The 144,179-nt window shown below is 35.2% G+C and overlaps 1 protein-coding gene and 1 long non-coding RNA gene across 2 annotated transcripts; both read right to left on the bottom strand.

The window, feature by feature from the left end:
* Positions 1-27,284: 27,284 nt before the first annotated feature.
* Positions 27,285-28,384, bottom strand: LOC149557708 (uncharacterized). The gene is made up of 2 exons (XR_016352408.1): positions 28,020-28,384; positions 27,285-27,800 (listed from the first exon to the last, which is right to left on the bottom strand). It is a non-coding gene; the product is annotated as an uncharacterized LOC149557708 (long non-coding RNA).
* A 683-nt stretch (positions 28,385-29,067) lies between these two features.
* Positions 29,068-117,717, bottom strand: LOC149557709 (Transducin/WD40 repeat-like superfamily protein). Its single transcript, XM_089832264.1, has 14 exons — positions 117,445-117,717; positions 92,068-92,156; positions 72,152-72,258; positions 64,008-64,043; positions 63,755-63,840; positions 49,552-49,616; positions 49,346-49,456; positions 49,077-49,214; positions 30,410-30,553; positions 30,189-30,297; positions 30,008-30,068; positions 29,839-29,914; positions 29,674-29,709; positions 29,068-29,555 (listed from the first exon to the last, which is right to left on the bottom strand). Exons 1-14 carry the CDS (start codon positions 117,620-117,622, stop codon positions 29,463-29,465), a joined length of 1,329 nt encoding a protein of 442 aa, XP_089688390.1. The 5' UTR covers positions 117,623-117,717; the 3' UTR covers positions 29,068-29,462.
* Positions 117,718-144,179: the final 26,462 nt, after the last annotated feature.

Here is a 144,179-nt window from a genome sequence, read left to right on the forward strand (position 1 = left end):
TTAGTGAAAAATTGAATGATGCAAAGAAGAAGTATTATGTTTATGATCAAGAGTTCTATGCAATAGTTCAGGCCTTAAAGAAATGGAGGCATTATTTATTTCCAAAGGAATTTGTTTTGTATACTGATCATCAGGCATTACAGTACCTAAATAGCCAAGGTAAATTGAATCAGAGGCATATGAAGTGGGTAGAGTTCTTGCAGAGTTATACATTTGTGTTGAAGCATAGAAGTGGAAAATCTAACAGGGTTGCAGATGCACTAAGTAGGAGACAGTTGTTGCTTATAGTAATGCAGGTTGAAGTAGTTGGGTTTGATGAACTCAAGAATTTGTACCCCGAGGATTCTAATTTTTTTGAAGCATGAAAAGCTTGTAAAGAACCCGTTGCTATAGATAGAACCAAGTGGTTAGACTATTTGATTCAGGATGGCATGTTGTTCAAGGGTAGTCAATTGTGCATTCCAAGGAGTTCCATGAGGGAAAATCTGATTAAGGAGAAACATAGTGGAGGGATGGCAGGACATTTTGGTCGAGATAAGACCATTGCCATTCTTAGGGAACATTATTTTTGGCCTCAAATTTCACAGGATGTGAAGAAGTTTGTACAGAGTTGCCAGGTTTGTCAAATTGCCAAGGGGTTTAGTCACAATACTGGCCTGTATCAGCCATTGCCTGTTCCATCAAGGCCATGGGAGGACATAAGTATGGATTTTGTTCATGGATTGCCAAGGACACAAAGGGGTAATGACACAGTATTCGTGGTGGTTGATAGGTTCTCCAAAATGGCACATTCCATTCCATGCCACAAAACTCATGATGTTGTCCATATTGCAGACTTTTTTTTTCAAAGATGTGGTAAGACTACATGGTCTTCCAAGGAGCATAATTTCTGACAGAGATACTAAATTTGTGGGGTATTTCTGGAGGACATTGTGGAAGAAGTTGAGAACAGACTTGCAATTCAATTCCACGCATCACCCACAAACTGACGGCCAAACAGAAGTGGTAAATAGAAGTTTGGGCAATTTGTTGAGATGTTTAGTTGGGGATAAGCCCAAGGGATGGGATTTGATTCTACCATAGGCAGAGTTTTCTTATAATAACTCTATAAATAGGAGTACTAGAAAATCACCATTCCAAATTGTATATGGGAATAGCCCAAGGACTGCACCAGAATTGAGGAAGATAGAACAAGGGGAGAGGACAAGTGCTGAAGCTAAGGAATTTGCTAAACATATTAGGCGTCTACATGAGGAGGTTCAAGCACACATTACCAAGATGAATCAAGAGTATAAAGCTAGGGCTGATCAAAGGAGAAGACATAAGGAATTCCAAGTAGGAGATTTAGTCATGGCGCACTTACGAAAAGAAATATTTCCAAACGGTACTTACAACAAGCTGAAAATGAAGAAATTTGGCCCCTGCAAAATTCTGAAGAAACATGACTCAGGAAATGCATATGAGGTGGAGCTGCCAGATGGTATTCACATTTCTCCCATTTTCAACATTGCAGATTTAATAGAGTATCATGATGATGGTGCAGATGAGGAGCTGGTGTTAGAGCCATGTCCAATTCCTGCTTCTAAGAAGGAGGAGATAGAAGACATTCTAGATCATCGTGTGGGTAGGAGTACTGGAAATAGACAGTATGAAGAGTATTTGGTCAAATGGAAAGGATGATCGATCGAGGACTCAGCTTGGATTTTAGCAGCTAAGGTTTCCCGTTTGGGATTTCCTCTACCATTCACAAAGTGACAGGGTCACTTTTCAATCTACCCTGGGTGTCTGATGCAGGAGCATCCAGAGGTATAAGGGCAATCCTGTGTCACCCAAAAAATATACTTTGACTTAGTTTCTATTTCATGTGTTTTCATTTTTGGATACCCATATGGGTCAAATAAAGGTTCCAACTCTCATAGTTCCACTATCAGTGTGTTTGAAAATCTTGAAAAAATAGGAGCATGTAATTGGGCCATCATTTTGGTAAACTAGAAGGTTTGAATTGGCTAGATGAATGTAATCGTGATTTAGAGCATTCCAGAAAAAGAATCAGGTCAATAGGCCCCATGGTTTGAAAGTTATTGCAATTTTTTGAGTTTTGGAGACCTCCTAAGAATGCTTCAAAGTTAGGTTAGGGGCATTAAATGACCTCAAATAGGGCCAAAAAATGGGGGACGAGCTAAGCTCATCCATAGGGCTATAGAGCACTTCAAGAGCTTTCCGAAAATGTAAACAGTTCGTCAATCGGAGCTATGGTTCAAAAGTTATGCCTCTTGAAAGTTCGGTTACCATTTCTGGATTCTTCTAGATTTGCACCAACTTCTACTGCAACTTCCAGAACCTTCTATTTGGTCGGTGGGTACCTACTAGCACTTTCTAGAATGTACTCCTAGTCCTTAACCCTCCGGGGTCTATTTAAAGAGATTTTTGGCATTGTAAAAGGCAGTTCGGAGTGGAGTTTGAGAGGAGGTACTGAAAGGAGAAATTATCTCCAGATTTATGCTATTGTAAGCCCTTAAGGCATGTTTCAAAGTTTATTTTCTTGTACTGTTTGCACTAGCTTGTTTTCTCAATTAATATAATTTTCCCTTTCTGTTGTGTCCATTTTGGTTCTTGGGTTGTGTCCCCATCATCATTCTTATCCACTCATCTAGAATGATGGATAAGGTGTGTGCTTAGTTGTCAATGCTTATCTTATCTCCTGGTTGTTTCTAGAGACATTCTAGGTGCTTCTTGAGAGGCCTTTATATACAGGCACTCCTAGTGTGTTTGTACATCACATTATATACTGAACAGAGTAATGTATTAGGACATACTCCGATTAATTAATCATATCCATTTTTGGTCTATGGTTGTGCTTGTGTTTGAGTTCTTAGTTCCTGGGTAAAGTTTTCCCTTAGAAAAATTCTTACATGGTATTAGAGATATACCAAATTCTTACATGGTATCAAAGCTATACCAAATTCTTACAGTGAGTAATCTTCATTTTTTAAGGTTGTTAGAAAGTCTTAAAATTTTTCTAGCTTTTGATAGGTCCCTAATAATCCTAAAGGCCTAAAATCATGAAATCTAAGTACCCAAGGGGTATGGGTATGGGTTGGGGGCATTTTCCACCCCCCTAGCCCCTTTTGTTGACTTTTGTGGTCACTCAAAAACTCTTTTTTTGCTTTATTGCGAAAATTGAGTGTTTCATCATGAGTTGGATAACTTTAACTCCACCTTGGGGTCAATCCTATGTCTAGTTGAGTTAGAAGACTCTAGAACTTTTAGGAAAGTGGGGGAGTTATTACTTTTTAGAGTGATTGAGTTTAGGATCTTTTATAGGAAATTTTTGAGAGGGTTTGAGTATTCACCCAACCTCTATTTTTAGAGTGGAATTTAGGATTGAAGGAGAAGGAGAAGGAAGGGAATGCTCATCTCAAATTGTTTAATTGCCATAACCCAATTTTGAAGGTAGGAGTCCCTTAGCTCATGTGGTTCATTTTTTGCTTCATGCTTAAGTTATTTTGTTTGCATATGTATGTTCGTGTGTGTTGAATATGTTTGGGAGGGATTGAAATAGGTTTTCTTAAATGATTTTCCTTTATTTTTTGCTTTGAAATTTCGAACAGATTGTATGAGTTGTATTGGCATTACTCACCCTTAGATAGGGTAGAAGTGGCCATGTACAAGGGAAGGTCTTTAGTTGGACTCTGACAATGTAGAGTCTCTTCTTAGGACGAGAAGAGGGAGAGAGGGTAGGCTGTTATGGGCCCCTACTCATCAATGCAAACCACATTTTGAGTTTTCATATGTAAGAATGGAAGAATAGAAGTTCTTGAGTTTTAGCCCCGAAAGGGCACCTATTATGGTGTTGTGTCTGACGTCTCCTATTGGAAAAATCCACCTTCTCCCTAGTCTGGTTCAATGTCAAACCTTTTGTGTAAACTCGGGATGGAAGTGAATGTCTAATTTTGTCTTCATGTTATGATTGGTTGTCTCCCAGTCAATTTTCATTCCCTCCATGATCATCGTGATGTATTGCAGAATTCGTAATGGATCCCTTGTTAAGGGCCAAGAAGGAAATTCAAAATGGTTAATGGATTTCATTTATGTTGGAAGATTTCTCCTCGAGATTGGAATCTTGTATAAAAATGTTATTTAAACTTATTGTTGAAATGGCAACGATGTCAGGTTTTCTTCCTGGTTCTTTCTCGGTGGAGCCTTTGAATCATGTGGTTAATAAAAAAAATGATTGAGTAATATCCTCTCTTATGATATTTTTAGTTTGTTTCAGTTTATGCATGTGTGTATTGAAAAATAGATAAAACGATGACATGCAATTATGCAATTTTAAGTTCAATTAGGGAAAAATTGATATTGTTGGAACTTCAATTCAATTTCGTGCTTATTAGGAGATAAAATAAATCTTACATTGTTGTTAAAATGAATTATTCAACCCCTTGGTTAACTAGGCATTTGGTAATTCCAATTAGAAAAGAAATATATAAACCACAAACCCCCCCCACCCGCCCCCCTTGTTATAAAAATAAATTGTTTGGAAAATCTATACATAGAAAAAAAAAAGGCTAGTGAAAAAAAAATTGCATCCTAGAGCAAAAAGCTCACTAGATTTTATATGGGGAAAAATTAAGTCATCTCCTTTTTGCAACAGAGAATCTAAAGATTCCTCTATTATTCCTTGTTTGAATTTATTACTGTTAGATATTTAAATAAATTAAACAAAAATATAGATAAGAAAAGAAAATGCATAGCAAATATCCTAAATAAACTAATACCCTATCAACTAAACTTTACTACATAAATGCCTATTTGCCCATTCCCTTTACAGGCATTGACAGGCTTGTGGGCTGGTGTAAAGTTCCTGTATGTATCCCTATGCTATGTTTGACATAGCAATCAATCAGCATACGAAATTTATTGGGGCAAATTTGAAAAAAAATAGGTTTGTCTAATGTTTTTTTTTTTAACTCTTTTCTCTTACCTTTTTACTTCTCCCTTGGAGGCATTCTCATTATGTGGAGGGTCAGCGCTTGGGCAGTGTGCATAACCCTTTATGTGGGCCACCTTGTCCTTGGGGAACATGCGGGGGAGGTTTAGGGGAGTTTTAGGCGTGTGGTGTAGTTAGGAATTAAACTAGTAAAGTGGGTTAGTGTTAGTTTAGGTTAGTTTTTAATTATATTAAGTTTTAAAATTTAGGTTAGTTTTAATTTATATTAAGTAAAAATATTAGATAGTTTTATTTTACGTAATTTAATTTTCATGTTTTAAATTTTAGTTAATTAATGTTTTTTAAATGTTGGCAATTATAAATTAGTTTTAATTAAATATAGTTGTAGTTTAGTGTTAGCTTCTAATTAAGTGGTAATTAGTATAAGTTAAAATTGGAAATTATTTTAAGTGTTAGTTAGGATAGTAATTGACTTATAATTGTTTTTAATGATTGAATAATTTAGTGTTAGAATCGATTTAATATTGGATAGTAATTGGAAAAGTTAGTTTCCATTATTGGTACAATATTTTGTCTAAGTTAGTTGATTTATTTAATTTGTTTAAAGAAATAAGTTAGAATCATTATGTTAGTAATTAGTGTTTGTTAAGTTGAATTTTAGTATTAATTAAAGTTAATCGTAGAGATTAGTTAATTAGTTTATTTTAACGTTAGTAGTTATATTATTCTTAAATTGAAAATAGTGTTATTATGATTTCAATTAGTATAGGTTATAAAATTGAAATAGACTATTAGATTAAACTTTAAGCGTTGAATATATAAACTAGATTTAATTAGTATGTTTTAGGGTAGAAAATGTTGTCTTAAAATATGATAGACATTAGATAATGTATTTTGGTCTAGATAGTTGTTTAGTATATTACGTGTTTAGGATAATTTTGATTTTTTTTATTCTTTTCTATATATTGGTTTAAACTTAATGTAATAACAAAACAAACATCGAAATCAATCTAATAACAAATGTTCAAATTTATCGGTATACTCCTACACATTGACATTAAACTAAAAATGGAATGTCAAGTTATCCATAGGAGAGCTTGTTTTGTCTTACTTTGTTCATGTACTTTAACTTGTGAAAATGAACATATCGAACTTAGTGAACTTATTAATTATTTTTTTTTTTTTAAATTATTACATGTGCTTTTGCCCTTGTAATTTAGGCATGACACATATAATAAACTAAAATATTTCTTTGAGGGCTCATTTTCTTGTTGGAATTGAAGTGGAATATGAATTGACAAATTCCTATAGAAAAAATGTCTATTTTGTTGCATCAAATTGGAATTGGGAACTGGAATATGCATTAAAATTTTGACCCAAAACAAGCATTTCTTGATTTCACCAAAATACATGTTATTGGAATATGTATTCCTATTCCCATTTTAATTCTTCATAATATATAATATTTGTAGATCCGATAAAAAAATTTCCAATCAGTTTTGTTCAATTTGAAAGGAAACTATAAAATTTGGGTAAGACTGCTGCAAATCACAAGAGCTGAGGAGATGGAGACTAATACTGTAATAACTGAGTTGAATCTTGAAATTAAATTGTGAGGAACTTCAAACATGTATGATGATTAAGCACTTCCTTCCTTCCCAATAGATATCTAAGTTGATAAGTAGTCATTATCACACAATACTGCAATACGATTTTCAACAGGAGAATGGTAGAAAGTGGTGGCATTCAAGCCAAGCTTGCAATAATCATTTTTGTGATCATCCTTTAAGGATTTGATATAGACAAAGAATATTTTTCCATCATTTTCCTAAAAAAGTTCTAACCATGAGGAGGAGGAAAATGAATTAGAATTAAGTGGAAAAAATAGATTGATTAATAATATAGGTTAGGAATTTGGGTTTTCTTCTAGAAATATTTTTGCATATATTTGGGCAATGGAAGCTAGATTTGTTGGGTTTGGAAGGTGAAAGGCCTCAAAATTTGGATGTCTAAAATAAGTGTCAAACACATTATCTTCAATACTATAAATATTCAATCTTTTCATTTTTCCTAGAAAAATTAAAATTTCAATTTTAACTATAATTCTAATTTTAGTTTTGTAAAACTAAACAAGGTGTAGAATACAAATCTAGAATAAAAAATGAAAGAATAAAAAATCCATAATAACATATCCCTATTCTTATTTCCTATTATCGTGGCCAAATGAGCCCTGAGTTCTTTGTCTTTTATGGAGAAAGAAAACTTGAAATAGTCATAATGGAGATGTACTTTATTCAAATTGTATCCAATTCAGTTAAAACCACCCAAGGTAATAAGTACAACACTAATTCATAGTTTCCATGGACCATTCTTAGTGGTCAAAAACATTGAAAACGTGGCATACAAGCTAAATTTACCAACCCACATGAGAGTTCACAATGTGTCCCATGTCAGCTAGCTCTGTCTATATCATCAAGATAAGGATGATGATAGCAAGAACATCCCAACAAACATACCAACATTTTTCAAGGATAGACCAAGTTTGGAGGTGGAAGATGTGATTTTTGTTAGAGATCAAGGATGTAGTAATAGAAAGCATGACAAGACTTCTTAGTTCATTGGTAGGGCCAAAATAGGACAAAAATGACTTTGGAATGAGTTGAGAACATGTAGAAATATGAAGACAAGGCTCTGGAGTTCTTGAATAGGGATTTCACTCTACCTCTTTTAGCATCCACCATGATGCTAGGTACCTCCACAACATTGTATGGTAGGTGCTGCTAATCAAGGACATAGCCTATTTTATGGTGGGGGAGAATGTAAAGGGTGGTTGATTTGCATAAGGGAAGGACTACTCCTAGGCATAAGAAATATTTCTCAGGGAGATGTCCGACATACGGCCATGTTCTACTACAAAGTTAGCCTCGTCTCAAAAGCTAATATGGGTGAATGAGACTAACCAAGTTGTTCAAATATGAATGTTCTATAGTGATAGATTTTGTTCACAAGGAGAAGTGTCATGGCAGAGAAATCCCTAGAGGCATACAATAACATTCATCGAACAAGGTGTTCAGTGAAGTGCGGAGCAACGTGAAGTGAACAACATAGTGTTAGAAGAAGGTGAGTAGTGCAAAGAAACTTGGAGTCCCCATTTAGGTAGGGAGCCTAGGTCTTATCTGTGTAAGTCAACTAGGTTCAAACTGAGCTAGAGTTTCCTTGGAAAGTTCCAAAGGTACAGGATGTTAGGGGTGTGGAATCTAAGTTCAAAGCTACAACTAGGGTGGTCAGATGCATTGGGCATGTACTAGTATTCTAAGAGCGGATGCATATCTAGGGGTATGAAATTGTATAGATTGCTTAGGAAGTAATCGGGTTGTGAAAAAAAAAAAGTTGAAATTGAAATAGATCAGGCTAGGGGCCATTTGTTAAAATCAATAAAGCTACCTATTTTTCGAAAAATATTATGTTCATAATTGTGTTGATACATTCCACTATGCAAGAGTATTTTTTGTTTGTACTAACTAGGATGTGTGCAAGTGTTGAGCTTGGATCTTTGGTGGTAGGCGTAGTTTGAGATCATCCTAACTTTGGGAGATTTTCAGTGTCGCATAGGGTAAAAAAAATATTCATGAATATGAAATGTCTCTTGTATCTTGTTTTAAAAGACATTATTATTTTATCAATGATCTACTTCCTTATTTCCATTACAGTTTCTTTCTTATTTTTATCATATGTATGGGTTTTACATGTAGATTGGTAGGGTAAATGCTATTAGGATTAAGACAAACAACATGTTCAATATAAAAATAGTTTCATGGAGTACCACGATGTATACACTATGGATTTTTAGATTAAGGGCTACAACTCTTTCGCAAGTTGTATGGATGATATAATTGTATTCTTTGCATGTGTTGTCTTTGAAGCATTAAAATGTGCAAGAAAATTTATGGAATGAAATATCATTGAAAAAGCATGCAAACTATTTGACAAAATTCCCACCTAAATGTGATTTTTTTTTTTTGTATCGCTTGCCATGATCAACACTCTGATAGGAACATATGGTGGATGAGCTCATAACATAGGCACAACTAAGTTGTTAAGAAGCTCAGTCTATATATGTGATGGGAAAATATGTTCATTTTAAGTCCTATGGTGCATATTTTGTGTGAGGGCTAAGTTTTAGTGTGCATTAGTTTAATTGATCCAAAAACATGGTGGCATTGATATACAAACCATGGGGTTACCATGATTCATAAAGCCATTAGACCACCTTCTGTAGTATGACAGTAGAAAATCTTATGCCATGGATTATGACCACATCTATTTTAAATAAAGTAATCAACCTTGCTATATTTTAAACTATACCACACAAGAAAACTAAGATATATTAGGTACTAGCTACAAACATTTCATTTTAAAAAAAAAAACATAAAGTGAATGATTAACTAGCTTATATGGGTGATGATAGTGAATGGTCATTTTTAAACATGACATATGGATGAAAAAATTATAGATAAATTAAGTGTAACATCCACTATTCCTAGGTCATAACTAGCATCATACTATATCAAGAAATACGGCTAATACTTCATATTCATAGGAAGATAGTTATAACAGTTGTGTTCATGTAAATGAGATTAATGGTTACAAAATAATTAAACAAAAATTTCATAACAATTTGAAAACACAATCAATGATTTTACCAAGGAATTTAAAATCTATATAATGTAGAATTCAAAACTCAAATCCATCTAGGAATGCTTCTGTAGAACCCAAGTTAATGCATATATGCCACTTAGGAACAAATAGCTATACCACCTTATGGAAACACAGTTACCATCAAATACCCTTATATCATTTAGGGCATCATATACCATTGTATCATTTAGGACATCAAATACCATTATATCATTTAGGGCATCAAATACCAATGTATCAATTAGGTCATCAAATACCATTGTATCATTTAGGGCATCAAATACGATTGTATCATTTAAGATATCAAATACCACTGTATCATCCCTTCTCTTCCATTTCTAACTATGGAAATAACATTCAGTTAGAAAATACGCTCATATTCATTATTCACATAAATGGAAGATTGAAATAATAATCCATTAGATAAGCCTATCTCTTTCATATAGATATATTCCATGTTTAGTTGGAAGATCAATTGATCTAACTGGTTACCAATTACATTGATGAGAAAAGTTACTTTCATTAAAGGAAATAACTGAATCGATGATATAAATCAATCCACCATATCTTCTACTTGTATAAACATCATCAAAGTAGAATACATGTTACCAAAAAATGTTTGAATGCATAACTTTTCTTTATTTAGTACATGTCCTGACATCTTGTGGAGAGGGGAAACATTATCAGGGCTTAACCTCCCAACCATGGACCTTAAACTTATCCCCAAATTTTCTCTATCTAGAAAGGCCCTTCCTACCCAAAATAGACATGGAGAACCTTTATCAGCCATTGAGCATCCTGGTACTTAATTCCACTACTCGACTTGCCAACTGAGTAAACTTGGACAATCATGAGCTAACTTGGATGTTTTAATAATTTCTTATTAAGATGTTAAATAAATGTGAGAATATGATCATAATTCGTTCTTCCTTGTAGGATTCTTCTCCTCTTCACCCATTTGCATAGCTTCACTAGCCTCAGGGGCATCATAGGAGATTGCTATAATTATGACATCTTTAACATATGGTTTCATTGAATACCTTTCTAATTCTTACTAAAGCTAGTATACAACACATACCAATGAGTAAGTCAGAGTATCATAATATAGGATTCAGATTCTTAGAAGATTATTTAATGCATAATATAGTAAAGAACATGTTATGGAACTGTGATCTACCCCTATGTAGTTATCATGCAAGATTGGAAATAAAAGAAAGAAATAGAACTTATGCCTTATACAAAAAATAGCTCTGCATGCAACATACATGTTATTCATTTAAAAATGATGGAAAGCAATTACAATGATGTCCATCATGCATGAGGTGTGGGGATATATTAGTAATATCACTTGATAATATAAAACAAGAGAATAACAGAGAGAAGAAACAATTCATGTTCTTTCAAAATTGATCAGCTCTTGGCCTTTTGATTACAGCCAGTATGCATTATACATTCATGCCATCACGAAAATATATCTTTTCAACATTCTGCAAGATAAGAACAAATAAAGGGAGCTGATTGAATAGATTTCATGACCTGAATATGTTGGTTATGATCAATATCATAGCCTAGCTACTGCAAGCTTCCATCGTGTAGCTAAATTATAAATCATGATTTAAAGTTGGTAATAATAGCGATTCTTTGACTTGGAGAAATCAAGAGAAATTTAGAAATGAACTTCCCCCTATGCAATAACTAAGGTACTGGGAAGTGTATAATATCTCCCCATGCACTCCATTGGTTATCAAGAATAAGGTAGGTGATAGAGAGTTTCAAGGCCATGATGCAGGAGCATCCAGAGGTATAAGGGCAATCCTGTGTCACCCAAAAAAATGTACTTAGACTTAGTTTCTGTTTCATGTGTTTTCATTTCTAGATACCCATTTGGGTCAAATAAAGGTTCCAACTCTCACAATTCCGCTATCAATGTTCTGTGTTAGAGTTTTTAATCACCTTGGGATACGTGTAAATGCCAAAAAAATAAGAGTATGTAATTGAGCCATCATTTTGGTGAACTAGAAGGTGTAAATTGGTCAAAATATTGTCATTGTAATTTAGAGCATTCCAGAAAAAGAATCAGGTCAAAAGGCCCCACGGTTTGAAAGTTATCATAGTTTTTCAATTTCTGGAGACCTCTTAAGAATGTTTCAAAGTCATGTTAGGGGCATTAAATGACCTCTAACAGGGCCAAAAAATGGGGGACGAGCTAAGCTCCTCCATAAGGCTATAGAGCACTTCGAGAGCTTTTCGAAAATGTAAACGGTTTGTCAATTGAAACTACGGTTCAAAAGTTATGCCTCCCAGAAGTTCAGTTACTGTTTCTAGATTCTTCTAATTTTGTGTCGACTTCTAATGCAACTTCTAGAGCCTTCTATTTGGTCGGTGGATGCCAACTAGCACTTTCTAGAATGTATTCCTAATCCTTAACCCTCCGGGGTCTATTTAAGAACATTTCTTGCATTGTAAAAGGCAGTTCGGAGTGGAGTTTGAGAGAAGGTACTGGGAGAAGAATTTATCTCCAGATTTATGCTATTGTAAACCAATAGGGCATGTTTTGGAGTCTGTTTCTCTGTACTAAGTGTACTAGCATATTTTTATAGTTAATAAAATTTTCCCTTTCCTGTTGTGTCCATTCTATGCTTGGGTTTTGTCCCCATCAAGTGGTATCAGAGCGGGTTTTCCTGAGTGTGTAGACAAACTGCTGACTGTGAGGCAGTTTGCACCAGCACGGTGTGGTTGTGGATTTGAATTGATAAGATGCCTCCATGAAGAGAGCATCGTGGAAGGGCCAGAGCTATTAATCTTGAGGAAGTTCAAGACCTCCAAAGGCAGGTTCAAGCGTTGCAAGAGGAGCTCTGTAGAGGAACAAATATTACTGCAGGTGACGAAAGTGAGGATGACATTGAAGAAGAAGAGATTGAACCAGAAGGGGAAGTTGACGGGGAAGTTCTAAATTAGGCAAAGGAGAGGCTTTTTAGGTCCATTACTAAGTTTGGGAAAAGACCGACAATTGATGTGGGTGTATTTTCAGGAAATTTGAAACCAGATGAGTTGATCAACTAGATCAATGAACTGGAAGAGTACTTTGAGTATGAGGATATGAGGGATCCAGATAGGGTTAAGTTTGCAAAGGCAAAACTAAAAGGCCATGCCAAAATCTAGTGGCAAGAGGTTCAATTGGAAAGAAACAGAAGAGGAAAGGAGAAGATCACAAGGTGGGATCGTATGGTGGACAAATTGAAGAAGCAATTCATTCTTGTTGATTATGAGCTTGATTTGTTTAAGAAGATGCATGGGCTAAAGCAAGCAGGAAAATCAGTCCAAGAATATACAGAGGAGTTTTATCAATTTTTTATTGGAGCAGGGCATGCAGAAGAAAATAAGGAGAAGGTTGCTCATTATATCAGTGGGTTACGACCCAGCATCCAAGAGGAATTAATTCTGGTAAGAATGACCAGCATTGAAGAGGCATACCAGTTTTCCCTACAAGTTGAAGAGAAGCTAAATAAGAGCTTTGAAGGGAGACAAAGAGGGCGCGGTCAAGGAGGAAAGGGTAGTGGTAGGTCCTTTGGAGGCCGAAATGAAACCCAAAAGAAGAATGAAGATGTGGGTACTAGCAGGAACCAGAGGAATGAGGGTTTCAACCGCTCCCTTGATCAAGACTTTGGAAATCAGAGAGGAAGAGGTAGAGGACATGGACAAGGAAGAGGAGGCTTTCATGGTACCTATTTCCATTACAATGAAGAAGGTCATCGTGCCTTTGAATGCCCTCAATGACAAGGAAGGACAGATAGGAGAGCTGAGGGTCAAGCTAGGGTTGCTCATGTGGATGAGGATGCACAATCATCACATTCAAAGGATGTAGAAAGAGGAGAGACTTTAGTAAATGAAAGGTTCCTATTAAGTGGTGAGAATGAACAAGGACAAAGAAGGAGTTTATTCCATACCAGGTGCAAGTGTGAGGATAAATGTTGTGATGTGATCATTGATGGTGGTAGCACTGATAACTTGGTATCAGAGGAGATGGTCTCTAAGCTAAAGTTCAAGAGGGTGAAACACCCCCAGCCCTATCGGATTGCTTGGGTGAAAGATGATCATAAGGTCCTGGTAAGTGAACAATGTTTAGTGAAATTCAAAATTGGGAGTTACCATGATGAAGTTCTCTGTGATGTTATTCCAATGGATGTTTGCCATCTATTGTTGGGTAGACCGTGGCAGTTTGATAGGCATGCAGTACATGATGGTCATGCAAACACATACTCTCTTACAAAAGATGGAGTTTTCCACAAACTAAAGCCCATGAAAAAGGAAGGTGAAAAGGTATGTAGCAGTGCTAGGATTTGTCTTGTTGATGGAAGGAAGTTTTTAGATGGCATGAAACATCAGCGTATGTGCTATGCTTTAATTCCTACGAAAGATAAAGAAGGTAGTAGTGAAATACCACTTGAAGTTTCAGATTTACTAGGTGAATTTGGAGATATCATTTCTGATAATGTTCCAAAAGGATTGACACTAGTAAAGCAAATCAGTCATCAGATACATTTAATCCCAGGAGCTAGTTTGCCTAACAAGGTTGCTCATAGGATGACTCGTACTGAAACTAAGGAGCTAAATAGACAAGTTCAAGAGCTATTGAGGAAGGGCTTGATTCGGGAAAGCCTGAGTCCATGTGTAGTACCTGCAGTACTAGCACCAAAGAAGGATGGAGAGTGGAGGATGTGTACAGACTCTCAAGCTATAAATAGGATAACCATCAAGTATCGATTTTCTTTGCCAAGAATGGATGATCTTATGGACTGCTTGAGTGGAGCTCAGTATTTCACAAAGATAGATCTCAAGAGTGGCTATCATCAGATACAGATACGAGAAGGAGATGAGTGGAAAACAGCCTTCAAGACCAAGGAAGGTCTTTATGAGTGGTTAGTCATGCCCTTTGGATTGACAAATGCCCCGAGCACCTTCATGCGGCTTATGAATGAGGTACTTAAGAAGTTCTTGGGAAAATTTGTTATTGTCTATTTGAATGATATTTTAATTTTCAGCAAGACTTTGGAAGAACATTTATTGCATATTCATAGTGTCCTTGAAAGGTTAAGGGAAGATAAACTATTAATTAATTTGAAGAAGTGTATCTTTGCAAAAAGGGAGTTAGTCTATTTGGGGTTTGTTATATCACCTGAAGGTCTCAAAATGGATCCAGAGAAGGTAAAAGCCATCTTGGAATGGCCTACTCCAAGGTCTGCTACTAAGGTAAGATCATTTCATGGTCTAGTTAGTTTTTACAGGAAGTTCATTAGGAATTTCAATGGCATATGTGCACCCCTGACTGACACAATAAGAGGAGATAGAAAAGAGTTCAACTAGACTGCAACAGCTTCGAGAAGTTTTGAATTGCTGAAGAAGAAGGTGACAGAACAACCTATGTTGGCACTTCCAGATTTTAGAAAGGTGTTTCAGGTGGATTGTGATGCTATTCGCAGCGCTATTGGAGTTGTATTAAGCCAAGAAGGTAAGCCTATTGCATATTTTAGTGAAAAATTGAATGATACAAAAAAGAAGTATTCTGTTTATGATCAAGAGTTCTATGCAATAGTTCAAGCCTTAAAGAAATGGAGGCATTATTTGTTGCCAAAGGAATTTGTTTTATATACTGATCACCAGGCATTACAGTACCTAAATAGCCAAGGTAAATTGAATCAGAGGCATATGACGTGGGTAGATTTCTTGTAGAGCTATACATTTGTGTTGAAGCATAGAAGTGAAAAATCTAATCAGGTTGCAAATGCACTAAGTAGGAGACAATTTTTGCTTACAGTAATGCAGGTTGAAGTAGTTGGGTTTGTTGAACTCAAGAATCTGTACCTTGAGGATCCTAATTTTGCTGAAGCATGGAAAGCTTGTAAAGAGCCTGTTGTTGTAGATAGAACTAAGTGGTTACACTATCTGATTCAGGATGGTATGTTGTTGAAGGGCAGTCAATTATGCATTCCAAGGAGTTCCATGAGGGAAAATCTGATTAAGGAGAAACATAGTGGAGGGATGGCAGGACATTTTGGTCGAGATAAGACCATTGCCATTCTTAGAGAACATTATTTTTGGCCTCAGATTTCATAGGATGTGAAGAAGTTTGTATAGAGTTGTCAGATTTGTCAAGTTGCCAAGGGATTTAGTCACAATACTAGACTTTATCAGTCATTGCCTATTCCATCAAAGCCATGGGAGGACATAAGTATGGATGTTGTTCTTGGATTACCGAGGACACAAAGGGGTAATGACTCAGTATTTGTGGTGGTTGATAGGTTCTCCAAAATGGCACATTTCATTTCCATGCCACAAAACTTATGATGATGTCCATATTGTAGACTTATTTTTCAGAGAGGTGGTAAGACTACATGGTCTTCCAAGGAGTATAGTTTCTGACAGAGATACTAAATTTGTAGGGTATTTCTGGAGAACATTGTGGAAGAAGTTGAGAACGGACTTGAAATTCAGTTCCCCACATCACCAGCAGACTGACGACCAAACAGAAGTGGTAAACAGAAGTCTGGGCAATTTGCTGAGATGTTTAGTTGGGGATAAGCCCAAGGGATGGGATTTGATTCTACCACAAGCAGAATTTTCTTACAATAACTCTATAAATAGGAGTACAGGTAAATCACCATTCCAAATTGTATATGGAAGTAGCCCAAGGACTGCACCAGAATTGAGGAAGATAGAGCAAGGGGAGAGGACAAGTGCTGAAGCTGAAGAATTTGCTGAACATATTAAGAGTCTACATGAGGAGGTCCAGGCACACATTACCAAGATGAACCAATAGTATAAAGCTAGGGTTGATCAAAGAAGAAGACATAAGGAGTTCCAAGTAGGGGATCTAGTCATGGTACACTTAAGAAAAGAAAGGTTTCCAGCCGATATTTACAACAAGCTGAAAATGAAGAAATTTGGCCCCTACAAAATTCTGAAGAAACATGACTCAGGAAATGCATATGAGGTGGAGTTGCCAGATGGTATTCACATTTCTCCTATTTTCAACATTGCAAACTTAATAGAGAATCATGATCATGGTGTAGATGAGGAGCCGATGTTAGAGCCATGTCCAATTCTTGCTTCTAAGAAGGAGGAGATAGAAGACATTCTAGATCATCGTGTGGGCAGGAGTACCAGAAATAGGCAGTATGAAGAGTATTTGGTCAAGTGGAAAGGATGGCCGATAGAGGACTCAACTTGGATATCAGCAGCTGAGGTTTCCCATTTTGGATTTCCTCTACCATTCATAAAGTGACAGGGTCACTTTTCAATCTACCTTGGGTGTCTGATGCAGGAGCATCTAGAGGTATAAGGGCAATCCTATGTCACCCAAAAAAATGTACTTAGACTTAGTTTCTATTTCATGTGTTTTCATTTCTGGATACCCATTTGGGTCAAATAAAGGTTCCAACTCTCACAGTTCCACTATCAGTGTTTTGGGTTAGAGTTTTTAATCACCTTGGGATACGTGTAAATGCCAGAAAAATAGGAGTATGTAATTGAGCCATCATTTTGGTGAACTAGAAGGTGTAAATTGGTCAAAAGATTTTCATTGTAATTTAGAGCATTCCATAAAAAGAATCAGGTCAAAAGACCCCACGATTTGAAAGTTATCGCAGTTTTTCAATTTTTGGAGACCTCTAAAGAATGCTTCAAAGTTAGGTTAGGGGCATTAAATGACCTTGAATAGGGCCAAAAAATGGGGGATGAGCTAAGCTCGTCCATAGGGCTATAGAGCGCTTCGAGAGCTTTTTGGAAATGTAAACGATTCGTCAATCGAAACTATGGTTCAAAAGTTATGCCTCCCGAAAGTTCTATTACCGTTTCTGGATTCTTCTAATTTTGTGCTGACTTCTAATGCAACTTCTAGAGCCTTCTATTTGGTTGGTGGATGCCAACTAGCACTTTCTAAAATGTATTCCTAATCCTTAACCCTCTAGGGTCTATTTAAGAACATTTCTGGCATTGTAAAAGGTAGTTCGGAGTGGAGTTTGAGAGAAGGTACTGGGAGAAGAATTTATCTCCAAAATTTATGCTATTGTAAGCCCATAGGGCATGTTGTGGAGTTTGTTTCTCTGTGCTAAGTGTACTAGCATATTTTTACAGTTAATGAAATTTTCTCTTTCCTGTTGTGTCCATTTTGTGCTTGGGTCTTGTCCCCATCAGGCCAACACCTAAAGAAAATGAAGGCACCAATTCAAATATTTGACTTAATCTCTTCCAAGTAATAAGCCTGATGAAAAAAGAAATAATTTAATAATAATAATGGTTCATCCTCCTAATGTTTTAATATATCGGCACCATGGTATTTACATCTACCTACATTTGCATGTACCCCTACACCTATACTGCGTAAATTTTAATTAAATGTATTTCTCATGTATACATTCTTAATTTGATTTTCGCATATAGAGTTATGCATGCATGTACAAGTATAGTTATCTAGGCATCATGGTGTCGATATTTTAAGACGTGCCTAACACACTAGGAGGTTCCTCAAGTATCTCAATTAATAAAGGTAACAACTTGTTCTCACTTTAATAAATACCTAGTGTTCTCTTTTACTATTAAATGATATGTAATTGAACATGTTAGTTCTTGGTCATCCAACATGCACTCTTGCTTGCCTAGTTGTTCACCCTTAGCCATGGTGGTTCACGGCTCGTACCTATTTGTCAAGTCATGGTGGTTCCCCCCCCCCCCCCCCCCAATGCCCAATTCCTTTCTGGTAGTGCTTCCCCCCTTCACCATGCTCCTACAAGGGAATTCTCCATAATTATATCATATTTACCATAAAAATTTATTATTCGTAAACCATCATAATGATTAACTATCATGCCAACTTCATATGAAATTATAACAATTAACCATCTTACATGATCATAACAAAATTTAACTGTTAATTAACTTCACATGAAACCTCAACGACCATATGAACATTTTTAATTGGGTCAAAATTTGGCATGTAACATACCCTTCCCCTTGTGTTTCATCGTCCTCAATGAACTTGAAATTTTAATGAACATTATAAAGGCAAATTTAAAATTGTGCAAAAAATTGGGATGTAACATACCCTTTCCCTTTGTGTTTCATCATCCTCGATGATCTCTGCAATTTTGGACACTACAAGAATATTCCAAATACTAGGTGCATATATATCCCCATGAAATCATTTCATTTAAAAATTGAATCAAAATCTAAGTCATGGCCAAAAATCAAGGTCTATTATTCTTTTACTTCAATGCTTCCAGAAAAATACTTGCATAATATCATAAAACTAAAACTAAAAATTAAACAAATACTCACCTGAGTTTACTTTACCACACTCGTGGTTACCTTAGCATCACTTGAGTTGATCATGTTTTAGGATGTTCTATTTCATATTTCTATCATACTTATGTAGACACTCACAATATCTTTAGTTCAATTCTCATATTAATATCTCATATAAGAGAGTTTTTCAGTGTTCAATAATTCAGAGTTTGATAGACATTTAAAATTGTAATTCCTCAACTAACATGTTCTAGATAATAACTTGATCACATAATTTAAATCACTCATACATACCATTTGGCATATGGTACTCATTAATGACTAGCTCATCCTTGTAAACTCATAAGATCACCTGAAAAAGGTTAGTGGATCCATGTTTTCCATTTATGCAACCTTGACCTTTATACCCATTTTATCACAATAACATTTCATTAGAATAATCATCTCAGGATATAAATATACTTCATCACTATAACAATATAAAATAGCTCAGTATGTCTTGGTATTTCATTACCATATAAAATCAATATCACACGTGCATTATACATGTATAATAGTGTGTCAGAAGGTAAAAACATGATATATTATGAAAGATCAACATACATCTAATAAGGATCATAGAGGTTATGTTTATCATGGTACAATATTGTATGTATCCCAGTCTCCTAGCACTTGGACCACATGCCCTCATGCAATTCCAGAGCCATGGTGTAGCTTTGATGTTTGTATGATTTGTCCACCATATTTTGATTGTGGCTTACACTTTGAGTCCACAAAACTCTTACATTTCCATGGAACTCTATCTTTCATGCTGAAATTTCTTAGCTCAACCCATCCTTGGGTCATGAATTGATCACAATTAAGCATCTTTAAAAAAATTACATAGGGTTCTTATTGAGTACCTCATCTGAGTATGCTTCCCAATCACCTATATATATTTGGAAATTTATCTTTCTCATTTGTGTGACCTAGGCCTGTATGCCCATCTTGCCACTATAATGTTTCAAAGAAAAACTTAAGCCAAACAAAAGTTACATCTATAAATAAGCTTTGATTGTTTTAGTAATGCAAGTGTGCTTACTCCATACTGGAGCACAAAATGGCCTTATTGTCATTTAATTAATATTAGAAAGGATTATCATTTTCAAGTTAAAGAATTCTCAAATCATGGTTCACAATTTTATTTCCCCTTTAGTTTAAGTCCAAAAATGGATAACAAAATATTAACTACCATTTCATATCAATAGGAATGTAATTGCATAAAGTATAATGCTGAAAATATGCAACTAAAAAGCAATATCTTGTCACCATCAAGGTTTAGATATAATGCTTCAAGATTATAATAATTGGTTTGTATTGTACAAGCCTCGACATTTGGACCTAGTTTAATCTTCTCATTCTCTACTGAGAATGGCCCTCCCTCTTGGGATAAGGAACATGTACCATTCTGGTTCTGCCATCCTAGTGTTAGAGTGTCTGCTTAGCAATAGACAAGGTTGAGGATACACTTCCCCCAACCTTCTCCCTATCAACTAGCACCACCAACCTCTTAGTAATCCATTTAGGAAAGCATGCCTTAAATCTACCTTGGCCAAGGATCTAGATGGGCTAATGAATAGCTCAATCACCACCATGTGACTTACCAATCATGTCATTTTTCCTCAGTTCTGATTCATCTTTATGATTTTGAAATTTATCCATCTGTCCATTTCATATGGACCACACCATCATCTCAACCCTTCTTGGCTATTCTGGGTGATTTCTCGGTGTGATTTTTTTTTCTAGCTTACATTAAAAAATATTCAATTATGAATATAAATCTCATTCAACATTACATTATCAATTCCTTTAAAACATTGTTGGGCCCAATGTTCAGTTTCGAACCCAGAGCTCTTATACCATATGTAACATCCACTATTCCCAAGTCTTAACTAACATCATGGGTGAAAGTACAGATTTGTGTCACCTTTCAGGCTAACTTTTAAGTTCTGGCAAGACTGGATCCGATCGAATGGGTTCCAAGGTGGCACTGATTGTACACCAAGTGGCATGGACATATCCACAGGGGTTTGGCCGAATGGGATCCAAGCTTGAAAATTATATAACCCGCAAAAAGATAAATATGCCTATCATTTTCATCATACGAGCTTGTGGAAACTATGGAGCGGAAAGAGCTACAAGAAACATTTGGCCAGATTAGGCATGTTAGCAATTCCCCCTAATTTTTTAATATGTTTTAATTTTTATTTTATGTTTTCTTAGGTAGAAATATGGTTTTTAATGTGTATTTTTAATGTAGATTGTTTTAAAGACTTCAAAAACTTTATATTATTACACATTTATATATTTAAGTACTCTAATATTAGATGAAGTTTAGAAAATGTATTCTAATTTAGTAAAACTTATAAATTATTATAGAAATTGTAAAATATTATTTATAAAAAAAGTAGAAAATTATGTAGAAAATTATATAGAAAATTTAGAAAAGATTATAATAGTTAGAAAATTTTTGAAATTTTATAAAGTATTAGAAAGTATTAGAACAATTAGAACTTTTTGAAAATATTAGAAATTTTAGAAAATACTACAACAATTAGAAACTTTAGAAAACAATAGAAAAAAACTATTAAATATAGAAAATTAGTTAGATGTAAATTAGACAATTTAAACATTTTTTTTTTTTTATTACAAATCATTAGAAATTTTTATAAAGGTAAAGGTTTAGAAACAACTGTAAACTGGTAATTAAAACCATCAGATTGAACTAAATCAGACTTTACCTCTTACCATAAACACAAATAAATTCTAATTGAAATCTTAACATTGAACCTTAAGTAGGAGAAAAACTTAACATTAAATGTAATTAATCACAACATTAAACCTAATCAAATTCGAACTAAAACTCTCACATTGAATCAGATTAGACTCTAATTCCTATATTGAACTTTAAATCCAAATATGTTGACCTAAATTGCTCTCTAAAACCTAAGCCACTCTTTAACGATACAATCTTAAAACCTCTCTCTCTCTCTCTCTCTCTCTCTCTCTCTCTCTCTCTCTCTCTCTCTCTCTCTCTAAACCCCATAATTTGTAACATAACTTCATCTCTCCCTCTTATAAAGTCCATCTCTCTAAACCCTAAACCACTCTCTAACCTCTAAACCCCATCTCTCTAAATACTAAATCATTTTGTAACTCATAAACCCCATCTTTGTAAACCCAAAACCACTCTCTAACTCTGAAACCCCATCTCTTCAAACCCTAAACCACTCTCTAAACCCTAAATAGCTTTGTAACCCCTAAACCCCATCACTCTAAACCCTAAACCGCTCTAACCCCTAAACCACTCTCTAACTCCTAAACACCATCTCTCTAAATCCTAAACCACTCTCTAACCCCATTTAATCCCTAATGCTACTTCATCTCTCCCGTCTCATTTATATCTCTCTCTTACATAACTTCATCTCTCTCTCTCTCTCTCTCTCTCTCTCTCTCTCTCTCTCTCTCTCTCTCTCTCTCTCTCTCTCTCTCAAACTCATCTATCCCAACCCTAACCCATAATTCCCAACATAACTTCATCTCTCCCCTCTATCTCTCTCTAACTCCTAGACCCCATCTTTGTAAACCCTAAACAACTATCTAACTCCTAAACCCCATCTCTCTAAGCCCAACACTGCTCTCTAACCCCATTTAATCCCTAATGTAAATTCATCTCTCTCTCTCTTACATAACTTTGTGTGTGTGTGTGTGTGTGTGTGTGTGTGTGTGTGTGTGTGTGTGTGTGTGTGTGTGTGTGTGTGTGTCATAACCTCATCTATCCCAACCCTAACCCATAATCCCTAACATAACTTCATCTCTCCCCTCTATCTCTCTCTAACTCATGAACCTCATCTTTGTAAACCCTAAACCACTATCTAACTCCTAAACCCCATCTCTCTAAACCCTAAATCACTCTCTAACCCCATTTAATCCCTAACGTAACTTCATCTCTCCCATCTCATCTATCTCTCTCTTACATAACTTCATCTCTCTCTCATAACCTCATCTATCCCAACCCTAACCTATAATCTCTAACATAACTTCATCTCTCCCCTCTATCTCTCTCTAACTCCTAAACCCCATCTTTGTAAACCCTAAACCACTCTCTAATTCCTAAACCCTAAATTGCTCTCTAGCCCCATTTAATCCCTAACATAACTTCATCTCTCCCATCTCATCTATCTCTCTCTTATATAACTTCATCTCTCTCTCTCTCTCTCTCTCTCTCTCTCTCTCTCTCTCTCTCTCTCTCTCTCTCTCTCTCACACACACACACACACACACACAACCTCATCTATCACAACCCTAACCCATAATCCTTAACATAACTTCATCTCTCCCCTCTATCTCTCTCTAAATCCTAAATCTCATCGCTCTAAACTTAAACCGCTCTCTAACTCCTAAACTCCATTGCTCTAAACCTTGAACCATTCACTAACTCCTAAACCCTGTCTTTGTAAACCCTAACTTCATATATATATATATATATATATATATATATATATATATATATATATATCATAACCTCGTCTATCCTAACCCTAAATCACTCTCTAAATCCTAAACCCCATCTCTTTAAACTCTAAACTGCTCTCTAAGTCATAAACCCCATCTCTCTAAACCTTAAACCGCTCTCTAACCCCATTTAATCCCTAATGTAACTTCATCTCTCCCATCTCATCTATCTCTCTCTTGCACAACTTCATATATATATCTCTCTCATAACCTCATCTATCTCAGTCCTAACCCATAATCCCTAACATAACTTCATCTCTCTCGTTTATCTCTCTCTAACTCCTAAACCCCATCTTTGTAAACCCTAAACCACTCTCTAACTCCTAAACTCCATCTCTCTAAATCCTAAGCCGCTCTCTAACCTCATTTAATTGCTAACATAATTTCATCTCTCCCATCTCTCTCTCTCTCTCTCTCTCTCTCTCTCTCTCTCTCCCTCCCCCCCCCCGAACCCTAACCCATAATCCCTAACATAACTTCATCTCTACCCTCTATCTCTCTCTAACTCCTAAACCCATCGCTCTAAACCCTAAACCTCTCTCTAACTCCTAAACTCCATTGCTCTAAACCTTAAACTGCTCACTAACTCCTAAACCTCATCTTTGTAAACCCTGACTTCATATCTCTCTCTACATCTCTCTCTCTCTCTCTCTCTCTCTCTCTCTCTCTCTCTCATAACCTCATCTATCCCAACCCTAAATCACTATCTAACTCCTGAACCCATCTCTTTAAAACCTAAACTGCTCTCTAACTCTTAAACCTCATCTCTCTAAACCCTAAACTACTCTCTAACCCCATAATCCCTAAACTTGTTATCTAAATTTGATTTGTACCTATTACTAGAAAAGAATGTAATGTAGTTAAAATTTATTTATATGTTGTACAATAGGTTTGTTTAGCAAGATTCATTTAGTGTGTTTTGATTCAATTAGTTTATATAATAATCTGTGTATATATGTATATGTATGCATGTGTAGATCTCTATTATCATCTATCTAGTTTTGTTTGTTTATATCTTTCATCATTATGGTATCGGGGGGTAGTGATTCTAAAGAGGCCACTGTACATGGTCGTCCTCGTAGTGGTTCATCCTATAGATCAACTACTAGTGCCCAGGATAGGAAGACATTATTCAATGCTACTATTCAACGCTTGCAGAGCGCACTTGATACTATTGATAAGAGTCTACAGGCTTCACCCACCCTACAGCATAGGGATTAGGTGATTGTGATTAGAGATGAGCTTATTAGCATGATGTGCACTGTTGAGGGTTTTAACCCTTATGATAGTGTTAGTTTAGACACTTTTCATAGTGCTCTATCATGTGTTGCTAGTGGTGGTTTGCGATGGAGGGAGATAGATGAGATGATCTCAATGGAGCGTGTGAAGAACATGTCCCCATATTATCGACCTTTGAAAAAGGTCCGAGGGTACCGCACTACAAGGTGTATTGATCCATTGGTGGCACCTTTCATGTATCCTCACTGGTTGGCCACACATCACATGTGGCCCTGAAAGGATAAGTTCCCCTTATATTTGTGCAAATAATTGTTTTTGGAATTTCATCTACATCGAGAGGTTGATTACACTGATATCCCTGGTTATGCTAGGCAGGGCCAGGGCAGGGTCTCAGATAAAAATATAGAAAGAAAATTAAAGGGAATAAAAAGAAATTAAATTAAATTAAGAAAATCTAAAATAACTGGTCAGAAATAATTTTTGGTGAGTAGGGCTGATAATTTTCTAGCAAGAAATTGTAAAAACTGGGAGCAAAGCTCCCACATATAAGCCTATCAGCTTAAATATAGAACTTAATGTAATGCAATGTAAAATCACGAGTTTTGAATTAATAGATTTTTAACCAAGAAATTTAAGATTATTAGAATTTTATAATATAAGTTAGAATTTAGAAATTAATTAATTTTTTATAAAATTATATTAATATACACTAAAGTCTATATATATAAAGCAATACAACTCTTAATCGCAATAGTATATTTTAATAAAAGATCAAATTTAATAATTTACAATAATTATTGATTTATATAAAATTAATTTTTAAAATAATTTAAAAAATAATAACATTTTTTTAAATTATTTTAAAACTAAAGATTCTTTAAAATGTTGATATATATTCAACAAATTAATCTTTAAATTCTATCATCTCAAGTTTTTAATGATATTTAAGATCCAAATTAATACACTAACTACATTAAATTCTATACTTAATACAATAAATTATTATTTTGACTTAATAAAAAAACTATTAATATCATTCAAAATCTAAAAATATTTGTAAAGTGAAAGGTATAAAATATTAAAAAAAACATATAAAATGAAAGGCATTTAGTTATTATGATTATTAGTTTTTATGATTGCTACAACTCGTAGTTTTAATTTTTTTTAAATATTAAAAAAACGTATAAAATGAAAGGCATTTAGTTATTAGGATTATTAGTTTTTATGATTGGTACAACTCAGTTGATAATTTAAAATAATGTTGTTTTGTTTTGTCTTCAAAAAAGTGTATATTAATTTGGAAGTATAGTTGCACAGTAAAATGAAATCCTTAGTCCCTAAAAGATATATTACATTTTGACAAAGTTTATAATGACAAGTAAGAGATAATTTTCACAAGAAGTCAAATTGTGATATTGCTATCAAGATTTAACTTTGTGATTTTTGACTCAAACTCATTGACCCATGTTTCATGAGTAGTGATTCAACGTGAGTCCATCTCTTATGAGAATAAATGAAACACTTAGCACTCATTGAATCTAGATGATGCTCACCAAGGTGAAGCACCGGGACTTCCCAAGAGGTCACGCATCCCAGTACTACATAGTTTCCTCCATGGTTAAACCCAAAGCTTGCAACCCCATTTGCAAAACCTTCACCAAGTTTATAATATTAGTGGGTATTCAATCAAATCAAAGAATAACAAGAGCTCTGATTGAGCTCTAGTCCCTGCCTTCTATGGGGAGAGTGAAGAGGGTTACATATAAATTGAAATCTGTGGTTTTGTAGTCATATGTGAAAATTAGGTTTTTTTTAATTGCTGAATTACAGTACATTTAGCATTTGACCATGTATTTTGAGAAGACTTTATATGTAAAACTATAATTTTTTATTTTCAAAGGAGCAGATCACATAGTCACTGATTCTATTTAGAATATATAACCATTGATGAAGTAGCAAAAGGCATGCTTCATGATCAAAACGTAGAGTTGTCATTGTGGGCGGAAGTCATGAATACTGCTGTATACATTCAAAACAGATGCCGACACTGAATAATAAAAAGAGCAATTTAAAAAGCGCATGTTCAAAATTACCATATTGTATGTATTATGTAAGTAGTAGTGTGATTTATATTGTTTGTGCCGAGTTAGTAGTGGTACATAAATTGATCAATCACCAACCATAAAAAGTTTTTTTTAAAAAGCTGATCAACTATTAGTACACTCCGATCAGCTATTAATACATATGTTTTATTTTTTAGAACTATTTTAAGAACAGTAATTAAAAATATATGACTGAACTATCATGAAAATCAGACCTCCTCTCAATTACTTTGATCTCTTCCATCATTTTCGTAAAAATCATGATGACTGAATTATTAAATGTTTATCTATTCCTCTCAACTACATTTCATGGCTTTTCATTCATAAGGGGAATTTTAATTCCATTTTCAGTCTAAAACAGCAATTTTTCATAAATTGCTAGTGTCGTTTCAGTCATTGAACACCTAATTGAGTACAACTCCTATTTCAGCCTTTAAAGAGGAGCTCAAGTGCCGACAGTAATATGCAGGCTTATATAACGGTGCATTAATGTACATTTACATTGCCTGTATCAGAACCTTAACTGATTCTTTCTACCTCTCTTTTGAATTACTTATGCACCATTTAATACAACAATACAGATTGTTGCTAAGCATACCAGAAAGCCAGCTATACCATAAACTTAGAGCTGAAAATCAAGCGGCACTTTTTTCCGTACTACTTGTTGGTTTGTAAATCGAATGCTTTAATGGAATCATGACAAGTGTTGTTGGACTTGGTAAGCAGCTCGATTAAATGCGAGCCAATATTTCTACACAAGTGCAGGGTGAAGCTTAAAGAAGTCTGAAGAAGCTCATTGCAGTGATTTCCATGGCTACTTTATGCCCAAATCATGTGCATAAACTGATGGGTATGGCCAGGAGTTCCATAAATCCTCCCTTTCATTTTCTGAAACATAATCTTTCCCAAAACAAGAGAAGCGATACAATTATAGAATATGACTCCTCTTTCAAGAGCTGGAAAATATGTAAAAATCAAAAGGTCAGTATTTGTTAGCGAATACTATTTTTAGTACAAAGCCAATTTTGTCCTAGCCTAATTCCACCGAATTCACATTTTGGCTGGAAAGTCGGATGAAACTGGGGGTAAAATATATGACATTCTTTGCAATCTTTAGGTTCAAATGGGGTGATGTTGTTTCGGAAGAACTCAAGAAGAAAAGAGGCGTTCCATACCATCATCCAGCAAAAGAGGCATTTCTTCCTTGACGTCTGCTGAGAAAAAATATAAAGGTGCTCCAGGTCCAGAACCACGTATCTATCCAGTTTATATAGAGCCAGAGCGAGAAATTGCCTATAAATTTTGGGGCAATTTATCCAGAGCCAGAGCCAAAGTTGCATAATTATCCTGTGCAGAGATCCACATATTTCTCTAGGGCTGGACTGGCGTCGGGCGTACAAGCTCTCAAATGCACTGGATAAATTTGATAATATTTATCAAGACCTGTGAATACCCAGGCACTTCCCAACGTCCCTTTCGCTGAAAATAACATCATTGCCGCCTTCTGATAACTGTACTTGATAATAAATGCAAATAAATGAAGGCTTATCGCCTTCTTAATTTTCTATCCTTTTTCACAAAAAAAATTTTAAATTACCCATATCGAAAATCCATCCCGCCAATGAGAAATTAGACTTTTAATCACAGAAAATAATTATTTAATATTTGCATATTGAAACATTAGACTCTTACCCTTGGTCTAATTTGCAATAATAGTGTGGCATCACCAAAAACATTAGTACCCTGCCTTATGCAAGGCAGGGACTAATAATAATAATGCGCTGAACATTACCTGAATTTTGGAACACGTCTTCACATGTTCAAGTGACATTTTATCAAAGATTTAATAAAAAAAAAAATTCCAATTATTTCAATTCCCAAAAATATTGTTTTTGGCAGAGAATAGGAAAACAAATTCGATCTAAATAAACTATTTTTTTAAATCTGAAATGATTGCAAATATGCCTGTGGCAGAGAACAGAAAATCAAAATCGACCATAATCAAGAATAGTTTTTTGCCTGAAATGACTGAAAACTTCTAAATGACTGTAAATTGTGAGTAAATAATGGCCCGCTGCACATGTTAATGGCTCATGGCCAAGAAAAATGGAATTACAGAGTGCCACTTCGACTATAAAAGCCCCACCGACTTTAAGTTTTTCCAGTTCCTTTTGGACAAGTCGCTAAACTCGTACAAGATATCAAACGAATCTGACAAAAGCATTAACTACATAATCATCCTCTGCATTATTTTCTATAGTTTTCAATTCGAAAAATAGGAATTATGCCCAGGAAAATACACCTCCACCTTCACTACAAAAGTGACCTTCATATGCCACTCACAATTAATAAAGCGGCAATTTATAACTTAACAAATGTTTTTGAGTGGAGCCGCTTGGAACCCTAAGCACTGCCGGCAAAAAAATAACAGCCAACATCAAAGGCAGCCTGAGAAGCCTTAAAAAACAGTTCTTTTTTGTGCCAAGGTCTATCACAACGAATTGTAGTCCCAACTGTTGCACTCGAACTTCTTTTAATTCTAATAGCTGTAGAATATCATTTTGCGCTGCGAACTCCCTGTGGCTAGGGACTCGTGTATGCCAAAAAGGCTCAAAATATCATCTGATGTTGAGGTTTGAAAATATCTGTAACTTTGAATCAGTGCCACCGCTAACTATACAGTCTCCTTTCCACCAGTCTGCACATAGAACCTGTACAGATCCCATAGCAAATAATAAATTTATAAATTCCAGATATAACAAATACATAGAATAATTCAATTAGGTCCACGTAAATGGATATCCATTGTGTATCAGAGAAAAGATTCACCTTATCTGTATGTGCCTCTAGCGTGGCTAATGGAACCTGCATCCATTGCAACCCAAACAATCAGTTTAGAAATTCTTTTCATAATGCCTCCACATATATGCAACCCCCCAAACCAAAACTTCATCAGTCAGTAGTGCGATGGTTATCTTTATTTGTTGGTATTACCTTGCTTCTTATATCCCACAGCTTTACTGTGCCATCATATGATGCGGATATCAAATGATGCTTGGACTCTGGATGCCTAGAAAGGTAGCAAAATTAATTTTAATCTGTAATTGATAACAAATAAAACCCTCATATGTTTGTATAGATTAAGTTCTTGAGGGAGACATACCACTTGCATGCTGTGATCCAAGATTTGTGTGATGACAATTGAAGAATAGGCATAAGAGACCCTATTGCAACAGTATAAAAACAAACCTCATAAAAAATGACATCACAAGAAGGTAATGCAAGGCATTATTGGGGGGAAAGAGAAGAAATCTTCCCTGACCCATAGATTTGCAACATCCTACCTGGCAAACGAGGATCCCATATTCTAAGAATGGAATCAGCCCCAGCTGCAGCAATTAGTGCTGAGCTTTCCCCGCCAATACTCAAACAATGAAGCACTTTGCCACAACTCTGCCAATAACCATTCGGATGATAAGACATCTGGTAGGTCAACAAGTTTAAGCAACCATTTCTGTAAATTAAAATCACTTCTAGATTACCACACAATAAAAACTGAATATACCAAAGTGTTTGCATTGATCCCAGTTTCAACATCCCAACTCCTAACTGAATGGTCCCAGGAAGCAGAATAAATTGTATCCTTCTCAAACCACACAATTGAAGAAACACATTGCGTGTGGCCTTCCAATGTCTTTGATGCTGCAATCTGTTAAAAATAAAAATGACTGTCAGCCTCTTTAAAAAACAAACTAACCTTAATTTCAAATAAATTGATAGCCAAGCTACCTGCTATGTGTTCATCCCTAGAGTGCAAATGACATTACAAGCAAGTAAAAATAATAAATACAATACATATTTGCAACCTAAAAACAGGCATGAAGTTCCAAACACTAAATAAGATAAATTTAAATATATATCACTATCTATCTTGCTACTAATTTTAAAAGATACATGTAAATGGTAACATTATTAGATTTTGTAATCATTCAATCCATCTCAAATCATGCAAACTAGCATATCAAATATAAAGTATATGAAACACAATGGACAAGACTAAATGTCCAACACCTAAATAAATTTAGGAAACATACCCATAAAATTAAGTATGCTGGCATTAAACTGCAAAGATAAGCTAGCAGCCTATGCTATATCAGTTAACTAGTAAGTTCTGATTATAATAATCTAAACTTTGATTGTCCGTTTTAAATTAGTCTTGCATTACAGATACCAGAGAATGTATATCAAGATTTTATATTAGTTTGAGCAAATAAGTAGTCAATGATTTTAATATGAAGTGTTTAGTAGGGTTTGGAGATGATTATTTCGCAAGGACGCATTGTACACAAATCAAATCAATCTCCATGTAAATATTTGTATCGATTTCAAGGTTTTCCAGTTGCTGAAATGATCTTTTTCATTTCCAGGTGATTATTTTGATATATGTTCTCCAGTAACTGTAATGAAAGACAAGTAATTTAAGAAGGACAAGAAAAGTTTATATTATTGTAATCAGAACTTACTAGTTAACTGATATAGCATAGGCATGCATTTTAATGCCAGCATACTGTTATGGGTATGTTTCCTAAATTTATTAAATTGTTGGACACTTAGTCTTGTCCATAGGATTTCATACTTAATATTGATGTACTTGTTTGCATGATTCAAAATCGATTGAATCATTACAAAAATTTATAATGCTATCATTTAAATTTATCTTTTAACATTAATAGCAAGATAGATAGTGATATATGTTTAAATTTAAACCAAAGCAGATTCATCTATAGACCTGCAAAGAGCAATAAGACGTTAGTACTGGACTTAAAATGGAACATTCATTCATGTAAACCAACACCTGATTCTACACTCTGGGCCCACAGTTGAATTTAAATATCAAGGAAGGGGGTGGATTCAAAAATTCAAAAGGGCTTGCCTGGATCTCCCGCAACATTTATGGAAGTGAAATTCTTACAGGAAATTAGCATGTAACAGGTGCTATTCTCAAAGGATTCAAACCCAAAAGAGCTACAAGTGAAAATGACAGTCATATAGGGTTAGCGATGCATATTTTAGGGTGAAAAGTCAATGAAATGCAGAGAGGCTGTCGCCTGCCACTAGAATTACCCTAGCATCACCTCAACCAAGCTGGCATCACCTATGTATGCTCATTTAAACATCATGTACTCAATCATTCTGCAGATGAATCAAACCCAAATCAAATTCTGAAATAACTGTAGTCATGAAAAAAAAACATGTCCGGGATGATTTGGCTTTTCGACGGATTAGGTAGCGTAGATTATTTCATCCAACACCACTCCATTAGTCACCGTTTTCTCCTTTTCTTCTTCCACTGTAATCTTATAGTCTCTTTTCCAAATCTGACCTCTCTGTTCATTTTAAGTCTAAATCGATGCAAGAAAACAGTGAAAGAAGCAAACCACATCCTTTTTGTTAGGATTAACCTCAGACAGAAATAACAGTTACATGCAAATATAACCAATATCAGAAAATAATAGATCACACAAAAGAGAAAACAAGACACCAAGATTTAACGTGGTTCCCACCAACAGCAAGTCCAATATTATTATTATCCAATGATTACAATCTGCAATCCCTTACATCTCAATACAGCTGCAAGAAGCTACAATATCACCATTACGTTATGAAATCCCTAGTCCTAAGCCTTTTTTATACAAGTTTTTGCTACTTACAAAATTAGGGCTAGAATAAGTCGTCCAATAGTGAAGCCTTTTATAAAATAAGGGCATTTTTGGCTTCCGGGGTGCTGCCCCTGAAAACCCCTGCGGGGGCGTTGCCCCTTGACCTCACCCTGTATTGCAACAAAGAGCGCACCTTCGGCGCTGCCTTCAAACCCCCATAGAAATAATATGGGGAGAAAACCACGTCAAATAAACCTCCGAGTCTGATTAGGCTCCACATCACAACACTTTTCATGTGATAAAGAGCTATATTCCGCAAAACTCTTGAGACAGTGCGGCAAGGATATATATGGGCCCTTTTGAGTGGTAGGCTAAAATTGAACCTTGATGAAGCCAAAATGTGTAATGCAATGACAAAGGTGCTTTTGTGTGGACAATTTCAGGTTGCTTTGGGGTTGCCACAAATAATGAGTGAGAGTTGTCGGCCTTGATTAAGTGGTTAGAGTGTTGGGAGAGAAGAGCTAGAGCTGTTGATATGAAGGAACCAACACCAAATTGGAATCTTCACAGAAGGATCCATAAGGCACAGGAGATTCTGAAGAGATTAGATTTTTAATTTTTTATATTTGTTATGTCTATCCCAAGGAAAACAAGGCAATGGAATTACTCGCCAACGTTAGTGTAATGCTTGGTATGGAAGAGGTCATAGATACTAGTTCTGATCGATGGGATGGTTCGGAGAAAATTTTGGCTGAAGAAGGTGCGTGGCAATAGCAAGAGCAAAGTTGGGGATGACTAGTCCTATAAAACAAGACAACGGATTGGCTCACCAGAGTTGGAGTACTAGTTCTAATCAATGGAATGGCGTGGAGAAAATTTTGACTGAAGAAGGTGCACAGTGACTGTAGAATGGTTACAATGCATTCAATATGAATCCAATAATCTCAATACAAACGCAAGAAACCATTACCAATCATAAGCATAACAAATAATTGCGAGGGAAAATAGTATTCTTTTATTGATTATCAAAAAACAAGTACATCATTCATGTTCCAATGTTCTTTAATATTGGGCTTTTGATTAGGGAGACCGACACATCCCCTCACTACCTAACTAGAAAAACCCAACACTAACTATCTTTGATTACATTATTGTTTTATTACACCCCACATTATTCCCCCCCACCAAAAAAAAAAAGAAGTCTTCTAGACGAGTCATTTTCTAGACGACTACCCAACAATAAACCAAAGAAAACTAGACTTCAAGATGTAGGGTGGGAGGACATCCCTGAACTAGATGCATGTTGCTGGAGAAGCTGTAGATCGCATACCATGCCATCTTCTTAGCTGGAACTCCTTGTAGCAGTCACAAGGCTTCCATCCTATCATTTTCTGATGATGACAATTTCTCTGCTTAAGCTACTTTCTCCATTTCCCATTCATCTTGTCAACTCCCTTTCCTGCTGAAGTTCTAGGAATGTCCCCCTAAACGCCCCCTCCATCTAAGCAAGTGACTGTTGAGGGTTGTCTACTCCACTACTGTAGGCATGGTATGTCCAGCCTTCCATATTTCAACTATCTCTTCGTGCCTGACTCCACTCTAGATGAGTAAGCTCCAATTTGTATGGTTGTCTTTCTTCATAAATGCCACGAGGGACTCTGTTGCTCTAACTATGAGTCAAGATTCTACCCCTTAACCAGTTTTATGATCTCCTTAGTGGTTTGTTCCATCCCCTCCAAGTCCTTGAGGAGTCTTTCAGCTTTTCCCTCCAGTGAGAGTGTCTTCATTCCGATCTCCAATGGCTCCAAGTGCTCACTTTGTGCTTCCATTTTGTCTACAATTTCCATCTCCAAAGGGGTTGGTGGTGGGGGTATCATTTCAAACTTTCCCAATAATCTATCCACATCCTCCAACACTGTATCCTCAACTTGTGTTGCCTCTACTTTGGTTCCAGTTCCTGTCATGTGCTTCCCACTCTGTCCTTCTTTCTTTCCTATAGATTGTACCACCAATGCAATAGGCTAAGCCACTTTTGTGCCTTTCGGTGTTTCTAGTCTCACACTATGTGCAACCTTCTTGTGGCATCGAAGATATATCACCTAAGTGTCAACCAGCTGATCTGAGTGAACCAAGTTTGCATCTACTTAACGGAAATTCATTTTGCACACTGCTGAGGAATTAGTTGTCTACTCATGTCTCCTTTGCTTTCTTTTGTGCCCGGCATTCCATCTTCCTTATCGAAAATGCTACTTTCCACTGGCTAGATACATACGACCACCTTCATACGGTCTTTCTTTGCCATGCCTTCTGTAGGACTTCCTACTCTATCATGACTTCCTAGGTACAGTCTATCCCTATCATGTCCTTCGTACGGACTTCTTCCCCTATGCCCTCCATATGACCAATGGGTGTGCGATCGTCTCCTCTCCTATTCTCCATACGGCCTATCAACGTACAGTCATCTTCTCCTCTCACTCTCGCACCTCTCTGTATGTGAAACTCAACATACTCGAGTACAACTCTGGGTAATGATCAATCTTTTGCTAGCAAAAATGTGACATCTCCAAGTGTGCCCTTGATGTGGCTTAGCAGAAATTTTTCTTTATCAAAGTCTAAAGAAGACAAAGGATACTCTTGTACTTGCCCCTTCTCCATCTGAACTTTCATCTTCTTGGCCTACGCTTTGTGTTTGAATAGAAGCCTCCTAGGCCACCATGTGCCTTAGTTTTTTCTTTTATGGCTCTCCCTCTCCAAGGCCTATACCAAATGTATTCCTATGGAACCAATATGTCATGGCTGGCTTATAGGTTCCTCCCAATTTGCTAGTACGAATGTCCTCATGTCTCTCTAACGCTACCTGTGCTCGAACTACTTCCAAGAATAAGGCTATTGCATGATGAGACATGTAAAATGCCTTATGCTTTAAATGCAAGAATTCCCTTAACCTTTCTAAAAGGAGTTAGGCCCAGTTGTAGACCCTCCCTACATTCAACCCATTCACTATGTGCAACATCCAGATGGCAATGTCTAATGTTTTTCTCCCACCAATGAGTTTTCACTAGATCTACAATGCACCTCCACTCTTCATTAGCTATCAATATTTTCTTCAACCCCCTACTATTATTCTTCCTTAGAATACTATCCCATTCAAGTTCTGTGAGATCGCTAATGCATGTTAGCCCTAGCCAATTTTTCTTTCCCTCCATTGTCATTTTTGTTGGAGGATGCCCTCGGTTAGGGACCCCAAATACTTTGTATATGTCCTTTGGAAAATATTTAATAGTGAGTGTACATGTACATATAGTGAGTGTACCAGATCATACAGTACATGTACTTTGTATATGTTCAACTATATGATCTAGTACACTACCCTCTTTCCTGTTTTAGTGAGTCGTACAGAACAGTTGCTATCCAGGGTTCGTACACTATATGGCAATTCCTCCACCTCATATGGTTTTGAAAGCTTATTTTTTCGTACGAAAATTTTGGCTATGAGTTACTGCTTATACTCTGTATGGCAATTCTTGTACCTCGTACAGTTTTATAGCACCTCATACGGTTAATAGAGGTACTCTGTACAACAATTCTCGCACCTTCTTTCATGCAAAAATGCTCTATCTCTGTACAGTTGTGTGCTTCAATGACCGTACGTTGTACGTAAGTCCTCATGACCTTCAACTTGATGCACGTACGTTGTACAACACTAGTTCTTCCTCCTTCCTTTCTTGGATTGTACAAAAATTGTCTTCCTACCTTGTCCATACGGAAATCAAGTGTTGAGATCTCCTCTTCTCATACAGATTTATCTTTCCTGCCTGGCTGTACGTTTACTTCTTTGTGTACTTTGATTCCTTCTTCCCTAGGCTGTATGGATTCCTAATTCTTTCTTATGATTTCATGCTCTCTTACAATGAATTTATAACCCTCCTCATTCTTTTCCAAGTCTTTGATGGCAATTTTTTCTACTTCTATATGTCTCATTTCCTATTTCTCCCTTTATTTTATTCAATTATTTCCTTTCTTTATAAAGTTTCAACTTGGACCCATTAACTGAGTCTTTTAAGGGGTTATTGCCTAAAGTTGATAAGTTTATTGCTCTGTTTTCCCCTACTTCCTTTATTTTGTACGGTCACAACCATCATACTTTGAACTTGCCAAGTTTTATTTCATTCTTGCCATTGCACTTAAGTACAAGTTGCCCTGATTGAAATTTGTTCTTTTCAAATGTTTATCATGCCAAAATTTCCTTCTATTTGATTACAGTCTTGAGCCTCTCCTGTAGGCTTTGCATATCACCCATTCTATGTTCAATTGTCACTCTCGGACTTGGTACTGTATATTCTATAGGCATTAAGGCTTCCTATCCGTACATTACGTGAAAAGGGGTTTGCCCAGTGGTGGCCTTGTAGATGGTCTGGAACACCCACAGAACTATTGGCAGCCTCTCATCCCAATCCACTTTTTCAACTCCACGTGTCTCGTATAGAATTTTCACCAATACTTTGTAGCTTCAGCTTGTCAGTTTGCCCTCAAATAGTATGGACTGGAAAAAGCATGAAAAATCTTGAACTCACTCTTCATCATCTTGATTACCTGATTCACAAAGTATACTCCCCTGTCACTTGTTATCTGCAATGGTGTGCCAAATCGAGTCACAATTTGTTCAAAGAGAAAGTCGGTCATACTCCACATCGTGTTGTCAAGGAGTGCTTTTGCCTCTACCCATTTCGTGAGGTACTCCATTGCCACCATTACATGTCTACATCTGTGAGTGTTGCTAGTAGGCAGAGGCCCTACAAAGTCCAAACCCCAATGTTCGAATAGCTCCTGTGGCTACGAGCGAAAAAGTGGAATGAAAACTCTTTTTAGGGATTTGCCTACCCTTTGACATGTATCACAACATAGGACCCATTCTTGAGCATCTGCATAAAGTGTAGGCCACAGAGTCCTTCTAGTAACACCTTCCTTGTTGCATCCAATCCCATATGACCTCCTACTAGTCCTTCATGAGACTCCCTCAACACTCCCAGGATCTCCTCCATCACACATCTTCAGAGTACCTCATCCGGCCACATTTTATACAGTAGCCCATCAAAAAGTTTGAATGTTTTACTTGAATGTCTTACTTTTTAATGCAATCTTCCTCCTTTCTACAGCTGGCATCTCTCTAAGATGTTGATATACCATCACGGTAGTACAACAATTTGGAATAGATGCACCTCTGGGAAATCCTCATTCACTCCATTTCTGGTAGGTTCTCCTAACTTTATCCTCGACAACTAATCTGCAATCACATGGCTCTTTCTTGGACGGATCATGATTTTGAAAATAAATTCTTGAAGGAGGATTAGTCTCCTACTTACCCCTCCTTGGATAATAGGCTTGTTAACCAAGTACATGAGAGCTTGATGATCAACAAAAAATGTAAAAGGAGTGGTTAATAAAGAATGTCTAGATTTTGAACTGCATAGACCATACCTAGTGCTTCTCTCTTTGTGCTGCTGTAATTTCATTCAGCTTTTGAAAGTAGCCTACTTGCGAAGAACACCAAATGGTCCAGCCCCTCCTATCATGTGCGTGCTAGTGTTGCACACATTGCATAGTTGGAAGCATCCACATGGACATGGGACTCTTTGTTCTAGTCTAGGTATATGAAAATTGGGGCTCCCACAAGTCTCCTCTTTAATTATTGAAAAGCCTCCTCCTACTCCTTTCCCTAGGGGAATAGCTCTCCTTTCCTAGTTAATTTTTTTCAAAGGTAGGGACACTTTTACAAATCCCTTTATGAACCTCTTATAGTACCCCATATGCCCTAAGAATGATTTGACGCCAATCACATCTAAAGGTGCCTCCATATCAAGAATGATTTTGATCTTGTCCAAAGCTATTTTCAATCCTTCCCTACATACTATGTGGTTGCTGCCTTGGAGAACCATGAATCTACATTTCCCACTGTAGATTGATCAATCATCTAGGAAAGCTTTGAAATTCCCTACTGACATTCCATCAAACATGTGTGGTATGATTCGACTATGAATGTGGTTTTCAATTCGTCCTCTTCAGCAATGTTGATTTGGTTATACCCTAAAAACCCTTCCATGAAAGAGTGCATCTCATGGTCGACCACTTCTAAAATGTTGTCAATAATGGAATTGGAAAGGGGTCTTTTATTGTTATCACATTTAGACATCTAAAGTCTACACATATCTGGATTTGGTTCCCATCCCTTTTCAAGGATATAACTATGGGCAACACCCACTCCCTGGTTTGCACTTTGAATATTATCCTTGCATCAAGCATCTTAGTGATTTCCTAAACTTTGGCCACATAGTTCTTGTTCATTCGATAAGGCCACTTGCATATTGGTCTTGCTCCAGGCCCCAGAGGTATTCGATGGACGCACAATTCTGATGGCACCCACTTTAAGTCCTTGAACATCCATGCAAACACGTCCTTATATTCAAGGAAGATTCTAAAGGTTGTTGCCTTCAACACCGGGTCCCAGACATCTCCTATGAGAATCTCCTTAGGATGGTCCTCCTCCCCTAGATTCATCTTCTCCAGCTTAGCCTCCTCATATTCTTTTTTTTTGTCCTTGTCGAATTTGTGTGTTACAGTGTCATCAAGTGTGGTCGTACACTCTTCATACTCCTTACAAATTTCATCTCTTGGATCTGCAACATATTACATTCTGGTTGGAACACTTCATAGTCCCCCATTTGCCATTGGAATAGCCCAATGAGGGAACTTGTTTAATCCTCTAATCATTCTCCTAGCCGTAATATACCTTCTTCATCTGGCTCAACTCCCTCGCCATCTTCTCCTTCGGCTTCTAAATCAGATGCGAGTTCTTGACTTACCACTCGGTTCTTCACATCAATATTATACTTTGTCCATCTACTTCAACGGAAAGATAATTATTTTTCAAATTGTGATTCACTTTCCCAAACAATGCATTATATCCCTTCTTTTCTAGGGTAATTGCCACGAAATCTACGAACTTTTGTGTGCCAATCACTACTTTCTGTCACATCAGGGTTCCTATGGGCTTAATCTCATGTTGATCTACTCCTACCAACTGGAATGTAGGTGGCCAAAGAGTTGGTTTCCTGAGGACCTTGCAAGTCTCCTTAGGGAGGACATTAGCGTCCGAACCTCCGTCGACAATAGTGTTTATCAACTTGCACCCCATTATCTCTATTCCTACCACAGCACGTATCGTCCCCGTCCCTATGGTAAATAAGGTGATTGTTTCCTTCCCTATTTTTGCTTCCTCCTTCATGTACTCCTTGGGATGTTCTTCTTTATTGCTTCCTCCTTGTGTTATGCCACCCTTAGCTGAGGTAATGTTTCCAATAGATCGGCAATCTTTACTGGCACAGTGGCTTCAAGCACTCGCTGCATGGTGTTGGTTTCCAGTACAGACTCTTCTTTAAATTAAAAAATTTACATATTTTACTTTTTTATGGGAATTTAGTTTTATTGATTTTTGAATAATTTGTTTACAAATACATTTTCTTTTCCACCTTATCTATTGTGCTCATACAGACTCTCCTAGCCTTGGCAAAATTTACGAGACATTAGACAACATCCTTGACCGGATGAAGTGAGCAATTCATAGCAAAGACCTCAACTTAAGAGTAGATGAGGAGCATATTAGGCCCATTCTAACAAAGTAGTGAAGTAGCCAAATATTATTAACACCTCATTTCATATAGCACATTTTGCTCTAAGTCTGAAATAGTAAGCACCAAAGGCTTGGAGAGGGCCTCCTCCAAAAGATGAAGACATGAAATGAAGGTTCTAGAAATCCCTTTGAAAGACATACAACATTGAGGCACCCAAACTGGATATAGCACCAGATAATAGTGCACTATATCCAGATATATTGGACACAAAATCCTGAGTATAATATCCATATCTAGTATCCAACTCACTATCAGGGAAGGGCAGGTGAGGTATCTTGCAACCCTGATATGAATTGATCTATTGTCTTAATGGTATAGAATTAGATCTCATTTTGAATTGCAGTATTGGTAGTTCAAAAATATGTCAGTTCTTCCCCCCCAAAAATGTAAGTCTAAGAGGCTTGTGAGAAGAATTTCAACTTGGTACACTTTGGGACATCCTCTTCAGTTGTTATTGATGAGCCCTAGCTCACTAAAATTTCTTCAAAAACATTCTAAAAGCTTGAAAACTCATAAAACATAAAATGAACAACCAAAAAGACAAGTACCCCAAATTTCTTGTGGAAATCCCTTTCTGGTAAAAGACCACAACATAAAAAAGCTTTCATCAAAAGGAATAGACACCTAAGTTGCCGATTCGGGTTCGGGGACGGATTCGGGTTCGGGGTTCGGGTTCGTGGGTTCGGGCAAAAAAAAATTTCCCCATTTGGGTTCGTGGGTGGGTTCATGAGTGTGTGTGTATATATATATATATATATATATATATATATATATGCAAAAAATAATAAAAACTCACATAGTTGTAAAAGTAAAACTAAGTCATTCCACAGTATGAATATATCAATGTTACTTGATTATTGATCAATGCCAAATGTCAAAGATAAACATTAAATACTCACTCATTAATCTATGCTAATGTTGTAAATAAAATCATACATTGAATTACTAAAATGCAAAATGGAATTTCAAAACATAGACTACTTCATCAGATTGATAGATAATAAATTATGACTTAATAAAGTTTGAAACTGTGAAACATGGTGATAAATCATAAATGACTCAATGAGTCAATGACAAATGTTTAAACATAGTTTATCAAAGATGCAAATGCTCTTCAAGGGTCAAATGGGTCATCAAAATATGAGGGATCAATGGCTTCTTCCTCATCTATATCATTGACATTTTCCTCATCATTGAAATCCAAACCGATTCCACTAGCCCCAGATGCAGCCACATCCTCCTCCTCCTCCTCCTCAACATCTAGCAAGGCAATTCTAGATATATCTTGGACAGTCATATCCAAGTCAGAAGTCTCAGGTAGTACATCCCACAACTTCTCTGGTCCCTTCTTATATCCTGGATCCTTGCGTGATAGGAGGCGCCAATTGTTGTGAATAAATACCAAGTCTTCTGCTTTCTTCAAACCCAATCGGCTACGCTTCACTGAGTGGATAAAGGAGTATGTACTCCAATTCCGCTCAGCAGTAGAAGAGCTCGCAACCTAGAAAGACAACCAACAAATTTTAAAAAATTAGCTAAGTAATTTTACAATACAATAGGAATTTAAGAGTGCTAATTCAACAAGCTATGTGGCCATAAGAAAAGGAAAAAAACTTAAATACATACTTGTGACAAGATCTTAATGGCAAGAGGTTGGAGGTACATGTAACTTTCCCCATGTAAGTACCACCATCCAGTGGCATCCAATCTACTTTGGTCATTGATTGCATCAAGTTCTGCATTTTTGCCTGAGACAAAATCAACAAACTCTCTCCTAACATTTGATGCCACATCAGGATCACTAAAGAGCCTGTTAAGTGCCTTCTTATACCCAGCAGCAACTTCAGGATCTCTCTATGGTGCCACTCTACCAGGAATAGCAAGTATCTCACTACTATAATATCTAGGAGAAAGTGCATATGCCAGGAGGTGTAAAGGTGTAGTCATCTTGTTCCAACGATGTAGAACAATTTTCTCCACCTTAGTGTACAAGGTATCAGGATCCTGCTCTCCCCTCGGAATGACCTAGGATGTCAAATGATGTACATGTAAGTTATCTTGATGTAGTGTTAATAACTTAATTAAAATCAAAAATCAAAATCTCTCAATAAACAAGGATAAAGTATTGTATAAAAATTTAAACTTACTGATTTCATTCTTTCTAGCATGGAGTTCATGGCATCATATATGTTCCCCAAACAAGGCTCATCCGTGTTAGCATACCAAAGCATAGACATGATGGGCTCGGTGAGTTCTAATGCATATTCCACCCTATTCCAAAAATCATCACTCACGATCAAATCCTTTACAGTTTTGGCCTTTTTTGTATCAGCTTGCTTCCATCCACCCCATTTGTTGCTAATAACCATTTGACCTAATGCCTCTTTTACCCTCACAAGTCGTCTAAGGACGATTGTGTGTGAAGCAAACCTTGTTTCAGCAACCTATTACCATGTTAATTCAAATTGTAAGTTAATATGATAAGTTGATAACACAAAAATTTAAGAATATGTATTAAATTTTGTAAAGTATGACACAAAAATTAAAATGATAAATGAAGCTAAATAAAGTTTAAAATTTACCTTCGATAATTCCAAGCAGAAGAAAGTTCTGAAAATTGCTTGTGACATATGGTGGTTTGTCACAAACATTTGGATCTGCTCACCCTCCTCATACACATTTTTCATCCATTCAATTTGGCTGCCCATTGTTTTCATCACCAAGTTCAAGGTGTGGACAGTGCATGGTGTCCAAAAGATATGCTCATATCGTGCTTCTACCAAAGCACCTGCAGCCTTACAAACTTTAGCATTGTTCGTTATTACTTGGACAACATTGTCAGCTCCCACGGACTCTATGGATTCAATGAGAAGTTGGGCAATAAAATTTGCATTCTTTACTTGCCCTTCACAATCAACCGCCTTCGAAAACATTGCCCCCCTTGGGGCAAACAACAATCATATTTATTAATGGACGGTTTTTGCAATCTTTCCATCCATCAAAGACAATGCTCACCCCCGTTTGGATCCAAGAATCTCTTATTGGTTTGAGGAGGTTTTTTACATTCTTTCTCTCCTTATGCAATATGGTGGTTCTCAACTTTTCATATCCAGGGGATCAGTAACCATGAGGTGCATCATTTATTGCTTTCACCATCTCTCTCCAATAAGGGGATCTCACTAGATTGAATGAAACACCATTTGTAATGAGGCAACGCCCAATCTTTATGTCAGCAATTTCTCTCGTCATTTTCAAATGCCGTATCTAATGGGCCTCTCTTGCGGGATGCGGGTGTTTCTATTTCATCTTCATCCACAGATGGGGTAGGTAGGAAGGGATGTGGTCTACTGATTGTTTGAGAGGATGGTGTTGGTGGTTTTTGCTTTGACTTATCTTTTTTTGCCTTTGACACTAACCTATCAGCCTCTTGTTGTTCTTTTAACATGCCTGCCATTTGAGGAGCCGGCAACCCTTTTTTACCTCCCTCTGGGGGCCCCTCACAGATGGAAATCCCTTAACCAAGTGGACCTATCAAATGATGTTTAACCTGGAAATAGGAGCTTCTATATTGGTTTTGGCAAAAATTGCACCATATACACCCTCCCCCACCAACACATTGCTCAATTCTTATTGTATACTTCCACAAAGGAGAGCCTTTATCAATTTTAAATCTTTGGGATCCCACCCCACCCACTGAACTCTGACTACTCATTCTTGGATTCTTGCAATCTATAAAAACAAATTTAAAAAAAAATTCAAAACTTGATAAAAAATTAGAACAATAAATATTAAAAAAAACCTATGAAAGAAGCAAAAGGAAGGATCAAATGCATGCCTAGAACACTCAGCACTGATTATTTGAAGGATTTGAGACTCCACAAACAATCTCTACAACCTTCTCTTCAATCTTGCAAAATGGCCACACCAAAATGAGAGGGCAAAATGACAAAGCAAATGAGAGATTAGATGAATGAAATGCATCTAATAGGCCTTACTTTAGGGTTTGGCAAAAAAAATAATAATAAAAACAAATTTTTAATGCTTTTTTGGCCCCACCTGCCGCGGGTCCGCCCGGATTCACCCGGGTCCACGACGGGTCCGAGCAAGGTCCACGTTTTGGCCTACGGGTCCGCCCAGGTCCGTTGCTCGAATCCGGACCCGAACCCAAGCTCTAGGGTCCAAATCCGGCAACTTAGATAGGCACCAACCCAAATACATAATTGAGCTACAACTCTCACAAAGACCACTAACTCAATGCAACTGAAGCACCAGACTCAACCAGAGAACCGACTCAAAGCAACCAAGGCACCAACCTCAATCAGAACACCGACTCAAAAGCAAACTCGAAGATTTCAGAACATGTGCAGCTTCTTACAAGCCTGGCTCAGTAAAATTTGTTCAAGCCTAACAGCATCAGCACTTCATATATATAATTTTTATGATAATCAACAACTCAATAAAACATAACTCAATGACAATGACTACTTACAAACTTGACTCGGAGCTATACAAAACACAACCAGAACAGAAAAAATTATATCACACGACACCTATGAAACTCAGTTCAACCATTTTCAAAAACACAGCACAATACATTACATTCATAACGCCCAGTCCACTTCATAATCTCACAGCACGTGTATCCTTTTCACAGACCTCATTCCAACACACAATACTTGTTCTGTCAAACCTAAAAAATTATCGCAAAGCACTGCCAGACCTATTCATGTTGTAAGTCTCTGCTCTATTAAGAGGTAACGCATAGCTACAAATTTTCAAAATGCGACACCCAGTCTTGAATTAAAACTCAATGCAGCACATCACAACTTCATGCACAGCCAAAATAATAACCCACATTTTGAACATGACACTTTTTTTATGCAATAACATCAGTCCACAAAGAATAAATCCCGTCTTCCATGTGTGTGCAACTGGCTTCATATTGTCTGTAAAACACATCATCTTCTCATTCATTCACACGCTTGTTCCAAGTGTCATGTGAGCTGGAATGGAAATAGAATAAACACCCTGCATAAAGACTATGTATGAAAGGCTCCATCACGTGTGACTTTAATAGAAATGGCTAAGGTAAATTTTTTAATCAATTTAAATGGAACGCACAGCCTCCTTTTCAGAAAAATTACACAAGCAGGTCAAACTCCAACATGACACCAATGACTAAATATCCCAACAGTTATGGTCTTTTTTATCACCCTTGCAAATAATTGAGGTAAAGGGGAGGGGAGCAAACAAAAAGTACATGTGAGAATCAACTGATGCAGAGTAAGGTTATAATATTAATTAATATTTTTCACATTCAAAAACATGGTGTATCTAATCAAAAAGAGATATTTGCAGGCTGCCCAGTTGTAAGACTTCATTATTCTAGCATCACCTTCTAACTGCTAGAAAGATGTTGGATACATCTATGGAAGAAAATACTAGAATCACCTGAAGACCAAATCACAATGAATCGAGAAAACTCTCTTCACACAGTGATTGTAGATTGACTCCTGAATGTGTGATTCTCTGTTAAATTGTGCTTACACATTGTAGTATACCATTTGTATTCTGTCGAAGTGTCAACACATATCAAACAGACTGTCCTTGACCATGCTACCAGATTTTGAAGCCATCTAGTACAATACTACTAACAATAGTTGCATAAAAGAGGTGCCAAAGGAATGGAATGTCCTAGAAATGGAGCTGAAAACCAATCCAGTACCATTTAACAAGCTTACCCTTTCACTGTTATGTCAAATAGCGTTTTGATTAAATATTGAACTACTAAATATACTCGCAAATATGTATAAGCTGTAGAAAGCCGAACCAATTTCCCTCCCATAAGCAAAACATAGAAAAACCATCTAGACGTATTGAGAAGTGTGGTGTTCAACAAAAATGGTCGTCTAGTAAAAGACTTTCATTGTGACAATATTGTACCCATAACTTTCAAACACAATCAGGACATTTAAGATATCAGCTTTTTTGTGAGATGATTCTTGGAATGATGGGAAACTTCACTGAGGGGAGCTCCTCAATTACCTAGATAGCCAAGGAAAGAACTTGTCCAATTTTTAAATCTATGCAAATAAAAAATGGCATTTTTCACATACCTACACAATCAAAACAAAATGACACATACCAAAACAAAGACATTTGGACTTATTGGTCATAAAGATTATAGGACCATTCAACATTTTTAATTTTACAGTAACATGGATCCTACAATGCTACAATTTTCTTTTAACTGCTCTAGATTGCATTGTTGGAAAACTCTCACTTGGCAAAAACTCTCCAAGCCCCTAAAAAAAGCTCGGGAAAAATTCGCCCAGTTTTTAAAAAAACTCAGGAACCTAAAAACAGCTTAAATTTAATTTAAAGTACTTTTTATTACAAAATTCAATGAGAAGATGTATCCAATGAGTTAATAAATGAGTCCACAAAAGAAACAAGCAAAGTTCAGATATATATAAATGCAAAGTGGGTACAAAATCAGATTCTCATGCGGAATGGTGATGGCAAGAAGCAAACTAGTAAATAGTTCCTATAAAACTAGAACTACATCATTGTAGTTAGTTTCTATAAAACTAGAAGTAAATACATCAAAGTAAATAGTTTCTTTAAAACTAGAAGTAATTACATCATAGCAAAATAGTCCGAGTAATGCTTGTCTTGGGTGTGAGCAAGTGGTTGGGCTAAGTCTGTCAAGACTCACGAATATAGAATTGAAACCAAGTGGTTTGTGAAAAAATGAGTAAGAATCATTAGAAAATCATTGTTCCAGCTTAATTTGACCTCAAATAGCCAGGACAAGTTGTGGGAGATAACACTGCTAAAGGCAAGCCGAATAGTAAAATTTTGCAAAGCTTGGAATTTTTTGAAAACCCCCAAAATCTAGAATCTGCATTTTTAACTCCTATGAAATAGTAAAATAGTCCGAGGAATGCTTGTCTTCGGTGTGACGAAGTGGTTAGGCTAAGTCTGTCAGGACTCGGGATTATAGAATTGAAACCAAGTGGTTTGTAAAAAAATGAGTTAGAATCATTAAAAAATCATTGTTCTAGCTTCATTTGACCTCAAATAGCCAGGACATGTTGTGGAAGATAACACTACTAAAGGCATGCTAAATCCTAAAATTTGGCTAAGCCTGGAATTTTTTGAAAACCCCCAAAATCAAGAATCTGCATTTTAACTCCTATGAAGCTAAAAAACCTATCTCAAGCATGCTGACAATATTTATACAAATATAACTTGAAGTATAAGAAATGTAACTTAAATATTATATTTATATAAATCCTTTTACTTGTGAGCTGCAAAAATAACTAAACAATGCTACAAATGCAAAGTCATATCAAAAAATGACATTTTTGGGCATTCAACCTGTGATTTCACTGCATGAGTGAGTGTTTTCCCAAAACTTTCCAAGTTTTGCTAAAAACTCGCCGATTACCGCTAAAAACTTGGCAATTTTTTCCTTGCCGAGTTGCAAGTTTTTCTAGAAAAACTTGTTGAGCAGAAAAACTCAGCGAGTTTTTCATCTTTGCTAGATTGTATTTGGTTTTAGTTTTTACCTAGGATACCAATTTGTTAACAATAGCCCCAGAGGCGGAAGCCGATGCTGGCGGAAGCACAGGCGGGAGCTAATGCGAGGGGAAGCTGGCCAAAAGCCATTCCCAGCCAGCCAGGATTGTTATTCTGAGTTATGTTGACACTGGTAATTTGATGGCATGCGAGCCAAGTCCACACAGGATGGAAGCACTAAGACACACCTCTCAATACAGTGTGGCCAAAGCTTATTGAACAACTTGACTCCCATGAAGGTTATCGAGTTGGAAGATTAAAACACCACAATTCGAGTGGCATATTGTGGGCAATTCATCGTGTTGCAGTATCAACAAGTTTGGGAGTTAGTAGAGGGCATCATAACATTCACCTCTAACGGTCACCATCTACAGACAATAACTGTCAACACCCATTTTCATTTGAAGAAAGTATCTCCTACAGAGATTAACTACCAAGACAAGTCTATGGTCGTATGCCTTTGTCCATATTCAGTCAGTAGTTCAATCCATTCGTAAGGTCTGGTATTCAAGTTTGTAGATATATTTATATATTTGATATATATTATAATATGCATCGGATTTATATTAGAATTATATATAATATATCAGCAAATTGTATATTATAATATTTATATTATGATAATATAGAATATTTATCTTATTTTATATTTTAATATTAGTATTTATTTAATTGTTAATTAATTAATTAATTACCTAATTTATTTATCTATCACTAGTATGGTTTACATCAATGATATTCATAGCATTGATATGGTTTATATTTGATAATCTTATTGAGTATTTGAATATGTATTGGTGAAGTTAAAAGCTATCAATGTTTTAATTTTGTATATTTCTTTGCATATACAAAGTATAACTGTATATATGTATATGTGTGTGTGTGTGTGTCTATATATATATAGACACACACACACACACATGCATCCATACGCATCTGCATCCCCCAAAAAAAAATTGCACATCCCGCATCAGCTTCCCACATCCGAATCGTTAAGTAAGGTTCTACCTACAAAAAATATATATTACAACTTCATCCAATATATATGCAATATTTTATATATTTTGAATTTCAACCATTCAATTCACCCTCCCTCCAAACCCACTAAAAATAATCAATTTTGTATAGGAGCACTTGAAAATTATAAACAATTACCCTGTCCATTCATCAGTATACATACATAAAAATAATTATTTTTTTTAATTGAATTAGAGGAATCATTAAAATTACAAATCCCATGAGTACATTTTAAATTGCCAAGAAGACGAACAACAAAATAAATTATACTAGTTGGCTGAACCTGATTATCAAGCTGCTTTGTTGGAATTGCTGCATCTTCCAACTTTCTCTTCTTCAGCAAACTGCCATTGCTTTCAATATCCAACTCTCCAGAAATTTGCCATATTTTGATTGAGCAATCCCAAGAACCTGAGCAAATCTAAGGAAACAAAAGCAAAACAACAATCTGAATCTGCCAATGGCATGGTTCTTTATCAACCATATAATCATTTATGCACAGCATTCAAGGAGGTTCAAGCATCTATGTCAAAGTAAGTGTAGAAAAGTTACCAAATTCCCATGTGGGCTCACTGAAACAGACTGAACCGAGGAAGTATGACCTCTCAACAATTTGCAAGTCCTGACCATTTTTGCATCCTTTGTTTGCTCACTGGGGATGAACTGTCATTATGTTTAACAAAATGTCAAAACAACTCCCATCCTCTAAAAGAACATATACTACAAGAGGTAAGAATAGGCACACTTAACAAGCATACCTGCCAGAGTCGTAGAGTCCGATCCTTTGAGGCAGTAGCTAGGTTTAGAGAGTTCAGATTAGAATCTGATTCAAAATACCAGAAGGCATCAAAAAAATCATAAATATGTTAGTACTTCAAGTTTCGACTACAGTTATCTTAATTCTAAGCATTATATAACACCCTCTACAGGATACACGTTTTTCATATCATTATTCTCAGCATTATATAACACCTTCAACAGGCTACACATATTTAATATCATACACCCACAATTTAAGAGAATCCTTAATCATTTGGTTATAAATGTATATTTCTACAGCATTTGTGTCTCAAATCTGTGTTGTAAAGTGAAAAAACCTATGCAAAATTATGCTGTGTATATGTAGACAATAGCACTATGAAGTTTCTTAATAAACTAATACAACATCATCCCCACAAATACCACACTGTGGTTTAGAGCAACATTTATAACAAAACAGAAGTAACCCTAGATTTCTCTATGATATGCATGGCAATATCATATAGAAAATACTCATTGTTTTTAGCAAAGCCAAACTATAATAAAATAAGAGTAATTATTGCTAGGGGCCAACTCTTCAGCTTTGATGCCCCCCCTTCATGTCTTAATTTTTGCAAAATATCTTTATTTGGTGTGGCCAACATCTCTTGGTTGGGCACCCACTTTGGGAAACAAATAAAAATTAAATACAAAAATAAATGTCTTTCCCTTGGCCAACCTGTTTCGAAGAGGTGGGTTGTTTGGGCAAAATCAAATATAAATAGAAGAGAATTTTTAGGGTGCATATCATCAATCAATTCAACAAATCTCTATTAGAATATTGTAATGTTGCTTTGATGGTCAACTTAGTCTTCAATTTATTAGGTAGCTTCTATTTTGGTCTTCAATTCACAATTATTATTTTCTAGAAACTTGCATCATATTTTTAAATCTACATAAGAAGCTTTCATCTCCTCTATTTAATACAACATCAATTACGCATAACATGGTATCAGAGCTGGTTGACGTGATTTCATAAAATTTGGCAAATATTTTAATTAAAATTCGAGCCTCTTCTGATTTGGAATTCCCAGAAATCTATTTTTCAAACTTTTAAAATGAAAATTGTTGGAGGTATTTTATGAAAAAAATTGGGTTCGCCTTCAAAGATTTTTGCCGAAACTCACTAGCTTGGTCAAGTGTTTTGATCGCATGAATTCCAGGTTTGAGCAAAAGTCTTCGATTATCAAGGGTTGCATGTACTTGCATGTTTGTTGAATGTACTTGCATCTTGCTTGCATATGTTGTTTAATATATGAAGTCTCATGTTTTACCGCATAAAGGTTTCTCTTATGGGTTATCATAAAAAATTTCCATTATAAGATATTTTACGGGTTTTCATAATTTTTTCCCTTGAAAATTTCTGGTGGGTTTTTATAATTTATTTCCCTTTAAAAAACTTCTGGTGGATTTTAATAACCATTGAAAATAAAATATTTTGAGTCTATCCATTTTCCCTCAAAAATTAAAGATTTGCTAGCTTTGCTTTTGTAGGAGAGGGCTCTCTGATTTCTAAAGAGGTTTTACTATATTTCCTTAAAAAAAAAGTTTTGTATGTTGATGAATGTCTTAAATTTTGTGCTATCTATTTGTTTGGTTTTTGTATTTTATTCTCAAAAATCATTTTTGAATTCTATAAATCACAAAGTTGTGTGGGAATCCTTTGTGGGTTTTTTAAAAACGATGATTTGTAATCTTGGGTTCAGCAATTTTTTCCCAAAATCGTCACTTATTGCAAATATATTTTGGGTGTTGTGCTCTTCTACAAAAATTTGGAGGGTTTGTCGATTTTTCCTCAAAACAGTGACAGTCTTCTTGTTGTGCGTCTCTCTCTAGCTACAATGAGGGCCAACTCTGTTATCCAACATCAAGTTTGACTTTGTGACAAGATTCTAGGAGGGTTACTAGGAGACTCACCTCAGTGGTAGGCTCTTGTCTCTTGTTGAGGAGCCTTCTGAAAAAGGCGGAAGCCTTCTCTATTTTTTTTGAATGGATTCCGGCTACTCTTGGGCATTGGCATTCTACAAATCCATGGAGGATCTTAGCAGGAGTAGAATGTTTTGAAGAATTTACAACCATAGGACATGTACAGTCTTCTACAGGGTAGTTAGACATGACCATTAAGGGAAGGTATTAGAAATTGTAATGTTAGCCTTTAGTTTATTAAGTAGTTCCTATTTTCATCTTTTGTTCACAATTATTTCTTTTAGAAACATCGTCTTTGTAAATCTATATATGGAGCTTTCATCTTTTTTGTTTAACACAACATCGATTTACCATAACAATATCTTCTCATTTATGGCAGAGTAAAAGGCCAGATCTAGAATATCTACCAACCCCTCTTGGTTTGGGCACCCACTGTGGCAAACAAATAAAAATTAAATACAAAAATAAATATGTTGCCATTGGCCAGCCTGTTTTGAAGAGGTGTGTTGTTCAAATAAAGAAGTGCAACAACAATAATAAATGGAAGATCCTTTGGGGTGTCCATCATCATCAAAAAAACATGAATGGTGTTGCTTGTATCAGTTTTTTTTTGTCCAGAAAAAAACCATTGGAGGGTTAGCGATTTTCTCCACAAAAATTGTCGTATCTTGCAATCAATTTTTGGGTCGCAATGCTCATCAACAAAAGTTTGGACGATATCTTCAAACAAAATTGAAATATCCCCTATCAGGACATTAATTTATTCATTTAATTTTTTTTCCTATTCAGACTTTCTGCAAACTGATTTATATACATAATTCCTCTATATTTCTCAATAGTGATTTTCCGAAGTTAATATTATATACATAGTCCCATTCTAAGGGATATGCCTTTTCATAAACTATATTATAATATTGATGATATAATTATATTAAAAATTAGATTATAACACATATTTTGTTAATAATATATCAATTATATTTCTTATTATAATATTAAAATTAATATTATTACATATAATGCATAATATATTTACTTTCTATATTTAGATTATTAATCTAAATTATTATATTTTATCGCTCAATATAATATTTAACTCTCATATTTATATATTATGCAATATTAAATATGATAATAAATTATACTATACCATTATTATATTATTGTTACTATTTTATTTATTCATTATTTATTAGTTCCTACCAAAGGCAGGATACTATTGCTTTCATTCAATTCAATTTTTCAATTCAACTGACCAATCAACTCATAGGATTTAAAAGATTAAAAGAAACTTCAAATGTTTATATCTTTCTCTAATTTTTCATTATTTTATAAATCACATTTTTCATTCTCTATTGGACCATTCTATTTTTGGTAATAAGAAAATTCAATTTTCTCCAACAAAAATACAAATATTTTCTAATGAATGCATTAATTACAATGTTATCTTTTCCACACTTGTGACAAGTTCATTAAATTTTCAAAAGGTAATATTTTTATCTTCCACCTCACACCACTTTGAAAAAAAATGAATGTATTCAATATTAATTATCACAATGTATCTTTCTTACCAACTTCAAATATAGAGTTAAATATTTTATATTTTCTTATTTTGAATATATTTATTAGTTTTACATTGATGTTTATTTTTGCCAATTGTAAAATGTCATTTCTTTAAGTTTACACTATGTTTTACTAGCTACTATTTTACAATCTTGCTCTAATTTTTTAATACCATTTTACAAATTGTCAAACTAATAATACCCCTCAAACTTAATTAAATATTTCGGTAGTTTGAATTAAGTACTCAACAATTTATTTATTTTAATTAAATATTTAACTTATAGTTGAATTGGTAGAAATGAGTAGTTCATTCATATGATATAATTTTTATTGTTATTTATATATTTATTAAAATAATATAATTATTAATAATGTTTAAATTCTCTTCCTTCTAATTTCCTTCTTTTCCAATTATTGGCAAGAACTTTGACGCATTGCGTCTCTTGTTTATTATATGGATCTTACTGATAGGGATATCACAGTCCTCCCCTCTTAGATTTTGCTTGTCCTCAAGCAAAAATCATTTATACATAACTTTTTTTATAGAACCCTCATATGAAGCACATAATTGGATACAAGAAGGTTTCAGCACACATCATAATCTAAGTTACCAGATTCTCTCTTGGACCTAGGAATTACTAGTTCAATTCTCTCAAAAGTGTGGTCCTTGTCAAATTCTGTCAAAAGTCTGCTGCAGACCGAATATTGTTGGGAATTCCTTGAGAGGAGCCCTGGCAGAATTTAGAGGACTTTTAGGTGACTTTGGTTTCCAGTAGAGGAATCCGAAAAGAATTTCAAAGAATTTGATAAGGAAAACTCCCTTTTGTTTACTTTTTCAAAAGGTCTTTTTTGCCAAATTAGACTCTAGCACATGATTAGACTTGATTCACTAATTGTATTTTATTCAAATTAAATGCTACTTGAGAAGAGGAATCGGGATGTAAAAAAGTGACATGCATCTATTATAGAATGTATCAAATACACCATATATGCATATACTGTAACATGTATAGAAAACTATCGATTGAACAAAATCTAAAGAGATATTTACTGTGGATAATTCTGAATCCAAAGCCTGCTTTCTTGGCTTCATCTAGTCTGATCCAAAGCTGCTTTCTTTGAATCATCTAGTATAATAGTTAATGTGTGAAGCTTACAATATGGCAACAATTATAGCATTACTTTTTGTGCTTCTACTTTGCAACAGCAGAATGATGATGATTTGTTTCATGGCTTTGATGATATTTGATCAATGGTGGCTGATTATTAATGTTGACATTATTGTTTTTCAACTGAAATATTGATGTGGTGGTGTATTTTGCTATGTTGCTTTAACATTAGCATAGTGGTGTATCAGCTTATTTTCTCTTGCATCTATGTACTTTTATATATATATATATATATATATATATATTCTGGTATGGAGAAACGCAACCCAAAAAAAAATTGAACGAATTTCGAACCCCCATATCGAACCCGAATTAGTACCCAAATTGAAACCAACAACTTAGTTCATAATGCATGAAAACACAAAGCATACACGAAGTAGACATATGAAAGGATGAAAATACAAAGCAAACACATGGATGCATTGAAACACAAAGTAGACACGATGCAAACATATAATACATACATTCTTGATTAATGCCTTACTATTTCCAGTTAACTAGGGTTAAAGGAAAGATTTACAAAAAATGTATTTCTTCAATAAAATCATGCAACCACAAGTGGTCATTAATATATATGTGTATAGTGATCATTAATATATATATGTGTATGTATAGTTTCAAGAAAATGTGAGTCGAGATAATTTATTCCAAGCCAATCCCATACTTCCACACGAGGTGGCCTACTTAGGAGGATGCTTGTTTTGTTTTGCACTTATTATCATTCTTTAGTCAAGAAGAACATTTAGGATGTAAACAGATTGCTTAGGCACCAACTCAATGGTCTCCCTCAAGATTTCTGGGGATCAAGCCCTTAATCCCATCTTGGACAAGTCCTCAAGGCATCTTATAGGGGCGTTGATCCTTACCCATCTCGGAATAACCGATTGGTTGGATTTGCACTAGCCTCTCCTTGAATACACCTTCATTCTCTCTCATGAGGCTACTTTTATAGGTAAACATACGTGAATTGAAAAGGTCTTGTTATTCCGATTGTAACTATGGTCTAGGAGGAATGCTAAGATGCAATAAGTCGCTTTGTCACCAAACTCAATAGTCTTCCTCAAGGTTTTTGTGGATCCAAGCCCTTAATCCCATCTTGGTATAACCTCAAGGCAAATTGATCACATCTTGGACGATCCTCAAGGCATCTTATAGGAACGTTGATCCCCTGTCAAGACATTAATTTATTGATTTAATTTTTTTTTTCTATTCAGACTTTTTGTACACTAATTTATATATGTAGTTCCTCCATATTTCTCCTTTTAGGTTGCTACTGATCTCATGCAGTAAGGTCGTTATATTTCTTTCTGTGCCTTGCAATCAATGTTGTGGATATTGTTTCTTTTATGATTCAATTTACTTTGTTTTTCTTTGTGGTTCATCTTGCCAATACAATGAAGTTATCGCCCCTGTAACGAACATTAATTTGCTCCTCATTATAAACTTCACAAAAGGTTGCTGCATTATCTGAGCCTTGGATTGTTTGTGTATCTGGCAGCCTATATGAGTGTTTTATTACATCACTCTCATTGCAGGTTACATATTAGTGTTTCCTCTGATGAATTGTAATATTAATCAAAGATTTGTAAGACTAACGGCTAACTCTAGGCTCCTGCTCAATCAATAAGATGGTGAAGACAACCTTGTAGCTAATCTTGTGTCTCTAACGGGTCATTTGAATTGCACAACAGACCATGAACCTCGGACCTTCAATCCTGCAGTAATATGTTGGCATGCCACAACAAAGTTTAATTCTACTCTCCCTCTGCAACTGTGAACTTGAGAAACACGCAGGGAACATGGACTTGAGAGGCGCACAAGGAACTCCACGTCTTTGAGTGAGTGAGTGAGTGTGTGTGTGTGTTTGTGTGTGTGTGTGATCCCCCAGCATGAATTGGTGAGTGAGTGAGTGAGTGAGAGTGTGTGTGTGTGTGTGTGTGTGTGTGTGTGTGTGTAAATTGGGGTCCCAAAATAATGACAAAATAATAACTACCAATCTTTGAATCCTTATTTTCAGAAACCATTTAAATACTCAATGCAAAAGCAATGTATAATTATAAACTTAATGAAACCCTCAATATTCCAAGGTTCCGCACACAATAATTGTCCTCTTCATTCACACGGCAGCATGAGAGAATAAAATATATATTAGGCTTATGTCTTAATTTGTGTTTCCGTTTGCAAATAATAAATTTCTTGTTGACCTCTTTGAAATAATAGTCCTTGAGCCCAAATGGAATAATTGAAATTTGAGTCCCACGACAATGTATTTTTTTCTATTTTCTATTTAACTTTTAATTGAGGCTTTTATATTTCTTTAGACCACTTTAATATATTCACACCAAAGAACATCATCCCTGACATTATAAATTTTAAATAATAATTCTTTGCACATAAAAGAGGTTCTCATTAATCCACGATTTTTTTCCACGTAATAATGACCAAGCTTTTCAAAAGATAATTTGAACGCCAAACCAATGCAGCAATTCCTGCCAACACACCAAGCAACAAATTTAGTATAGTATAATGATGTACAACAATACTCTCAGCACTATTCCAGTTTGCTATGTCCCTCCTGTTGACGATTGATTTCCCTTGCAAGCTCAATGCAATCAAGATTGTCGTGGATTCAAATACTAGATGACAGTCTTCGTTCGATAACATTTAATCGTATGACTTAAACTATAGCTGATAACAAAAAATTTGGTTGACCGCAGTATATGATGCTTAGCAATGGTTTCCATAGCAAATATTTTAATTACACCAAACTATGAGTTCTAAATTAAAAGTCTTCTCCCACCAAACTTATGGTATCGATATGGTGTAATGTCTTCGATGATGTCTGTCGCACCCCATTGTATCTTTATATTTCATAGGATTTAAGCACAAACTTAGAACAATCATTGTTGTTTGCCCGTGAATACTATCGTGGGTAGCTATAGAAATTTTATTTAAGGCTCTCCCAATCAAAAAGCCCGATGTCTTATTTGTTAGAATAATTAGATATTTCCTAACTAACTCTAGTTGCTTAAGCTAAACTTTAGGCATATAATAATTAATTCTTTTATTAATTATTATTATACAACCTATTTAGACCTTTTTAGGGTTTTGATCTCCTTTATAAGGACAATCTCTCATTGTAATATCTAATTCATTGTTGATAATAGCAATCTACTTTTTTGCTCATCAAGAATGTCTCACCTCTGGATCTGGCAATTTCAGCCTCCATAGCTTTTTGCTTCTCTCTTCTGTGACTGGGGTTTGCGTGCAGCTATGAGATTGATCTTTCATCAATTTCAACATTACTTCCCTGATACTATAATATTTAGCAATATTAAGGCAATGTCTGCTCTAGTAATAAGGTCCGCTTAGCCAACATTAAAATATGAGCGCTTGCCTTCAACTTTAATTATTATTGTCCAATATGGCAATATAATCTTTCTAATATAAATAAACTTCTTTTGATCTTTTCCCCTCAACTTTTTGAATCTACATACGAAAATCTCAAGAAAATTTAAATTCTCTGCTTAGATTTAAATTTTCAAAGGGAGATTCTACTACCTTTTTAGAGAGTGTTCTTCTCTTTCGATGTTCTTCAATTATATTGATCAATGGTGTCTTGCACTTTATCTTCAAGAGGCCACCCATCTTCAAGAGACTACCCTGCAGTCTTTTATACCTTAGGGGCGTACTTCGGACCAGCTCATCATTGCCTTTTTCTCTCCCATGTCTCCCCTACGGGGTTTGAATAGGTTTTCTAGTACTTTCCATTCCAGATCAGTTAGACATTGTACCAGTCTATTCAGGCAGCGTCAGTCATACAACGGCTCTACACAACATTTTAAGACTATAGATAGTTCATGAATTTTCCCCTCTATTATTGATTTCTTTGTGACAAGGACCATTAGTCCTTACCGTGTTTTCTTTCTTGTTTTGTGTATTGCTTTCGTTTCTATTTTGCTACCGTTTGATACTTCTACTTTGACCGGCTCTTCTATTTGTATGCTCAATCCCATAAACCTTGTTGGTTTTTTGTGGACATTAATATTATTATCTTATCTTAGAGTAATGAGAGGACCAGGTCACTTCAAATAGATAGGTTGGCAGTCCTCTTGAGCAAACTTCTAATTTATTTTTACTTATTTTTACAATCTTTTTAGGATAACAAGATCGAAGCTATGATACCAATTGTAATGCCCCATCAGGACATTAATTTATTGACCTCCATATTTCTTTAAGGTGATTTCTCAAAGTTGATATTATGTATGAATGTGTGTGTAATGAGAATCGGCAAATCTGACCAAGGCTCTGCGAGTTGGAGGCAGAGTCCCACTTTCCAAGGCAATTGGCCTCTAGACTCGGACTCAGCCGAGTCTCGAGCCCAGAACTCTCGCTGGTGGAAAACACTTAAAGTGCAAAAAAAACATAAAAAACCTTAAGTTGGACTTTTCCAGTTCTTATAACATCTAATTGATCTGAAAAGGTCATTCCACCATTTGCTTATGCTCAGAAGAGAGAGAAAAGAGTTAGAGAAGAATATTGGGGTTTTGAGAGAGAAATCAGCAAACCGGTTGGCTCTCCCATATCAATTGCTAATAGTTTGTGCAACTTTGTAGCTTGCACTTAAGCATTGAGAGGAGCTTAAGGAAGCATTTGGAGGACGCTTCTACAAACTTGCATTTCCATTGTTTGACTTTGTGCAAATTTGAAGAGGTAAGCAACAAGTTGCATTTCTTTGTGTTGTTTTGTAATATGTTTTAAACTTTTACATTCATATTTTTTACTTCTCATTTTGTTTACATTTGTTTAATCTCTATTTCTACTATCTACTATTTAGAATCTAGACTTATTCTAATTTATGTTGATGACAAGGTAAGAAGGCCCTAAAGTTCAAAAATCTGATTTGATGTTAACTTTTTTCTATTTATAATATACTTATGTTGCAGTAGGCTAGCAGCAAACACATTGAAATTTGACATAATGCCTCAGGGTGAGGGAAGTGGAACTAGGCTTGCATTTAACCCTGATGCAGACCCAAGTGCAATAGCAAAGGTCGGGCCTGGAAACATGCCATCCCAGGGCACAAAAAGGGAGTTGTTACATGTTGGCATTGCAGTGTAGTATATAATGGGGGAGGAATAAATAGATTGAAGTATCACCTAGCACATATACCTAGGTGTGATGCTAAAAACGCAAAGATTTACCCCAAGATGTTATGCGAAACATGCTGACTCTTCTAAAGGAAAAAATTGGAGAAAAAAGAATTGAAAAAGAAGCAACAAGAAGAAATGGCACAACTAGCCCAACAGGGATCTCCTAGTTTTCGCTCTCCATTATCCCCTACTTCACCTATAGAATCCACTGCTTCTACGAGCTTGACCATTGGGTCTCACATTCGTAAGCAAGGATCGACACTTGATTCCATGTTTGTTTCACGCACGGCTCCAAGTGCACAACCATCGCTTGAGAGCATGGGTTGAAACAAAGAGATGATTATGCAAAATTGGCACTTGGAGACTTCATCTACAACAACATTTCATTCAATGCAGCAAGGTACTTATTTATTTAAATTTAAATTTATGTCTTCTCTTGCTTTCAAAGTTTCAACTTTCAACTTTCAAGAGACAATAATATGCTTATTTTGTTTATTTTAATTTGTATTTTGTTTTCAAATTTATTTATAATATACTAATTTGTTTAACTTTAAACTTTATTTTATTTGTTTTTGGTCCCCTTAATGGAAAATTGGAATCGATACTCTTGTTGTTTGTGGTCCAAGGTTCAAAGCCCCTAGTGCTGACGAGCTAGGAGGCTCTATTTTGAACCAAAGGGTGGCTGATGTAGAAGGTGCAATCAAGGAGCAGCGTGAGGTGTGGAAGACGAAAGGTTGCACCATCATGACTGATGGTTGGGCTGATAGGAGTAGAACACTCTTCAACTTTCGTCTCCTCATCAAGTAAACCATAATTGCACTTAGAGTCTTAGACATTAAAAATTTAGAAGTAAAACTTGTACTTTTGTGATTAAGTTTATAAATTATGAATTTATAAATTATGATTCATCATTAATCATTATACTAATTTATTTCTTTTTCTTTAGGTGCCACAGTTTTTTTGAAATCAATTGATGCCTCAGGAAAAACAAGAAATGTTGAATATCTCTGTGAGGTAATCGATGAAGTGATAAAGGGCATGGGTGACGAGAATGTGATACAGATGGTTACAGATAATGCAGCAAATTATGTTGCTGCAGTAAAGCTTCTTATGGAGAGACACTCTCACATATTTTGGACCCCTTGTGCTGCTCACTGCATTGACCTCAAGTTAGAGGATCTTGGTAAACTCCTTTGGATAAAAACAATTATAGAGCAAGGAAGGAGTGTATGCAAATTCATATATAATCATTCATGGGTCCTCAACCTCATGAGGAAACACAATGAGCAAAAGGAGTTGTCTCGTTTAGGGGTCACTAGATTTGCAACCAACATTAAAATCTTTGTTTGATTCAAAGGGAGGTTTGAGATGCATGTTTGTTAGTGAGGATTGGATTGCATCATCATATGCAAAAACCACAGCAGGGACTGATGCAGCTGATCATGTTTTTTATGAGGCTTCTTTTTGGACACCGATTACTGATATTGTGATGCTAATTTTCATTTTTGTCCTCATTTCAACTTTATTTTGTTTATAAAATTATGTTATAAATTATCGTTCATTTTTTAAAGACAAAAACTTAAAGTTGATTATTTCTCTTCCACCTTTCATAATGATTGCAATTTGTAAAGCCACTTGTTGTTCTCCAATGAACTGCTGATGGAGAGAAGCCCTCAATGGGCTACATTTATGAGGGCATGGATAGGGTGAAGGAGGCCATTCACTCTTTTTTTGCAAGGAATCGAGATAGGTATGGGCTTATATGGGATGTCATTGATAGACGTTGGCACAATCTACTTCACAGGCCTATACATGCAGTGGCCTACTTCCTTAATCCAGCATACCAATTCAGCCCACATTTCAAAGCTGATGATGAGGTGTGGAGCGGCCTCTACAATGTTGTAGAGAGAATGTCACCTAATTCAAGAGTTGGAACAATTGTAGTCCATTAGATTGAGTTGTTTAAGAAAACTCAAGGGGACTTATTTGCACAAGAGTTGAGCAAGAAAAATAGGACAGAATTGATACCTAGTAAAAATCTTTGATTCTACATCATAATTTCTAATTCTATTAACATTTTAATTTGATAAATTCAAAGTTATTGATATGATTTAAAATTTTCTTGTTTCAAGTGCATGGTGGGAGATGTTTGGCACTTTTGTGCCAGATTTACAGAGGATTGCGATTCGCATCTTGAGCCAGCCATCTAGTGCATCGGGATGCGAACGTAATTGGAGTCTATTTGAGCACATATATTCGAAAAAGCGCAATAAGTTGGCAATGAAAAAATCGAATGATCTTGGCTTTGTTCACTACAACCTTCGCCTTCACCATAGACAGATCCTTGGCACCGATACATCGATAATTGTATTAGAGAATGTTGATCCTCATGCAGAGTGGAACACAGAGATGGCTGATCCTATCTTCAATGATGAAGATGTGGAGTGGGTAGATCAAGTGGATCGGGAGGCTGAGGCAGAAGCGATGGTAGTCGAGGAGGCTAGAGCATGAGGAGACAGAGTGCAGGACCCTATGGCTAGGAGTGATGGATCCGAGTTTGATGACAAGGATTATGTGGGTGAGGATGAGGATGAGGATGAGGTTCAAGCTCAGCCTTAGACATAGGGAGAGAGGATGGCTTTACAGTCTTCCATGACTTATCTTAGACACACTCGTAAGAGGACATAGACTACTATAAGCCTTAGTCTTCTAGTTGTTATTTTGATATATGTTTTGAACTTTTGATACAATGGATTTCGTAATCCATGAATATTGTAGACATTTGAGTCTTTGAAACTAGAGTGACACTATGTTTATTACTGTTTATACTTTATAGTTTATAGTTTATAACTTTATATTGTGTTATTCAATTTTTTTCCTTTAGAAATTCGCTTTTATACTTATGTGATCTATGCAAAATTGTGTATGTGTATTAACTAGCTTCTACTTATCTCAATTATTGTGTATTTGATGTTAATTGACTGAAAGATGCATGAAACAATCTTAAAATCCTTTAAAATCTTTGAATTTCATGGGTTTTCCAATTTTCTGAGTCCTTGCTGAGTTCGGTCGCCGAGTCTGTCCGAGTCGGATTTTTACTTTCCAAGTCAAAGGCGAGTCCGAGTCCCGTAACTATGATATTTTTTTTTTTTAATTTTTTTCTCCCAATCTAAGAGTTATACTTTTCATTTATTATATTATAATAATTATATTATATTAATTAGATTATAACATATATTATATTAATAATATTTTTTATTATAATATTAATATTAATATTATTAAATATAATGCATAATATATTTACTTTATATATTTAGATTATTAATCTAAATATTACATTTTATTGCTCAATATAATATTTAATTCTCATATTAATATATTATGCAATATAATAATTATATGATAATAAATTATACTATACCATTATTATATTATTTTTACTGTTTTGTTTATAATATTATTTTCTTATTACTTTTTTTGTTTATTTATTATTTATTTAATTTTATGGATCTTACTGATGGGGATATCACAAAAATTGTGGCTGTTTTTTTGAAGAGGTGGAGGATTTGATGATTTCTTCCTCAAAATCGTGGTTTCAATTTCAAGAGCTGAACTCGGTGTCTTTGGCTACAAGGAGGGCCAATTTTGTTTCCCAACATCAGGTTGGAAAAATTGCGGTTATCTTGGTTGTACTAGAAGTTCTGCAGAACCAAGGAAGGTCTTACCAAGGAGGGTCTCCGTAGTAGGCTCATGTAGCAGAGTGTTCAGAAGATAATGGGCAGCCTTCAATACATTCATGACCAAAAGGCCTGCAGATTATGTCTTTTGTAGGATAGAACAATGGCCAATAAGAGAGGATATTAAAATATTGCAATGTTTCTAATACAGGTCATCTTGGTTGAGGAAGTTCCCTTTTCTGCATTTTGTTAATGAGTGTTTCATTTAGAAACCTTGTCTTGTAATCTTTTATTAATAGTTGCTTTCGTCTCTATCATTATATATCAATTTATAATAACATCTACAATGTAAATCAAGTATCAATTTTTCATTCTTATTAGTTAATCAATAAAGATGCCAACTGATGGAGTAATTAAAAGGAGTACAAGAGGTTAATATTTCTAAACTTGGCCCTTGAACATCAGCAGTTAATGTTTCTTTCATTATAGTTGCCATCTACTACAATATACAAGCACTAGAATTTTAAAAAATAAGATTTTATCATTTTTATCACTCCGACAAATAAATTAGGTGCAATCATTTAATGTCTTAATAACTGTGATCAGTAAAATTCTGCATACATTGTAAAAAAAGAAATAAAAAGGGTACAGTAACCTCATCAATTGCATAACCTTGTATTTTTACAAAAGCAGCAGAAGTGATAGCATCTGTGTGTCCCTCCAAAACATGCGTACAGGATCCATCTGCCCTCCATATCCTAACATGATGTGAAAGAAAATGGTTGTATTCAGTTTTTTCCTCCATTACCTCTATTAAGAAGAAATTACTGAAAGCATTTTAATGTGGCTACATAAAAAAATTCAGTTAGCAATGGAAAGTCATCTGCTGTTAGCAATGGAAAGTCACAGTAGAGGAGAGTTTTACCTTCCTACGCTATCACACGAGCCACTAAATATGAAGCTGCATAACACAAATACTCTAGTAAAAAACTTGTAATTAAAGATATAATGTGGAAGAACCTTCTATAACTACATAGCACCAAAATCTCAACAGCTGAAAGGAGACTCAAATCCATTCAATAAAGCATTTGAAACCATCCCCAAGGTTAGTTAAGATTTAATATCCTTTGGTAACAGATGATTTGTCCTGCACGCACATAGAAATCTAATAACAGAGAAGATGATTAAAGATTATAACAATTAAATCCAGTAAAATTTAAATCATCCATTTGATTAAATATTCACCTTAAACAACATACAGGAACATTCTTCCATTCTAGGAACAATACTCGGAACAATGTGCAACCTTTTAGCTCAAATCTCTTGACTACTGCAGGAAAGACCATTCTTTTCATTTCAATCACCTCATTCAAAATATTATATTCATACTTCTTATATTTGTTCTAGAATACTGGATGGATGAACATTTCAAACCTACAGTGAATTTACATTGAACTTAATGTTAGAGTAAACAGTTAACAGGACACAAGCTATATTGGATTTAAGGAAAGAAAATTCCAAAACAAATCCATGTAAGACTAAGAAAAGATTATATAAACATGTCTAAATGTGATGCCTCAATTTTGAGCCTTCCATAAATATATTAAAGTGCTATAAATTATGCAATTACCAACAGTTACATGATTTGGCAAATAAACATGAATGGGTAGAAATGAGGCTGGACATTTCTACTTGGCTGAAAAAACTTATCATGCAGACTGAGTGCTTATTTCATAAATCTAGAACTTGAGATCAATAACCTGTGACTTTAAACTAATTTTGGATTGCATGAAAAGCTTCACTAACCATCCACTCCCAACATGCTGAATCAGGTTGACTAAGAACTTTTACAGAAACCTTATCGATTTAAATGGTATCAATACAAGAAAAAACCATTCATGAACTCACTGTTACTAGGAAAGCAAGAACCAGTGGATAGCAATTTAGTAGAAGACTATCAAAGATTTTCTTTCGATAATATTAATGATGTTAAATTTTTTAGTTAAAATCTTCTGTAATGTTGATGCACATTGAACTCAACTGCAAGAATTTATTGGCATTTGTTAGCCAAGTATCGGTGCCTTTATGTGCTCTGGTAAAATGTATAGAATTTTAAGGATCAATTGATACCTGAGATGCTTCAGTACCATTGTGTTTGAATGAGTCTATGGCAATGTTCCCGACTCATTGTTGGCAGTGATGAAGCTACAATAGACCATTTATCAAGTAATGGTCATGATCCATGAGGATAAAATTGCATGTACCTAGATGGCCATCATTGCGAATACACAACTTACCAAATCAGCAGATAAACAGAGTGTTTGCAAGTATGATTCATGACGATAAAATTACATGTACCTAGATGGTCATCATTGCAAATACACTTACCAAATCAGGAGATAAACACCGTGTATCAGTTTTATCCTCGTGTATCATCAGACGGGTCAAGTTTTATTGGTTGCAATCGCGTGAAATCATTGACATGAAAAAACCATTCATGAACTCACTGTTACTAGGAAAGCAAGAACCAGTGGATAGCAATTTAGTAGAAGACTATCAAAGATTTTCTTTAGATAATATTAATGGTGTTAAATTTTTTAGTTAAAATTTTCTGGAGTGTTAATGCACATTGAACTCAACTGCAAGAATTTATTGGCATTTGTTAGCCAAGTATCGGTGCCTTTATGTGCTCTGGTATAATGTATAGAACTTTCAGGATCATTTGATACCTGAGATGCTTCAGTGCCATTGTGTTTGAATGAGTCTATGGCAATGTTCCCAACTCATAGTTGGCAGTAATGAAGCTACAATAGACCATTTATCAAATAATGGTCATGATCCATGAGGATAAAATTGCATGTACATAGATGGCCATCATTGCGAATACACAAGTTACCAAATCAGCAGATAAACACTGTGTTTGCAAGTATGATTCATGAGGATAAAATTACATGAACCTAGATGGTCATCATTGCAAATACACTTACCAATCAGAAGATAAACACTGTGTATCAATTTTATCCTTGTGTATCACCAGACAGGTCAAGTTTTTTTGCTTGTAATGGCATGAAATCATTGACATGAAAAAACCATTCATGAACTCACTGTTACTAGGAAAGCAAAAACCAGTAGATAGCAATTTAGTAGAAGACTATCAAAGATTTTCTTTATATAATATTAATGATGTTAAATTTTTTAGTTAAAATTTGCTGTAATGTTGATGCACATTGAACTCAACTGCAAGAATTTATTGGCATTTGTTAGCCAGGTATCGGTGCCTTTATGTGCTCTGGTATAATGTATAGAATTTTAAGGATCATTTGATACTTGAGATGCTTCAGTGCCATTGTGTTTGAATGAGTCTATGGCAATGTTCCTGACTCATAGTTGGCAGTGATGAAGCTACGATAGACCATTTATCAAGTAATGGTCATGATCCATGAGGATAAAATTGCATGTATCTAGATGACCATCATTGCGAATACACAAGTTACCAAATCAGCAGATAAACACTGTGTTTGCAAGTATGATTCATGAGGATAAAATTACAAGTACCTAGATGGTCATCATTGCAAATACACTTACCAACTCAGGAGATAAACACTGTGTATCAATTTTATCCTCGTGTATCATCAGACAGGTCAAGTTTTTTTGGTTGTAATGGCGTGAAATCATTGACATGAATACCTGGATGATTCCGAGTCTGTTTAAATGTCTCAGTAAAAAAATTCATTCTGTTGCTTGTTAGTATCCATTTAAGTACCCCTACAATTATTTTTCCTGCGATCAAATTTATAATGCTACTCATGTCATTCTTGCGATGTTTTGAATATCAGCTAAGTTGTCCTTCCTATCAAATCTCAAAGGGTGTCACTCATTAGTCTATTTTGTCAGCTAACTATATTCTCAAATTGGTTGTCTATAAGAAATGCCCGATAAAGGAAATCAAATTTTCAACAGTTTGATAGGTCCAGAATAGATAGAGGGATAAATGGCCAAGGCTTACATTCAAATAAGAATGGTGGCAAAGTAGCAAAGGGAGTGCACTAATAGTTAAAGCATACAAGTATTACAGGAGACATAACCAATTAGAAAGTAGCATAGAGATGAGAAAAATGTGCAACAGTTAAGTTTGGTTATAAACAAAGCAAGGCAACTTTCAACTGGCAATGCCACTATAAAAAGGCAACTCACGTGAATAAAGCAAAGTAAGTCTGTGACAACCACTTAATGAAACAAACAACCAGACATTACCACCAGTCTCAAGTGGCAGAGCTGGCAGAAAGTCACAATTCAAGTGAAAACTTAAAATTAATGATGAAATTTAATAAAATCCCAAATTTCATTTGATGAGCTAACGGAAACTCTGATTTAAGTGGGTAATCTCAAGTGAAAAATGCCAAGTAAAGAGATGAGTTCAAAACATAAGCAAGTGGACTTTTTCAATGGCAATGCCATTCTTAAAAGTGTGATTCTAGTCACAAAAGATGGTCAAAAATGTCACTGGCAAAAAATCCAGTTCAGAACCAAACATAAATCATTCTTTTTGCTTGTTAATGCCAACTTATAAGAGTGAAACATACTGGGGATTAGCAACAGCCTGAAGAAGACGAGGACGCGGTTGCTTAAGAGGATCCTGATTCTTCTTCAAGGATAGTTGATGTGTCATGACTACCATTGATTCCTTGTGCAGGATCATTGATAGAGACTTGCATCATTCTTGTTCAGCAAGACCATCTTTGTTACATTCCAAAATTTGACCTAATTTTAAACCTATTCATAACCGTTGGATTTAACGGGTTATTCTTTCATGATCATGTGAAATAGTAGTTATTTATATACATTGTATTAACTGTTAATGAAAATGGTCGTTAACCATTAACTGCTATTAGATGATTAGCAGTTGCTTGATTTAAAATAATGATTAATAATTTAAGTCTTTTAAAATGTTTAAATGAAATTATTATAGAATTGTTATTATGGCGAAAGTGTTTTCGTGGGTGATTGCAGGAGAAGATGAAGAGGGGGGAAGCATTGCTAAACGGGATCATCGGAATGGGATGCTCGCTTAGTTCAGTCATCAGGATCGACAGGTGTGACCTTAATTTCTTTGGAAAGGACGCAACGACTTGATCACAGGATACACTTATGGGAACCGCATGAGCTATTAAGAAAATAATCTAGGAAAACATAAAATAATCTAATTAAAATATAAAACATACCTCGAGAGATCTTAATTGATCTTTCATCATATTATTATATATTAACAAACATATAAATATAAAAATGAAATGGCATCATTATATTATAATAACTTAATAAAATGATGTCACCCCATTGATATACTTACATGAACGTACATAAATATGTATGTGTGTGTGTGTGTGTGTGTGTGTGTGTGTGTGTGTGTGTGTGTGTATATTGATTGTAATAATAGTTGAAATTATAATCTTTCCAATTCTTTCTTCCAACCTTTTATCTTTTCCTCTCTTTTACAATCGATCTTAACACTTGGCAATATGAATTTGCGTATAACCTTTTAACCAATGGAAGTCAAGAAGTCACGGCTAGACCTTTTAAAAGTGGAATCCGTGAGAGGAGTCGGACAAAATATTCTTTTCTCCTGACTTCTTTCTGTTTTGCATTAAAACTTCATTGCCTCCACACCCGACTTCTTTATGTTTTGTGTTCAAACTTCATTGCCTCCACACCCGACTTCGCCTCATCATATTTTCCGCCTATACCTGCAATACCATCCATTGAAGCCTTGTTCTAGCAATCGAATTACTACTCCTTGTCGTGCAAGCATTCTGGCTAAAGATCAAAGACCATGTGCTCTGCAAGTAACGTCTTACAACAACTGGAGAGGACCAATCAGAGAGTCAAGTTCTTCAGAACAATATCAAATTCTTACCAGGTCATGAGTTATCCTTCCAAAGTTTTTAAATACATTTCTATAGCAGTCGGCTAGGAATAGAAACTTCTTTTCTTGACTTGTTGAATAAACCCTGAGATTTATAAAGAAATTTCTTCTTACTTTCATACTATCCAATTGAATAATATCCGATAAAGAAGAGTTTCTAAATACAATAAGAGCCTGTATGATTGCTGCTGATCTCAAGAATAAGTTTTATTTTGTCACAACTCATGATGAAAGATATCACGGGCAAAATGCTCATAATCTTTTAATACACCTAGGATTCACCGGCAATGTAGCCATGAAATGGTGAAGAAGAGGTGTAAAAGGGTAGAGTGCTCATAATCTTTTAATACACCTGGGAATCAACTGTTGTGTAGCCATGTATGGTGAAGAGGTGGAATAAATCTGCAAGAAAACAAAAGAGAAATCAGACATGAATAACTTAAATGAAATATACTTAATAGCTCATGCTCATCCCTGTAATGAAACCTGTTGTCAAGTCGAGCGATGGTGATTGAGTCATTGAACCCATCGGAAATCCTTGGCCAAGGTAGTTTAAAGGCATGTTTGTCATCTAATGATCACTTGATGTCAATAGCGTCAGTTATGTAAACATGTGTGTTTCATAACTGAGCTGACATTCAAAACACCAAGATGCTTAGGTGGTTGGACTAAAGAACATCCCAAGCGCAATCCCGAGGTAGGGAGGGCCTTTCTAATTTAATAGAATGTGTGGGGATAAGTATGGTCCAAGGTTGGGAGGTTAAGCCTATGTCGATGCTTCTCCTCCCAATGCCAAGGCTTGCAACCAGCTAAAGATTCACTGGTTGATACTTGTATGTTCCATTCCTTCTCTTCTTGATAAGCATTTACTTTTCTTGTATGAAGGATAGTTAATCGTTAATCTAGTTATTTCAGTTGATCATGAATACAGTTATGATTAGTTAAATGTAAATCAAGTTATTTCAGTTGATCACGAATACAGTAATGATTAGTTAGTCGTTAATCTAGTTATTTCAGATGATCATGAATTCAAATATCTTCAATTAATCATTAAATTAGTTATTATCAGATGAACAATGATAAGGTTATTACAATTAATTGTTAAAAGCAGTTAATGTCATGTGAAAAGGATTCAGTTGTATATTTATGAACGTTGGAAATTCTTTGTTTAAACCGTCTTTGTTTCGCTATGAAAAACCGTTTGTTACAACCTTTGTCTTTCAGATATGGAGGACACAGTTAAGGGTTTAAATCTCCTCTTTGAGAACAGCCATTGCACTCCTATTGTCGAACCATATTCATCTTGGTAGTTTATTTTACATCAGCTTCTAAAGAGTTCCATTATGTCAACTTCTTTGATTGGGCATGTACCTTATTGGATTGTGGCATCTTCACCATTCATGAACAAGGAGATGTGAGCAATTTTTAGAGGAGTCAATCATTCTTCTTCGTGCCTTCATCTTACAATCCCTCTTAAATGGGAAGCATTCCATGATTGTACATGGTTTTGTTTCATTCTAATGGAAGACAAGTTATTTGTAAGCATTGGATCATGTTTTCCTTCAGACACCTCTCATCTTCGCAAGAGATTATTCATTGGAGGTGGGGGGCAATATAGTCTCTCTATTTACCTCTTATTGGTGGGGGGTGGGGAGGGGAGATAACTATTGTATCTTCATGGTTAATGTAGCACTTGGGGGGTATTGATAAGGATTCCATGCAACACCCATTCTATCACTTGTATACGATGTTTTCTCTCTCCTCTGGGGAGGGGTTTTACTCCAAGTGATTTTTCTCTTTTCTGTTTCTGATAGATCATTTGTATATGAGTACTTAACAATGCCAAGTAGCCAAAACCCAGCTTTACATTTTGCATTATTTGCATAATCATACCATCTCCCTAAGCTGTACTTAAGGAAGTTGTTAAGGTGACTCATATCACATTGTCAAGTACCTGATTATTGTACCTTGTAAGTTCCTAGAGAGGAACATATTCACATGTTTACTTAGATACTAGCTAGAATTCTAGAAGTTATAATGGGTCCATGTTCACCTCATTTACTTTCCTAGACATTAAATATTTGCATTAGGCATTTAACACTTGTGTCAAGTTAGTTTTTCATATTACATCATACCTTGCCTATATAGTCAAGGTGATTATATATTTTTAGCATATTGCATATCTCGCATGCAAGCTCACCTCAAAAGAGCTGCTAAACAGTCAAGCCGGGACCTGAAGGACATGAAAACGCTCTCAAATGAATTTCTCCCAGCTCGGAGCTGGAGTGGCAGAGACCTTTAAAAGCCTGAATCAGTTCTCATCTCGCTCATTGTTTTGCTTCTTTTTCTGTAGGTTAGCTGCCTGTTTCCTGATTGTTTGCTGATGGAAGCCTTTGGTAATTAGGGTTTCAGGTCCCGTCAAAACTTTTTGACTCTTATTCAAAAACATATTGCATATATTCCAGCAAACTCATTATTTTGCATACTCTCTTGTGGAAGGCATCTTTGTTTTTCCTGGTAAACCTGAAGTATACAGCTCTTACATGTGCTCCTACTATACATACATACATACATATACATATACATACATACATATATCTATGTGTGTGTGTGTGTGTGTGTAGATAGATAGATAGATAGATAGATACTAGTGGATGCATCTTTAACAAAAAAATACAACATGCCCTATATAAACTAGGACATGCATTGTTAACAATAAAAGAAAGTGTGAAAATGAAATTAGTTTGCGATTCCAATTGTAACAATGCACCAGAAGTTAAGGTGGAACAGCTGTTCTTGCTCTCTTCCAAGTTTTGTTTTCACTTTATCATACTGACACCCAGCCATATCCATTGTACATAAACCATGTGCGCAATCAAGCATTACAAACTATCAGAATATCTTTAATTTTCTAATTCATCCACAAGGTTGAGAACACATAACATTGAAAAAATATATTTTAAAATCGATAACATGGCTAACTCTTAATTGTACAATGTTTGTTAATAACTTTCTCAAGAAGCAAACACGGATCTTACAGTTGTCTTCAAAAAATTAAACTATTAACCTATAATCTAGTTTTAAAACCATTCAATCCCAAGTATGTTTAAGCTGATTTCAGAAAACAAAACAAAAAAATTACAGACCTGGAACAAGAACCATCAACTGCACTGACCCAATCATTGTGTAAAAAGGGCTGTTCCTTATTAGGAGGAGCCACTGCTAGTATATATTCTATATTAAGAATTTTTTCCTGTACAAAGTCAAAATTCAGTACTTTATCGGAGAATGTTATATTTTTCAAGCAGAGTAGTGTAAATAATAAATTAAAAAGTGAATCTATTTGCAATGGATGAAAAAAGGAAATAATTTTCTTATAACAATTTTCAAGTACTAGTGCTATAAAGAAACAAAAGACTAATTATGCTAGATAGATTCCATTAAATCAATTTTCTTTTAAATGAAAAATCTTGAATATTGATTTCATTACAAAAAAAATTAAAAGTAATGGTATTTACATAAAATTGATCCCCTCTTCACAGAAACAGGAAAGCGAAGCATCAATAAATGGAAAGAAAAATGTACCGATGCCATTTTCTTCTTATAATTAATATCATTCACATGATGGGATAGAAATCAATATACTATGTTATGTTGCAAAAACCTTGATGTCATAAGATGAACTATGAACCATAGCATCAATCAGAAGAAGGAATCAATATGAACACATCCAGTCACCCTATGGCCCCGTTAAGTCTAGACCTCAATGAGAAACCTTGTAGAAAGATCAATCTCAAGATGAGAGTTATGTTATTGAGAAAATTATTTCTAGGCTTTTGACAATCACATACCAAACTAATAATTCTTCATTATCACCTTAATTTATATACTTAAACATTATTTTTTATAATAAAAATTGCTAATTATTTAAATTCATGCACATCAACTTCATGTGACATTTGACTAATAACTTTTCAAGTTTAAGCAACAATGAATTTTGAAATGACTCTAATTCCATTACACAACTAACCTTTTTTATAAAAAAACATGAGTTGTCAAAATATGACATCTAACAGCATGTAATAATGTTTACGACATTTTCAAAAACTTAATAGGAAGTCTTCTTGCCACAAAACCCAGCTCAATTTATTTAAAGAGAAAAATACAGGTTACCTTGACATAACAAAAAGGACATCGTGCCTACTACATATGCCCAATACGTAAAACAAAAATTATGCAACCGTCCATAAAATGATAAAACAAAAATGAAAATAGGAAGATTCACAAATTGCAATGTATCAACTAACTGGCCTTCATGTTTCTCATCTAAAAGTTTAAAAAACAATTTTCTGACTACAGATCTTTATTAACATGCAAGAATCTTATATTATAATGACCTAACAATCAAAATGATACAAACAAAACTTAAGCCACTGTAACAATATCAAGGAAAAGTACGGCTAACTTCTCTTGCATTCTGATTTCCATAAAGAAACTTGCACTTTCAGATGGGCACCTTACAGTCCTTCCTCTGCAAATCATAAAAGGGCGGATTTCATAGTGGTTTTGTAATCATCCCTTCCTGTAACTACCACTTTTCTCAGTATGGACGTTTATTTCTGACTAAGTTTTCAATACTGACGTTCAACTGTTTCAGGTCTGATGTATTTTATTTGCTTAATGCTTTCAGCACAGTTTTGAAAATAATATGGAAGAGATAATAATTATACAGCAGAATCAAATACTGAGAAATAACCAGTCTGATCTTTTATTAGCAGCAATAGACAGAGAAGGCAATAATGCTTAGCATTGAGAATCATTAACGTTATACAGCAGGATCTACAAAAATATCATGCCAAGAGTGCTGAGATCAACCAATGCATTCATCTAATGTAGAACATCCTTATACAATCAATGACCTCATGTCCAAACTGATGTAAAAATGAAAAATCTGAACGTAGGTTGCAAAATTATGATGAACAGAAATAATGAATTATCATGGATTCTTGTTTAGATACCAATTCAGGCTTCCTGCCTGCAGAGGGGAAGCAGATGTGACCAGAAGGTGAGCATCTGGACACCTCCAGCAGCCTCCACAGGCCGAAACAGCTGAAAAGCCATTTTTTTTTTGCCACTCAAAACACTTTAGTAGCACATGAGGAAATACATCTTTCGACCTATTTTTTGCTCCTAAGCCCTAAAATGATCCTGAAAGAGATGATTAGGACTTTTCTGTGAATCCACATGATTCAGATTCGGATTAATAAACATTGAATGATGAACTACATTTTGATTTTGTAATTGTGATGATTTGCTGATTTGCATTCGAATCGTGAACATAAACGTATACGACATGGATTATAATCTTGTGAATATTTAAATTTCTGTAATATCCCCTGTTGGGACATTAAATTATTTGTTATAGGATTTTTCTTTCAGAATTTTACAGACCAAAAATTTATATTTCCTCTTATCTGATTCATTGCCTCTCAAAAGTTATTTTATTCTATATATAAACTCTTCATTTTAGCAGTCATGTCTTTTCATTAATAATTTAGTTATATCAATTATATATGTATATATATATATAACTAACATAATATATATTATATTAATAATAATATAAATCATATTTCTTATAATACTTTATTATTAATACTAATAATATTGCATTATATATTTACTCTATATATAAATAATAATATTTAATTCTCATATTTAATATATATTATGCAATGAATTTCTCATAATTAATATATATTATGAAATGAATATAGCAATTTTAACATTATTAATATTTTATTTATTTATTATTTAATTATATGAATTTATTTTGGCCAGGAATATCACAGTCCTCCCCTCTCAGATTATGCTTGTCCTCAAGGTAAAATGACTTTTGGAGAACCATCATGGGAAGCATATAATTGGATGCAAGAACATTCTAGTATACATCATAATGCATGAAAACACAAAGCATACATGAAGTAGACATATGGATGCATGAAAACACAAAGCAGACACCTGAAAATACGAAGCAAACACATGAATGCATGAAAACACGAAGAACACACGATGTAGACACATAATACATGCATTCTTGATTAATGTGTTACAGTTCACTACAGTCAAGAAGATGATTTACAAAATCTACTTCTTCAATAGAGTCCTGCAACCACAAGTGATCATTAGTATATATGTATATGTATGAGTTTCAAGAAAATGTGAGTCGAGATAAATTATTCCAAGCCAATGCCAGAATTCCACACAAGGTGGCTTTCTTAGGGGATGCTTGTTTTGTTTTGCACTTACTATCATTCTTTACTGGAGAAGAACACTTACGATGCAAACAGATTGCTTAGGCACCAAACTCAACGGTCTTCCTCAAGGTTTCTGTGGATCTAAGCCCAGAATTCCATCTTGGAATGACCTCAAGGCAACTTGATCCCATATTCGTCAAAACTCAAGGCAACTATAGGGACGCTGATCCTACCCATCTTGAAATAACTGACTGGTTGGACTAGCCTGAATACACCTTTGTTCTCTCATCTAAAGCTACCTTTATAGGTAAGTAATAAACTATATGTGAATTAAAAAGATTATGATACTAAGTAGGAAGCATGTCGAGGGTGTTTAAAACCAAGTATCAACAGGATTTCTTAAGGTTTCTATGGATCCAAGCCCTTAATCCCATCTTGGAATAACCTCAAGGCAACTTGATGCATCTTGGTTAATCCTCAAGGCATCTTTTAGGGACATTGATCCTTACCCATCTTGGAATGACCTATTGGTTGGATTAAATAGACTTATACCATATCTTGCTCTTCTAATTCAGCATTATAAAGAGTATGAATTTATGCATCAAGTTAATATTCATACAAAGGATGTCTAAGTGCTTACCTGAATATTTCCAAGTAAAAATAATGTTTTAGAGCATCTGCTATGAGCATTCTATTCTTGAATTTTCTTAGTTATACCAGACACAAACAACTATTTGTACAATAATTTCCTTTAAGCCTGCGGATGGCAGACTCACCGATCTTTCCCCCAGCAACTGTGCTTTGAACTCTGCAGATTAGTCTTAGTCGTTCTTTGGGTAACTGTATCCAAATTCCTTTTTATTTTATGTTCCTATTTGTTGTATTCAATTTGCTTGCAAAGAATCATAACTGCAAACAAAGTCGTCATTTATGAGACCAGACCCTTCCACACAATGCAGTTTACAGTTGCATTCAGTTCATTCCTTGAAACTACGTTCAATTCCAGAATCAATTAAGAACCTTTGTTAATCTCCAACAGAAAAATTCAATTATTTTCACCCAACACAAGGTAATTTCCAGAATTAATTATCTCTTTCACCAAATTACTTCTCGTAGAACATAATAATTCTCTTAACAACACTTGTTTCTTTTGCACCCTCTTGACGTTACGTCAACCTCGATTAATGCTATAAGAGCTTTTCTTTTGAATCTTCAGCAATTTATCCTTCAAAATCTCATGCATTGGGTCCTCCATGGCTCAATGAGTTTGTCTGGCTCTGAGTATCAACATTTCTATCTTCTGGACAAAGAAAGTTCATTCCAGCATTAAATATGACAAATCCCCTACACCCAAAATTAATTAACTTTGCTTGAAGAAGACATTCCCGGCTACACAGAAGTCTCCAGTCCAATATTTCCATTTCCGCGAGCCTTGGATATTTCAACTTCTGACCAAATTGGGTCTATTGTTTTCAAATGCTTTGCACATTCAGTTTTTGCTCATTTCCATGTTCTTTTACGATTGTTATAATGATAAAGGAAGACAGATTTTGCTTATCAATCTTTTCCCTGTAAATATTACCTTTGAAATCTTTTGTGGGCAAGTTCAGGTGTCTGATAATTGTTTCTGAGAAACTTTGTGCTATTCTACAATTTTTTTAACCATTATACATGTAAGCTTGACCTTGTGCATTGCGACAATATGAACAAACTCCAACCAGTTCTATAAAGCTCATCCAGTCTCCACCACAAATATCAGGTTATTCCAAAGACCTGATTATAGTTTGGCATTGCATTTAATTTTATTTAGAACTTCATATATTCATGGCCACTCACAATGGTTTCCCATTCCCATTAAAGCATCGAAGGGAATAAATAAATGCACACCAACATTTCCGTCTCTCCAATGTTTACATTAAATTGGCATCATAGATTTTTCGTCTCTAAGAATTTTCTTTTCAAAATTTTGATAATAGTTTTCACAACAAATCCTTAAAATAATGATGTGGAGCTTGTCGTGGATTGGCCTGGTATCATTAAAATAATCTCCTTCCATCTAAAATTTATTAAACCTAAGACAATGCATTTGTAGAGAAAAAAAAAAGAATTTTCCTCCGCTGATATTCTTGGCTAGCAACGGTTGATTGTATACCATTTTGAGTATATTTTTCAATACGGACATAGATAACGCTACTGTCAACATTTCCCGTCTAAGTGCACACTATCGATCTAGCATGAACAAGCGGCTCACATTATACAATTAGTCATGGTCCTTTTACAATGTCCTCTCTTCCCTTGTTCACAATCTCCACTCAATTGATATGAATATAGAGGCCATGATATTTTTGTTTTGTTTTTCAATTGCACTTTAACGTCCAAAACTAACTGTGAGTCCCAATTCTAAGCAATCCTTTTGCAAATAAGTTCTAACAACAGGATTAGACTAACCTTCTAGAAGGTCGTACATTTTCCTGAAATAGTTTCAGAATGTTGCAAACTCTTCACCTAATGCCTGCGGCTAATCCTTTCACCGTTTTCAAAATTTGCTTCCTACTAGAACACTCCTACCCCAATATGATAACAAAACTTCACTCTTGTTTTCCGAAGGCTCAAGGCCACGCCATGTTGGTGTCAAGCCTGCCAGCTGCTCCTGAGAAAGTTATTCACCAAAATATGTCTCTATAATGACTAGTCTTCATATCTTACAGGTTGGCAGGAAAACCTGCTCTGATACCATTCCTAATGTCCCCTATTAGATCATTAAATTATTTGTTAAAGGATTTTTCTTTCAGATTTTTACAGACCAAAAATTTATATTTCCTCTTATCTGATTCATGCCCTCTCAAAGTTATATTATTCTATATATATATAGATATACTCACTCTTCATTTTAATAGTCATGTCTTTTCATTAATAATTGAAGCATATCAATTATATATATTATATTACTAACATAATGTATATTATATTAATAATAATATAAATTATATTTCTTATTAATACGTTATTATTAATACTAATAATATTGCATAATATATTTACTTTATTAAGGAAATAATTGGTAAATACTTGCTGCTTATTAATGGAGACCAGACGGTCAATTTATACAAAAGAATGAGATGATGTTTCCTTAGGAAACAATCATAAAGAATAGAAACATTCTATTCTAGAGAAAGCTAATTAGATATTTACAATAGATAACCATTAATTAATAATAGACGACTTATCTATTATTGTAATACCCTCCCTTAATGGTTAATCTATCTAGAACACCAAGCTGTCCTCTAAATTTGACAAACTTATCAGGACCAAGAGGCTTGGTGAGAATGTTTGCAGTGTGATCTGTGGTAGGAACATACTGCAAATCTATAGTCCCATCTTCAACCAGCTGTCGTATGTAATGACAATGAACATCCACATGCTTGGTTCATTCATGGAAGACTGGATTTCGTGCTAACTTGATAACGCCTTCGTTATCAATAAACAAAGTAGTCGGTCCTACTGATGACATCTGCATATCCCCAAGCATCTGATGAAGCCAAACAGCTTCACATCCTACCTTAACAGTCCCTCTGTATTCGGCCTATGTAGAAGAGAGAGAAACTGTCTGTTGCTTCTTACTGGTCCATGTGACTACACTGGATCCCAAACTGAACACATATCCAAATGCTAACATTTTATCATCAACAAAGCCTGCCCAATCTGAATCTGTGAACCCACTGAGTTTAGGATTAGAACTTCGTGAGTACAGAAGTCCATAATCTGAAGTGCCCTTCGCATAACATAGCACAGGCTTTGCTGGCATCCAATGATCAGCCTTAGGAGCTATCATAAAGCGAGAAATATAGTTGACTGTGAAGCTAATATTAGGGCTAGTAGCAGAGAGGTAGATGAGGCTGCCTACTAGTTGCCTGTATGTAGTATCATCAACAGAAGGAGAATCAGACTTTGTTGATAACTTGAGACCTTTCTCCACAGGTGTAGATGTTGGTTTGCAATCCTCCATACCAAATTTGTCTAACAGGGCCCTGGCAAATTTGGACTGAGAGATGAATATACCAGAAGACTACTGCCAAACTTCAACACCTAGGCAATAATGCATGAGCCCAAGGTCAGTCATATCAAAAGACTAGCATAAATTCGGTTTGATTCCCTGAATCAAAGATGTCGAACTGCCAGTGATGATCAGATCATCCACATAAATAATCAGAAGGATGATGTCACTGTCAGCAGTCTTGATGTACAGATTTGAGTCTGAAGAACTTCAAAGGGGCCTGCTTCAAGCCATAGAGAGTTTTTACCACTCTGAGAACCTAATGGTCTTTACCAGCAACCTTGAAACCAGGAGGCTGCATCATGTAAACCTCTTCATGGAGATCACCATTTAGGAAAGCACTTTTGACGTCCATCTAATGAACATTACAGCCAAACTATGTTGTCGTGGCTAGGACTAATCTGATGGTGCTCATCTTTGCAGTAGGGTCAAAGGTCTCCTCATAATCAACACCCTGACACTGAGAAAAGCCCTTCGCCACTAAATAAGCTTTGTACTTATCCAAAGTACCATCCGATTTGTATTTGATTTTGTAGACCCATTTGCAACCAATAGGTTTCCTACCTGGTGGAAGATCAAAAAGGACCTAGGTGTTGTTCTTCAACAAGCTCTAGTGTTCAAATATCATGGCCTTTTCCCACTTTGGAGTTCCTTTAGCCTCGGAATATGTTTGAGGTTCAAACACATTGTGAATGTTGGCCATGAGAGCAAAGTTAATAGACTCTGTAGATTTGCTCTTTTTCCGAGCAGTTCTCCCATTAATGAGTTCATCATCACGAAGATCAGCAAGTATCTTAACCCACCACTTAGGCCAGGTAGGAGAATGACCAACATTAGTACCAGGAGATGCTTGATCAACAGGATCCTCATCAAAATAATCTAGATCAAACTCAAGTGAAGCATCTACAAAGCGAGGTGATCCTACAAGAGAAGCTGGAGGTGTCTGTACAAGTATCAGTAGAATAACTGGAGCTGCAGGAGCTACTGGAGCCCTCCCATCAGGTGGACCTAATGGAAGCCGAACTCCCAAATCATGAGCCATCATAGGCTGGTCTGCTGGATCAGGAGCAGGGGAAACAGGCATGAATGGTCATCGCTACTCATCAAAGACATCTCAACTATAGATGAGAGGAGATGTCTCAACATTGATCAAGCGGTAGGCTTTGTGAAGACTACTATATCCAGCAAGCATGAGTTTCTGACTCTTGGCATCCAACTTGGTGTGTGACGCATCAAGAATCCAAACAAAAGTAAGGGAGCCAAAAACCTTCAACTGATTGATTCTAGGCTTGCGACCTGACCAGGCCTCTTCTAGAATTTTACCTTTGATCGCCACTGTGGGTGACCGGTTCAGCAGATAAACTACAATGTTAACTGCTTCTGCCCAAAACTGCTTTAGAACATGTCCATGTTCGAGCATGGAACGAGCCATCTTGGTGATTGTCCTGTTCCAACGTTCAACGACACTATTCTGTTGAGTCGTTTGGGGTGTGATTAACTAGCGTTTGATGCCATGTGTATCCAAGAAGTTGGAGAAAACATTAGAACAAATTCCCCCCCCCCAATTGTCTGATCTAAGACTAGTAATAGATTTCCCATACTCTTTTTCAACTAAAGGTTTAAACTTCTGAAATATAGGAAATGCATTTGATTTCTTATTAAGGAAATACACCCACATTTTTCTACTAAAATCATCAACAAACAACAGAAAATACCTAGACCCAAGAATAGAGGGAGTCACCATAAGGCCACAGATATCAGCATGTACAAGCTGAAGTTCCTAAGAAGCTCACCATGAGTCACCATTGGTAAACGGTGTGCAATGTTTCTTCCCAATCTGGCATGCGTCACAAACTCCAAGTTGTTGAGTTTGAATCTCTCACAATCCAAGAACAAGCTCATCCCGAGCAAGCTATGAGAGATAATGCACATTTAAGTGCCCATATTGTTGATGCCAAAATGTGCTAATAGAAGACCACCGAGCAGCCATAGCTAAATCCTAAGAATCACCAAAATCAATAAGTCTAAAAAGACCATGATCCTCAAGACCCACTGCAACAATAGACTTAGTCGCCCGATCAATGATGGTGCACTACTGTGAACTGAAGGTGACTAAGTGTGGAGAATGTCACAGCAACTAACTCACTGAGAGTAGATTTAGTTCCATCCCTGGAACGTAGTACACATCAAGGAATATGAGATTTGCCCAACACACTGAATCTGAATGTTGCCTTTGTCAACAACCATGTACTCGTCTCCGCCACCAAAAATAACACTCTGAATAAGGCCGGTATTCAGTAAACTAGTCTCTGCGGTGAGTGAAATGACGAGAGGCACTTGAATCAATGTACCAAGCAGACGACTTCACATGATCTGCAAGTCTTTTAGCCATGAAGGCGTAAAAGGCAGATTCCACCTACTCAGTGTGCTCTGCACCATGCACTTTGGGTTGCAAACTTGATTGCTTAGACTGTGCAGCTAAGCGTTTCCGACATTCAACCTTCATGTGTCCAAACTTGTGGCAATAGTTGCATTGAATGTTCTTCTTTCTGGAAACATCTGATGTTGGAGTAGAAGAATTCTACTAGGATGGCTGTTGAAACTTGCCTTTATCCTTCTGAAAGGATTTTGCAGCAAAGGCTTGCTCTGTGGAGGTGGAACTAGAGCTGCTACCGAACTATTGTTTCCACCGATCTTGCTGAAGCAGCAGTGTGCAAAGATCAATGAACTTCAAATCAACACCAGCAGATGTAATGTTGAGAGTCTCGATAAAATGTTCATAGGATTTTGGTAAACTTCAAAGAGTAATAACCACAATATCCTCTTCCTCTATCTTGCGACTGATGGCAAGCAACTGATCACAGATTTCCTGAATCCAATTCAGGTGTGCCTGGAGCAAGATGCGCTCATCCATGACAATAGAAAACGAAGTGTTTTTCAGAAAGAAGGCTCTGCTTTTGTGAGAAGTCTCATGAAGACCTTTGAGATGCGGTCTTGCCCGATGGAATCTGAGAAAGCTGATTATCAGCCACGGATAATTTGAGAAGCATCACTACCTCTCGATTATTCAGATCCCATGTATCTTGATCAGGACCCGGAGAAGTCAGACGCTTCATAACACCCAAAACAAGTTGATCGGTGGTCCGATATTCAAAAATTGTGATGATCCGCTGCTTCCAGGTGCCATAATTTCGACCATTGAATTTGGAGTTATGCTCAAGCGGAATATTTGTCAGAGATGCCATGGCACATTTTTCAATGAAAAACTGTGAAAATCTGTGAAGGCACATTCTTCAAGGCAAAAAGACAGAAGACCCAAAAAAATCATAGTGACCTAGAAGAGAGCTTGAAAAACCCAGAGGGAATATGCTACCATTTTCTATATCTACTGGCTCGAAAATCGAGGTACAAAAAACGAGGCACCTAGAAAAAATGGACGACAACCCAATTGAGCTCTTGAAAACCCACCAAGAATCTGAAATCAGAATATTTTTTTGAGCTCATAAATTAGGGTTTTCGAAAAAAATACAGTCGGCAGCAACGAAAGTTCGGATTTGCGGAATAATGGAGTTTTGGAGGCAAAAACTAGACATTTTCTATAGCAAAGCGAGGCATCGATCTGAGGCGGCATGTAATATGACGTTTTGATGCACAAAGTCAGGTTTCCACACCAAAAAAACCATGAAATAGCGATGTTCAGAGTTCTCACAAAATGAGAATTTGTGGAGCAAAAACACGGGTTTTGTGATGAAAAAAACGGCAATGATGTGCAAATACAGACCGACCAGAAATATCCGCGATTTGGCGCTCCAAAAATGCTAGTAAATCACGATTTGCAGATGGAAAAAATCGTGATTTTCTAGTCACGAATTGCAAGGGAAAAATCGCAATTTGGAGACGATTTGCAGAGAAATACACGATTTGCTTCAAACCCTAGTTCATAATTTTAGGCTGATTCAAATTTCTCCGAGCAAAAAACCCTAGGCAGGTTTTAGAGAAATTTACAGAAATAATTTTGAAAAAGTTTAAACAAATAATTTCAAGAAGAAATTATAAAAAATTTCGAAAAAAGTTCTAGTATTAGCTCTAATACCATATTATGGAAATAATTGGTAAATACTTGTTTGTTATTAACAGAAACCAGACGGTCAATTTATACAAAAGAATGAGACGATGTTTCCTTAAGAAACAATCGTAAAGAATAGCAACATTCTATTCTAGAGAAAGCAAACTAAAGCTAATTAAATATTTACAATAGATAACCATTAACTAATAATAGATGACTTCTCTATTATTGTAATATATTTTATATCTAAATAATAATATTTAGTTCTCATATTTAATATATATTATGCAATGAATTTCTCATACTTAACATATATTATGCAATAAATATAGCAATTTTAACATTATTAATATTTTATTTATTTATTATTTAATTATATGAATTTATTTTGGCCAGGGATATCACAATTTCAATGTGAATGTGAATGTGTTGGTGAAGTTACAAGTATCATAGTATCAAATGCTTTAATTTTGTATGTTTCTTTCATTCCTTTGTGTACACACACACACAAGCATCCATATGCATCTGCACCCCCCTCCCCCCAAAAACAAAAAATCCCAAATAGCACACCTGCTTCCTACATGCGCTTCCGGATCCTGGTCTGAATGGGTAACTAAGGATTCTTGTACCAAGTATGCACCAAACATGCACACCTTCACCCTCACACAAGCTAGGAAGAAGTATGGATGCCAAAGAATAAGATAGAGCCAAGAGCACAGCATGACATCTCATGAAAAATTCTTGATGCCTGTAGAATTTATAAACCCCTGTCCCATAAACCAACACAAGCAACGAAACCTCACACGAAGATGCTGAATAAATAAGCTCAATCAATAATACAGAAGTTTTAGCAGATAGCCCTCCTCGTCAAGCATCCCCTATGCCAGGAAGATGTGTTTTTTATTACATAAGCCAGTGATAGAAATCATTATCAGATTGGAAACCATTCAACTTATAATGTTCATGCCCTACCATATCCTTTCAATGAAACATTTAAATCCCTAGAAAATCATATCCACACCAAGGGTAAAAGTTGAAATCAATACAATATTGTTGAGCACGTGATTATACTGAAGGTGGGCAGTCAATCAATATAATAATATCTTTTGACAATTTAAACTTTATCGATCAAATACAATGAACACAATAAGACAATATTTACGTGGACACCTTTATGGGCAAAAATAGCAGGGGTAATGCTTGCTTTATATAATAATTCATTTACAATTTAAGAGGCACCCATCCCTCATTCAAGTCTCCACCTCTACAAGGATGATAAATTATCTTTCACCACTTATGCTATATTTCTTCCTCTCAAATGAGCTTTAAATCTGCTATTAGATGACTATATGTCTGCTGCAAACTTTTTTCACTGACTTGCGATAATGAAGTTCCCTATACCACCTATAAATCTGCTATAAACTTGGTCACCAATCTGTTACAAAGGGATCACAACCTCTTCCTTATAATCTGCTTATGAATTTCATATACACTTCTGAAATAATCCACTTTATAATGCATTCTCTCTTTGGTGTATGTACTCAGTCCTATCTTCTTCCAATACTCCACATACACATCCTTCTCATCTAATCAACATCCTTATATCTTCTCATCTCCCTTAGAGGCATGTCCCTTCATCTACTAGTCACATCTTTTGTACTTCTTAATATTAATCTCCTCATAAATACCTTAACACAAAGGATCTCAAGTCACATCATACCTTTTGGATTATACTTTATTACTTCCATTTACGAGTAAAACATACATGCTAATTGTTATCACTGTTTTAAGTATAGCCACTACTTTTGGTCCTCGCTGTCATAACATAAAGTTGCTTTTATTTTTAATTGCTTCTCATATTATAGTTACTGCTTGTTCTAATGTTTTGTCTTAACAAAATATTATTGTTTCTGTATCCTCTGTTTATATTTTCTTTTATTAATATTATATTTTATTAGTTTCATCTGCTGTCTGATAGATATTAGCAGATCTTTTCCTTTGTTTGATAGCCGTATTAATTTCAATGTCATAACCAATGCATAATCCTTTTTCTGATTGCTGTATTAGTGTCAACTGTCATAATCGATGCATAATCCTTTTTCTGATTGCTGTAATAATTCAACTTCTCATGAGCTACTTTGTACAAACTCAATGATCATTATCGTTATGCTGATCATTTAATTATTCTTCTTAAGAATCGCTGTCTATATACTTCTAAATGATTTAGACTATACTTCCATCATTATCATATGTTTTCTATCAATGACTTCAATATGAGACACCAATGGCAAACATTTCTAAAAATATTGAATTATTAAAATAAAAATATTGGATCTCGTTCCGTCTTTCAATATGGACTCCAAGAGAGCAAACGTAACTCTACAAATTTGTCTCCAAATGAGACTTCACAAATTTTGCCCAAACACGAATCTAAGTTTTCATCTGACCCTTGTCAATCTGCTCCAGGTTTTCCATCCTCATAGACCCAGCCTCTCATATACTGTAATTTCTCATAAAGTCATAATGCAATGCCATGCCTTACTACAGCCTGTCAACCACCTTATAAAGACCTCTAACCGCTATCTAGAAGACTAGCCATATTTGACATTTGCAATGCCGCATTGAATAAGGTGACTGTTATATTATTTTATTATTTTTATTCTAAATTATTTTATTTAATAATATTAACTTTTGGACAACTTAATCAGTTTATCTAGTTAAGTCACTTGACCAAAATTTGGAGACGTCACTGTCCTCCCGACCCGAACATTGCTTGCCATCAAGCAATTCATTTCTACACTTAAAACCACTAGGATCCCAAATCATCCAATATGAATGTCGCTATATAATCCCACTGCTCGACTCTAATGCAATCAGCATAACTGAAACCTGAAACTCTGTTGTTCTGAAGCATTTCCACTATCAACTGATCAATGGATCCCAAATTTTGGAAATGTTATGTCTCCTTTTGGGAAAGTGATGATCGTCTCTTATCAATTTTCCTACCGACAATGCCTCTTCACAATTCAAAACTGACAATCAACAATATGCTGCATACTCATCCATGTTGCATACTCCAAACTGCCCACTGTAAATGCATAAGAGATAGGAGACTCAACCTCTTTCCATCTTTCAATATGTACTCCAACAAAATGAATTTAATATAGACAAATCTCTTAAATCAAACCAGGCGTTTAATCTCCCGTACTCAAAAAAATTGTTGCCAAAGGAGACTACAAATTTTGTCCAAATATGAATCCTCATTGAATCCACCCTTGAAACAGTTAATTTTTTGTCCAACCCTTATCAATCCGGTGAAGGATTACATCCTCAGACACCCAGCCTTTGATATATCTAGAAGAATAGGCCATATTTGATATTTGCGAGGCCATCCCTTCTAAAATAATACTAATTTTTGCACAGCTTAATCAATTAATTCAATTAAATCACCTTACCAAAATTTGTGGACATCGACATCATATGCTTCTTGAAATTTCCCAACACAAATATTGACCTATGGTACAATGTTACTTCCCCTCATTTTCCTGTCCTAGTGAGGTTGATGCATCAAATGCAATTCTCTTGGGCCCATCCCTTCTAGGAGTTTCAATGTTGATAATTCTCATTACACCCAATAAACACAACCACCATGATAGTAGGTGAGATTGCTTGCAACCTATTATACACAGGGGTACCCATCTTATAGGCTTTAGGGCTGCATCGGCTTAAAGAAGAGGGATCTATATCACCATGCGAGGCGCAAAAGGCAATGTTCGGACTCCGGAGTCTCAAATGGGACAACTGGACATTGTCCCCTATCTAGGTCTTTATCAAGTGATATCACTACGGCAAGAGGTCCTTGAAGAGGAGTAATATGTCAAATTGGGTTTGATTCATAAAGACCTACCTGATGTAGGTCAAGGTAGAGGATTGTGTTTGAAAACCAATTCTAGTTTATGAGATACCGGGTTCGTAGTCGAGCTCAGGTCTGCTGGGGGACCACTATGAGTCCCCTATCTAGGTCTTCATCAAGTGATATCACTATGGCAAGAGGTCCTTGAAGAGAAGTAATATGTCAAATTGGGTTTGATTCATAAAGACCTGCCTAATGAGGTATAGGTCAAGGTAGAGGATTGTATTTGAAAACCAATTTTAGTTTATGAGATACCGGGTTCGGGTCCATATTCATCCAGGTTCGTAGTCGAGCTCGGGTCTACTAGGGGGGCCGCTATGAGATACTAGGTTCGGGTCCATATTCATCCAAGTTCGTAATCGAGCTCAGGTCTACTAGGGGGTCGTGCAAGCGGATTTTGGATAGTGGGTCCGCCTTGGTCTACGCTAGCGCGGACCCACAATCTGAAATCTGGACCATGCCCAGGCCACCACAGTCCCAAGAGGACCCATGCGGACCCATGAAGGAGCCACATGAACCCGCGACATTGGGGTCAATTAAGTGGAAAAAAAACTTAAAAGAATGCATTTTTTAATAGTTTTTTTTTCAAACCCTAAAAGGAGCCTAATAAAAAACATTTCACTCATCAAATCTCTCATTTTGCTCTCTCATTTTGGTGTACCCATTTTGCAAGTTTGAGGAGAAGGTTGTAGACTTTGTTTGTGGAATCTCAAATCCTTCCAATAATCAGTGTTGAGTGTTCCAAGTATGTATTTGATCCTTCCTTTTGCTTCTTTGATAGTTTGTTTTAAGTTTTTTTATTGTTCTAAATTTATCAAGTTTTTGTATAAGTTTTGAAATATACTTTATTTTATTTTTGTTATAGATTGCAAGAATGAGTAGATAGGGTTCGATGGGTGGGGAGGGATCCCAAAGATTTAAAATTGATAAAAGTTCTCCTTTGTGGAAGCATACAAGAATTAAACAATGTGTTGGAGGGGGAGGTATATATGGAAATGCAATTTTTTTCAAAACCCAGCATAAAAGCTCCTATTACCAAGTTAAATGTCATTTAATACACCTTGGGGGTAAAGGGATCGACGTGTGTGAGGGCTCAAAAGGAGATAAGAAGGGGTTGTTAGCTGCTCAAGTAGCAGCCACGTTAAAAGAACACGAAGATGCCAATAAGTTAGTGTCAAAGGGGAAACACAAAAGATCAAAGCACAAACCACCAACACCACCTCCCAAACAACCATTAGACAACATCCCTTCCTACCTACCCCTTCTACGGATGAAAAAGAAGTACAAACACACCAAACCACCACCCACAAGAGAGGCCCATTAGATATGGCATTTCAAAATGAATTGAGAGAAATTGTTGATGTAAAGGTTGGGCGTTGCCTCTTTGTGAATGGTCTTCCATTCAATCTAGTGAGATATCTTATTGGAGAGAGATGGTGGAAGCAATAAATGAAGCACCTCGTGGTTACTGAGGCCCTAGATATGAAAAGGTGAGAACCACCTTATTGCATAGTGAGAGAAACAATGTAGAAACCCTCCTCAAACCAATAAGAGATTCTTGGGTACAAATTGGGGTGAGTATTGTCTATATGGATGGGAAGATTGCAAACACAGTCCATTAATAAATGCGATTGTTGTCTCCCCCAATGGGCAATGTTTTCAAGGCGGATGATTGTGAAGAGGAGGTAAAGGATGCAGATTTTATTTCTCGGATTCTCATTTGAACCCATAGAGTCCGTGGGAGTTGACAATGTTGTCCAAGTTATAACGGACAATGCTAAAGTTTGTCAAGCTGCAAGTGGTTTGGTAGAAGCACGATACAATCATATCCTTTGGACACCATTCAACATCCACTCCTTGAACTTGGTGATGAAAGCAATTAGCACCCAAATTAAATTGGTGAAAAAAGTGTATGAGGGTGAGGAGATCCAAATGTTTGTGACAAACCACCATATGTCACAAGCAATTTTCAAAACTTTTCTCCCACTTGGAATTATTGAAGGTAAATTTTAAACTTTATTTAGTTTCATTTATCATTTTGTCATACTTTACATAATTAAAAAGAAAGTTTTTTGTGCTGTTTACATATTCGAAATGTGTTTGCTTCACACAAAATCGTCCTTAGACGACTTGTGAGGGTGAAAGATGCATTGTCTCAAATGGTTATTAGCAACCAATGGAGTGTATGTAAGCAATCCAATACAAAAGGGGCTCAAAAGGTTAAGGCAATGATCCAGGGTGATGATTGGTGGGGTCCGGTGGATTATGTATTAGAATTAACCGAGCTCATCATGTCTATGCTTCGGTTTTCCGACACTGATAAGTCTTGTTTGGGGGACATCCACGATGCCACAGACACCATGCTAGAGAGTCAAAACAGTAAGTTTAAATTTTTATACAATACTTTATCCTTGTTTATTGAAAGATTTTGATTTTTAGTGTTAATTAACACAACATCAAGATAACTTACACGAACATCATTTGACATCCCAGGTCATTCATAGGAGAGAGCAGGATCTTGAGGACACCTTGTACAAAAAGGTGGAGTCAATTGTTCTACATTGTTGAAACAAGATGACTACAACTTTACACTTCCTCGCATATGCACTTTCTCTCAAGTATTATAGTGGTGAGATACTTGCTATTCCTAGTAGAATGCCACCATACAGAGATCCTAAGGTTGCTAGTAGGTATAGGAAGGCATTGAGTAGACTCTTTAGTGATCCTAAGGTGGCATCAAATGTTAAGAGAGTGTTTGCAGACTCTGTCTCAAGAAAAAATGCAGACCCTGATACAATCAATGACCAAAGCAGAATGGATGCCATTGGATGGTGGTACCTACATGGGCAAGACTATATGTACCTCCAACCTCTTGCCATTAAAATCCTGTCACAAGTTAGTTTTTTAGGTTTTTTTCCTTTTTTAATGGCCACTTAGCTTGTAGAATCAACACTCTTAAATTCTTATTGTATTACAATTTACAATTCCCTATTTTTTTAAATTTTGTTGTTTGTCTCCCTAGATTGCGATTCTTCTATTGCTGAGCAGAATTGGAGTACATACTCCTTTATCCACTCAATGAACCGGTTGAGTTCCAAGAAAGCAGAGGACTTGGTATATATTCACAACAACTGGCACCTCCTATCAGGCAAGGATCCAAAATACAAGACCCAGCCTAAGAAGTTGTGGGATGTATTACCTGAGTCTACTAACTTGTAAATGACCGTCTGAGATCTAGCTAGAGCTACATTGCTAGATGTTGAGGAGGATATGGCAGCATCCGGGACTAGTGGAACCGATTTGGTTCCAATGATGAGGATCTAGATATAGTTGCAGGCGAGGATGAAGCCATTGATCCCTCAGTTTTTGATGAACCATTTGACCTTGAAGGATATTTGATACTATAATCATTGATCATTGGTAAACTATTTAACATTTGTCATTTACTCATTTATCATTATGTTTCAAACTTTATTATTTGATGAACTAGTCTATGTTTTGAAATTTCATTTTGCAATTTAGTAATTCAATGTATTATTTTCTTTAAAATCATGAAAAAAGATTAATGAGCGAGTATTTAATGTTTAACTCTAACATTTGGCATCAATCAATAATCAAGAAACATATATCGATACTATGAAATGACTTAGTTTTGCAATTATGCACATTTCTTTTATTTTTTGTATATATAATGCATATATATATACACACATTTATATGTACTCACCAACCCACCTACCAACCCAAATAGGAAAAAAAAGAATTGCCTAAACCCACGAATCCAAACTTGAACCCCAATCTGGCCCCGAACCCAAGTCAGCAACTTTGAAAAATTGGCATTCCAATGTCCAAATTGTTTCCAAGTTGGCAATGTAACTGCTCGCTGCAAAGAAAGAAAACTGAATTCTTCAACAAAAGCAACTTCGTGGAAAGCACTTGATTCTTACATTTAACTCCCTAGAGCCCAAATCATTGATGGTAAAAGGTTAAAACACTCCCTAACTGCAGATTCTCCAAAACCAAATGGCATGTGCTCTTTTGAAAAGCTCTGCTACTCAAACAGAATTGAGGGTTGCATCAGCACTCTTTCCTCCACATTGTGCTGAACAGTTCAATCTTCAATAGTGGTGGCTGTGCAGCCGGCTGTTGAGGGTTTTCAAGAGGAAAATGTTAATGACAACAGTAGTGTCACTTGAGCAAGCTATTTAAATAAGCATGAGTCCCTGGTTCTTCAGCTGTTAGATCCATGACTACTGTCTCTCTACCCACCATTCCTTTCCCCTCAAGAACCAGTGAGGCTTCTTGGTCATCAGGTTTAGCTCAGGCTCAGGAGTAGCAAATTGGCATTAATATTCTAGAAACACCATTGAAAGGCATCAATCAGTCAATCACTATTGACATCTCTACTTTTATCAGAATGAGATAGAGGATGACACTACAGGATGGCAAGAAGTAAATTATAGGAAGGTGGCCCCGGTAAAACAATCAAATGGTTCTTTGGTCATACTGGAAACAGGATTCAACCTGAATTTCAGGCTTTGTACCATTCTTAGTAGTAAAAATGGATTGGCCTAATCTTGCACACGTTTTTTTCATTTGCCCGTTACACCCTGTGAGTTGTTATAACAGGCATTAAGTCTCTTTATAGTGCGTATTTCATGGTTTTATTCTGGGCATGGCCCCTTAATAGACCCCCGAATGAAAAAAATAAACAAACAAAACTCAATATTAAGGAAATGTAAACAAAATGATTTCCTTAAGAGGCAAATTACCGCAGAAATGTCCTTGACGAGCAGCAGTTTTTCAAGAGATGTTCGAATCAACTCCCCTTCAACAAGAAAATCAAATGGCTGAGGTTTTTCTGCACAAATAAATGTAGTTATTTAGTCAGCTAACATCAAAAACAATTTCCAATTAAATAGGCAAACTATTAATTTGCATCGGTATAATAAATTAGATCAAAGACAGAGAAATCTGCTATAAGGAATTCCATTTTAAGAAAGTCGCTATAAGGTACTATTAATAAAATAAAAATAAGGTCAGAGACTAGCACATATCAAAATTTCTTAAAAGAAGAAAAACAATGTTTAATGAACAAAGCAGTTAATAGAAGCGAGGATATCATTTAAAGAAAGTGGTTTTAAGGCAATACTAATATAATAAAAATTAAGGTCAGTGACTAGCACACTTCCCAAAATTTCATAAAAGAATAAAATCAATGCTCTATGAACAAAGCAGTTAATAAGAGAGAATATTATCAAATGGGTACAAGCGTTAAGGAATTGTATATAAAATGCATTCCAAAGTTGGAACAGCTAAGCTCAGTAACACTTCAAACAAGACAAGAATCTAAGTTTTTTCCGGCATACTCTCAATTAGTTGCTTTTAGCTGAAGGTATATGTGATATTTAAACTCAATGTTTTAGAAGGAAGAAGGCTTCAGTACTAAACCTAAATTTACCCATCAAAAAGAGATGAGAATTAAAGTTAAACAATTTTTCAGTAATAGAAAAACAAGAGTCTAAGATAATTGAAGAGTTCCCAAATTCAATGGCAGAGCAAACAGAGCGAGAAGGCAGATGGCAATATATGGACAAGAGAGAAAAAAAAATGAGCTATAAATACAATACATTCTTGAAGTCCCAGCCTGAATACCCGTACGAACATGGTCTATCCCCTTCATCATAAAGAAGCTATAAGAAACTTGGACATTTATAGCAACTGTTTCTGGTAACCTCAATAATTTAACTCCCAATACCACATCGACTCCCCCCGACAGTTTTGGATGATACAGACAACTGTAACCAACAATATTTACCATCGTATTTGAGGGTGCCTCTATCGGCAATCATCACCTCATATTCTGGAGCTAAATACTTAATATCTTAGTCGACTCACCAATTATGCGAAAATAAGTCATGGGGGTAATAAAATAAATTAGGGCTATCATCTTTTGATTCTTCATACAATCCATCACCTCAGTAACTTGATGGTTGCAAAACCTACTGCCACAAGGCGCAAAATGACAATGTCTAGATCCAGAAAGGTACCATACTCCTCCAGTTCATACTGTTCTTATGGTTAATCAATATGGGATAAACTTCTTTTTAACCACATTTATACGCTTTGTTGAAATTGTTATCACACCTAAACATATCCCTTTTGCTTTAGGTTTTTCTTACATCATTTGCAGTGCGGTCAATCAAAGTTGTAGGCTGAGAATGTTGTTGACAGGCATTGCTCCATTCATTATTGCATATAGAGTAATGATTGTTGTGACCTGGCTAACCTTGTTACTGAAAATAAGTATATGACAGTGTTGAATATTCCTTATATTTATTCTCTGAAAAGACAGATATTGGCAGCACTGAGTGTCCTTAATTCAGATCTCTACAAAGGAAAATATTCAGCATCAACTGCACGAGCAGGTATGATCACCTTGATGATCTCCTATGGCATAACAAATCAGACTTTGCAGTGCCCTCCAATGAATTCTCATATTCTTCTTGCGCATATTTTTTTACCTGCAAGCTTAGTCTCAAGAATTCTGCAACAATACCCTATCAGTACTGTTTCCAGAGCTTTTTTAATCAGTCAAAGAAGGTAACTTCACCTCAAAATGCACTATTAATGCCTCCATAAATTCCCCCCATAAAATGTTTGATAGTTCCTGGCTCCTTCATTCATAAAGGCCAAATATATTGGTCGTTCTCCATGTACAAGATCGTTGAGTGTGCCCTCTTCATAGATAAAGTATAATAGAACTCAAATAGTTTTTAGACGGTTCAAATGAAAGTCTCCTTGCCATCAACTTTACATATATCTATCTTGGGTGTATCCAAAAGTGCCAGCAAAGGTAATCCTCCATTAGTGAGATCCATTTGCACCTCAGCTTCTCCTTTAGATGTTCTCACTGCTGTATTGGATAAAGGTGATTTGTCAATTTTTCAGGAACAAGTCCATTGAGAACACAATGAATGAATGATGACCTCTTCATCTGGTCATTAAAGCGTGACTAAATGCAAACAATATGAATATTTTCTTTACCTGGCTCTTTTTCATCCATTCAACATTACTCTGGTAGAGACCGACATATAAAAATGGTGCATTCAAGTTTTAAAAATATAGAAGTTGTAATGAAGCTACACCATCTTAGAGAGTCGTGTCTCAGAGCAGCTGGATGATAGAATGAGCAAGGATGGACTGCAACTTTCTCTTTAAATATTTAATTTTAAGAGCATGCAAAAGGCAAAGGTGTTTATATTATCTCTACCTGCCACCAACTTTCAAGGTGCTAATATCATCCAAGCTAGAAAGTGATGTTTGGAGGACCTTCTGATTCCAAAAGTCCATGAGTTGCTATTATTTATCTCCCATGTGAAGGTTAGCTTTACTAGTTCTTCTTAAGCATATCAAGTTGCATTAACATGTTGTATTTCATATTTAGCAGGGTAGGTAGTTGTTAATCATCAAATTGTGTGTTCAGCTACTATTAAATGCTTTTGAGAGGTCCCGTGCTTTCATTAAGTACTTCAGAATTTGTCATAAGTGAATATATGTTTCAAACATGGTATTCAAACAACTGTTACATGAAGATTTGATCTATAATATCTGCTATTCTCTGGGGTTAATATTATTTGAATTTGTTATGTCTATAGTTAGATTTGCTATTTAGTTGTTGATAGTGGAAGGGTCTGCTTAATTTGCAACTACACCCTTATCAAATATACTAATATGATAATATCATTCTATATCACGTCAAAGTGGCATTGTGGGCAACCACTCTGTACCAAAATGAGTAGGTGAAGGCTAAAACAAGGCCAAGAGGGATAAAAATAAGATAAATCCTTTGTGACCTTCCATCAATTTATTTCTTTGGATTGCATTGTAACAGTATTTCTGTGGTATCTGGAAGATAAGTATCCTAGATTAGCAATAATCTGAGAAGAATTAGAAGTTGGTGATAATCTGAGAAGAGTTAGGAGTTATTGTTTGGAGGAGTGCACCTCCCATAGAAAAATTATTGTGTTTGTTAGAATTGCCTGCAACCCATTCAATAAACATACAGTTACTGGGCAGATATATAACATAATACATTAGGCATTTGATCTAGCTAAGGGCATTACAGATGAAGGGAGAACAGCAATGACTGATATAGAGAAAAACTTTTAGAAGTGTTCAATAACTTTATAAATCGGGAAAAGCAAAATGATTAATTCAGGATAATCTCAACTAAATGAAGAAGAGCAAGGATATACAAGGAAAACGTATTGCTCCAATTAAGCAGGACTGGATGAAGAGGTTATCATCCATACAAGATGTTCTCAATTGACTGGTTCCTAACAAAATGACAGGTGCCTTTATAAAGGAATTTTTTGTGTAGTATGTGTAGTAGAAAAAAGAGATTTTGCTAGGAAAGGTCAAAAGTCACCCTTCACAGCTTGTGCTTTCTGCGTACTCATGGTGTTTCCTTTCATGTCCATGGTATTCTTCAGATGTAGTTGTGTCACGATATGTTTTGTGTTGCTTTATTTAGCCTTTTGTGTTCACGTTTTTAGTCATTTTAGTTTTGGGTTTTAGCTTTTTATTATCATGTTTCCTTCTTGTTATATTGCTTGGCCTGATCATCCTTTTGGTTTTAGTTCATTTTGCCATAAGACAAGGTATGAAAGCAGTAGTACCTGCCTGCTACATTATCAATTCATGAAGGAGTAAAGTTGGATTGGTTCTGGCACTTCTATCAAGGTGTTTTTTGGTAGGAAACTACAAGAGTGCATTGGCATATGTTGAGTGCTGCAGTTTCTGAAAGATCAACCTTTTTTTTAAGATAAACGAGGTTAGCAGAGAAAGCAATCAAGGTAGCCTCCCTGTGTCTTCTTTGAAACTCTGCCAATGAAATGCTTAAAACTGGAGAACAAATGCTTAACAATTCTAGGAAGTTTTTTTTTCACTATGGAAGAAATAAGGATTTTCTCCATCTGCAGGAAGAAATTAGGGTAGTATGTGTCTGCGAACATGTGCAGAATTATAAAAAGGGATTATTCTTTATTTGTTTAACAAGAGGACTTTGCAACAAATAAATTGGAATGCAGAAAAATCAAAATCCAAAGCCCTTCCTTAGGACCCTACAGTCCAGCCTAAAGATAAGAAAGTGATGTAGGAATACCATTTACCACATTCATATCAATATAAAAGAGGAGATTTGGAAACTCTTCAAGTCTCAAGAAACCACTTCCTCATGATGGATCATGGAGTATGATTTGAAATGTCAATGTTTAAAAATGATACACAATCAATCCCAGAAGCATATAAGAATGATCATGGATTGTAGAAACCTGCTATCCTTAAAACACTTCCTGTTTCCTTTTTTGTATGTTAGATTAAGTAAACCACACCCATTTTCTATCTTTTATACAGCCTAAAGATGTTACTGCATATATCCAGTTCTGATTTGGAAACTAAATCTTCTTTCAAGGGTTATTCAAGCTTAATCTTTCTCTTCAAAGAGATACATCTTTTCTTTGAAGAGTTCAAAGTTTGAGGAATACCTGTATTGTGGATAGTAAATAGTGAGTCTCACATTTTAATGGATCCTCCTTGTTAACTCTGTTCATAATATTTTGAGCATTGTGGGGAAGTATATGCGTAGCAAAAGGTTTTCCCTTGTCAAAAGGTTTCAGGTAGATCTCTTTACAGCTGAGGAGGAGCTACAAGCTGACCTTGTAATCCCTGTTTGCAAGAAAAGAGGTAACCTCATGCATAATGTTAGGTGTGATCATTTGTTCGAAGCAGGTGGTGCTAAAGTCAACTCTAGAGTTTACTGTTTAAAATCGGGGGCTAAAGGCTATGATTTTTCTTCAATTTCTTAAGAATTAAGTTTGGTAAGGAAAAGATTGTTTAGGATGTTGAGAAGACTAAGAATGCCTTCCTTGGGCTCTATAAAGAGCTATTTGCTTCTGGGGGTGAGGATGTTCTAGGCCTTAGCAATAGAGATAATCAACCAAATTGTTCCTAGGAAAGTTAATCATCTTGAAGCCTTGAAATTATATTAGCCTTTCTCTTTGGATGAGATTAAAATGGTTATTGATTAACTACGAAATGGGCCTGAAATTTATGGTGTTTTGCCTTAATTTTATAAATGTAACAAGGACTGGATTTCCTCAGTTCTGCAGTAGTTATGTGCTGAAGTTATTGATGCAGGTACTCCTAAAAAAATATAAACAGATGTATTATTAAGTCTCTCACCAAGGATAATGATACCTCCTTTGTTATAAATTGGAGGTGTATAACACTCCTAAACATTCAATGTAAAATCTATAAGGGATCTCATCCCTCTAAAAATCTATCCTACCTAAATTAGCTTCGTCAAAGGAATATTTATTCTGAAAAATCTTATAACCAACTGGGAAAGCATGGGCTGGGGGAAAGAATCTGGTTAAAATCTTTGGATGGCTCTCCTTATTTTGAAAAGGCATATGATGAGATAGAGTGGGGCTTTATTATGATGGACATGAGGCATTGCGGTTTGGGGAATATTTTTGTAGATATGCAAAGATCCTTTTTCGTGGTACTTCTCCTCAAGTGTGGTGTACTTCCTTTTCAAAGATCTACTAGGCAAGGGTGTCCCTATACTCTTTTCCTCGATGATATTGAGGCTGAGATTTTCCATTATATGCTTCTCGAGCCCTCATATCAAGAGGCTTCCTCTACCCAATAATGATTCCCTAGTTGAAAGTCAATTTTCTTATGACACTACCTGGTTTCCTGTTTTAGATGAGTAAAACTGAAAATCTATGAAATCAACTTGACTGTTATTGCAACTCTTCAAATCTGTAATGTCCCTTCTCCCATCTTGAGTATTTGATGCATAAAACCTATAACAAATGTTAGTAGATGGAAAAGATAACATAAACATATATGAGTATAAAACAATTACTAGAAATTAACAAGATGAATATTATTAAATCATCTAAGTACTAATTCCCATAATAAACCACCTAATCCTTTCAAGGAGGCTCTACTCAGATTTACCTAACCCTCTAACAAGAATAACTCTCAGTTAGGAAACCATCATGTTATGAGCACCTTCTAAGGCCTTTGGGATCTCTATTAATGAGTGAACTCAATAACAATACATACTTGGTAGAGATCCCATCTCTAACCAAGCCTCTTGTCTCTAACATATGCATATGATTAACCACTACAATGTATAGTCTCTTAAGAGATTCTCAACAAATCTCTCTTTGGATTCCAATTTGGAGTCCTGACATTCAATCAAGAATGCCCTCTAATCTTTGAGTTTTCTAAAAAGAAACTCGATATTATAATGAATGCCCTCTACCAAGTTCTTACTTGGCTCTATGAGAACTATAAAGTTCTCATCTCAATCCTTGATCTTGATAATTTTATCTACCGAATGATTCATATTTATTTATGAAATAAACATATCAAATGAACACACCTTTAGTTCCCTTTAGTTTTTCATTTTATAATCCTTCAAAGAATATTTATTACATCAGTTCCCAACATTCAATATATATTAGTTTAGTTTCTTTACTTTCTCTACTCTGATGGTTTTGTAGTTCAACTCTCTTAGGTATGATTAGTTTTTAATCCTCCCATATTTTATTTATCATCCATGTCCTTTTCAAAGAGTTGCAAACCTTCATAGTCACAATCCTTTTGAAAAGTCACAACCCTTCATAATCACAATCCTTTGTAAAAAGTCATAATACTTCATAATCAAAATCCTTTGGAAAGTCACAACTGTAAAGTTTCTGCAAATTCTAATAATTAGAATGCTGATGAAGTACTTATAATTTGCTGAGACTAACCTTCAGATATTATGGACTGAATATAATCGATCCTGAAAGTAAGTTCCGAATTTGTTATTAATTCTGCAAGAAGATCACCTAGGGCTCGATGCTAGAAGAAGCAGACTTGTGTAATAATTGTGTGCCTTCTATCTACAAACACACCCTTATCTTATTCATAACCCAAGGGTCTTGATCTTTCAACAAGCACACCCCTTCCTAGGTCGGCCTTTTCCAAATCATGCCCTTCCTCAAAATTGGCGCTCATTCTATTTTGACTAATGGTTAGTGGTTAACTAGCCACATTAGTCAATAATAGGTCTAATAAGACCCATAGAAAATTGTCAATTATTCCTAGAGGATGTATAATGATTCTAGGTCCATATTATAAGGTTATCCATGCATCTGGTTCAGACTGATCTGATAAATCAGAATATTTATATTGTTAGGTTATCACGAATTAACAATCCCTCTTAACATGATAATATAAGTGAGAGATAATAGATCTATCTGAATCTTCTAAGCATGTGGTATCATTGTACACATGATATTTTGCCATATTACTATACCTGTAATATGAATTATCACTTATACTTGTGATAACAGTATTACATGGAATGCAATATAAAAGATAAAATCCAAAGAGTGATTAAATTCTTCCTTTATCCAAGATGTGACTCATAGGCACCGACAGGCCTAGATCACAATATGATCCTGAGTTAACATCTGCCAGTACACAGGATAAAATTCGGAGAATGATTAAATTCTTCCTTTATCCAAGTTGTGACTCATAGGCATAGAAATTACTTCATCACAATGTGATCCTGAACTCATCCAGATATGTCAGTAGTTCTCTACTATTTAGTACATATATCTCAGACATCGGCATCTCTCATAATGCCTTTTACACAAGTGTTCATTATCTCAAAGATCATCACCTCTTAAATAATGAATACAAATGGTGAAGCTCATAACAGTCAATAGCCTGACAATAATAATTTTATCACAAAATTATTTCATTAATAATTTAAAGAATACAAATGTATTGTAATTCAACCATACCAAGTCCTTTTCTGCAATGATCTATCTTCACTCAAGAAAGAGGTTTGGAAAGAATATTTGTTGTCTGATTTGCAGTGCAAATGTATTCTAACTTGACAGTTTTCCTGGCTACCATATCTCCTACATAATGGTAAGGAATTTCAATATGCTTGGCTCTATCATGAGAAACTCGATTCACAGAGAGCTTGATGGAACTCTAGTTATCACAATGAATGATAGTGGGATTCATGGGTTAATCAAATAATCCCACAAGTAACTTTCTAAGACAAACTGCTTCCCAAGAAACCATTGCAGCTGCAATGTATTCAGCTTATGTGGATCTCTGTGCTACTGATGACTGCTTTCTGCATATCCATGATATCATTGTTGAGCCTAAATTGAAACAACATCCTGAAGTGCTTTTCCCATCAATAACACTTCCAGCCCAATCTGAGTCTATGAATCCATGTAAATTCAAGTCAACTTTCTTATACTTAAGCCCAAGGTTAAGAGTGCCTTGTAAGCATCTCATAATGTGTTTGACTGCAACCAGGTGAATCTCCTTTGGCTCACATATAAACTGACTTAAGGCATTAATAGCATAGCATATATCAGGTCTTGTATTTACGAAGTACATAAGAGACCCAATCATCTATCTGTAAAGAGTAGAATCTATGGAGGGTGATTCTTCTACTGCTTCCTTAAGTTTGTGTAGATTAGTCTCCATTGGAGAAGACATAGGTCTACAAATTCCACATTCCAAATCTCTTCAAGATGTCTAGTGTATATTTTCCTTGATTAAGTATGATGCTGTTAGACTTTTGCCATCCAGTCCTAGGAAGTAATGAAAGAGTCCTAAGTTTTTCATATCAAATTCTCTGATTAGATCTTTCTTGTATTGATCTATAAGATGATCATCAACTGTTATTAGTAAATTATCAACATATATTATCAAAATTATCATATCATCTTTATCCCTTTTATATTAAAGCTCTGAATCAGCTTCATTCTTAGAGAATCCTAAACTGGTGAGATATGTATCAATTCTTTCATAGCATGCCCTTGGAGCCTATTTAAGCCCCTAGAGAGCTTTCTTGAGTCTACAAACAAAAACTTTTGAATTATGAGTTTCAAATCCTTTAGCTTGTTCTGAATATATCTCTTCTGTAATCTTCCCATTCAGAAATGTTATTTTTTCTAATGTCCCCTTCTCCGCGCTAGCATTAATGGCGCCTAGTTGGTCTATCTTTCCATCCGGATAGGCTAACGGCATGTGATTTAGGATGCCAGTCAGTCATAGAAGTTTTGGTTTCAGTTGAGGAGATTTTTAAATGGGGAAATCCTAAGGTTAAAGTCACTTTATTTTATTAAGTTGAAATATAAAGCACTTTATTGTTTAAAATCACTTTAGGACAAAATGACTTAAGTGACTAAAAGATGAAAAAGTCTTTTATCCCACATTACTAAGCGGTTTGTTTCTTCCCACACTTTAAGGTTATAAAAGAAAGCTTTTACATTGGGAATGTCACCACAAATTTATGTTATTTTCACAAATCCTAAAAGGTTGCTTAAATCTGACTGGATGTTCCTAAGGACGAAACCCCTTATGGAAAAACAGTGAGGTTGGACGCAAACCTGGCACTCACAATTGCATTTTCAAAACTAAGGACTGGATTACTACTGTGAGTCTCAAAAGATTATAGCTCCACGGCTGATTGGGAATGGAGGTTGATAGAACCTGATAAAACACAAGATATTGTTGGCATTTGGAGTTGGGATGGCAAGGGGTGAGATCAACCACCCACGACAGTAGAAGAAGACACCTACATAAGTACATTCTACTCTCAGCTAAGTTGGATAGTATTGTTTTAACAGCAAGATACACTAGAGGAAATGTAGCAGATGGTAGTGATTGGACAGTGCCTATGTTCCTTCAATGGTGTATTCCGCAAGTGAGTTCATCACCCAACAATAACAGGCAGAGCTAATAATAGATATAGCGCAGTGGGGTTGGCAAGTCTGCAAGAACATTAAACATCGACAGGTCAAAATCACTCCCAAGCATAACATACAGAGTTCGGAGGGTCTGTTAAGACATGAATATCACTAGTATTGTTAGAGAGCAGCAACACGACATCAAAGGGTCTCTCTCACCTATTCCATAGAGTCTCACACCAACACATGCATGAAACAGTGAAGCTGGAGATAGGATGAGAATATGGTCACAGCCAGTATAACATATACACATGAGGAACAGTATATAATACCAAAAATATGGATGTGAACGCTAGAGGAACATTCCTATCATATCGGATACCATAGAGGTTTTCACATTTACAGCGGAACTACATGATAACTATCCAATCTGCACTTCAATCACGGTATGTTCGTTTTAATATGTAGCAAGACATTTGTCAGCAAATACTTTGTACAACCACTATTGGTTTATTATCATTGTTATAGAGCAATATTGCAACATTGTGTTTTCGAACTTCCAGCTTTAAACTTGTTGAAAGGCATGATTTCGTAAGTTTAACACAGATATTCCACATCATTTATGTTAGAAATCAGTACAATGGCATGGCAGTAGTAATTGTGTTTAAGAACTTGGTTTGCAAGACAATTGTTTGACAAATTTCTCCTGAGACCAAGCTCCCTATTTCTGATCAAGAACAGCAGAGTATATTACATTTTCACATCCATCTGATGTACTTTACATCCCTTCGATGCTACAATAGCTAAGACTCTTCTTACAGAAGTGTATCTGGCAACTAGAGCAAAAATTTCTTCATAATCAATTCCCTCCTTTTGAGAGAATCCTCGGGCTACGAATCTGGCCTTATATTTTTCAATGCTACTGTTAGTAGCATACTTGATCTTAAATATCAACTTAGAAGAGAGTATTTTCTATCATGGCATCCTTTCAAGTTGTATGTTTGATAGCATCTGAAATATTTGTTGGTTTTGAGTTAGATAAGTCACTCATGTTTGCTGCATAACTAGAAAATCTTTTGGGTCTTTTGCTCTCTCTGAAGGTTCCAGAGGGTGCAGCGAAGTCTTGTGCTTCCTCTACAGTCTTAATAGCCCAGAGTGGTCTTTTCTTAGGATTTTGAGTTTGCTCAATATTAAGGTTTTGAATCTCACTTTCGATTTCTTCAATGTTCTCCCTTTGAAACTCAAGATCATGATTTTCTTCAAAACTAAGTATATGAGAGGGGTCTTCAAAACATAGGGCTCTATTGAATGCAAGCTCTTCTTCAAACATAACATCTCTACTAAGTTCAATGTTCTTCTGACCAGGTATGTAAATTATATATGCTTTAGAAGTTTCACTATACCCAACAAAAATGCCTTTCCTTCCTGAGGGTTCTAAGTTCTCTTTTCTTTTGGAACATGTATGTATACAGGACACCCAAATATTCTAAGATGACTTATATTTGGTCTAACCTTAGAAAAGACTTCTTCAGGAGTTTTATCTCTAAGGTGGGAGTGAGGACTTATGTTTTGAATATAGACAGTAGTACGTGAGGCTTCTGCCCAAAGATAAAATTCTAAGTTTTGATCAAGTATCATAGCTCTTGCCGCTTCTATAATTGTCCTATTCTTCCTTTCTACTACCCCATTTTGTTGTGGATTATAAGGAACAATATACTCCCTCTTAATTCCTACTTCTTTACAAAAATCTTTAAAAAAATCTGAAGTATATTCCCCTCTATTATCAGACTTAAGAGTTTTAATTTTATGTCTTGATAGGTTTTCAATTAAGGTTTTGAATTCTTTGAATCTCTTAAGGATTTCTTCTAATTCTTTACATTTTAAGAAGTAAATCCATGTTTTCCTAGAGAAATTATCTATAAAAAGTATATAGTACAAAAATCCTCCAAGAAAAGGAACAGACATAGGTCCACATAAATCTACGTGGACTAATTCTAAAACATTGTTAGATTTTGTAGTGCTAATTTGAAATGGACTTTTGGTGTTCTTACCTAGTGCACATCCTTTGCATATGCTAGAATGATCTTTATCTAAGTTAGGTAAACTAGTAACCGTCTTCTCCATAGTCAATAAGGCTTTGAAGTTTAGATGCCCTAACCTTCTATGCCACACTTCGTTTATATCAGCAGCTTCATGGATTAAGGCTTGAATAGGTTCTATATTTAACTCATGCAAGTATCCCTTTCTTTGACCAATCAACTTTGATTTCTTGAATGAAGAGTTCTTACACCAGGTCATTACTTTACTGTCCATGAATGCAACCTTATGTCCATCATCTTCAAGTGTTGTAACAGAGATTAGATTCCTCTTGATTCCTGGTACATAGAGTACTCTTTTGAGATGAAGAGAAATACCCGACTTCAGTTTCAAGGTGCAGTTCCCAATTCCTTTGACAGGATGAGTGGAATTATCACCTATGGTAATTTCGTAATTAACTTCTTCTGATATTGAGTCTATTACTTCTTTGTATCTTGTAATTTGTCGAGATGATCCACTATCAATTACCATTGCTTTGCTTGATACTTCATTTGATAGCACTAAATACAATACACGTTTCTCAGGATCATAATTTTTCTCTCTATTCGTAACATTTGTACAATTTACTTGCTGCTTTGTATTCTCTGAGCAATTTGCTTTATAGTGTCCAAATTTCTCACATTCAAAGCATTTTACTTTGGATAAATCTCTCTTAGGTTTGTCATTTCTTTGATGAGCCTTCTTCTTCCTGAAGTGCTTTTTCTTACCTTTGTAGGAATTTGTGTTGAGAACATGAAGTTCTTCATCTTCAATTTCCAATTTCCTTCCTTCCTTGAGTCGCCTAGATTCTTCTTAAAGGCAATCTCCTTTAAGTCTATTGAAGTCCAGAAGTTTGTCTCTAGCACTTACTCCTTGTGAGAATATTTATCATGCATCTGGTAATCCATCTATTGCCATTAATGTTAGTTCTTCATCATCATGTATTCAATGCTTGTAAGTTCATCTCTTAGACTAGCCACCCTTAGGAAGGATGAATTCATAGATTCTCCCTCTCTTATTTTTATATGATTTAGTTGTCTTATTGCATTATTAACCTCACATATATTAATGCACTCATCATACTGAATGTTGTCTAATATTTCATTAGCATAGGTACTATTTCATTTTTAACTCCATCTAATATGAGTCTCATGGCTTTCCTGTTTCCTTTGATCCAATTAGTTTTATAAGAATCAACATCAGGTTGCTTGGATTCCTTATCAACAAACTATGTTACATCATTTTCTTCAAGACCCATCATAATTCTGAATTTCCATGCAATAAAGTGGTCTTTTCCATCAAACATGTCTTCGGGTCAGGTTGCATTGGCCATTGTAGGTAGAAGGATGTTGCTAGATATGTTTTAAATCTGATTATCAATTTGCAGAGCCAAGGTTCAACTACCAAAGCTCTAATGCCATGTAAAGTTTCTACAAATACTGATAATCAGAGTAGTGATGAAGTACTTAAAATTTGTTGAGACTAAACTTCAAATATTATGGATTGAATATAATCGATCTTGAAAGTAAGTTCTGAATTTGTTATTAATTTTGCAAGTAGATACCTAGGGCTGAATGCTAGGAGCAGACTTGTGTAATAATTGTGTGTCTTCTATCTACAAACACACCCCTATCTTATACATAACCCAAGGGTCTTGATCTTTCAACAAGCACACCCCTTCCTAGGTCGGCCTTTTCCAAATCATGTCCATTCCTCAAAATCAGTGCCCATTCTATTTTGACTAATGGTTAGTGGTTAACTAACCACATTAGTCAATAATAGGTCTAATAAGACCCATAGAAAATTGTCGATTATTCCTAGAGGAATTATAATGATTCTAGGTCCATATTATAAGGTTATTCATGCATCTAGTTCAAACTGATCTAACAAATCAGAATATTTATATTGTCAGGTTATCAAGAATTAACAACACTTCATAATCACAATACTATCAAAAAGTCACAACACTTCATAATCACAATACTATCAAAAAGTCGCAACACTTCATAATCACAATACTATCAAAAAGTCACAACCTTTCATAATCAAAATCCTTAGGAAAAGTCAGAATTCTTCATATTAAAATATTTTTGAAGAGTCACAACCATTCATAATCACAACCCTCTCAAAGAGTCACATCCTTTCATCAAAAAAAATATTTGAAAAGTCACTTGTTTTCTTCTCATTCCTCTTCTATAGTCACTTGTTTTCTTCTCATTCCTCTTCTAATAATCCTTCAACTCTTCTCTTCTTCTCTTCTTCCTTACTCTTTAAAATGAACTCTCCTCCCTTTAATACCTTAATTTTAATGAGTTGCATCTTTTTATTACATCTCTTGACTTTTTATTAGATTTACTTAATTTATATCATATTATCTCTTACTTATCTATTTTGTATTTATTATCATTTATTATTAAATCTTATTTAGAAAGATAACATACTTTCAACAATATTATTTTTTGTTTAATTTTATTTATTTATTTATTCATATTAAATTTATTATTAGTTAATTGTTTTAAATATTATACTACATATTATTTTATTGATAATATATTATATATGTAATTTGTATTTCTTATTTATATACTTGAATATGATTTTCTTATCATTATTTATTTAATTATTACTAAAATTATATTTTTAAATGGGGACATGACAGTCTGCCCTTCCCCAAATTGCTTGTCCTCAAGCAATTAGATAGTTTCTTCTATTGATTTGAACAATGTATGCCTTTTTAGGTTGTTTTCATTGACATGATTGATCTTATTCAAATTTTCATTGGCTTTCTATATTAGTCTTTCATATGGATTATTTCCCTCCTCTTTTACCCTACAAGATGGCAAGATCATTGCTCTAATACCACGGTAATGTCCCTTCTCCCATTTTGAGTATTTGAAGCTTAAAAAATGTAACAAATGTTAGTAGATGGAAAAGACAAACATATGGGCATAAAACAATTATTAGAAATTAACTAGATGAATATTATTAAATCATTTAAGTACTAATTCCCATACTAAACCCACCTAATCCTTTGAAGGAGGCTCTAATCAAATTAAACCTAACCCTCTAGTGAGAATAACTCTCAATTAGGAAGCTATCCTAAGAGAACCTTCTAAGGCCTCTGAGATCTCTATTAATGAGTGAACTCATTAACAATACATACTTGGTAGAGATCCCACCTCTAACCAAACCTCGTCTCTAACATATACATATGATTAACCACTACGATATATATTCTCTTAAGAGATTCTCTACAAATCTCTCTCTGGATTCCAATTCAAAATCTCGACATTCAATCAAGAATGCCCTCTAATCTTTGAGTTTTCTTAAAAGAAACTTAACATTCTAATGAATGTCAAAAACTCTACCAAGCTCTTACTTGATTTCTATGAGAACTATAAAGTTCTCATCGCAATCCTTGATCTCGATAATTTAATCTACGAAATGATTCATATTTATTTATAAAATAAACATATCAAATGAACACACCTCTAGTACTCTTTAGTTTTTCATTTTATAATCCTTCATATAATATATATTACTCCAATTCCCAGCATTCAATATATATTAGTTTAGTTCTTTACTTTCTCTACTCTAATGGTTTTGTAGTTCAACTCTCTTAGGTAAAATTCTTTTTTAATCCTCCCATATTTTATTTATCATCCATGTCCTTTCAAAATAGTTGCGAACCTTCATAATCACAATTCTTTTGAAAAGTCACAACCCTTCATAATCACAATCCTTTGGAAAAGTCAAAACACTTCATAATCAAAATCCTTTGGAAAGTCACCACACTTCATAATCACAACACCACAAAAAAGTTGCAACACTTCATAATCACAATACTATCAAAAGTCACAACCTTTCTTAATCAGAATCCTTTTAAAAAGTCACCACTCTTCATAGTTAAAATAATTTCGAAGAGTCAGAACCATTCATAATCACAACCCTTTCAAAGAGTCACATCCTTTCATCATTGAAAATATTTGAGAAGTCACTTGTTTTCTTTTAATTCCTCTTCTAATAATCCTTCAACTCTTCTCTTCTTTTCTTCTTCCTTACTCTTAAAAATGAACTCTCCTTCCTTTTATACCTTAATTTTAAAGAGTCACATCTTTTTATTACATCTCTTGACTTTTTATTAAATTTAGTTAATTTATATTATATTATTTCTTACTTATCTATTTTGTATTTATTATCATTTATTATTAAATCTTATTTAGAAAGATAATATTCTTTTTTATTTTATTTTATTTATTTAAATAATCATATTAAATTAATTATTATTTAATTGTTTTAAATATTATACTAAATATTATTTTATTAACAATATATTATATATGTAATTTTTATTTCTTATTTCTATACTTCAATATGATTTTCTTATCATTATTTATTTAATGATTATTAAAATCATATTTTAAAATGGGGATAGTTTCCTAAAAAGCTTCTATGGTGAGCGGGAATGGTGATCCTAGTAGTAGGGGTAGGTATGTTGATTGGCAAAGAGATTGGAGGAATCCAGGCAAGGCTAGCCAGGGGTAGGGAAGACATTCAGTACTATGGGAGATCCCTTCCACCATTGGAAGCGACCTCGTCCCACCCTTTCAAAAATCAAGGGAACATTTGGTAAAAACCCTAACGGTGATCATCGTGGTCTACTTGGAAAACAAAGACTAGAAGCCTTTGACATGCGGTCCAGATTTCCAAGCAGGGCAAGCAAGAATGTCCCAAATGCTAATAACACAGGGTTCTCAGGTTTTTTTGGAAATGGTGGCGATGGGAAAATCAAGAGAAGTGGAGGGACACAACATCACCCCATATACCTGGTGCCTACAAACTTCAGCTTCAAAAACATCAAAAAGAAATTCTAGCAGAAGGAGGAGACGAGATTCATTCAGGGAGACAAAAGCGATGGTCCTACGCCAAAGGTAAGTAATGGTTTCCCTAAAGATATTCAACGAGGCACAACTCTAGAGGTTAATAATCATGCGTGGGAAGTTTTAGTTAGTAGATTACAAAACATAGCCTTCTTCATGAAATGGTTGGGACTGTGGCCTTCAATTAGGAAAATACAGACGTGGATTGAAAGAAACTGGGGATAATGCAGCAGACCAAGCCAAATTGCTGAGATCGAGAAGGGGATATAACTCTTCCCAACAGAAATGGAGATCCTCACATGGAATGTTAGAGGCTCAATGCCTCTGACAAAAGGTGTTTGATTAAACGTGGTATTGATCAAACCCAGCCGGATATGGTTTTTATCTAGGAAACTAAGTTAAGTGGTGATAGCAAAGTCTCATTTGCTAAGAAGTTTGCAATGTGGGGTAATCTGTTTGTGGATGTAGAAGGGACCTTAGGAGGTTTGTGTATCCTTTAGAAAGAAAATTCTTTGGATGTTCAGCTAGTGGATTCAGACACAAACTAGCAATTGGTAAAGGTCAGTTCATTTCAGTTGAGGATTGTTTTCTTTGCCTTCAATATATATGGCCCGGTTCAAAGGTCTTTGATCTCTAAGCTCTGGGAAGCCTTATCAAAAAAATGCAATAATCTTAAAGATAGCTTATTTTTACCAGGTGGAGATTTTAATGCTATATTGTCTCGAGCTGAAAGGACAGGAGGTAAAGGATGCCTCAGCCAAAGGCATTAGGAATTTGCAGATTTTGTAACAACTAATGATTTGTAGGACATAGACTTAAGCAATGGTAATTTTACATGGAAAAATCATCGGAAAGGTTTCGCTAATATTGCGGAAAGAATAGATTGTTTCCTACTAGGGGGTGTGGCAAGAGCCTAAATGGTTATGTCAAGTAGAAGTGAAGTCGTTAAGTGGTTCAGATCACTTCCCCATTTGCTTAAGGATATGGAATGATGTAGCTCCAGAACGTGCTCCCTTTCAATTCAAAAATTTGTGGTTAAGAAAGGTGGGTTTTATGGACTTGATACAAGGATGGTGGCACTCAGCGTTTAGAAGAACAAGAAAGGTGGGTTTTATGGACTTGATACAAGGATGGTAGCAATCAGCGTTTAGAAGAACATGTAATCTAGCCTTTTTATTTATCAAAAAATCTTCAGTATGTGAAGGGGCAGTTAAAGATTTGGAATAGTTACCTTCATAAATATATTTGATGAGAAACTAAAACTGGAAAATGAGTTGGCTGACCTCAATGAGAACATAATGAAAGGAGGGATAGACAAAGATATGTTTTTACAAGAATCTAGTATGAAGAAACAGTACAGTGAGGTTTTAAACAGAGAGGAAATCTTTTGGCAGCAAAAATCACGAGAATTATGGCTTAGAGAAAGGGATAGAAATACAAAAAAAAACATAACTCGGTTAAAGGAAGGAGGGCAGTGAACAAGATCTTCTCTATTAAAACTAAAAATAGAAGGTTGTTAGAGGAAACCGAGTTAATTAATAAGGAGGCAGTCAGCTTTTATACCGAGATTTTTGCAAAAGATAATCAGGATTTGTCGTGTGATGAGGAACTACTGCAGGTTATCCCCAAACTTGTATCACAGGAACACAATGATATGCTAATGGAACCTGTTACTGAAAAGGAGGTGAAGATAGCCTTACTCAATTTAGGTAGTTATAAATCCCCAGGACCAGATGACTTCCCTACTTTGTTCTTCAGAAAGTGTGGAATGTGTTAGGGAAAGACCTTTGGGAGGTGGTGGAACAATCTAGGAAAGGGGGTTTCATGCTTAAGGACTCCAATAATACATTCCTAACACTGATACCTTAAAAAGGTGCTAAGGAATCCTTTGAGGACTTCAGACCCATAGCCTTATGCAACAACACATATAAGGTCATTTCCAAAGTTATTGCTGATAGATTGAAATTTGTGCTGCTGTCCATAATTTCAGGGGAACAAAGTGGTTTTGCTCATGGGAGGTCCATTTATGAAGGAATCATTATTGTGCAAAAAGTTATCCATTCTCTAAAGGTCGCTAGAGAGGCAGGAATGATGATCAAATCGGATATTAAGAAAGCTTATGACAATGTAAACAAAGCCTTCCTCAATAAAATCCTAAAGGGTTTTGGGTTTGGCCCGTGTTGGTGTCAATGGATTTATAGTTGTATCTCAACCCCCCGTCTCTCCATCATGATAAATGGAAGCCCACAAGGTTTTTTTAATACGACAACTGGTATCAGACAAGCTGATCCCCTTTCCCCCTTCTTGTTCATCATTATGGCATTTTGTCAGCAAAGCTTTAAGAGCTAAGTTAGTTTGAGACATCTATGCCAACCCCACTCAATTGTAGGTTCAGATCCTTCAAGCCAAATACCTGGATAACAATGAAGCCTTTAGGATCCTAACAATTAGAAACCCCCGAAAAGGATCTGCTCATGGAATTTTATTCTTGAATGCAGACCGGTTATAATGCAGCATCTCTCATGGCAGATTGGGAATGGGAAAACTGCTCCCTTTTGGGATGACTCATGAAATGGAAATTCAGACCTTTTTGATCTAGACGAAAACCAGGAGGTCGGAAATTCTTTGGTGAGGCAATGGGGAGACAAGGTGGCAGATTATATAGAAAGGAAAGATTCTCCATTAGGTCCTCGATGGGGCTGGAAAGATTCTGCCTACCAAAATATTCCGGAGAATCAGAAACAGGGGATGCAGGAGATTTTTCAGAAAGAACTGTGATTAAAGGGGACAGAGAAGATAGGATATTATGGTGTGCAGTGAAAAGTGGTGGTTATTCAACTAAAGTGGGATATCAATTGTTGTGTCGGGCAGAGGAGGGTGAAGACTGGCTCTCTAAATTATGTTGGGATAAAGACTGTCTATAGAAAGCTAGAGCTTTCGCATGGTTAGCCATCCAAGGTTAAAAATTAATGTGTGAGAAAAGGAAGAAGTATGGATTTTCAGGACCCACAAGATGTTATTTATGTATGAAGGAGGTGGAAGATGTTGATCGCCTGCTAGCTCAATGTGAATTCCCACAAGGTTGTTGGGATAAGTTGAGATCCTATTTGAATTGGTCAAGTCCAATGCCAAAAACTTTATGTGCTCTATTCCAGTGCTGGCCCAAAGACTTCTCAAAGACTACCTTCTCAAATTATGGATTATCAGTCCCTCCATCGTAATATGGTAAGTATAGAAAAAACAAAATCGAAGAAATTTTCAGGATTCTGCAGAGTCTATGGATAGAATTTGGGAAAGAATACATGAAGCAATCGGTGAAACTTTGAAAGTCATCACATCTCGGGTGGAGATCTCACAGGAATCATTCATCATGGGATTGTATCATCGAGAAACACTGGTCAAACAAGAAGTAAATTGGAATGTAGATAGTGTTAATCAAGGGCATCCAAAAAGGGTTAGGAAGAAGGAGGTATGGAAACCACCGGAAGAGGGATGGATTAAAATCAATTTTGATGGTGTCTCTGAAGGGAATCCAAGTGTTTCAGGAACAAGAGCAATAGCTAGAAAAGAGGATGGAATGATTTTAGAGATAGCGGCTGAAAGATAACCAAATGGGTCAAATATTTTACGGTAAGTACAAGCAGCTGCTTTAGCGATCAAATTAGGTTCCAAATTGGGTCTTAATAATATCCATATAGACAGGGACTCGAAGATTATAGTGGATGCTCTAAAGAAGCGACAATCCCAAACCTGGTTTCTACAAAGTCAAATCGAAGAATACTGGTTGAAGGGTCTGCTGAAAATCAAAATGGAGGAAATGATTCTCACGGTCATAGGAGGAGTCATAGGAGAAGAGCGGCCGGTAAAAAGAGCAAACCTGGATGTCGTTTCTATTTTCATTGCATGGGGCCTGCAGCTGAATGTGGAAACTCAGGAGGTGAGAAGAATTGTTGAAGCTTTGTTTGCTAAGGACATGCTAGGAGGCTAGAATCGATATTGGAATGGTTGATTCCGAGTATTGGACAAGATATGGGAGGGCTAGAATCATAGTGGGAGAACGTTCCTCACCGTCGCAGGAGTAATAGAGGGTCAAGGTCTGGGTCGGGGGGGAATGAATGAAGTGGATGTGTTGCACATGGAACATTTCTTTGAGTTTTTGTGGAGAAGGATGACGAAAGTAGGGAGCCGAGAGGCAAAATGAAGGAATGACAGGGCGGAAATAGATATGCAGTCGAGATTAGCAAAAGCCGGCAAGGATTTTTGGGCAAAGAAGATGGATAGACTCTATCCACCGAGAAAGGGCAACGCATGGACAAACAAGGCACAGATTTTGGGATGGAACGATGCCAGGAGGCCCAGGTTTTGAAATATAATGTTGTAGATAGCATAGCAAATGTTTAACTGATTATGTCGTTATTCATTGTAATAGATAGAATAATGTGCAAAGGTTAATAACACTAGTGTGATGAAAGGACCATGGTTTGGACTAGATGATTTTTTTGTTAAATAAGAAATCTTGGAGTATGGTTATGATGTAAGACTTTATGTTTTATTAATAGAATTAAACACCTGTTACCGATCAAAATATATTTATTTATTTCTTAAAAATGGGGACATGACAAAGTCCAACAATTGTTTTTCACGAATATGTTATTTTGAGCTAAAAAGATCACTACAAAGATTGGGTGGTTAAGAAAGGTTGGAATGTAGTGGTTCTAGCAAGAAGGTTGGATAAATTGGGGATCCCATTCACTTAATCCCTCTTTAGAAGTAATGTAGGCATGGTTCATGGGAAAAGTTGTTAGGAACTTGTCTAAATGGCAGGTTAAACTTCTTTCATCTGCAAGGATATTTCATGGGAAAAGTTGGATAACTTGGGGATCCCATTCACTTAATCCCTCTTTAGAAGCAATGTAGGCACGGTTCAAGGAAAAAGTTGTTAGGAAGTTGTCTGAATGGCAGGCTAAACTTCTCTCATCTGTAAGGAGATTTCAAGCGTATCAGAAAGGTTATGCTTCTTTCTCTATTTATTTCTCTTCTACTTGGTTAGTATATTCATCTCATATGGGACAGCTTGAGAAGTTATTATAGCTTTTTTTGCTGATTTGATGGGGAAAAAGGTTATAAGAGGCATGTTGTTAACTGCAATATTTGTTGCAGACCCAGAAATGTAGGTGATATGCTGCTAACGAATCAGTATATTCAAGGTGTTACACATGTTAAATGGATGCTCAAAAGCTCTTGATGATTGTGTGCCCTAAAAGATCCTTATCAAGCACAAAATTGCTAGTGATTTTCCTTAAGGTAAGCAAAACTAGAAGGGGCTTGGATTGGTTATTGCTATTTGGAAATTTTGTAAACGACGTTAGTGGCTGGGCTCTACATCGAAGGCTTGGAAGAAAATGTGAAAAATTGTTGTAAAGTGTGATGTGGTTTGCTAGGTTGCAAAAGGCCCAAGATACAAAAGAGAGATAAATAAGTTAAGAAAGTTACAAGTTTTTTGATGTGGGTAATGGGTTTTAAAACTTCTTGAAAATGTAACACAATTCATGAAGTTCCCCAAAGTGCTGAAAAGGGACCATATAATGATGATATGTCGAGATATTCACAAATTCTGAAACCCTCCAATGCTCTTTGGGTTCAAAAACTTCTTGAAAGTGTAACACAATTCACGAAGTTCCCCAAAGTGTTGAAAAGGGACCATATAATGATGATATGTCAAGATATTCACAAATTTTGAGACCCTCCAATGCTCTAACTTTGGCTTGTGGTATCCATTCCTTGTTCCACCCCACCTCCTAGGATCGTAACTTCTATTCCTGCTTTCACCTACCAATCCTCAATCCCATGGGGGAGCTACAAACCTCGACACCACATCCAAGTACCAAATTTGTTTTGTGCCCCAATTCCCACCTTGACCTTTGTCTCATCCCCTCATTCCCTATCTCCTTCCCTTTCCAGCAAAGTTGGGCCTTCTAAGAGGAACCATGGACTTAGAAACTAATTTCATGGTCCTTGTTTTGTGACATTCCCTAGTCCCGTGGTTATTTTTTCCTATCTATCCCCTAGGTCCCTTCAAACAACAAGCTTCTTTGTGAGCCTTACATCCCGATCTTATTCTTGACCCATGGTCGTTTCCAAGACTCAATCCTTGCTTTTCACCGTGATCCTTTATCCTCATCCTTTGGAACCCTGGGACTCAGTCCCAAATTGTGTTCCTCTCTGATAACATTGTCCCAATACCTTTTTCTTCCTAGTCCTGATTCCCTCCCCAAGACAATTTCCCTCACAACTCCCCTATCATTGATCCATTCCCACTACCAGCACTCAACATGTCAATCCTTCCCTAGGATCGAAAATTGAGAATGAACCTCTTCCCATTTCACTTGTCCCTTACTATTGTGTTTCCTCCTTCCTTCCAACCCTCGACTCCCAATTTCTAGCCACCCATTATAGAGTATGAGTTTTATCACGACAGAAAAAAAAACTTAAGGAAAGAATACCCAATGAAAGGTACACGTACACCACATAGAAATACTTTGTAGTTTAGATCGGGAAAATAAAGATGACTGAAGTCGCAGCAACCAAATGCATTCTACTTTTCAATCTATAGATGTGCTCTAGAAGGGCTTCCAATACCCCCTTAAAACAGTAGGGTATCCGTAGATTGAATTGACGGTCATTCATTAATCATTGACCTTTTTGCCCCACGCATTGGGGACTTGGGGACTTCGTTCCCCCGTCCCAAGCGGCACCACCAAATTCCACCACCTCTGCCAAGGATGGGGGGGCGTCCCAATGTTAACTATTTGCTAATTTGACTATTTATGTTCAATGTTTGATGTTCCAATTCAATGCAATGTTCAAGTATTTACTTGTTTACATCTTTATATCTTATGTTGCAATACATCTTTTCATAACTAGCATTTTAAGTACCATATGTATAGTAAATACAACCCCCCCAGTCCCCCACCGTCGTCCCCCCACCATCCTTATGTCATTCCCAAATTAAGGCCCCTTTGTCCCCTCGTCCCTAAAACTTGTCCCCCCATCCCCCAAGGAGGTGTAACTATGATTAAGCCACAATTTGTAGATCTATAAATGTTCTTCCATGCCTCACTACTTCAACTCGACAACTATGGCTATGATTTTAGGCATAACTCATGAAGGTCAGATGCTCAAGAGGTGTGTGGATGTGTGTGATCTACAAAGTATTGATCATGATATTTTCAAAGTTATCGCATTTATAACACCCTCTTTTGTTGGTTGCAAATACTTGAGAGTACTCAACACCTTGACACTTCTTGCCCTTGAGTTACAACCTATGTAAGATCTCTATATGCAAGCTCCTTCCAAATTGAAAGGGTTGGTCACTTGTTGATTTCAGACCACAATGAAAAGGATCCTATAAGGATTCAACAATTGCATATCCATTCACCATCTAGGCAATGCATTCCAGAAGTTGCAAAGGGGTAGATCATGGAACCAAATATATGTAATATTATGTCTCCTTGGCCAGTTGCAAGCATTTTGGAGAATTTTGAGCTAAGAAGTGTGACATGTTCCTCCTCGTGTGTGATTTTTTTTATCACAACATTCAAAAATGTGGTTGTAATACAAATTTGATAAATGTCGCAACATTCTAATTCATTGCAAGTTTCTATTTGCAATGGTCTCTTTCTAATTGTTTGGTATCATACCTCTATTGTTGTTTTTATGGTTGAATGCAACTTTGCAACCTATTTAAGGCACCAGACTTCAAATCTTGATTTGCCATAAATCCTTAAAAGAACAAATCATTCACTAATAAAATTGGTAATAAAATTAGAGTAGGAAATAGACTTTTATTGAGTTTATACTCATTGTTAAACCGAAATAAATGTTACAACAAACCTTGAAAATTTTATCCTACGAGATTCACGCTTTGCATATGTTTCATCAGCTATATATAGAGGTCATGGCATAGACTTGTTTGAGGTCAAAAAGTACAGCTAGATACCAGTGCAATCTTTTTATTTGTAATAGCTTTAGTTGTGGTTAAATCTAGTTAAATATTACCTCTAAAGACACCCCCTCTTTGGCCTAGCCAAGCACAAAGTAGAAGAGAGAGTTTATCTACTATTTATCCCTAACCCTATAAAACATCTTGATAAACACTTATTTTACTTCCACAAATGGCAACTCCAGGTCTAGGATTGTGGCATACGTTTAAGGGAAGTAATAAAACTGTGGCATTTTCTTGAACGATTAAGTATACCCCCGTCTACAATGCTGACCCAAAATTCTAGATTTGGGCGAGTTGAGCAAATGAAAACAATTCAATCTTTAGTCAATCAATACTATCACCTATTTTTTTTTAGGAAACCCAGAGAAGGAAAACAAGATTAAAAGTGAAAAAACTCACCGTGACCAAGAAGGGTGTTGATGACTTCTGAGAGGCCATATCTGGTGAGGTTGGCAGGAACAGCAAAGGATGTTGATGGAACTTTTAAATCAGGCGGTAGTTTTGTTGTGAATCGGACCTGCACCTGCCGAGATTCTTCCTTGTTCTGCTCATTACCATTATCTTGTGTTTTCTCCATACTTTCTCAGTCTGCGTTTTCAGAAGCCAATAACTTTTGAGCTTAAAACCCTGTATCCCTCAAAGGAAATTGCACATCCTTGTAATTCGCAGTTTAGGGGTTTAAGCCGGGATGAGAATCTATTGAGTTGTTGACAAACTGAACGTGCGAGCACTGTAATAAAATAATAATAAAATATTTATTGTAATTCTTAATTATTATAATTTTAAGCTATATTATTTAATTGCGTTCATGAAATATTAATCGCAATTCTCCTTTTTGTTAAAATTGTACTAGTAGTAATAATAAAAATATATTTGAAAAAAAATGAGTCTAATTAAAAAATAATAATTATAATAATAATAAATTTATCAATATTTTTTAAAGTAATTTTAAATTTAGTTCTAATTATTATTTTCCTCTTTAAGGGTTGGGAGGATTATCATCTTTCAAACTTGAGAATCAAGGTAACTTGGTCTATATTGAAAGAAGGTTAGTTGGACATCAATTTTGACAATACTTTGAAGGGCAATCTAGGGGAGAGTGGGTTTGTTGTTTGTGGTCATAATAGTGAGGTGGTCTATGTGAAGATTGAGTTTATGGGACTGACGACCAAAAATGATGTTGACTTGTGTCTTGGTTTACTTGGCTTAAATTGTGGCACCAAATTAAACGTTAAGAGGCTACATCCAGAAGGAGATTATCTCATAACTAGCAATGCAATACAAGAAGAAAAAACCTTGATTGGAAACTAAGGAAGTGGATTGATGTAATATGGGTAGCAATTAGCTCTTTGAAGATTTTAAAACAAACTTATATATACCAAGATTGAAATGAGTTGTCAATTCTCTAACCAACTTAGCAATATGTTAAGGCATTAGAATGATTCTGTAGGAGAGGGCAATTGTACAATAAAGAAGGGCTTTTTTTTTTTTATGAAGTTAGCATATTTTACATGATGGGAATGACACTACTACATTTGGCCTAATTTTTTGATGTTTGTTTCCACCAACAAGGCACATTTTGTTTTTTTGTTTTTTCAATCACCCCTCGATATCATCGAAATATCGACTACTTATAAAATAGAAGTCTAAATTCTGATAGTTACACAATAACATTAAAAAAATGACAAAGACAAATTCATTTTCATAGTTGTCCACACAAGAATGGCACATATTGACCATCGTGGGGTTTGAGTGCCAAGTTTGCATGTGAATTGACATTATTGCCTGGGTAAGGACCTGTGTTGCTTCAAATTTGTGATTTGAAAATGAAATTGTTTCAAACCTAATTTGTGTCATTTGAAAATGAAATTGCCTAGCTTGAAATCTGATTTTATTTGAAAATGAAATTGCTTGAAACCGCTAAAAACCTGTGCAAAAACACCATCAATTATGCCATAAGAACACTGTAACTCTTGTCATATTTGAGCAGCACAATTTGTGGCCCCAATCTTTTTGAGACAAATTCTTATCAGCATTAAGTTGCAGCACAAATGCAACCCCCTGCCCCAAATATATAGCAGGCCCATTCCCATGGCATTCATATATTGATTTAGTATATTTGCTAACCCTAATTATGGTTTTTTAAATTCTTGTTTTTGGGGTTTTGATTTATAAAACTAGGAGGGATTTAATGAGAAATAGTTGGGATTTTCCATAGTGGGTAAGAATATAAACAATCATGAGCAACCAAGCACTGAATAGTGCAGTTCCTTGTTTTACGTGGATTTGATGTGGTGCTCTGATGACAAGCTCTTCACTCTCTCATCTTTACATACTATAGGCATTTGAAATAATCCTTTATTGATCTTAGCTACAACCCCTATGAACTCCTTTTTGTTCCCTTATGAATTTTATTTAGATATTATATGGATTGTTGGTATGCTCTCTATTTTTCACTATGCAGATGATTCTTCCCCTATGGGTTCTCATTCCCTCCATTAATCCCTATTGTCTGTTTAACCCAACCAACCCTCCGAATATTGAGTTTTTTGATATTGATGGTGGTGTAGGAGCATCGAGCTCAGATTTGTGGACTTATGGTTTGCATAATTGGGGATGTGTTTGAGGCACATTGGGGAACCTTATCCTGAGTGCACATAAAGATTGGAGCTATCGTGTTGGAGTTAGAGCCTTTTCTAGTGGCTATTGGTAGTGTGTTCTTGATTTCCTGGACAGGCCTTAGAGGTTGTTGCTATGAGCTTCGATCCAAAGGAGTTGACGTGTGCACTCTTGGATTTGCATCATTGGATGGCACGTGGACCTACACCTAAGAGCCATACTCTTATTTGGTCTTATGAGTTAGTTATGCATTTTAAACTTGGGGCTTGTCCTAAGTATTTAGTTATTTCATGTATTTAATGTTTGTCGCCAAGTTCACTTGTGGCTTGAGGGTTTATTTAATGTGAATGTTTATTTAATGTAACTTGCTAATCCGCTCTATGGCTTGGTTTAGTATAAGTAGAGGTTCTTCTGATGTCTAGAGGCATTCATTTTCAGTAGGGAGAAGATCAAATAGCTAAGAGGAGCGAAGCTTACCTAAGCTAGTAACTAAGTATGGGTTTGGAAAATGAGAAGGTTTCTTGGTGGCTTGCAAGCACAAGTTTAGGTTCTTCTTGGTATTTTCTACTAGATTGTGGGTACGGGCTAGCTAGGAGTTTGGATCTTGCAAGGTCTTGCAAAACTATTATTGTAATTACTTTGTATTTGGCAATAACCCGAAAGGCCTTACACCTGGTCATGTTGGATGTATATCTTATGATTCTATAATGAGAATTATGTTGTTTGGAATTAAATCTCAGAGGTATTTTTATTCTTCCGCTATGTGGTTATTTGTTGGGGGCTAAAAAATATCCTTTGCGAGTTCTCCTACCTTGTACTACATTAAGCAGTATCAGAGTTAGTTGATTTCGTGTTATTGGTTGATCTTCTAGATTTGGAGTACAATTTGATCTTGTGCTAGTTGTGTGGAGGATTGATTATCTGTGGAGCCATGGATCTCTATATTGTGAGTTAGTAGATCTTGGTTCTGACTTACAATTGCAAAGGACCTGCAGATGGATCTTTTGGTTGTGAAGAAACCTTGATGTGAGAAAATGGAGTTTTCCTTGAGTGAACAAATCACCAAGTTGAGGCAAGTTGTGAAGATGGAAAGAAGATCATCAAGTGTTGGAGTCTTGCAATCAGATTGTCAATGTGAGGCAGTTATGCTTTGAGAGGAATCCATCTTGGATTGAAATTATTGAGAGGATACTGAAGCCTAGTTTGAGTTGGAGTCTACTTATCAAGAAGAATGTTGTGTGGCATGTTAGAAGACTTGTTCAAGAAAGAAGAAAGCATGACAAGGTTGATGCAAATGATGACTTCATTTAAGTTGAAGAGGTATGTGTGGTTGGTTTTGGTTTTTTTTATTAGTTTATGGAATCTGATATGAAACCTATAAAGCAACTTGTGGTTGTTGTTGAGATACCTGAGCTTACCACAGAGATTCCTAACATTGTTAAGATTGGAAAGGAGATTTTTTTTCATGATTTTGTGTTGTATATGAAATGGAAATTGTAGAGCATCTTATTGTGGATGATGAGATTGTTGATTATGAGAATTTACATATGGATGAGGATTTTCACATGGTTGTTGATATAAATCTAAATTCATATGTTGTTACTAAGATGATTAAGGATGTACAAGTTATTGTAGATATGGTCGATTTGGATTTTCATGTTGTTGATGTGGATTTACATGTTGCTGATGTGGATTCACTTGTTACTAATGTGGTTGAGGATCTACATGCTACTATTGATGTGGATTTGGATGTTGTTGATTTGCTAGTGATTGACATGGCTGGGGATTTACATGTTTCTCTTATTGTGGATTTGAGCTTACATGTTCTAGAGTTACATGATGTTCCTAACATGGTCTTCATGTTTGAGAATGTTACTTTTGTTGGTCATAATCAGTTGCAAGAATTATTGGTAAGCATTATGTTTAGTTTGTTCCTGGGAGTGAGCATGTTCATTAGGTTGTTAAGATTATTTTGATTCTAATATTTGAAAAGATGAAGCAAAGATGGTTGACGTGCACATTTTTTTCTCCCTCTGAAATGAATTGGAAGCCTTTAGTGAAGATGAAAGTAGTTGCATAATTTTATTTTGGCATCAAAGTATGGAACATAATTTTCTATATACCTAGGGAGTCTAATGTAAGAGCATAGAGCTTAGAGTTGTGGACTTATGGTTTGTGTAGTTGGGGATGTCTTCGACACACATTGGATAACTTTAGCCTAAGTGCACATAAAGATTGGAGTTATTATGTTGGAGTTTGAGCCTTTTTGCTGGTTGTTGGTAGCATGTTCTTGATTTCCTGGACAAGCCTTAGAGATTATTTATGTGATCTTTGATATGAAGGAGTTGGTGTGTGCACTCCTGAATTTGGATCATTGGATGGCATGTGGACCTATGCCTAAGAGCATGTACTCTTATTTGGTCTTATGAGTTAATTATGTATTGTAAACTTGGGGCATGTCCTAAGTATTTAGTTATTTCATGTATTTAATTTATGTTGCCAAGCCGACTTGTGGCTTGAGGGTTTATTTGATTTGAATATTTATTTAATGTAACTTTCTAGGTCAATCTGTGCCTAGGTTTAGTATAAGTAGAGGGTCTTGTGATGTCTGGAGTCATTCGTTTTTAGCATGAAGAAGATGGAGTAGCTGAGAGGAGTGAAGTTTAGCAAAGCTAGCAGCTAAGTGTGGGCTTGGAAAACAAGAAGGTTTCTTGGTGGTTTGTGAGCACAAGTTTAGATTCTTCTTGGAGTTTTCTACTAGATTGTGTGTATGGGCTATCTAGGAGTTTGGATCTTGTGATTTCTTGTGGAACTATTATTTTAATTGCCCTGTATTTTGCCATCTTCAATCATGCATGTTGGATGTAAATCTTATGATTCAATAATGAGAATTGCGTTGTTTTTATTTAAATCTCTGAGTTATTGTTATTCTTCCGCTATGTGGTTATTTGTTGGGGGCTAGGACATCTCTTATGGGGATTCTCTTGCCTTTTACTACATCAAATGAGGTCTATTTGTTCCTATGGGATTTCAAGTATAGTTTCTTGACCAAAAGGCAACCCTGAGCAAACATTCCCTTATCCACTTCATTCTCACGTGGAGACTTTCTGGTTTAGGGTGCACCTCCTATACATCTCAAAGAACAAATTCTTCATCTATCCCATATTTCCCTCTATATTTTGGAAGTACTATTACCTCCTTAGAAAGGGTTGGTCTCAAGAAAAGGGGTATCATCTTTCCTTTATTCTAGGAATCACTTGTAGAATGGGTTCTAATGAATTTTTATGTTTATATTTTGGTTGGCCTCAAGAAGAGGGGTATCCTCTTTCCTGTAATTTAGGAGTCACTAGTAGAATGGGTTCTTGATTTCAATAGCATATTTGGATAGTGTATGTTTATGTTTTGGTGCATACTCACTCATGGTTATTCTGACTACTATTTTGATGCACATCTACATAGTCTCTTATTCTTGCTTCAAAGTAATGATTAATATATTCTCCAGTGCTAGTAGGGATGTCATTTTATCAGTATGAGTTACCTATCTTTCTAAAATTTAGTTGTTGTGTCTATATATCCAAATGTGGATCATATCCTCCTATATTATTGCTTCCTTGGTTTTGGTTTTTCGATGCTATACTTGTACTTTGTAGATTCAAAGAAGGGTTAGTGCAACTCTTGGACCTCCCTAGTTTTAGATAGTAGTTCCATAGGAAGGGCCATTGATGAAGTGGAACTCAACAAATGTGAGGCTTGGAACCTCCTGGGTATGTTTAATTCTCTCCTTTATATCTCAAATGGTGATATGTGTGTGTTGAATGCCGAGTGTATATACTGAGTACTCCAAAATCATCCATTTCTTACCTTCATTTGTACACAATGTCTTTCTAATTTCTTTCTACTCATGTCCCACCCATTTTATTTCATATGATCATCTAAAAAATTGTGTCAATCTAATCTCTCACTAGTTTCCTCTCATTTGATAATCTCATAATTGCTAAATGATGATTACTATAGAGGAGTAGTTGCAAATGTTAAGAATAATAATCATTTGGACCTATTAAGTTGAAATGCTAAATGATGACTATTGTAGATGATTAATTTCAAATGTTGATGGAAGTTATTGAAGAGTGGTCTTCCCTTTAGGCTCTTTGACCAACATTGACTCATGGACTTGACTATTGTCCACATGATCGTATTGGGTCCAAAGGAAAATACATCAAACAACATGATGACCCTAATTACATCAAACAACTTGTTTGGTGCTACTTATGTTTCTAGAAATATAATAACGTCATTCACATATATGTTTGTTTGATTATAGATTTTTTTCTATAATATAGTTTTGTCTAGGGTTAATGATATGAGATTTCTTAATTCATAATATAAATAAATTTGATGTTATTTTTCGATTAGATTGTGTCTTAATATTTTAATCCAAATTTCAACATTTTGGGTTCATTTTTCAATTTTTCTATGTTCAAGTATTTCAATTTGGTATATTATACTGAAACATCATTTCATAACTAATATTTCAAGCTCCATATGTAACTAGGTCTAAGACAAGTAGTGTACTTATGAAATTGTTTTGCTTAGTTTTTGACAGTTATAGATTAAGCTTTGATAGCCCATAAAATCATGTCACATGATGCAAGAGCATCCTAGGTTGCACTGCTATCCTACATGTTTTCAATTTTTCCTTGTTTTACTGAGTTGCAATGTCTTGCATCGCTGAGCTTTCAGTATTTGCCAAGCATTGGAGACATATTGAGGAACATTGGAGTTATCATGTTAAGGTTTGAGTCATTTTTACCTTGTTGTTGGAGCTATGTTTTTTTTGGTTTATGGGTGCCTATTGTGGGTTGTGTAACTAATTATGTGCAATGAGTTAGAGGTTAAAAATTTTAGGTACTAAAGAGGACCTAGATTGTCAAAGGCGCAAGTCCTAATTCATTATAAGTTGGAAGATATAGAAATTCTCGTAGAGTATCAATTTTTGGCAATTTGCGTGATGAGTTTCTATGCTTAACTTTCGGGATGGATGTGCACTTATCCTTGGTGAATCATCCTTTAAAAACTTAAGGGGTTGTAGAGGACCTAAAGTACTACCGTTAGCTTGAAGCACAAGTTCTAATTCAATCAAAGCTAGGAGATATCATGATTTTTCTCAGGCATCAATTTTTAGACAATTTCGTGTGAAACATGTGTAGTTTTCATTTTGCGCAGTTTCGTAGGATAAAATGGGATCTTGTTAAGTTAGGAACATGTTATTGGGTCATGTGTGGGCCTAAATATAATTTTCATTTAATTTTTCTCATGTTTGTTATAGTTTTGGTTTACTCTTCCAAGGTGGACCAGTATTGTAATTAAATGCTTGACTAGTCGACTTGTGGCTTAGCTAGCTATAGAAGGAGCATGTGTTGATGTAGAAATCATGATGAATGAGGATAGGAAATTGAAAGAATATGTGTCTGGAAATCCAAACTTAAAGCTAGATCTTGGATTTGAATGTATTTTGTATCTGGTCGTAACCCAGAAGGCCTTACAGTTGGGCATGTATGGTGATATTTTCATGAATCAATAAAGAATATTGTTCTCTCTCTATGGTGTTGTTCTCTTTTGTGTTTTCTTCCATTGTGTTAACTCTTGCATGGTTGTTTGGGTAGTTGAGTTAGTTACTCATGACCCCCCTACATCATCACATACTATAAGTGAAGAAGAATAGGAAGACACTTGCGAGATTGTGGTCTAACTTCAAACGAAGAGGTGATGGAAAATATTATTGTCTCTGCAAAAATTGCAAGGGCCTAAAGATTAGAAGAGTTAACATCAAAATAGCTAAGAAACATTGTAGCCTCCATGGTCATGCTAAATGGGGGTTTGATTATCATCCATTGGTAAGTTATTCATTGTATCATTCTAATAGCTTTTCATGTGATCATGATCATGGTTTATTTATGTTGATCATTTTTATATAGATTAACCTCCCTAGGACACATGATATGGACCACTACAACATGAATAATATGGATGTAGAAGTGGAGAAACATGGAGGTGTGAATGTCGAAGCTAAAGATAATGTTCTCATAGAACTAGATGACAATCATGAGCCAAATTTTTTTTTAAGATGATGGTACAAATGCATTGATTCATGACACATTGGGTACTAACACATATGATGATGATAATGATGATGACATCGATGCTCATGATATGCCTCTACTTGAGAAGGCAAAGGTGACCCTTTATGAATGGTCCCAAACAACTCTTATTTATCATGTATTCTTGTTGGTGAACTTGAAGGTTATGAATGGTTTATCCAACATAACAATGTCACATATGTTAAGGTATGTCATTTTTGTCATTATAGTTAATAAAGAGTGAATCATGTGCCATTAATAGTGTTTGTATGAAAAAATTATATTTTTTGTTGTAGATTGTTAGGTGAGTTTTGTTACCACTGTCAAATATTCTACCTCGCTCATACTAATAATTATTTGCCACTATAAAAGATATTGGAATGAAGTATCAAGCAATATATGCATGTCCTGAGGATCATATTATATTGTACTAGTATGTTTCTGGATTTGATTGTGTTAAGATTTTTACCATCAACGTTTCGAATCACACTACGTGATCCATCATCAGGATGAAGAGCAAGAGAAGCACAAAAGTATATTGCAGATAATGGATGACTCAAGAAAGATATAAAGGGAATAGGCCAAGAAAGATAGCACACACTCCGAGGTTGAAGAAAGAAAATAAATTAAATATAAATATAAATAAAAGAAACATTAAAAAGGGGGGGGGGAAAGGACCGAAGGACAAGGGGGTCAATAAGGGAAGACTCCCGAGGACAGATTAGAAGATAAATAAAGGAGACAAAAGAATAAAGGGAAGAATGATGAGAAAAGACACGGGAAGAAATAAGAATATAGAGGAACCACCAAATATGAAATGACTAAGAGCGTGCCTCAAAATTTTTACTAGGACTCAATATGACGGGAATAAAAAGAAGAGAACAATCAGAATAACATAAGCAAGAGACAAGCAATGGTCGAGGAAGAAATTACGCTCTAGCTGATAACTATGCGACAAAATGTATAGAAGAGAGGCCAAACCAATAGGAGTGTGTAAGATTTATTGTGCCAATGTGTGTGTTTGAATATTGAAAGGGTCGAATATATATATATATATTTATATATATATATATATATATATATATATATATATATATATATATATATATATATATATATATATATACATATATATATATATATATATGTATATATATACATATACATATATATGTATATATATATATATATACATACATATATATGTACATATATATATATATACATACATATATATGTATATGTATATATATACATATATACATATATGTATATATATACATATACATATATATGTATGTATATGTACATATATGTATATATATATATACATATATATGTATATGTATACATATATATGTATGTATATATACATATACATATATGTATATATATATATATGTATATGTATGTATATACATATATGTACATATACATATATATATATATATGTATATATATATATGTATATATATATATATAAACAATGCATTATTATATAACTATGAGTGCATTAGATGGTAAAAATCTTAACACAATCGAATCTAGAAACATACTAGTACAATATAATGGATTGTGGAAATTTGTTCTCTTTAATCATATTATATATCATAAAGAACATGGATTTGCACTAGAATTCCCTAAATGTCAAGAAAGTAGATATCAAAGAGATCAAATAACAAAAAAAATGTCTCGCAATATTCTTCATTAAATTCCCATTATTCTACGTATGAAATGGTTATTCAGGTGCAATATCTTGGCTCAGTTTATGGATTACTGTGAACAAAATAGAAGTTGAGATGGCTTTATTCAAATGCCTACAGATGGTTCCGCATTCAAGGACATAGAGGAAAAGTGGGAACACTTTAAAGAAGAACATTATAACCTTAGGCTTTCATTGGCAACAGATGGTGTGAATCCATTTGGAGAGATGAGATCTATTTACTCAATGTGGCATAATTTTTTAATCAACAATAGTGTTCCTCCATGGATTTCAATAAAGAGGGAGCACATCATGTTGGTAATGATTTTTCCAGGTATTTCTTTTCAGTTAATAGTAATGTACATGTAATTATAAATTCTACAATAATTTGGTCACAATAATTATGTAATCTTGTTGTTTGTTCAACTAGGCAATTACCAAATTAAATACATGAATGTATATATTAAGCCTCTTATTGACAAGTTGTTGGAGTTATGGAAGGGTGTCACTATGAATGGCATCTCTAGACCAATAGGACAAAGGCAATTTCAATTCCATGTGATGCTTGTATGGACGATACATTATGCCCCAGTGCTAACACATTTTAATGGTATGTTAAAGTGTTCCAGTTGTGCATGATAATTATAATTATGAAAATTAACATGTTTAATCTAATTATCATCATAATGTAGGACTTCAAACAAAGGGAAAATTTGTAACTCTAATTTGTGGTCCAAAGATGAAGTCTTGACATTCAAAATATTTTCAATGGGAAAGAAGAGATTACATCAAAGCCACAAAAGATGAAACCTCACCCATGGAGTTGGAATATAATATAATTAATTTTCAAGGTAATGCCATTCCACCTAATGGTTTATATTTGGAATTTATAATTTTCTATTGTGTTTTGTTTATTGATGACGTACCTAATGATGGTAAAGGTTATCAAGACATCAAATATCACCTTCCAAAGGGACTAAGAAATTATCCTAGACACTTTTATAGGTTGCCATATTACAAAGATCTACAAGTAGTGCATTTGTTTTATACTATTCATAATGGAGAGAATGTAACAAAGATATTATGGAAAATATTGGATGGAAGGAGTGACAAAGAAAAAAAATTGTCAAAATTTGTACTAACATTTATGAATCCACTCATGCAATGAAATGCCCTATTCAATCAAAGACCCATGGAGACCAAATCAATATAAGTGCCCTTCCTTGGTTATTAACAAAGCAACAAAGAAATGCTATAAAAGAAGCCATACAAAATATGTGATTTCCTACAAGATTTGTTGCGATAAACAATCTCTTATTAAAGAAAAATGAATTTGGCCCAGGGTTGAAAATGCATGATCGGGATACCTTCATCAAGGTAATTCATGTTGCTATGTATTTACTATATATATATATATATACACACACACACACACATATATGTATGTATGTATGTATGTAAATTGCATGGAGGTTTTATTTTGCTATGTTAGAAAATAATGAAATAGTCAATTTATACTTGTTGGAGTATGTGCTACCTATATATCTCCATGACCACTTTGACAATAATGCAAGCAAGTCATATATGATCTTGGAAAATACATGAGGTACATAGTTGTTAGATAATTAAGAGGGGGAATCAGTTATGTTTAGTTATCCTATAGTCCTTTTGAATCACTTGGTGATCTCATTCAACTTCACAGATAACACTTATTGTGAGGCCTCACCCCAACCCGTCATAGCATAGATATTTTATTTACATTTTAACATTCAAGACCTTGGTATTTTGATAGCTATTCAAGATTTAAATGGACAATGGATTGTGTTATCTATTGATTTTGATACTTCAATAGTGTTTTACAGTTATGACATGCACTAAGAAACTAATATTATGTATGAAATGATCAAACACATATGGATGCAATTTATGACATGACAGTACTAGATTATAATGTGATGCAAATGTTAATTTAATTATGATGATTTATGATATGAAAATAAATGTTAATTCAATGATTTGTGATATGTAGATAACTGTTAATTTGATTATGATGACTTATGACATGCAGATTTTGATATTTTAACATTTCAAATGAAATAATTGAAATGACCAGGAAAGGAAATGAAATTTGAATTATGTTAATATGGATGTTGTTATATGCATTTAGGATATATATGTTTATATGACCTCCTTGGACTACTGATGCTCAAGTTTAATGTGCAAGAAGTGGAACCATGGAAATTATTGGGGGAAACAAGTTTCAAACCTTGTAAACACAATTTAACCAAGGTGAATCTTTGGAAGATTCAAAAGCCTCGTTGTGAAAGTATTTTTCTTTGTAAATGTAAGGTTGCTTGCTTGTGGAAATGTTTAATCATGATTTAGATGCATTAAGGACATGTCATGGTGAAGTGTAATGTATTTTAATGTGTCACTCAACACTTGTATTTGTCTATGTGTTGATGACATGTCACCTAGAGTGTTGGCCACAAGGTCACTTAATCTTAGTCCTTTCCTTTTCTTCTAATTAATGTTTAAGTACACCCACTTGGGAGGGAGTGTTGGGATGGGTCACCATCATGTTGATTTTCGAATTCAAACTTGTCAAGGATTTTAGGGGGCCTAAATGGGATCCTAAAGTGTCATTTTATTAAAAATAAGCCACCCTAATGGTAGTATAACAGGTTAGGGGCCTAAATTCAACTATCTTAGTGTTTAGCTAACTTAGGGGACCCCTAAAACAATGCCCTCTTGAACCAATTCGAAATTTGGGGTTTCCCCATGAGTGTACCCTCACCATCCTACTTGGTCAACTTTCTTATTTTGGAGAGGCAACAATGTAAGAAGAGGAGGTTTGATGTTCCTTGGTAAAATAGTTAGTGAGAAGGCCTTATTAGAGAGTCTTGGCCAAATTAGTGGGTTGTTCACCCACTCTCTAAGTTTAGAGATAGTTTGGTTTTGGAGGGAGATTAAGGGAGCTCTTCTACAACTATCATTGCCTTAGCTTGGACCAAGGTTGGTGTCTCAAAACATGTTTCTTTTTCTTCTTTCTTTCTTTTAGCATGGAAAAAATATATTTGCAAGTGTGGAGGATTTTTCTATGGAGTATGCATTGCATTGTAAATCTTGCATTATGGACTTTGGCATTGTGTTGCGGGAATATGATTGTGCTATGTGTCCTTGAAGATTTTCCTTTGGTTTTGTTTCCTTCTTGATCTTCTTGTTTGAATGTGAGTTTTGAATGTATTCATGGGTGTGAAGTCTTCACTCACCCTTGGGAGGGAAGAGAAGCCTTGGGTGAAGGGCTTAGTTGGGCTCAACATTGTAGTTGAGAGAGTTACCTCATGGTGAGGGATTTGCTTTATTTCATGAAGTATGGGCTCCATTGAAGCCACGTACCTTTGTTATTGTGGAAGAAATAAGGGGTTTGTGTGACTAAGGAGGAGATGTGTATGATGGCCTTGAGAGGAAAAATGCAATGGTAAATGTGATGTTTATGTTTGGTTAAGGCATCTCCTCTTTGAAGAGCCCACCTTCACCAAATGTGAGATGATCCCAATGGTGAATCATTGTGCAAGCCATGGGAGGGAGTTGATTTGTGTTTTGTGTTATGTTCATGTAATGATAAGTGATGGTATGTGTGGAACCCGTTTGGATCTTGTTTCCCCTACTTGGTGGGTGGCTTCATAGAAGCCTAGGACGGGAGATGAGCCTCCATGGTTCCTAGTTTGTGTGTTTTGTGCAGGTTTTGGGATGATGAATTTTCCTTGAAGGTGTTAGGGCTTCTCCTTGGCAATGTTGAAAGTCAAAGTGCGTAGAGACCAACCTTTCCATGTTATCACAAAATGTGTTGTAAATATTAATTCCCCATTTTGTTGTTCAATGTAATGTAAAGTGAAAATTTCCCCTATTCATGAATGTTGTTGAAATATGTAAGGGTGGATTAAGAAAATGTATTTAGTTACTTGAAAGAAAATGTGCATTGTAAGCTTTCCACATTATGAGATTGAATATAATAAGGAGGAAATTATGAAATGAGTCTCTCTTCCTTGATGATCTATACTGGTTTAATAGGCACTTTGTATAGTTATTGTGGACAATATTCCTTCTGATATACTTGATTTAATATGGGCAAATGCAATGTAAAATCACTGGTAGTGCATTAAATATAATGGAAGACAATTATTTATCTCTATCTCATCGATTTTGCAAGAATATTGGTTCCCTTAGATTTCAACTCTAATTTAACCATTAGACTAGACAACATCATCACTTCATCAACACCATCACTTAATTTCCATGGTAGAATAAAATAAAGTTTTCTTGAGAAAAAAGAATGCATAATACAATTCTACGAGAAATCTTGTTGTAGGCATACATTTCCTCTCTGGAAAATGTATGGGAGAAAAAAAATAATGCCTTTCCAAGAATACAAACTAATATAATAATAAGGGATATGCACTTGAAACTCCTGGTTGGACCTACAAGGTTTAGGGATTTGATATAATATGAATAACACTAGGTGTTCCCTTAAGCCATTATATATATGGTACCAACAAAACATAATAATAAATAATGAAATTAATAAAATAAAAGAACTTTTAAATTTAACACTTTTGGTTAGAATTTTCCTTCATAAAACAAACTTGAAATTGGAGCACCCCATGTTTTAGGCATCCAATCCCCAAGACGGGACAAAACAACTTGAAGGGTCTACTTTAATAGGGGAACAATGGGGTCCCACCAAATCAGGGGCATTGGCCTTCCCTCCACCTTAGGCACTTGGTGATGTGATAGTTGCCCCATCTTGAATAAAGCAACTTCACCTTGGGCATAGTGTATAACCAAAGTCTTTGAAATAATATGTGTTTCAAATCCCACCTAGGCATACCACATGGAGTAAGACATGTGATTGGCACCTGACATAAACCAACCCCCAACTTAGGCGCCTAGCTTTGGGAATGGTAAAAAGGTGTGTGCAGAATGTGTTTAAGTCCCTTTTTCCCATCTTAACCACCATAACACGCATTGGGGAAGCAAAGGGATGTATGAGGATGGGCACTTGTTAGACTCCATTTAAGACATCAGCCAGCTCCACTTTAAAATTAAGAATAATCTCCCCTTTAGTGACATGGCACCTAGGAAAAAGGTAAGCCATAGTTAGTGGATTGTAGCAAATTAGATAATAGTTTAGACAATAGTTTAAGATAAGGGTCATAGGGTGGTGTGTTAGTAGATAGGGAAAATTATGTTATCTAAGGGAAATGTATTAATGTAAGTTTGTCTTAGGTCATGCACTTAGTTAGAAGTTGGTATATTTATAAGTTAGCTTGTGAATAAGTTAGAAACAAATTTCAATGTTCAGTTTGTGGTAAGTATTATTAATTTAATATGCATTTATGTTCTTCTTATAAATAAAAGTAATTTAAAGAGTAAATAAATTGATTTAGAAAATTAAGTTATTGTCAGATTGGGGGTGTATTGTCAGCACTAGTAAAACTAATGAGTTTGATAATAAACATATATAAGATTTGTACTTTATGGATTCCCTTATAAATTTCATAACGAACTCATTATATGCATGGATGAAGTTAAATAAATTTAGGGAGAAATTTTGGTGCATATAATTGACCAACTTAAACAAATTGAATGTATGGACCCTGCATCTAAAATATACACATATAGAAAACTTATATAATTTCATTCCTCCTAAATTTTTTTTGTAATACACATGGCATGTTAAATGTATTGAAAGTCCCTTACCAACATTAATAATGTGCTCAATTATTGAATTTATAATATTTACCCTATGTCTCACGATGATTGAATACACCTTTAATAATTACCAATTGTAATAATAATTATAGAGCCTGACATCCAAATGGAATCATTAGACACCATCCGGTTGTCATATAACATGCATAGTATGATTTATAGCCCCACCCTACCTATAGATATACATTGAGAGCAACATATTATATGTACACCTTTTATCATATGAATGGGGCATTGACATCATAGTGACTATGTACATACACTTTAGTTTATTTGTTCTAGGGGATCAAAGTTGTTGTATACTTGAGACCTCGACTCTTAATGAATGTGGGAATTGTCGAGTGACTTCTCATATATGTCTTCCACTACCCTGAATGCATCTATCATCTGACCATACTACGTAACTAGGAATACCAATGTAATCCTAACTCATTCTATAAGCATCTTGACCTAAATTATACTTATCGTTAACACCTAAGGCTTAGTTGGTTGAGTGTAAGCATGACATCTTAAACTCAAATTAGGTGTAATGAACTCCCAAAATGCTTCCACTCTGTATTCAATGTTATGTCAATTCAATTCATCATATCCATGTATTGTTCGTTATAGTTTTATATTTAAAAAATAAAAAATGGTTTTATTTTGTCTCGTAAAATTTGGGCATGACACTTATGATAAATTTATTCCAAACTGGTCATTCACTATTTCTATAATTACCAACCATCAGTAATAAAAATTAGTTGTTATTGGTCATTTACCTATTTGTCACCGAGTTCCAGTGTAAAGTAAATAACATGAAACTCAACTTGCAACATAACAACAATCACACATTTGACAACAATTTTTTTAATGTGGAAACCCTATAAAGGGAAAAAACACTTGGGACCAACAACCCAAAACTTTCACTCTTCTGAAGTGAGCTTTTGTTAGCAGCCAACTTTGTTAAGGTTTATATACACATTGTTGTTAAAGGATTTACACCAAAAGATCATCTAGACCTTATCACTCCTTGATCTTCTCTAAAGAGTGGCTTGTTCTAAAGGACATATAAACACCATAAATTGATGTTACCATATAGGATTTCATAGATTTACTAGGTCCACTTGATTATGATATTTTTCTACTACAATTGTAAGAAAGTAGCAATATAAATTGATCTATTAGGTTTACCACTACCTTGCTTGTTCAAATCTCCTTTATGCTCGGTCTCTTCCTGATCTCTTTTCTCTAATCTCTTTACTAGTTGATTCACTCCTTCTCACTATCTCACTTGCTCATTACTTCTCTTTTATCTTCTCTTTCTTTGCTCGGTTCACCTTTGCTTCTTTTAGCTTCAACAATGTCATACAACCACCACCTTAAAAATAACAATAAACAAACATAAAATTATTCCAATTTCTCCTTAAATAGTAGTCTCTATGCTTCCAAATTCTTCTAATTATTGTTGCTTAATTGCAATAGTCAATCTCATATTCATTGTATTTAGTCACTTAAAAAATAGAAGTTTCGTAGAAATTTATGCTTATCCTTCTTCAATCTCCATCATCAAATATTCATTGTATTTTTGTAGTCATAGATATTGGAACAAAATTTGACCTGTGCCTTTGAACTTCTCAAATATTATTTATTTCTACCGAAATTCAGCCTCAAATTCTACCTTTATAAACTTGTTCTTATGTTGATACTCAGTGAACATAACATTTCACTAGGGTAAAACATCACTCAGTAACACTGAACTTTCAAATTTACTTTGCCAGCTACTCGATGAACACTATAGTTACTCAGTGACTATTGTCTTCCTTATTTTACCTTGTCACTTGGTGCAACTTGTATAGCTCATTCCATTACAATATTACATGATTGTAAAATAATCAAACCAACATTACATTATCATTGTCTAACTCAATCAAGTGCCCATTGAATACCATACTTATCAACTCTATCATAAACATACTTTCTTCAAATCCTCTTCATCAATAAAATCCTCTCCATCAATCAAATGATATGGCATTCTACTAAATTAGCATATTGTCTATTCAACTAAGACTTGACATCAATGACAATATAATAACTGATATGACTCTTTTACATACATACATTTGTTAGAATTCTTTTAGAATAACCGAGGGGTGGTGTTGGGGGTGAATCAATTATTCAAGGTCCAATAATGTCCAATTCAAAATTTTTCTTTCTAGCCTTTTTACTTTCTTGTCAAATCCTTAATGGCATATAATTGAAATTATCATGCATGCAATTAAACATTAAACAATCATGAAAATTAAACATGCATCACCACATAACACTTGAGATTTTGGTGACCCAGAAACCCTCCAGGAATAAGAAGGTAAAACTAGGGTGGGGATGACACCCACAAAATAACTGCACAATTGATTTCAACCACTTCTGATGGTTTGCCCTGTTAAAGGCTACAACACACTGTTAAATGTGACCTTGTTAAAGGATTTCTATACCCTGTTAGAAGTGTGCCCTATTAGAGGACTTAAGAACATTCAACTTAGAATGCCACCCTATTAAAGGATTTACATAGAGCTGTTAGGCCCACCCAAGTCCATGGGATTTACAGTCACCTTCTCGAAAGAATCTTTTATCCCTCTCTAAGGATCTCCTATCCTTCTCCTGAGGATCTCTTATCCTTCTCCTGGGGATCTTCTATCCTTTTCCTGAGGCTTATCCACCTAGCTATTAAGCTAACCTACCAATGTAGGATTTCAATGTCTAATACAATGGTAAGAAAGTATTAGAAAGGTTTTGACCTGATAAAGATTGCAACTCTAACCTTGCAGATTTCATATCACTCTTTAGTTCTTTTCTTTGCTTGGCTTTTTTTCCTTGTAGTGCTGATAGCTTGTTCACCCTTCAAGATCTGTCTCCTTGAGTTCTTCCACTCGTTATGCCAATGCACTCTATGGTCACTTAATCAACCCAGAGTCTTGATGCTCTGTGCTTACTCCTCATTGTGTCCTCTTCTTGACACTTCACACTAGCCTTCTCTTGGCTTCTTCACATGACCACAGTTATGACCAACTCCCTCTACACTCTTGATCTCTGACCTGTAACTCCTTATAAAGAATTTATGTTCTTCATTTCTCGCTCATCAATTTGATTTGATATGAGAGAACGATATTATTTTCCCTCCAAATTGTTTCTTCCAGAAATTTCATCAGTATTCACCTTGAATTGGTTTGCATGGTTTACATAAAATTCTGTGACATCTACTAATCATCCTTATCATCCAACTAATTCACAAAATTCAATGTAACAAACTTATCGTTACTGATCTGCTAAATCTTTTTATCTTATCAATAATGCAGCAACTCAGCATCATTGGTTTACTGATGCTCAACACCTTCTATGTTACTCAGCTTCTACTATATTTACTGATGCTCGACACCTTCTGTGTTACTCGGCTCCTGAAGGATTGCTCGACACCTTCTGTGTGACTCGGCACCTGAAGGAATGCTCGGCACCTTCTGTGTTACTCGACACCTAAAAGATTGCTCAGCACCTTCTGTGTTACTCAACACCCAAAGGATTGCTCGGAACACACTGAAGTTGATCTTTCTCGACTTTAACTAGCTTGCTTGGCACTCACAAATGAACTTAGTCAAGTTCTACAAATGACTTAGTTAAACCTTACATCTTTGATGTGTCTTAGTGTGTCCATTCCTTGTGTCTTAGAGTATGTCATCAATACACTATTTCATCAATGGCTTAGTTGATCCTTATACTTCATTACAACATCATAACTTCAACCTTTCTCTAGGTGCTCTAGTTACATCTTATTGATTGCCTCCTCCTTGTCAATCAATCAATTGATAGTATTTGGATCACTTAAGCAATTGTCATTCCTGCAAGTAGCAAGTTTGACATCAATGACAAAATAATGATTGAAAACATTCTTTACCAGTTCCATCGTTCTTTATTCATGATCTTTTCAATCATTTCCAACAACATTCATAGCATTCTCAGTTGCATCAACATTTGGGGCTAATAATAGTGATATTTGTCCAATTTGTTGTATATTCAAAAAAATTTCTTGTTATTTAACATTTGTATATTATTTTTTAAAGCCTCATACCTATATATTTTTATGTCTTGAATCTCTCGTAGGTGGTTGTCATCTAAAGAAATCCATAAAGATGATATAAATTATTGAAAGAGTAAAATTCCTCATCTAATGTGTGAAATGCAAAAATGTCTACTTTCAACTTTTTTCAATGCACAAGAACACTACCTCATACACCGAGTCGAGGAGATTGAAATGTGTGGTTATGTATGCACCAGGTCAGTGTGGATGGTTGAGAGGCACTTGAAATTTTTGAAGGCTTTGGTTCAACAAAGAGTGCATCCAGAGGGTTCTATGGTGAAGGGATATATGGTATACTAGACTATGGTATACATTACTAAAAATATCTTCCTAAGCTTTCAACAAAGTTTCATATTGATCACATTTGGGATCCCAACCCCATTAACCAATTTGAAGGGGAGTACTTGATGGGGAAAGGAATATTGAGGAAAGCGAAAGGTAAATATAAGATGTTATTTTAGCTAATTAATACTTAATCTCCAAAATAAATAGCTTCTAAGGCATCTATTTATTTATTTAATAGCTGGCCAAGAGTGGGATGCATTGCATTTGTATCTTGTAAACAATCTTGATTGGATGATGGTATGAATTGAACGTTGTGTACAATCTAGTCACATTATAATATGGGAAGGTGTTTCTTCATTGGTTAAGGAAGCTTGTTGTAATTGAGATTCCAACGTTACACAAAAGGAAATTGATTTAGCATATGGCTTAAGAGGTCATGAGGTATGTATAAATTTATTAATTACCTATATATTTATCAAGTCACGCTGCATTTTTTTTACATGTTTGAGTTATTATTGTAGCTCAAACACCACAAGGCTATATGTTGCAATGGTTATGAAGTTTGGATCAAAAAGTTGGATAACATGAAGAAAACTTGTGATTCTAGTATAATGATAGTCTTTGAGGTGACTAATATTTCATCCAGAAATGACATACATCCTTAAGAGTCTCAAAATCAATACTATAAAATTTTGGATGATATGCTTGAGTATGACTTCAATTTCTTCAAAATGGCTATCTTCATCATCAAAAGGTACAAGCTATGACTCAATGAAAGTAATCCTAATCAAGCTGCTATTGAACATGAAAATGAATTTGTAATGGTCAATACAAGGTCGTTTGAGCTAGTTGGAGATGGGACCTATGTTATTCCAAGCCAATGTGAACAAGTATTTTATGCAAAGATTTCACATAAATTGGGTTGGTATTTTTTTGTTAGACATGATCCAAGAGGAAGGCCAATAAAGTATAATGTGATAGAATAAGAAGATACTGGAGAAAAATAAGAAGATGATGTAGATGATAATCTTGATGGATATGTTCATGGAGAAGAAGAAGATAGTGATGACAACGTTGATGATGACAATGATGGTGGTGACAGTGATGATGTTGATGGTGGTGGTGGTGGCGGCAATGGTGATGATGCGATGATGACAACAAGGAAGACAACAATGAGAATGATGATCATGATGATGACTTGGGTAAAGAAGAAGATAAATGACATGAATGAAATGTAGAAGTATGTGATCAATCCTTAATCTATTTAAATAAATTTAATTGCAATTGGTTTTTTTCATTAATGTAACCTTTTGTATTTGAACTCAAGGGGGTGTTCAACAAGATGAGGTAGAGGATAGACAAAATGATGTGGAAGATGATGTTGGACGATTAATTATTTTATGTGCTAATGTTAATGAATGTTATGTGTTAATGAGCATGTTGTGTTAATGAATGAATGTTATATTTTATTAATGATGAAATAATAGATGAATATTAGATGTTAGCTTTGGATGTTAGATGTTTACTCCATGTGATAATGAATGAATGTTATATTTTATTAATGGATGAATAAATAAATTAATGTCACATGTTAGTAGGGAATTTAGAGTTATGTTAGGGGAGCAGGGGCAGGGGAAGTTGAGCTTCCACCTTCATGTGGTTGGCCTTGTTAAGTAGAGAATAATAAATTGTTCTCAAAATAAAACAAAGCTTGATAATATACTAGACCTATTAATGGTCAACTACTCCTAGGACCCATATCTATTATGTACAAGTCAATCACCTTCTCAAAATTTTATCACATCTAGATCAAACTCTATTATCACTATACTGATTTTGAGACATGTTTGCAAAAAATAAAACTTATCCCCAATGCTCCTTAATACATTCAATAGGCCCAAATGACCCAAACTTGGATTTAATGTCTCTATGACCCCAAGGTTTCCTAAGGTCTCAAATAAGTCAATTCAATCTAAACAACTAGGTTTCAAAGTTCCACACACTCAATTGTTAAGAAAACACCGTTGACCCTACCTATTAGGCCTCAAGCAACTAAATTAAATTCCTTTTTCAAAATTTTTTGAAAGAAAATCCAAAAGAAAATGTACTTTTAGATACCCACTTGCTTCTATTGTAACATATCAAAAGATTACCTGATGGTGTTTTGGATCAGAACCCTCAAAATGACAAAATTGATGACTTTTAGGCCTTAAACAACCCACTTTCCCAAAGCAAGTGTATGAAATATTTACTCCCAATCCTTGGATCCTTCAAACAGTATCTTAAAGGTTCATTTTCTACTAAAGCCCCAAACTTGACTTAAAAATAATTTGGTTTGTGTTTTTTTTTCTCGTTCAAGAGTAGATTTCAAATGTTAAAGTGTTTTCAAATGTTGATCTTATTTCAACAACAAATTCCACCTCAATCAAACTGATTTAAAGGTAATTCCATACTTTATAAACCTAAATCATGAACTTGTAAAGAATATTATTGCATTTAAGTTTAGGTATACAATATTCTATGGCACAAAATATTTTCAATATAACTTATTTATATTTATTATTATTAGATGTTTACTAGAGAGTTCGAAACTGAAAAGATGACAAATTTGCTATTTTTTTTTATCGGTAAATGGCCGAAGCCTTGAATGCTTTATTAAATAAAATAAATTTACATCAACTTGGCTCCGTTCAAATAGGCACTAGTAGGAAAGAACAGAGAAGAAACCTCCAGTCTCACCTGGGACAAGCATATATAAATACATCTTAATAGGGGCATACCCCAGTCAAAACTTAACCTATCATAAAGAATTTCAAAATACAAACCATCATGTGAAATTTTGAATAACATCATAACAAGGGGCATACCCCTATCAATATAATATCCATTATGAGTACTAACTTTCCAAGGGGATAACCAAAATTGTGACCTCTATTGTCTAAACTACTTCCAAGCACATAAAACTTGATAGAGTTAGTATAAATAGCATTCACAAGAAATCCACTTAAATGGAACCAATAGAAGAAACCTGTACTCAAAAGATGAAGGTTAGTAATATAAAATAGAGTATTAAATAATCAAGATTCCTCCAATCCCATACAAAATAGAACAGGATGCAAAGATCTTCTTAAGGGGAAACACTCTAGCTACATCAATCGAAGTCCTAACTACTGAAGGAGTACAGATAGATAGAAATTGAGATTGACTAACCAATCCACCGGTATCTAATTGGTATTCTAATTATCAGTTAGAGTTATGTTACCATACCACATTAAGAAAAGATGGATTGAAATTATTAGCCAAGAGCTCCTTCTTTGAAACTAGCCACCAAGTTTACCTGCAAGGGGATAGATCTAAATATAATTCTGGAGCACCAAGTTGACCCATTACCAAACCCTAGGATAAACCCCATTTGAGGATTAGAATAAAATTTTCTAATCTGTCTATAATCAGATGATATGCATCTATGGGATGAAGTTGAAACCCTACTTTAAATCGGCTTGAAGTCACCAACTCTTATCTTAATTGGTTACATGCTCATCAAGCCTTACATCACAAAGCACTTGCCTAGCCTACTTAGAAATACTACAATGAAACAAAGGCCTGAAGCATCTGAGTTCTAGAACCCATCACAAGGATCTAATCAGAGTAAAGGACATCAACATGTAATACTAGTAAAATTATGGAAATTAACTTAAATTCAAATTAACAAGACCATACAGATGTAAAGAATGTATTGCTGCATGAAATATCAATTGAAACAAAGGATAAAAACACCATACATTCCAATCATATAGGTAAAAATGAACATACAAACCCATTTATATGAACTTACTTCATATATAGCAAGGTTTTAAGTACATCTTAGAAGAGAGTATATCTACTGTGATTACAACCCAGATCTATATACATTTGAGCCTATATAATAGAAGGTATATATAGTCCTTTGTTGGAAATCTTAATAGATTTGAAACAGACTACAATCGCCATCCTATACATCTTTCCTAATATATCCGCTAATTGCCAAATCCTAACTATGTATAACCAAAACCTACAAAAACTAGGGCCACACCTCATTTCCAAACTACCATGATGACTTCACTAATGTCATTTGGGTTCTCAACCTAACATTTGGGAGGAAATTCAAAACCAGTCTTGGCTGTATTGGATTTCTCAGAGTTTGATGTGGAGAAATCAAGAGCCTCCAGGTTGTCAAAGTTTACTCCTAGTTGTATGTATGCCTTGGACAGGGTGAGATAATTCATTAGCCATTCCCTATTTTCTTCAGCTACGATTCCTCGCCAGCAGAGCAAAAACTGAATACTGGCCTCCATTTTTGGCCATTCACAATAAAAGGCCACACTCTCTTGAATAATTAGAGACGACCGCCAAAATGCAGTTGCCAATTTAGGGTCACCCAGCGGTAATCTCATATACTTCTCCAGTAGTGGGATACATAGTTTATCATGATTACTCCTGATAGCTTCTCCAAGCCCTTCCTCCAAGTTGGGATGAAAATATCAGAGCAAAGCCTTATAATGGCCTCAGTTTCCACCTTTGCCCTTAACATCCAGCCAATGAAGGAACCTATGATGTCGCTATTGGTCCTCCAGGTGAATTCATAATCAAAGACCCCTTCTCTGATGGCTCTGCTAATGGCCAATTGAGACATGTCATCAATCGGGTAGAGTATCATGTTCCAGCATTCCAGTTTTACATTTCTACGAAAGGCCATAGTTCGATGAAAAGATGACAATAATTACTCTCCATTGTCTTTGAAATTTGTATGGAATGTCCCTTCTTCTATCTTCTTCACTGTCCACTAGCATGTAATAAGTGACTTCATGGAGTTCCATTAAACAACTTATTCTTGTATCTAATTGATGCTATCATAAATTAACAGGGTAACACAAGAGCAACAGGGTTTGTTGCCAAAGGTATATGACACTCCATCTTTAGACTTTTATGATATAATCTACTAAATTTATTTACAAGGGTTGGTATATGCTTGAAAATGGTGAATTCTGGCAAATGTATACAGTAAGAGATGGTCACGAAAGTAGAAGTATTCCAACCAAAAGCTTTTTGTGTTCCATTTCAATCATTTTTATTAGGAGGGCATCCTATATTGCTGGTTACAAAAGTTGAAAATTGAAATTTGATGAAAATTTGGATAGATTAGGATCACTACTTTAATATTGGATATTGGCATGGTGACGAGCTTCCTAAATTGGAGGCATTTCTTACACCATCAAGGCTATAAATTTTAGTTTTTTTGATGTTGTTTTGAATTATAACAACAACCTATTATGGTTTGATATTTTTTTTCACACATTTGATGGAAATCCATCACATTTTTGTAGATTCACTTAGAATCAGATGGATAATGATATGGTGAAGGACAAGTATAGAACTTCCTTATCATAGGAGCAACATGGTTCATTGCCAAAGGTATATGACACTCCATCTTTAGACCTTTATGATATAATCTACTAAATTTATTTATCTTCCATTAAAAGCACTCCTTTTCCTATTGAATTGTTGATAGAATGCATTTTGAGGATGCAATCAGATGTGGGGAAGCTCTTTCTTCTAACTGAGTTCGGGAATCTTCTTCCTCTGCCCTCAATAGGTTGAACAGTGAAGTAAGTATACCTCATATTTTCTTGAATCTTGCATTTTTATGAGCACTACAACTGTTTCTTCGTCAAATTAAGTTTTTGGACATCAAAATTTGCATGGAGAGAAATGTTTGTCTTATAAAAATTTGCTTGGAGAGTTATGATCCTTTATTTTATTTTATTTTCTTATTTTTATTGTGTTTAATAAAGATGGGTTATGGAGGATGTTTATTGACTATAAGGTCTTGTAACACAACCTCTACCAATCGATCATTTCTTTGTCAATTGTCATTCAATTTTTAAAGGCATTGTATGTAATATATGTTTCCTTGATTGTAATTTATACTAACTATCTTTTCTAGATTACCTTTTCATACCAGCTATATTGGCCATTGAAGATGAATACTAATTTTAGACATTTGTTGCACCAATCTCTTGGTTTTAGGAAATACATGAGGCAACCCTAGTTCAATATCAGAGATCAATAATGGACTTGTTTAGGTGATTTTGCTTCCTTTATTATACACACACATGGTATTTTTGAGGAATAGATTGTGATGGATGTTGGAATTTTGACTCCTATAGGCGAGGTAATGCCCTCAACAAGAAAGTAAATTGAAATAGCTAAAATACCAAAAGATTTCTAATCAAAATAGCCAAGAACTCCCCTATTTAAAACCCACCAAGCAGTTTCGACCATCAATAATTTTCTGATATCTAGAAAATATTTGGTAGTCAGAACTTCTTGGTGGTTTTTAAATAAGGGTGTTCATAGTTGTTTTAATTATAACTCTTCTAGTCTATTATATGTTTTGTTTCATTGGCTTGTTAGGAACATTCCCTCGCTTATAAAAGTCAAAACATTGACATCTGCAATGGTGTATAAC

This window comes from Cupressus sempervirens, chromosome 5 (assembly GCF_028749045.1).
Source record: "Cupressus sempervirens isolate cs-2001-9-10 chromosome 5, ASM2874904v1, whole genome shotgun sequence".
NCBI lineage: Eukaryota > Viridiplantae > Streptophyta > Pinopsida > Cupressales > Cupressaceae > Cupressus > Cupressus sempervirens.

Coding starts and splice junctions, on each gene's coding strand:
- LOC149557709 (XM_089832264.1), bottom strand. CDS start 117,622: ATGGAGAAAACACAAGATAATGGTAATGAGCAGAACAAGGAAGAATCT. Junction 30,069..30,188: donor ATGGGATCCTCGTTTGCCAG/GTAGGATGTTGC, acceptor CTGTTGCAATAG/GGTCTCTTATGCCTATTCTT. Junction 29,710..29,838: donor TGTGGGATATAAGAAGCAAG/GTAATACCAACA, acceptor CAATGGATGCAG/GTTCCATTAGCCACGCTAGA.